Source organism: Rattus norvegicus, chromosome 6, assembly GCF_021556685.1.
Source record: "Rattus norvegicus strain SHRSP/BbbUtx chromosome 6, alternate assembly SHRSP_T2T, whole genome shotgun sequence".
NCBI lineage: Eukaryota > Metazoa > Chordata > Mammalia > Rodentia > Muridae > Rattus > Rattus norvegicus.
In genome coordinates this window covers 61,819,050-61,963,228 of record NC_141539.1, presented here as the reverse complement: position 1 = coordinate 61,963,228, position 144,179 = coordinate 61,819,050, and the positions used below count along the sequence as shown (strand labels likewise).

The 144,179-nt window shown below is 39.1% G+C and overlaps 1 protein-coding gene and 1 pseudogene across 9 annotated transcripts; both read right to left on the bottom strand.

The window, feature by feature from the left end:
• Nucleotides 1-29,727: 29,727 nt before the first annotated feature.
• Nucleotides 29,728-30,501, bottom strand: Rplp0-ps9 (ribosomal protein lateral stalk subunit P0, pseudogene 9; annotated as a pseudogene).
• A 4,266-nt stretch (nt 30,502-34,767) lies between these two features.
• On the bottom strand, nt 34,768-123,869 carry Etv1 (ETS variant transcription factor 1). Of its 9 annotated transcripts, none has more exon segments than NM_001163156.3 (13): nt 34,768-40,132; nt 43,910-44,011; nt 48,244-48,413; nt 51,308-51,376; nt 53,267-53,335; nt 69,645-69,892; nt 73,748-73,936; nt 76,921-77,050; nt 109,738-109,791; nt 119,921-119,968; nt 121,305-121,392; nt 122,195-122,326; nt 122,747-122,866. In NM_001163156.3, coding segments are annotated over 12 exon segments (1,434 nt in total). In that variant the 5' UTR covers nt 122,240-122,326; nt 122,747-122,866; the 3' UTR covers nt 34,768-39,910.
• Nucleotides 123,870-144,179: the final 20,310 nt, after the last annotated feature.

Genomic DNA, 144,179 nt, shown 5'->3' with positions numbered 1-144,179 from the left:
ATTATTGAGATCTTTGCAATGGATTTCCACCAAGCCCTCACTAAAAAGAATCAGGCAGTGTAGTTATCCTGCCATGACATCACCTACCTATGGGTATTTAAGGTTTTCATCTTTTTTATTGGCCTTCATCTTGAACTATTTTGCCCTTACATATAACCTAGCTTCTTAAACTGTGATTTGGTACCACACATGGGTTTGTATAACTGAATGTGGTATTCACTAAAAATTCGGCAAAAATAAAAATGTTTCTTAACGCACAGCAAAAACAGTTAAACATCAAATGTATAATGAAGGTGAGGTGGTTTGGGCAGCACTCAGTTGGATTGTGACATGTAACTTCATTGAAGCTGTGCTTCTGAGCACATGCGCATTTCGAAATCTTCATAGCACCATGCTACTCAAGGGCATCGAATCCTACCTGAACATGAAGGCACAGATTTGTAACTGCCATGTATTATGAATTGTAGTGCTTTTTATTCCATGTATTAAGTTTTCTGACCTTACAGAAGTGTAGTAGTTTAGTAACAGAAAACAAAAACCTATCACCAGTCTGAAGATATCAGCATTAAATTAGCATATATAGTTTTTTGTTTAAGAATTTTATACATACATACATGAAAACATAATACAACACCAGGTCTCCCCTCCAATTCTCTCCCTAAGCACTCTTCCATATAACTGAGTCATTAATTCATGTCCTGTTCTTTTGTTTTTCTTTTTTTTGTTTTGTTTTGCTTTGCTTTGTTTGGATAACCCATGAATTCATCAGTATGGGTCATCCACTTGACGTGGGAAAACTAGTGGGAACAAGGGAAACCGTGTGTGGTATGCATATCATGAGGATTTACCTTCCCACCCCATCTAGAGAGCTTCTTCTCCATATATGCCAGAATTTTAGTTGGATTGATCTTGCACCATTTTTGTGCAGGTAAGCACAGTTGGTCTTAGTTCATGAAGGTCATAGTCAGATCCTGTCCAGAAGTTTCATCTCACAGCATTCTGGACTACTTATTTTCAGGCTTTTACACTTCTAACTCTTCCTTTTTCAATAGTCCCAGAGCCATGGTTGAGGCCAAGTGTTGCAGGATATTTTATCCCATTGTGAATTGTAAGACTGTGAACTGGAAAAACCTTCTTCTGGTATGTCCCAGCCTAGCACACGCCTTTTATCCAAGAGCTTTGTGATTACTGTAAACAAGTAGTTAAGGTGTGGCTCAGACCTTGCACACACCTTTAATCCAAGAGCTAAATAAAGTCAACCCTAGGTCAAGAGGCAGAGCAAGCAATCAGTTGACAGGGAAGGAACATAAGAAAATCAAGGAAAGACATAGGAGGAACTTAAAATTAAAGGGTATTTAAGACAACATGGGACAAGAGGAAAGTTTATGCTTTCTAGGTCATCGGTGGAATAGGAAGGTCAGCTGTGTGCTTTCTCTGCCTCTCTGAGGTAGAAGGCTTTCACCCCAGTAACATCTGGCTCCTGCATCTTCCTTCATTTGGTAAAGTGAATGTTTGGGATTTTGTTTTAAAAAAATAACAGCAGGATCAGATGTGGGATGGGAAAGAAAGATGTCTCACTTAGAGCTGAGCACTCAATCCCTTACTCCCTTTAGCATGTTTTACATTTCAGCATTGACTAGAGCTACCTGGGAAAAGAAGTCTCTTTGACCACGGCTGGAAGCAACTCGGTATAAAGGTATAAAAATAAATATTTAAAAGGAATGCTGGATAGTTTAAAATTATCTTTACACAAGCTAGAGTCATCAGAGAAGAGGGAACTTTAAGAGAATGCCTGCATGAGATCGGGCTGTAGGTAAGGCTACGGGGAATTTTCTTAATTCATGATTGATGTGGAAGAACTAAGGCAATTGTGGGTGTGGCCACTCCTAGATTAGTGATCCTGGGTTCTACAAGAAAGCAATATGAGCAAGCCATGAGGAACAAACCAGTAGGCAGGAATTTCCAGTGACCTCTGAATTAACTTCCACCTCTAGATTCTGTCGTTTCTTCAATGATGGACAGTTATGGGGAAGTATAAGCTTAATAAACCTTTCTTTCCCAAGTGACTTTTGGTCTTTTTTATTTTTTTAATCACAACTGAAGAAACCCTAAGACAAAACGCAATTTGAGAATATTACTATTTAACAAAATCACACTGTGAATTAAATAAGTGATTTGTTTCACATACAATAATTACATGAATTTGGTCTAGGATCAGCACAACACTTCAACAATTTCTGAAACGACTTTAGACACATTTCTGCCCTTTTATAACAGATATTTATGTGCAACAGCACTCTTTGCATTGATGATCATAAAATCAAAATATCAGTTAACTCTGATAAACGCTTGTGGTGCTGTAGATCTTGCAGGATTAAAAACTATCCAGCCAAAATTTAATTCCTTATCTAACAACTAAAAAGCATACTATCTTATTAATATGAAATTTTTCTTTCAATGTTAATAAATGTAAAATGTATATGGAAAACATTTTAATTGCTTTAAAATAAATTTTACTGTGATTCGTTGTCAGTAAATGTTTGACTCAAATACCGGTTTTATGCAGCGCTGAGCCCAAGGACACATAAGAATTTCTCTAGCATAAAGGGGCCTAAGTGGGAAGTTGCAGAAACTCTTTGCTAGGCTAAGTACTTTTTATGGTTTTGTCAAACAGTCTGAGCTAATGTTACTTACTACATTTTCCTTGTCTGGGTGCTTCTCTGTACCTCGGCCATCACCGCTGATCATACAGTAGAAGATGTTCTTTCTTCTGCTATGGCTACACCATAGTAAACACTTCCTCTGGATATGAACAGTTACCTGCTAGGTTTGCATGTACTTTTGGATTCCATGGTTCTCTGGATACGGGATATATTCATTAGATTTAAAAACATTTTTCTCCTTAGATGTGGAGAAGAGACAATGTCCCAGGATCTTCACCAATGTTCTTCCTAAGCCCAGACACATTTGTACCTTTCTGCAGCCAGAAATGTCAGTTACTCTCATATTCAATCAGCCTTCCTGCACTTTCCCAGTCATTCACCTTAACTGAAAAGATTTCATTGACTTGTTTTTGCATGGTTACCTTTTTTGCAAGGAGATGGCTTTGTTGTGTACTCTAAAATGACCTTGATAGGACTTTCCTGCTAGGCAATTAATCTCCAATAAAAGTTGAAATCAGGGCACAGCAGTTCATTGTGTGACCCAGCACTTCCATTTCAATGAATTTAACCAAAACCAAGCACAGATGCACATCGATTATTAATGTGATTTATGACTAGTGTAAATACATGAATAAAAATAAAACCAAAACCAAAAGCAACAGAACATCCAACACTAGGGAACTGGTATACTAAATCACAGAATACACATCAAATTTAATATTGCTGTCTTAGTTAGGGTTCTCTAGAGTCACAGAACTTATGGAATGTCTTTATGTATAGTAAGGGAATGTATTGTAATGACTTATAGCCTGCAATCCATCTAATCCAACAATGGGCAGCTTTGAAAGGGAAGTTCAAGAATCTATTAGTTGCTCAGTCCCACAAGGCTAGTTGTTTAAGCTGGTCTTCTGTAGAAGTGGCTTCCGACAGATGGGCTGGCAAGTAAGTACAAGCAGTCAAAGAAGAGTGAATCTTCCTTCCTCCAAAGTTTTATGTAGGTTTCCAGCAGAAAGTGTGTCTCAGATTAAAGATGTATACCACCACACCTGGATCTGGAACTTGCTTTGTCCCAGGCTGGCCCTGAACTCCGAGACCTATTTGTCTCAGTCTCCTGGGATAAAGACATATGCTACCTTACCTGGGCCTTAGCTTTTCACAGTTACTATTTCTCAAGATCTCCATGTCAAGATCCAGGTCAGAAACCTGTCTTCTATCCTCAAGATCTGGATCACAGGCAAGCCCTCCATTTCTGGATTGTTGTTCATATCAGATGTAATCAAGTTGACAACCAAGAATTGCCATCACAATTACATAACTTGAAAAATTGTACTGCCCGAAAGTACTATCAAACACAAATTACCATGCAAGCAGATGGGTTTGTTCTGGAGAGTAGGTAAGAAAAGCTGAATCCAGCTAGGATTTCTCCTTCAAACAAAAAAATTATTCTAAAGCAAAAAATGAGAAAAGTTCTTGATGGAAACCACAGAGTTTACAAACTCTTTGCTTCCTGTCTTTTTTTTTTTTTTTTTTTTTATTAACTTGAGTATTTCTTATATACATTTCGAGTGTTATTCCCTTTCCCGGTTTCCGGGCAAACATCCCCCTCCCCCCTCCCCTTCCTTATGGGTGTTCCCCTCCCAACCCTCCCCCCATTGCCGCCCTCCCCCCATAGACTAGTTCACTGGGGGTTCAGTCTTAGCAGGACCCAGGGCTTCCCCTTCCACTGGTGCTCTTACTAGGATATTCATTGCTACCTATGGGGTCAGAGTCCAGGGTCAGTCCATGTATAGACTTTAGGTAGTGGCTTAGTCCCTGGAAGCTCTGGTTGCTTGGCATTGTTGTACTGTTGGGGCCTCGAGCCCCTTCAAGCTCTTCCAGTTCTTTCTCTGATTCCTTCAATAGGGGACCTATTCTCAGTTCAGTGGTTTGCTGCTGGCATTCGCCTCTGTATTTGCTGTATTCTGGCTGTGTCTCTCAGGAGCGATCTACATCCGGCTCCTGTCGGTCTGCACTCCTTTGCTTCATCCATCTTGTCTAATTGGGTGGCTGTATATGTATGGGCCACATGTGGGGCAGGCTCTGAATGGGTGTTCCTTCAGTCTCTGTTTTAATCTTTGCCTCTCCCTTCCCTGCCAAGGGTATTCTTTTTCCTCATTTAAAGAAGGAGTGAAGCATTCACATTTTGATCATCCGTCTTGAGTTTCGTTTGTTCTAGGGATCTAGGGTAATTCAAGCATTTGGGCTAATAGCCACTTATCAATGAGTGCATACCATGTATGTCTTTCTGTGATTGGGTTAGCTCACTCAGGATGATATTTTCCAGTTCCAACCATTTGCCTACGAATTTCATAAAGTCGTTGTTTTTGATAGCTGAGTAATATTCCATTGTGTAGATGTACCACATTTTCTGTATCCATTCCTCTGTTGAAGGGCATCTGGGTTCTTTCCAGCTTCTGGCTATTATAAATAAGGCTGCGATGAACATAGTGGAGCACGTGTCTTTTTTATATGTTGGGGCATCTTTTGGGTATATGCCCAAGAGAGGTATAGCTGGATCCTCAGGCAGTTCAATGTCCAATTTTCTGAGGAACCTCCAGACTGATTTCCAGAATGGTTGTACCAGTCTGCAATCCCACCAACAATGGAGGAGTGTTCCTCTTTCTCTGCATCGTCGCCAGCATCTGCTGTCACCTGAGTTTTTGATCTTAGCCATTCTGACTGGTGTGAGGTGAAATCTCAGGGTTGTTTTGATTTGCATTTCCCTTATGACTAAAGATGTTGAACATTTCTTTAGGTGTTTCTCAGCCATTCGGCATCCCTCAGCTGTGAATTCTTTGTTTAGCTCTGAACCCCATTTTTTAATAGGGTTATTTGTCTCCCTGCGGTCTAACTTCTTGAGTTCTTTGTATATTTTGGATATAAGGCCTCTATCTGTTGTAGGATTGGTAAAGATCTTTTCCCAATCTGTTGGTTGCCGTTTTGTCCTAACCACAGTGTCCTTTGCCTTACAGAAGCTTTGCAGTTTTATGAGATCCCATTTGTCGATTCTTGATCTTAGAGCATAAGCCATTGGTGTTTTGTTCAGGAAATTTTTTCCAGTGCCCATGTGTTCCAGATGCTTCCCTAGTTTTTCTTCTATTAGTTTGAGTGTGTCTGGTTTGATGTGGAGGTCCTTGATCCACTTGGACTTAAGCTTTGTACAGGGTGATAAGCATGGATCGATCTGCATTCTTCTACATGTTGCCCTCCAGTTGAACCAGCACCATTTGCTGAAAATGCTATCTTTTTTCCATTGGATGGTTTTGGCTCCTTTGTCAAAAATCAAGTGACCATAGGTGTGTGGGTTCATTTCTGGGTCTTCAATTCTATTCCATTGGTCTATCTGTCTGTCTCTGTACCAATACCATGCAGTTTTTATCACTATTGCTCTGTAATACTGCTTGAGTTCAGGGATAGTGATTCCCCCTGAAGTCCTTTTATTGTTGAGGATGGCTTTAGCTATCCTGGGTTTTTTGTTATTCCAGATGAATTTGCAAATTGTTCTGTCTAACTCTTTGAAGAATTGGATTGGTATTTTGATGGGGATTGCATTGAATCTGTAGATTGCTTTTGGTAAAATGGCCATTTTTACTATTTTAATCCTGCCAATCCATGAGCATGGGAGATCTTTCCATCTTCTGAGGTCTTCTTCAATTTCTTTCCTCAGTGTCTTGAAGTTCTTATTGTACAGATCTTTTACTTGCTTGGTTAAAGTCACACCGAGGTACTTTATATTATTTGGGTCTATTATGAAGGGTGTCGTTTCTCTAATTTCTTTCTCGGCTTGTTTCTCTTTTGTATAGAGGAAGGCAACTGATTTATTTGAGTTAATTTTATACCCAGCCACTTTGCTGAAGTTGTTTAGCAGCTTTAGTAGTTCTCTGGTGGAACTTTTGGGATCACTTAAATATACTATCATGTCATCTGCAAATAGTGATATTTTGACCTCTTCTTTTCCGATCTGTATCCCTTTGATCTCCTTTTGTTGTCTGATTGCTCTGGCTAGAACTTCAAGAACTATATTGAATAAGTAGGGAGAGAGTGGGCAGCCTTGTCTAGTACCTGATTTTAGTGGGATTGCTTCAAGTTTCTCTCCATTTAGTTTAATGTTAGCAACTGGTTTGCTGTATATGGCTTTTACTATGTTTAGGTATGGGCCTTGAATTCCTATTCTTTCCAGGACTTTTATCATGAAGGGGTGTTGAATTTTGTCAAATGCTTTCTCAGCATCTAATGAAATGATCATGTGGTTCTGTTCTTTCAGTTTGTTTATATGATGGATCACGTTGATGGTTTTCCGTATATTAAACCATCCCTGCATGCCTGGGATGAAGCCTACTTGATCATGGTGGATGATTGTTTTGATGTGCTCTTGAATTCGGTTTGCCAGAATTTTATTGAGTATTTTTGCGTCGATATTCATAAGGGAAATTGGTCTGAAGTTCTCTTTCTTTGTTGTGTCTTTGTGTGGTTTAGGTATAAGAGTAATTGTGGCTTCATAGAAGGAATTCGGTAGGGCTCCATCTGTTTCAATTTTGTGGAATAGTTTGGATAATATTGGTATGAGGTCTTCTATGAAGGTTTGATAGAATTCTGCACTAAACCCGTCTGGACCTGGGCTCTTTTTGGTTGGGAGACCTTTAATGACTGCTTCTATTTCCTTAGGAGTTATGGGGTTGTTCAACTGGTTTATCTGTTCCTGATTTAACCTCGATACCTGGTATCTGTTTAGGAAATTGTCCATTTCCTGAAGATTTTCAAATTTTGTTGAATATAGGTTTTTATAGTAAGATCTGATGATTTTTTGAATTTCCTCCGAATCTGTAGTTATGTCTCCCTTTTCATTTCTGATTTTGTTAATTTGGACACACTCTCTGTGTCCTCTCGTTAGTCTGGCTAAGGGTTTATCTATCTTGTTGATTTTCTCAAAGAACCAACTTTTGGTTCTGTTGATTCTTTCTATGGTCCTTTTTGTTTCTACTTGGTTGATTTCAGCTCTGAGTTTGATTATTTCCTGCCTTCTACTCCTCCTGGGTGTATTTGCTTCTTTTTGTTCTAGAGCTTTTAGGTGTGCTGTCAAGCTGCTGACATATGCTCTTTCCTGTTTCTTTCTGCAGGCACTCAGTGCTATGAGTTTTCCTCTTAGCACAGCTTTCATTGTGTCCCATAAGTTTGAGTATGTTGTATCTTCATTTTCATTAAATTATAAAAAGTTTTTAATTTCTTTCTTTATTTCTTCTTTGACCAGGTTATCATTGAGTAGAGCATTGTTCAATTTCCACGTATATGTGGGCATTCTTCCCTTATTGTTATTGAAGACCAGTTTTAGGCCGTGGTGGTCTGATAGCACGCATGGGATTATTTCTATCTTTCTGTACCTGTTGAGGCCCGTTTTTTGACCAATTATATGGTCAATTTTGGAGAAAGTACCATGAGGAGCTGAGAAGAAGGTATATCCTTTTGCTTTAGGATAGAATATTCTATAAATATCCGTTAAGTCCATTTGGCTCATGACTTCTCTTAGTCTGTATACGTCTCTGTTTAATTTCTGTTTCCATGATCTGTCCATTGATGAGAGTGGGGTGTTGAAATCTCCCACTATTATTGTGTGAGGTGCAATGTGTGTTTTGAGCTTTAGTAAGGTTTCTTTTACGTATGTAGGTGCCCTTGTATTTGGGGCATAGATATTTAGGATTGAGAGTTCATCTTGGTGGATTTTTCCTTTGATGAATATGAAGTGTCCTTCCTTATCTTTTTTGATGACTTTTAGTTGGAAATTGATTTTATTTGATATTAGAATGGCTACTCCAGCTTGCTTCTTCTGACCATTTGCTTGGAAAGTTGTTTTCCAGCCTTTCACTCTGAGGTAGTGTCTGTCTTTGTCTCTGAGGTGTGTTTCCTGTAGGCAGCAGAATGCAGGGTCCTCGTTGCGTATCCAGTTTGTTAATCTATGTCTTTTTATTGGGGAGTTGAAGCCATTGATATTGAGAGATATTAAGGAATAGTGATTATTGCTTCCCGTTATATTCATATTTGGATGTGAGGTTATGTTTGTGTGCTTTCATTCTCTTTGTTTTGTTGCCAAGACGATTAGTTTCTTGCTTCTTCTAGGGTATAGCTTGCCTCCTTATGTTGGGCTTTACCATTTATTATCCTTTGTAGTGCTGGATTTGTAGAAAGATATTGTGTAAATTTGGTTTTGTCATGGAATGTCTTGGTTTCTCCATCAATGTTAATTGAGAGTTTTGCTGGATACAGTAACCTGGGCTGGCATTTGTGTTCTCTTAGGGTCTGTATAACATCTGTCCAGGATCTTCTGGCCTTCATAGTTTTTGGCGAAAAGTCTGGTGTGATTCTGATAGGTCTGCCTTTATATGTTACTTGACCTTTTTCCCTTACTGCTTTTAATATTCTTTCTTTATTTTGTGCGTTTGGTGTTTTGACAATTATGTGACGGGAGGTGTTTCTTTTCTGGTCCAATCTGTTTGGAGTTCTGTAGGCTTCTTGTATGCCTATGGGTATCTCTTTGTTTAGGTTAGGGAAGTTTTCTTCTATGATTTTGTTGAAGATATTTACTGGTCCTTTGAGCTGGGAGTCTTCACTCTCTTCTATACCTATTATCCTTAGGTTTGATCTTCTCATTGAGTCCTGGATTTCCTGTATGTTTTGGACCAGTAGCTTTTTCCGCTTTACATTATTTTTGACAGTTGAGTCAATGATTTCTATGGAATCTTCTGCTCCTGAGATTCTCTCTTCCATCTCTTGTATTCTGTTGGTGAAGCTTGTATCTACAGCTCCTTGTCTCTTCTTTTGGTTTTCTATATCCAGGGTTGTTTCCATGTGTTCTTTCTTGAATGCTTCTATTTCCATTTTTAATTCCTTCAACTGTTTGATTGTGTTTTCCTGGAATTCTTTCAGGGATTTTTGCGATTCCTCTCTGTAGGCTTTTACTTGTTTATTAATGTTTTCCTGTGCTTCCCTAAGTGTGTTCATGTCTTTCTTGAAGTCCTCCAGCATCATGATCAAATATGATTTTGAAACTAGATCTTGCTTTTCTGGTGTGTTTGGATATTCCATGTTTGTTTTGGTGGGAGAATTGGGCTCCGATGATGGCATGTAGTCTTGGTTTCTGTTGCTTGGGTTCCTGCGCTTGCCTCTTGCCATCAGATTATCTCTAGTGTTACTTTGTTCTGCTATTTCTGACAGTGGCTAGACTGTCCTATAAGCCTGTGTGTCAGGAGTGCTGTAGACCTGTTTTCCTCTCTTTCAGTCAGTTATGGGGACAGAGTGTTCTGCTTTCGGGCGTGTAGTTTTTCCTCTCTACAGGTCTTCAGCTGTTCCTGTGGGCCTGTGTCTTGAGTTCACCAGGCAGCTTTCTTGCAGCAGAAAATTTGGTCTTACCTCTGTTCCTGAGGCTCAAGTTCGCTCGTGGGGTGCTGCCCACGGGCTCTCTGCAGCGGCAGCAACCAGGAAGACCTGTGCTGCCCCTTCCGGGAGCTTCAGTGCACCAGGGTTCCAGATGGTCTTTGGCTTTTTCCTCTGGCGTCCGAGATGTGTGTGCAGGGAGCAGTCTCTTCTGGTTTCCCAGGCTTGTCTGCCTCTCTGAAGGTTTAGCTCTCCCTCCCACGGGATTTGGGTGCAGAGAACTGTTTATCCGGTCTGTTTCCTTCAGGGTCCAGCGGTGTCTCAGGCTGGTGTCCTGCTGCTCCTGGGCCCTCCCCCACGGGAGCCCAGAGGCCTTATACAGTTTCCTCTTGGGCCAGGGATGTGGGCAGGGGTGAGCAGTGTTGGTGGTCTCTTCTGCTCTGCAGCCTCAGGAGTGCCCACCTGACCAGGCAGTTGGGTCTCTCTCTCACCGGGTCTGGGAGCAGAGAGCGCTTCCTGTCTTTTGGTATCAGAATTAGTCCTCATAGCGTCTTACATATTACTAGCCTTCAATAATACTGTATGTTTTTATACGAAGTTCTTCCCCTGTCCTATCAACAAATCCAGCCTTCCTTTGCCTTTATCATCACCCATTCTGCTGCACTGAGAAGTCAATTCCTGTCTTTGTCAAGCTGTGTAGAAGACTAGTAGACTAGTAAACTCTTTCAGCAGTCCGTGCAGCTAATTTCCTCTTATCTAAACTTTTACTGGTGAGCAACTGTCTTAAATTTGCTTGGTAACCAGTATTTTATTCATGAAATAAAGGTGATAATTCTTGGCTTGGGTTTTCTCATGGACAGCAAGGCTTGGATATACCCTATGGTGCACAATCCAAAATTGCTGAGTTCTTTTGAAGCAGGAAACAGCACCAAAAAACTCACAAGACAAACCAGATCTGAAATGCAAGACAATACAGTCCTTTATGCAAGAATCTTTCTGGCTTTCCCCTTAACCTTAGAAACTGGTGGCAGTAACAGGCAGGTCAGATCCTTTCCTCTGTTGAGCTCAGGAAACCCTTACTTATCACTCAGCTTATGCCTGTTGCTCCTCTACACACAGAAATGTACAAGTCTACCCTCCCAGTAGTCTATTTTGTGTCCATCAAACATTACTGTGTTTATTCAATAATTAATTCAAGCTTAATTAACATACATGCTGTAGATAAACAAATTCAGTTAGTAACAAGACACCAATCCTGAATAGTGATAACATTAATGGAGGGTGAGTTTTGGCAACTAGTAATTGCTGTGTGATATATTCCCATCTGAGGTTGAGGATGCTTCTGTTTCTTTGTGTCATTGGACACTGAGAGCTTTGCTGACCAATGATGAATGCAGCTTTCAGTGGTTTTAATTATGTTAACTCTCATGTTTGTTCTATTCCTTTTCTTCAGTTGTGTTTCCTAGCCCACTAGATAATGTTTGCCAGTCTTAGGCCTTTGATTCTCAATGCAAATAATGAAGGAAAAGCTCTCCCAAAGTTTATCTCCTATGAAATTTTGCACACTTGTGTCATTTCTTATTTAGTAAGAACTTTTCCACAGTTAAACACAAAATGTTGAACAATAAATTCTAGCCAGCCTTTGGTAGTTATCCTAAAGATTACTGGGTGCATACGGACAGCAGCCCTCCTCCAAAACTTTCTACTCAAAATGTGTTCTGCCTATAAGATGTGCAAGGCCAAAGATAGAACAGAGAGTGGGGGAATGGCCAACAAATAACTGGCCCAAATTGAGAACCATCCAATGGGCAATGACACTATTACTGATTCTCCATTATGCTTGGAACAAGAGCCTAGCATAGCGGGTCCTTAAGAGGCTCCACCCAGTAGCCAATGGGAAAGATGGAGAGAACCACAGCTAAACATTATATGGAGGTTTGGGGAGTCTTATGAAAGAGTTGGGGGAAGGATTAAGGAACACAAAGAGGATGAGGACTCCACAGAAAGACCAACAGAGTCATCTAAACTTGACTTTCGGGACTCACAGAGACTGAACCAACAGCTAAAGAGCAAGCACTGGCTAGATCCCTACACATATGTAGCAGATGTGCACTTGGTCTTCACTCTAGTCTCCCAACATTGTTTGCTGCTTCATCTAGTACAGTGACCCCAAATGCCTGACCCCACTGGCTGCACAAGAAGTTTCCTAAAGATGGGCAGCAAGAGACAAAGAGCCTGGGATTTACTGTATTGCCATTCTTCAGAGCTGTCTAAGAAGGATGGAATCTCATCTACACAGGCTAGGGAACCCAGAAAGCAGACTATGTTGAGTCTTTACAATTCAGTTCCTAGGTTAGCATGTCAAAGGCCTGCTTCAGGGTAGGGAGACCTTAAGAAAGCCCCAGTTGTTCCAGATGGTCTATTCCTATCACCAGAGGACACATTCACAGGCCATTCTGCAGCAAGTCTTTGGAACCGTACGTTAAAAACACAGAGTGCACAGTCAGTCCAGTGCTAGCCAGAGAACTGCCCTGCAGTCATCCCTGTGACTGAATTCTATTTAGTTTTATATTCGTCTCTGTGGAAGTAGATCTACTTTTTAATCTTATAAGTTTCATTCAGCGTGACATTTGTTACTCATATTGGAGACTCCCATGACTCAGATTAAAATTAAAATCTGTTGTCCATCTGGCCAGCTCTGATACTCATAGGAACCAGAGACTTCCTTGGCATGCTTTTCAAAGACACCACTATTACCTGAACTTTTATTGCAGTGCACAGAATGCTTCCCCCCTACTTTTCTCCTTTCAGACCTTTATATCTAGGTGCACCAACTTAGCTCAGATGACCTCAGTCATTTTCCTTGGACTTAGCAAAGAACCCTGTTTTCATTTTTAGACTTTCATAGTTTTAACTGGTCTCTGTCTCTGTGCCTCTGTATCTGTCTCTGTCTCTCTGTCTCTCTCTGTCTCTCTCTGTCTCTCTGTCTCTCTCTGTCTCTGTCTCTCTGTCTCTCTGTCTCTCTGTCTCTCTGTCTCTCTGTCTCTCTCTCTCTCTGTCTCTCTCTCTCTCTCTCTCTCTGACTCTCTCTCAAAGGCAGTGAAGTTTGATTTGTGACTCAGTGACCAGTTCACAGCCCCCTCTCCCCACCAGTAACTGCCAATGCAGTGTTATTCAGTCAAACTTTTACCTTTCATTGATCATAAGTAACCAATAGTCTTTCATTTATGTAATAAGACAGCTAAGATGTATCTTCTCATGTTGTTTTTATAAACTCTAAGAGCAAGAAACTTCATTTATCCACTCATAGTTTGAGCTTTCAGTACAGCATACGGCACAGATATGAAAATGTATAAATACTTGTTTAAAAATGACTGATAGCCTATTCTGGAGCCTTTGTTTGGGAGAACACCTGGCTGGAGAATGTGTTTCCAAATCATGGAGAGAGAATACAAAGGATCAGTCAGCACTGAGTTTCCCAGAGTTCATCCCAAGACAAATATGCATGCTCAGCTAATGCTAAACTGCCACTCTCCAAGTCCTGTGTTGAAGGATTTTCTTATCCCAGGAGGACTCAAGGATATAGGCTGCAAAAATGAAAAAGCCAATCAAGCACAGAGACCCCACTTTCTTGCCACAATTTGGCACAGAATGAAATGTGAATAAATATTTGACAGTCAAATTATATTCCCTATTGGAATACAATTGACAGTTTTTGATATATAGCAAACAGCTAGAGAGCAAAATAGCAGAGACATTTGGATTCTATCCAAACCATACTTGCTCCAAACTACGGATATTGCTACCAAATAATCCATGTTTTCAAAAGTGCCTATTTCACAAAAGAAGGACAACAGAATACAGTTCTCCCGTGAGAAAATTATATCAGTAACTGAATTTCTTTTTATTCTGAAGGCGGTTTAATTTTTTGTTGGCCTCTATACAGCAAACTCATAGCCTTAACTTTTACATGAAGTTGAAGTTAAACAATGGCTTTCTGAACGTCTGTTCCTCTTCTTTTAGTGACCAACACAGTATGAATTCAATCTGGAAGGTTAAAAATATACCTACCATAACTATCTGCTCCCAGACAGCAATCACGAACACAGCTGAAAAACTTAAGCACATTTGTTATTAAACCTGAGTTCCCTATACACATACACACAAAATAAATGAATAACTAAAGAAGAAAAACAACTGAGACCAAAGAGAGATGAAATTTCTAGAAGGATTTGATATATCAAAGTATGCTGTATTAAACTATGGAATGGTTAGCAAGATGGTGTTTTAAACATAGGAATTTTTTTTTCTGACAGAGAAACTCAGTTTTGATATAGTTATTCGCTATATACCTATATACCTTCAAAACTTTTCACCTGGAGCAATAAAGCAGGAACAGGTCCAATAAGTGATTGTCTAGACACAAAAGTAGTTTATTTTATGTGAAGATTCTTATCTTCCCTTTTTCTCCATAAATGTGTGATGCACATGGCTAATATGAACTGGAGGAATTCGCATTCAGAATTTTTTTTTCAAGTGGCCTGTGAATATGTGTAAGATGGCCAGTGTCTCCAAAAAAGAGTATTTTACCTACTGAATGAAAAAAGAAAACCATCATAAAGAGCCTGTTAGCATTTGACAACCTAGACAGTAACCCTTTCTACTATTCATATAGAGCACACCCTTCTACCTCCTTGCTTCCTTCCCAACTCCATGACCTCTCTCTCTCTCTCTCTCTCTCTCTCTCTCTCTCTCTCTCTCTCTCTCTCTCTCTCTAGAAAATAAACAAACAGGCAAACAAACAATGACAAAATCCCAGACTTTTAAAAAAGGAAAAGAAAAACGAACACACACACACACACACACACACACACACACACACACACACACACACCACAACACACCCCTAAAAGACCAGTGCGAAAATAAATAAATAAATGAATAAATAAAATTTATAAAATGCCCAAACAAAGCAACATGTTCTGCTAGAGGAACATAGCAATGAAATGACTCCTAACAACATTGTGCTATACCCATTGATTAGTGACGTCCTCAGCCATTATAGAGAATCTTCTTCCTACAGTAGATGGGAACTAACACAGACAGCCAATTAGATCATGTGCAGAGAAAGAGAGACTGGAACCTCCAGTTCTAAATGAGGTATCTTCATCACACACCTCCCCTCCAGGCTCGGGGAACTCTGTGGAAGAGGAAGAGGAATGATTGAAAGAGCCAGAGGAGATAAAGGACACCAAGGAAGTAATGTCTTCCAAGCAGCCATATTGAGGCACATATGAACTCACGGAGACTATGACAGCATGCACGGTGACTGTACAAGCTCAAACCTGATGGGGTCCCATCCCTGAAAGAGCAAAGTGGATAAGAGCTCCCTCCAACACTTAACTAAGAAGACATCTCCAATTGGCATTGCCTGCAAAGGAAAATTTAGTTGTCTCCAATGTAGTACAAACCACACTTCTGGATAGGCCCCATACTCAGCAGTAGATGGCCAACACAAAATCAACTCAACAGTATTTTTGTAGATTATTTTTCTCATATGCTAATTATCTTAATGAGGATTGAATGGCCTTTGAGACACCTCAGTGTGTAAAGGAGCTCGTCTCATGTGCCTGGAGACCTCATTTTGATGTCTGGAAATCACATAAAGGTGGAAAGAGATGCTAATAAAGTTATTCTCTGACTTTCACACATGTGTCAGCGCATGCACACACTAAATTGCCCTACATACTATCACGAAGACTTCATGATTCTTCATAGATAGCCATGGCACTTGGATTTCTATTTGGAGTGTAAGAACTAAATACTATGGCTTTTACAAAGCACTGGGTCTGGGATGTGTATGGATACCAAGAAAACTGAAAGGAAAACTTCAAAGAAAGAATTTGGTGGAGATAAGGGCTGTACAGAATTGCTACTGATGCTGCTTACAACCAGACTTTCTCCGAAGACTGCTAAAAAAGTCTTTGCTTTGTCATGTGTCCCAGCACCAGCATGGAGTCAGACAGCCTCAAGACAGTGGGAGTTCAGTACAGTATCACTAAGTCAGCTATGAAACATCCGATAAACTCTAAGTGTGCAATCCAGTCTTTTGGTTGTTTGGTGCTTCAACCTTGGAATTAACCAATTTTAGTAGATAAGGCAGTAATCTGAGTGAAATTAGTGACAGCAATAGGTATCATTCATTGATACCTTGAGGCCCAGAAGAAACGTTGATAATCCCTTTGTAGTGATTTTCTGTATTAATTTTCATCTTTTCTTTGCAAAATTAGCAAACATTCGTTTTTGTTTTTTTTTTTTACAAACTGAAAAAAAAAAGCTGGCATTCAGAAGAAAGAAAGGAATTCAAGTCCATTTATAAGCTGAATGGTAGAAGCAGACTCTGATCCGAATCTGCTGAATTCAGGCCTGAACATGGAATCATTATTCAATAGTGAAGAAAGAGGAAAGGGATCAAATGGTATGAATCTGTAGACAGAGAGAGAAGTGGCAATATTATTCTAGAATATGTACTGGCCTAGGGGTACTGTGGGAATGTCTTGCTGTGTAGAAAGACGATGTTGTTACTCTTTGGAAGACGGATGTGGAAGAGATAAAAGTAACCAGTAGTAGTGATTCTGTTATTATGTCCTAACTCCAGTAAGCAAAGCAGTGTCTCTGGTGGGGTGAAATACATGTTGACATGCACAGCTCCATACCTCGTGAACAGGTATCACGATTAAAATCTCTATATAAGGTAGTAGTCATTGCAGTCTCTTGTATAATATGTGTAATATAATCACACCCTATTTAAGGTTTGACAGATAATTTGTTTAGAATTAATCTGCCTACCTCTATTATCCTAGGACCCAAAATGGACAACTTGCAAATGACAAACTGTCTGTGTGGGGGTATTTTACCTTTACTGGATATCTCCCACTGAATTAGCTGGAAATAAAACTCCTGCCCTTTCTAAAAAGCATCTCCATTGTCAGTTAACTATGTTCTTCCAGTTGGTTCCAACCTAAGTCTTTCACCAACGCTATTACAGTTACACTAATCTCCTTATTGTCTCTGAATAGTGCAGGCACTTACCCCCTTAGTATCTCCCCATTGACTGCTTCTGTGTGTGGGAGAACTTCCATCCTTCTGCCTATACTCAATGGCTCTGATTAGTTCTTCGACTGTTACCATCTCTGTTATCACTGAAGTCTTACTAATACACATAACACACTTTCACTCTCCAAACCACTTGCTGACTTGTATCTCTTCACACACAACACTGTCTGACATAACTATCTTGTTACATGTATTCCATCTTGCTATTGCAATGTACAATCCACAAGGCATGCATTTTGGTCTTTCATTTCATTGATGTATTCAAATGAAAGAAATTACTTTGCTGACAGTTATCTATTCTAAAGAAAAATTAGGCATCCAATGTTTCCAATTAAACATTTTTTCCCTTTAAACTGAGTTGTGAGAAAACTTCACCAGATATGTGAAGAATCAACTATGCTAAAAATTTCAAAAATAATTTAGACACACTGGGCATTTGGATAACCAAGGAACTCATGTCTGTTTCTCATTCCTGGCAGCAGGCTGGCTTTCAGGCCCATCCCTGATTCAGTTGTGCTCTTCCTTAATCTCAAGTTTGCCACAGGGAATCATTTAGGGGCTACAGTGTTTGTCTTTTAGATAATGAGTAACTGTGCGATTGTCCTTAAGCGATCCTCTTAGTCAAAGAATCAGCCCTGGCCGTTAAGTCGTGAGGTGGGGTGGTAAAGGCATCGTTTTGGGAGCTTGAACATACTTAGCACGACTCTAGTTTTTGTTGTTATTAGAAGTGGGTGGACTGAATAAAAAGATTGAGAGTACTTTCTAGAAGAGCATAGCAATTCTGGACTTTTCCTTTCTATTTCTCTTACCTGCCAGTCTCCATTATCCTCACAAAATTGTCTATCAAATTTAAACAACCAGGTCATATATCAGCTCTTCTATAAAGATGTCTCAATATTCCCATTTTAGAAAGATTAACTGCTCACATAACTGTACTCAAATACTTATTAGATATTTATAATACAAAGTTTCCCACAATGAATTATAATCAGTGCCCTCTGCGTCTTCCCTGCTCTACCCAGCCTGAGAATTTTCTCTGTGTCTTCATCTTTGTTTTGTTTTTACTTTTTCACTAGTTTGGAAGCAGTATCTTACTATAGAGCTCCGATCCCACCTCCGCACCTGAATGGTGGGGTAAGAACTGCAGACCATCACACCTGGATTCTTTTATCCTTATGGGCAGAGCACATAGGTTGTATTGAAATAAGGAAGGAACAGATACTTTATAATCACGTAAATACCTCAGTAAGAATAAAGGGGAAGTAGGATACATGCTAAAGCTTGGTGTGGCTTTGACTTTCTTTTTTTTTTTTTTTTATTAACTTGAGTATTTCTTATATACATTTCGAGTGTTATTCCCTTTCCCGGTTTCCGGGCAAACATCCCCCTCCCCCTCCCCCTTCCTTATGGGTATTCCCCTCCCAACCCTCCCCCCATTGCCGCCCTCCCCCAAACAGTCTAGTTCACTGGGGGTTCAGTCTTAGCAGGACCCAGGGCTTCCCCTTCCACTGGTGCTCTTACTAGGATATTCATTGCTACCTATGAGGTCAGAGTCCAGGGTCAGGCCATGTATAGTCTTTAGGTAGTGGCTTAGTCCCTGGAAGCTCTGGTTGCTTGGCATTGTTGTACATATGGGGTTTTGAGCCCCTTCAAGCTCTTCCAGTTCTTTCTCTGATTCCTTCAACGGGGGTTCTATTCTCAGTTCAGTGATTTCCTGCTGACATTCGCCTCTGTATTTGCTGTATTCTGGCTGTGTCTCTCAGGAGCGATCTACATCCGGCTCCTGTCGGTCTGCACTTCTTTGCTTCATCCATCTTGTCTAATTGGGTGGCTGTATATGTATGGGCCACATGTGGGGCAGGCTCTGAATGGGTGTTACTTCAGTCTCTGTTTTAGTCTTTGCCTCTCTCTTCCCTGCCAAGGGTATTCTTGTTCCCCATTTAAAGAAGGCGTGAAACATTCACATTTTGATCATCCGTCTCGAGTTTCATTTGTTCTAGGCATCTAGGGTAATTCAAGCATTTGGGCTAATAGCCACTTATCAATGAGGGCATACCATGTATGTCTTTCTGTGATTGGGTTAGCTCACTCAGAATGATATTTTCCAGTTCCAACCATTTGCCTACAAATTTCATAGAGTTGTTGTTTTTGATAGATGAGTAATATTCCATTGTGTAGATGTACCATATTTTCTGTATCCATTCCCCTGTTGAAGGGCATCTGGGTTCTTTCCAGCTTCTGGCTATTATAAATAAGGCTGTGATGAACATAGTGGAGCACGTGTCTTTTTTATATGTTGGGGCATCTTTTGGGTATATGCCCAAGAGAGGTATAGCTGGATCCTCAGGCAGTTCAATGTCCAATTTTCTGAGGAACCTCCAGACTGATTTCCAGAATGGTTATACCAGTCTGCAATCCCACCAACAATGGAGGAGTGTTCCTCTTTCTCCACATCCTTGCCAGCATCTGCTGTCACCTGAGTTTTTGATCTTAGCCATTCTCACTGGTGTGAGGTGAAATCTAAGGGTTGTTTTGATTTGCATTTCCCTTATGACTAAAGATGTTGAACATTTCTTTAGGTGTTTCTCAGCCATTCGGATTTCCTCAGCTGTGAATTCTTTGTTTAGCTCTGAACCCCATTTTTTTAATAGGGTTATTTGTTTCCCTGCGGTCTAACTTCTTGAGTTCTTTGTATATTTTGGATATAAGGCCTCTATCTGTTGTAGGATTGGTAAAGATCTTTTCCCAATCTGTTGGTTGCCGATTTGTCCTAACCACAGTGTCCTTTGCCTTACAGAAGCTTTGCAGTTTTATGAGATCCCATTTGTCGATTCTTGATCTTAGAGCATAAGCCATTGGTGTTTTGTTCAGGAAATTTTTTCCAGTGCCCATGTGTTCCAGATGCTTCCCTAGTTTTTCTTCTATTAGTTTGAGTGTGTCTGGTTTGATGTGGAGGTCCTTGATCCACTTGGACTTAAGCTTTGTACAGGGTGATAAGCATGGATCGATCTGCATTCTTCTACATATTGACTTCCAATTGAACCAGCACCATTTGCTGAAAATGCTATCTTTTTTCCATTGGATGGTTTTGGCTCCTTTGTCAAAAATCAAGTGACCATAGGTGTGTGGGTTCATTTCTGGGTCTTCAATTCTATTCCATTGGTCTATCTGTCTGTCTCTGTACCAATACCATGCAGTTTTTATCACTATTGCTCTGTAATACTGCTTGAGTTCAGGGATAGTGATTCCCCCTGAAGTCCTTTTACTGTTGAGGATAGTTTTAGCTATCCTGGGTTTTTGTTATTCCAGATGAATTTGCAAATTGTTCTGTCTAACTCTTTGAAGAATTGGATTGGTATTTTGATGGGGATTGCATTGAATCTGTAGATTGCTTTTGGTAAAATGGCCATTTTTACTATTTTAATCCTGCCAATCCATGAGCATGGGAGATCTTTCCATCTTCTGAGGTCTTCTTCAATTTCTTTCTTTAGTGTCTTGAAGTTCTTATTGTACAGATCTTTTACTTGCTTGGTTAAAGTCACACCGAGGTACTTTATATTATTTGGGTCTATTATGAAGGGTGTCGTTTCCCTAATTTCTTTCTCGGCTTGTTTCTCTTTTGTGTAGAGGAAGGCTACTGATTTATTTGAGTTAATTTTATACCCAGCCACTTTGCTGAAGTTGTTTATCAGCTTTAGTAGTTCTCTGGTGGAACTTTTGGGATCACTTAAATATACTATCATATCATCTGCAAATAGTGATATTTTGACTTCTTCTTTTCCGATCTGTATCCCCTTGACCTCCTTTTGTTGTCTGATTGCTCTGGTTAGAACTTCAAGAACTATATTGAATAAGTAGGGAGAGAGTGGGCAGCCTTGTCTAGTCCCTGATTTTAGTGGGATTGCTTCAAGTTTCTCTCCATTTAGTTTAATGTTAGCAACTGGTTTGCTGTATATGGCTTTTACTATGTTTAGGTATGGGCCTTGAATTCCTATTCTTTCCAGGACTTTTATCATGAAGGGGTGTTGAATTTTGTCAAATGCTTTCTCAGCATCTAATGAAATGATCATGTGGTTTTGTTCTTTCAGTTTGTTTATATAATGGATCACGTTGATGGTTTTCCATATATTAAAACATCCCTGCATGCCTGGGATGAAGCCTACTCGATCATGGTGGATGATTGTTTTGATGTGCTCTTGGATTCGGTTTTCCAGAATTTTATTGAGTATTTTTGCGTCGATATTCATAAGGGAAATTGGTCTGAAGTTCTCTTTCTTTGTTGGGTCTTTGTGTAGTTTAGGTATAAGAGTAATTGTGGCTTCATACAAGGAATTCGGTAGTGCTCCATCTGTTTCAATTTTGTGGAATAGTTTGGATAATATTGGTATGAGGTCTTCTATGAAGGTCTGATAGAATTCTGCACTAAACCTGTCTGGACCTGGGCTCTTTTTGGTTGGGAGACCTTTAATGACTGCTTCTATTTCCTTAGGAGTTATGGGGTTGTTTAACTGGTTTATCTGTTCCTGATTTAACTTTGGTACCTGGTATCTGTCTAGGAAATTGTCCATTTCCTGCAGATTTTCAAGTTTTGTTGAATATAGGCTTTTATAGTAAGATCTGATGATTTTTTGAATTTCCTCTGAATCTGTAGTTATGTCTCCCTTTTCATTTCTGATTTTGTTAATTTGGACACACTCTCTGGGACCTCTCGTTAGTCTGGCTAAGGGTTTATCTATCTTGTTGATTTTCTCAAAGAACCAACTTTTGGTTCTGTTGATTCTTTCTATGGTCCTTTTTGTTTCTACTTGGTTAATTTCAGCTCTGAGTTTGATTATTTCCTGCCTTCTACTCCTCCTGGGTGTATTTGCTTCTTTTTGTTCTAGAGCTTTTAGGTGTGCTGTCAAACTGCTGGCATATGCTCTTTCCTGTTTCTTTCTGCAGGCACTCAGCGCTATGAGTTTTCCTCTTAGCACAGCTTTCATTGTGTCCCATAAGTTTGGGTATGTTGTACCTTCATTTTCATTAAATTCTAAAACGTCTTTAATTTCTTTCTTTATTTCTTCCTTGACCAGGTTATCATTGAGTAGAGCATTGTTCAATTTCCACGTATATGTGGGCATTCTTCCCTTATTGTTATTGAAGACCAGTTTTAGGCCGTGGTGGTCCGATAGCATGCATGGGATTATTTCTATCTCTCTGTACCTGTTGAGGCCCGTTTTTTGACCAACTATATGGTCAATTTTGGAGAAAGTAGCATGAGGAGCTGAGAAGAAGGTATATCCTTTTGCTTTAGAATAGAATGTTCTATAAATATCGGTTAAATCCATTTGGCTCATGACTTCTCTTAGTCTGTATACGTCTCTGTTTAATTTCTGTTTCCATGATCTGTCCATTGATGAGAGTGGGGTGTTGAAATCTCCTACTATTATTGTGTGAGGTGCAATGTGTGTTTTGAGCTTTAGTAAGGTTTCTTTTACGTATGTAGGTGCCCTTGTATTTGGGGCATAGATATTTAGGATTGAGAGTTCATCTTGGTGGATTTTTCCTTTGATGAATATGAAGTGTCCTTCCTTATCTTTTTTTGATGACTTTTAGTTGAAAATTGATTTTATCTGATATTAGAATGGCTACTCCAGCTTGCTTCTTCTGACCATTTGCTTGGAAAGTTGTTTTCCAGCCTTTCACTCTCAGTTAGTGTCTGTCCTTGTCTCTGAGGTGTGTTTCCTGTAGGCAGCAGAATGCAGGGTCCTCGTTGCGTATCCAGTTTGTTAATCTATGTCTTTTTATTGGGGAGTTGAGGCCATTGATGTTGAGAGATATTAAGGAATAGTGATTATTGCTTCCTGTTATATTCATATTTGGATGTGAGGTTATGTTTGTGTGCTTTTCTTCTCTTTGTTTTGTTGCCAAGATGATTAGTTTCTTGCTTCTTCTAGGGTATAGCTTGCCTCCTTATGTTGGGCTTTACCATTTATTATCCTTTGTAGTGCTGGATTTGTAGAAAGATATTGTGTAAATTTGGTTTTGTCATGGAATATCTTGGTTTCTCCATCTATGTTAATTGAGAGTTTTGCAGGATACAGTAACCTGGGCTGGCATTTGTGTTCTCTTAGGGTCTGTATGACATCAGTCCAGGATCTTCTGGCCTTCATATTTTCTGGCGAAAAGTCTGGTGTGATTCTGATAGGTCTGCCTTTATATGTTACTTGACCTTTTTCCCTTACTGCTTTTAATATTCTTTCTTTATTTTGTGCGTTTGGTGTTTTGACTATTATGTGACGGGAGGTGTTTCTTTTCTGGTCCAATCTATTTGGAGTTCTGTAGGCTTCTTGTATGCCTATGGGTATCTCTTTGTTTAGGTTAGGGAAGTTTTCTTCTATGATTTTGTTGAAGATATTTACTGGTCCTTTGAGCTGGGAGTCTTCACTCTCTTCTATACCTATTATCCTTAGGTTTGATCTTCTCATTGAGTCCTGGATTTCCTGTATGTTTTGGACCAGTAGCTTTTTCCACTTTACATTATCTTTGACAGTTGAGTCAATGATTTCTATGGAATCTTCTGCTCCTGAGATTCTCTCTTCCATCTCCTGTATTCTGTTGGTGAAGCTTGTATCTACAGCTCCTTGTCTCTTCTTTTGGTTTTCTATATCCAGGGTTGTTTCCATGTGTTCTTTCTTGAATGCTTCTATTTCCATTTTTAATTCCTTCAACTGTTTGATTGTGTTTTCCTGGAATTCTTTCAGGGATTTTTGTGACTCCTCTCTATGGGCTTCTACTTGTTTAATTATGATTTCCTGGAATTGTTTCAGGGATTTTTGTGACTCCTCTCTATGGGCTTCTACTTTTTTAATTATGTTTTCCTGGAATTCTTTCAGGCATTTTTGTGATTCCTCTCTGTAGGCTTCTACTTGTTCTCTAAGGGAGTTCTTCACGTCTTTCTTGAAGTCCTCCAGCATCATGATCAAATATGATTTTGAAACTAGATCTTGCTTTTCTGGTGTGTTTGGATATTCCATGTTTGTTTTGGTGGGAGAATTGGGCTTCGATGGTGCCATGTAGTCTTGGTTTCTGTTGCTTGGGTTCCTGCGCTTGTCTCTCGCCATCTGCTATTTCTGACAGTGGCTAGACTGCCCTATAAACCTGTGTGTCAGGAGTGCTGTAGACCTGTTTTCCTGGTTTCTTTCAGCCTGTTATGGCGACAGAGTGTTCTGCTTTCGGGCGTGTAGATTTCCTCTCTACAGGTCTTCAGCTGTTCCTGTGGGCCTGTGTCTTGAGTTCACCAGGCAGGCCTCTTGCAGCAGAAAAGTTGGTCTTTCCTGTGGTCCGGAGGCTCAAGTTGGCTCGGGGTGTGCTGCCCACTAGCTCTCTGTGGCAGCAGCAACCAGGAAGATCTGCGCCGTCGTTTCCGGGAGCTTCAGTGCACCAGGGTTCCAGATGGCGTTTGGTGTTTTCCTCTGGCGTCCGAGATGTGTGTGCAGAGTGCAGTCTCTTCTGGTTTCCCAGGCGTGTCTGCCTCTCTGAGTGTTTAGCTCTCCCTCCCACGGGATTTGGGTGCAGAGGGCTTTGACTTTCTTATCACTCACCAATTATACGTGGCCAAATACAGAACAGTTGGAAATAGGAAAATCACTGTAATGACCCTGATCTAATTTAAAGGCTTCATCTCCACTAGAACAAATTTTTTTTTTCTTTTTTTTTTTTTGGTTCTTTTTTTCGGAGCTGGGGACCGAACCCAGGGCCTTGCGCTTCCTAGGTAAGCGCTCTACAACTGAGCTAAATCCCCAGCCCCAAAATTTTTAATGAATAATGCTATTTTCCTTGATATTAAAAAGTATAGTAAAAAGCAAAAGCAGACAACTTATACATTTAATACCTCTTCATGAAAAATTATTACCTATCCTTCCTCATTGGATATCTTTATGCGACGTCACTAGGAACTGAAGTACCAAGCAAACTCTTGAAGCTGTCAGTGTCAGAGGTGATGAGCTGGCTAGTTTTATGTCAACTTGGCAAAACCCAGAATTGCTTTGGAAGGGGGCATCTCAACTGAGGAAATGCCTCTGTCTTACTGGCCTATAAACAAGTCTCTGTGTGTTTTTCTGATTGGCATGGGAGGGTTCAGCTTAACTGGAGGCAGTGTCACTTAGGAGCTGGTGGTCCTGGGTGTTATAGGAAGTCAAGCTAAGCAAGCCGTGAGGAGTAAGCCAGAAAGCATCACTTCTCCATGGCCTCTGCATCTGTTCCTGACTCTGAGATCCTAAACCACTTGAGTTACAGTCATAACTTTATTTTGAAAATGGACTGTGATGTGGAAGTTTAAGTGAAAAAAAAATTCCTCCTCATGTTGTTTTTGTCTGTGGTAATAGACACACAGTTTTATCACAGTAGTAGAAACCCTAACTAAGCCAGGTGTAAAGGTTGCTTTACCATACGACGACCACCTGTTCTGACTCTAGAGTGTACTATCAGAAAGACAAAAGTTTGAAACTGACCCAGGATGAACAATTTAAAGACAGCAGAAAAAGATTAAAATTTGGTTTTACAGCCAAATGTATAATGGTTATACAGCATAATTGGTATACCTTGAATGATGGAAGGCTCTTGTGACATTGGAGACCTATAAATCCACAAATAAAGGAAGTGTGGGCTATGGATTTGAGTATGAAAACCTTAACTGTGGCCTTCAAGTGGCGACAGTGTGGGAGCTTTTAAGCTTTTCTGTGAGGAATGACTGTAGAGACACTGACAAATGTGTGCATGCTTGTGTACATATATGTACGCATGCATTCAGAACTTGGCTGTTACAGTGAGATCTATTGGCTTCTAGTAGCCAGTGTCCACTGATAGCATCTGCCTCTACAGAGGGCTCTGCTTAGAAGAATTCATTCAGTCCAAATAACCAGGAATCGGTTAGGAGAAATTAGCTTGCAAGAAACAGTGAAAAAAAAAATTCAACAGTTACGTTCATTGTGAATTTATGAAGAATATATGCTGGAATTTTAATTTTTCATCTAAATATATTACTTATACTATCAATTTATAAAGAATTTGTTCATTTTCTTGCCAAAGTTGTACCCATAAATTGATTACATTTTTATATTCTATGGCATGTTCTCAAGCTATTTCTTCAGATTCATTCAGATATATGGTTTCTCCAACTAAGATTTTAATTGTTATTAATGTGTAAAAAGGTGTATTCATATACCGTGTGCTTGCTTTCTCCTTAGAAAGCATCCATTTCTTTTTCTACTTACAGGAGCAGATATTATCCATCTATAGGGTGACTTCCTATCCTCTGTCTCATAATATTGTATGCATTTTGATCTCTCATATGACAGTCTGGCACTTCATAACCATCCCTGTGTGCTCCGATTTCCCTTTGTACCTCTTAGTTATTCTAAAAAGTGGTGTTTCTAGACAACATAAATAATATCCTCTAGAAGTCATTTTAGTAATATAGTCAGCAGCTGATGAATTATCCTGAACCTCATGTACTAGATCAAACATCAGGTTGCCTCTCTTGGGTGATACCTGATGCCATAAACTCATAAGTAAATTTCTCTTTGCTGTCACCTCCTTACATTCCAGAAATGATGCCACACACTTCTCTCCTTCCTACTTATTTCTGTGCTTCATATTTAATACCTGCGTTTCCCACTTGTGCCGAGGCACTGCTGTGATGTTACTGGCCTTGTGCTTTCGGCATCCTCTTTTCATTTAGAACCAACTGAATTTCACTGGAATACTTCTACTCACTTCTATCTATATAATTCCCTCTCCTATTTAACTTGCACCTAAAGATCTTTGTCGAATATGAAGTCCTCACCTGCTGCAGTGGAGTCAAGAATCCTGACCAATGCTGACCACTGTAGACTCAGGAAAACATGACAGGTTGTGTGGTCTTTTATGTAGACCTTTATATAACGCCAGGTCAATCGAGTGACTTAAAGAAATGGTTTATTCTGAGATACAGAATGTCTAAATCAATGCCCCCATAGCAGATTTTTAAAGCACATAGGAACTGAAATGATGCAGTGATGTAAATGACTGCTTTCAAAAGCAGCAAAAATCCAGGAGGCCAGATCTATTTTCTTCGTTCCCTAAACCTGGATTGATTGTATATATTGTCTGAAGTCCTGGGGTGCATTCTTGGCCTTTTATTCCACTTCTTTTTATCAAGCCCATGAAAGCTGTGTGAATGTTAATATGTGCTGAATAAATCCTGTGATCACTGTAACACATTGTAGCACCTTATAATGATATGTTCGCCGGCTGCCATATCAGTCCATTATTGTGTTCCCCGCCCTCCCCGAAATCCTTTATTTAATATTCATCCTGAACACTGGTGTTAATATTCCTGACTATTTGAATGCAATTCAGAGTTCATGAAATGCTGTATCAAATGTTTTTCTGAACTTCAAATGTATTACATCTCCCACATTGCATTCATCTACTAATCTTGTAATTCAATGAAGAAAAAAAAGCAATCAGGTTTGTTTGGCGTGATTTGTTCTGTGTAAACCCACGCAGGCTATTGCTCGATGGTGCGTAAATGATAAATAGTGTTCAAATCAAGTTTTCTCATCGAACTTCACATTTGAGTTCAGGAAACATGATTTCGTTCGTGTTTTATAGCTAACTTTTGGGTCCTAAATATAGAGAGCAGTATTCTTTCTTCTATACATTTTTTCTTTTATATCTTTTCTTTCTTTGTTTTGTTCTTACATCATTCCATTGTCTATTTTTTTAATCTCTACATTTTCTTATTAGATTTTAGTGTATTAGCCCCTTTAATGTTAATTTCCTTGAAACATAATCTTAGAAAAAAAGGCACTGATTTGTAGAAAGATACAAAGAGTATGAAAATGAATTTTTAAGTCAAGCATCTTCTTAAGAATAAAGGGGATGTCTTCATCATATTAAACAGCTCCTTTCTCTACACTAATCACACAAAAAAGTACTGTGATTTAAGTCTTAATCATGCTTAGGGGTTTCTTCACTTTCACTTGAACAATTTAAGTACTTATTATAGGTTTCAGTCTATCGGAGTTAAAAATAAATATGCTAGAGTCCTAATTACAGTATCACACAGGGTAACCTTATTTGGAGGTTGGTTCTTTACACAGGGGAGCTAAATTTAGGTTATGGGAATGGACCCAGATTTCTATATAACTAGTATTGTTCTAACATGGGGAATTTGACAGAGATAGAAATACATAGGAGAACATGTAAATGTATGCAGGGAGACAATGACCTTCCGAGGTCAAGGAAAGAACCTAGAAGTTTGAAGTACTCAGTGGGCACCAATCCTACCAACACCTTCATCTGGAACATCTGGTCTCTAGACCTGTGAAGAATGCATTTCTATTGCTTAAGCCACCGTTTGTGCTTTGTTGATGCAGCCCTGGAAAACGAATACACTAACTGTATGTGCATAGTTTTGCTCTTGACAGTATTCATCTTTCTCTAGATTCTTATACACTGAGATAAATGACTGTGCTTCTTGCTAAGCATGGCCTTTACAAATAAGTGTCATACTAGCCTGCTTTAATATAGCATCGGAATCAAAACACTTAAAGAAAATGGAAAGACATAAAAGATATTCCATACTGACCAGTTTTCCTGGTCTGAAGATAAGACTCTAGTATTGTTTTCTAGTGACTTGAGAAAGAAGAACCATTCAACATGTAGTTCCTAAAATACCACTTACCTTCGAGAGTTGTGGCAAAGGCTTACTGCACTATAAAACAAATTTCCTTTTTAGCAGGCAAGGCGTGCTGGCACAAATCGAGGGGTTTTCTTTTGGGGTTCCAGATCTTGATCTAAGTGATTAAGGAGTACAGAGATAGTTGATACTGACATCAGCAGTAGGAGCCTCAGTAGACTTTATTATTTCCTGAAGTCAGAGTTTTTAAAGCTAAATTATTATTACTTCTGAAAGTTGTGTCGTCTCCTTGCTGTTGTTCTAGTCAGCTCTCTTTTTTTCCTACCTGAAAGAATTTAAAAAAAATCTGCCCTCATTTTTATGGAGGATATATCCAGAGTACATATACCTTAACTTGTATTCAGTTTAGTATGGGTTGAATTCTCCTCCTCCTCCTCCTCCTCCTCCTCCTCCTCCTCCTCCTCCTCCTCCTCCTCCTCCTCCTCCTCTTCCTCCTCCTCCCCCTCTTCCTCCCCCTCTTCCTCCTCCTCTTCCTCCTCCTCCTCCTCTTCCTCCTCCTCCCCCTCTTCCTCCCCCTCTTCCTCCTCCTCTTCCTCCTCCTCCCCCTCTTCCTCCCCCTCTTCCTCCTCCTATTCCTCCTCCTCCTCCCCCTCTTCCTCCTCCTATTCCTCCTCTGCTTCCTCTTTCTCCTCGTCCATATTTCTCCTCCATCTTTCTCTTCTTTCTCCTTCCTTATGCTCAATCTCCTACAAGAGAAGTAAACTTTATTTTCAGGTTTCTCAAATTTAGTTGACTGTGCTGCTTTCTTTGAAGCAATTAGTTAAGAAGATCAAACCCCATAACCTTATCAGGCTCATTTGACTCTTCTTTGGCTTTGGTCTAGGCTGAGGCTACAATGGAGGTAGCCACAGGGGCAGTAACCATGAATGCAGATGGATCAACCAACAAGACCTTAACCTTTCCATCAAGTGGGAACCTATACTTAGTCTCCATAGGCAGAGGCAAGACATGCTTGTATCCACTGGGGATAGAGTGTAACATTAAGGCAAAAAGGGGCAAACCAGTCCTCAAACACTGGTAACACTGCAGACACCTTCTAGGAAGCCAAACTGCAGTCTACTTTGTGATGTCAAGCACTTCCCAGTAACAAATGCTACCATTGTCAGACTCCTGCTAGATGATCAGCCCAAACAAGAGGGAGATGTTCACAATGTTCAGCAGTGTGGCTTCACCGACTTCCATGTTGTCTCCAGATTTTATCAGCTGGACTTCACTCAGAACTTCAGTGGTGCCCCTGGAGATTTTACTAGTGATGACTAAAGTCTGGAAGAAAGAAGTGTTCTCAGGCTCCACACCAGTGTTCTGACATAGTAACCTCACTCAGTGCCGTGGTACCAGCACAGGTTCAGCTGGTATCTTACTAGCCAATATGGCATCATGGGGAGGTTCTCCTTGGTGAACACAAAGCCCCTGTCCACCTGTATATGAGGTAACACTTTCTCCAGAGCTCAATTTTTTACCAATGCTCAGCATGGTCTTACCCATCATGTTTATCTGGCCCAGCAGTGCCGCAGACTTCCAAATGTTGGATAATCTGAAGGAATTAGTTGGACTTCCAGGCTGCTTTGTCTTCTCACCATAATGGTGGTGCATCAGGGATTTTCACACAGGATTTAAAGATAATGTCATTCTTATGAGGACAAGAGCTGATAAACTGTCTTCATCAAGGCAATCGGAATTAAGATAGCCCAGAAATGAATGATTAAGTGCCCTGGCCTATCTTCATCCTTAAATGATTATACCTCTAATTCCTACCTTTTACTATTCCTTTTCTGAGAGTATAATATCTTGGACTATAAGAAAATCAAATCCCTGGTAATTGCTATTGACTACTGAATAAAGAAAAGAGAAACAAGTTACTTTTATCAGAGTTAGAAAATTCTCTTTTAGGGTTGGGGATTTAGCTCAGTGGTAGTGCGCTTGCCTAGCAAGCTCAAGGCCCTGGGTTCGGTCCCCAGCTCTGAAAAAAAAAAAAAGAAAAAGAAAAAAAAAAGAAAATTCTCTTTTCAGGTTTGCTTGTCCTTGAACAGTAGTAGAGTAAAATATTTCCCTCAAGGCAGCCTCAAATGGAATATTTTTGATAGGCATTCTGACTCTGGCTACAGGTTAAGAGTTGATTTTTCCAAATGTTGAGAGTAAAACTGGATACAATTAATGCTAGACAGGGTCAATAGCGTAAGTTGAGATGGCCTCAGGCAGAAGAACTGTATCCCACACAAGGTAGGGGCACAGGCAGACACCAACTTGAGTTTCCTGCTATCAGTCAGGTCAGTGGACAGAGAGATCAAAGTCTGAAATCAGTCACTGTTTGTAGGATCTTGTGACTCATCTCTATGGCTCTTTGTGGGCCTCAGTGTAAGTGAGGCTCAGGGTAAGAGACCAGTTGTTAGGTGATGTACCAAAAATAGCCACCCTCTCTCCGAAAGGGAGCCTGGGCTTTGACAAGCTCTACACCAGTTGGTTACTGTTGCTTAGCGCCAGTAACATGGAATGACACAACAACCCTGTCACTGCACAGTGAGGAACTCAGTGTGTGCACATGCTCAGAGTGGGCATTTGGCAACTACTTTTAATCAATGTAGTCAAGAAGCTAATGAGTAAGTTTTCACTGCGCTGCTTCTTAAATCTTCATATACATTATACACTATGTGCACTTATAGTTAGTGATTACCTAACTGCTTCATGTCATCACAATGGGTGTTATTAAACTTAACAAATGTTTTTGAATAAAATTATTCTGCTCTTTTATTACTAGATACCACTAAATTACTTCTATTGTAAAGTCTCACCTACGGTTAGCACTACAGGATGTGTTCCGATTTATACTGATCTCCGTGTTAGATTTATATTGTTTAGTTTTATTTAGTTTGAGGAAAAGGATAACTTTCCATAAATCTATCTTATATGGGAGGCACTTCATCTGGACCAAATATTTATGCATATGATTTTTATGTAAGTATTCAATGTTAATTCTTAGAAGATTCATATGTGGGGAAATTGAAGGGTTGAATACGTGAATTTCACAGCACAGAACAAATTGAAACAAATACTCTAAAGTCCATGCAAGTATGATTGAAGCAATAGCCTTTCTGGGCACAATCCCAAAGAACTGAAGTAGTGAACTACAGAGGAAGTTCTGGAAAGGAACCTTTCTATAATTTGATTGTTTTTCATGGTTTTATTGATAGTGAATTTCAGAGGTAGACATGCAAATTCATTTGAACAGCAATGTTTTGATCATTTGTACTGTTTACTTCCTTAGCTACAAATAAAGATATACAGGAGACCCACTCACAACTAGATGTTGTTCCGGGTGAGATGCTTTGCGGGACTCTTTGTCATATCACCTCCCTTCAGGGCTCAGGGATCCAGACAGAAGGGTAGAGTCAGGAGTCACACAAAAGACTGTAAGGGCCAAGGGTGATAGGTGACTTCAGGAAAGCAACCTTATCCAGACATAGCAGGGTGGATGCACAAATGGACTCACAGAGACTGTGGCAGCATGCACAAGATGAGGAAGACTCCCAAGGACAAAAATTTTAGCATGATGAAGGGGAAGTGGGCACAGAGTCCCACCCCAGCCAGAAGATATTTGCAATCGATAGCTGTAGAAAGGTGGAACATTGGTTTTATTCAATGAAGTGTCACTGGGTATATTAACCATGCTCCAGGGCAAGCTCCATACTCTATAGTATGGCCAACACAAACGACGTTATGCCATTTTAGTGGCCTTTTGTTTTTGTTTTTAAAAGAGAAAGAATATGAAGTTAGGTGAGAGGATCGAGGGCAGTTTGGGGGGACAAGAAAAAATATGAGTAAAATACACTAGATGAAATTCTCAAAGAATAAATAAATACAGAAAAAGATTTTTAAAGATATTTAAAGAGAAAGAAGAAAGATATGGGAATTTTACATTTGTAGAAACTTCCTTTCTTTAATGAACCAAATGCACGCTATATTGTGCTTAAATCAGTTTATCTTCTTACTAACAGATTTAGAAAGAATTAAAAAAGACAAATGGAAAGTTACGGAAATATAACATTCATTATGATTTAGTTTAGCGAGTCCTTAGTGTTTAAAGAAAAACATAACGGGTGGTGAAAGCTTGCCCATTTTTATCCCAGGGGCCAAACTTCAGATTAAGTACATGATAGCCCAAACATCAACCTTAGAGAGCTTACCTATACTCTAGAATTTGTTTTTAATCACAGTCTTCCAATTCAGACTAGAGAAAGATGAAGGCAAGTCATTTTACCATTTGATGTGGCTTTTCAAAATGTAAATTACTTTTATTTAACTCTATCTACCACCTACCCACCTATCTATGTTGGGTGGTGGAGGTGCTATGCCATAGCACATGCATGGAGGTCAGAGTACAGCAGTTAGGTCTTCCCTTCAACCCTATAAATTCTGCGATATGAGCTGAGGTAATCTGGCTTGGTAGGAGGGGCCTGTATCTGCTGAGCCATCTCACTATCCCTAATGTCGCTTGTTTGAAAGAAACTGTTTGTTATTGTGTATTTTAAAGCCTGAGTCTAAAAATACCCAATTAACTGACTAACTATACTTTGTTTTCCTTAATAACATCATTGACCTATGTAGACATCTTTATTGTTTAATAAAGACACCAAACTATCATAAAATGTCCAAGCCAACCTATTAGAAAATGAACCACAATCATATATTTTAAGAGACAGCATAAATTTGCAATGCTTTCATATTTCAGATCCTAATTCATAAGCAAGTACCACCTGGAATATTTTATAAATATCATGACTGTGATGGTTTGTATATGGTTGGCCCAGGGAGTGGCACTATTAGGATGTGTGGGCTTGTTGGAGTAGGTGTGTCACCATTGGCTTGGTCTTTAATACCCTTGTCCTAGGTGTCTAGAAGTCAAATTTCTCTTAGCAGCGTCCAGATGTAGAACTCTCAGCTCCTCCTGCACCATGCCTGCCTGGATGCTGCCACGGTCCCACCATGAAGATAATGGCCTGAACCTCTGAACCTGTAAGCCAGCCCCCAATTAAATGTTGTCCTTATAAGAGATGCCTTGGTCATGGTGTCTCTTCACAGCAGTAAAATCCTAACTAAAACAATGACTTAGATAGACAAAGAAAAGTGAAAACATTTTGAAAATGAGTGGTTCTACACTACTTTGACTATTATTGACAGTGGATGTTAAGATGTTATTCAGCAGGTAAATTTAACTATAAATGCATTTTCCCATTTTTTAACGAAGCATGGGAAATTTTGCTTAAACTTAAGTTTGAAAACTATTTTTTAAGAACAGAGTAAATATTTCTGTGGTCCATTACAAATAAAATAGCAGTGTTGGGGGGACGTGTCTCCTAGTGGTAACACTAAAGACTTGCCTTGCAAGTGCCAGGCCCAAACTTGGTTGCTGAATAAAATATGGCATTTTGAAAATTGAAAAGTGCAGTCACACACCTTATCTTTTCTTACTCCCACCATCCTTGCAAATTTCTATGAAATGGTTTTACTAGTGATTTGGAATATTAACCTGTACGTGATACTGTTGCTACTCCCTTAGCAGAAACTGAGCATAATAATTAAGATATTTTTATATAACATTTCCTCGTTTTGTTCGATTTTGTGTTTTTTTAATCATGTGACTGACCCTGCTTCCCTTCAGTCGTTTTCTGAAGACTCCGTTTTCCTTTCAACTAACAACTATGCAGTGTGCTCATTAACATGTATTAACATGTTCAGGTAACTATGCAATGTGTTATTGAAGAGTAGAGCCTCTACCTCGATTTCTTTGGCAGAAATTAGTCTGGAATTTTCTCCAGTGGAAAAGAATCAAAAGGAACATTGGCCATTTCCATTTGTCAATGCTGTTGTTTTAAATGGTGCTTTATTTACTTCTTAGCTTTTCTACAAAGAGTGTTCCAAAGGTAAGACCAAGCAACCAACCAAAACACGGGTTCAGCAAAACATAATTGCAATAGGAATTCTTATCACGAGAAGCTAAATCAAGAACACAGCTATGCCCAAGTTAGGAATCTACTCGTGATCTCCTGACATCTCAAACACAATGACATTTGCTAGTTTGTCACCTCATTAGACAAATCGAGTCACAGTAGCGGCAGTATAGACAAGCCACATGCTCTTGTTGGGTCCCCAAATTCTGCTTTTATTCCTCCTCAACACATTTCTTGAGATTTAATGAAATATGTCTAAAGAAATTGGAACACAACTGGAAAAATGTATTAAGTATCATGATATCTGAATCCTTCAGAAAATGAGAGGAAGGAGAAAGGACTGCAGTGCAGAATTATTACAGTTCAGTCATAAATTATTCAAACTTTAGCTCATTAAGAGGCTGGCAACACTGAGATGCCATTCACAGGGTCTGAATGCGCCACCATTCTGAGTGATCAAGACAACCCAATATTTTCAATTTCTGGGCTTTTATTTTAGACTTAAATTTTGAGCATATTTAATTTGCTATCACCACATGAATTTCATAACGTTTTCTCGAACTGTAATTATAATTTTAATACAACCAAGCAAACTTAAAAGAAATTCCTCCCCATAGTAACTTAATTTTCAAATAGAACTAAGTAAGAGTATTGGAGTTTATATGTGAAAAGAAAACCTACCTTATATATGGATTCTTAAACCACAGCTATTATATATGCATTTTCATTGAACATTCCAAAATCATCAATATTTCTGTAAAGGCACCCACTAGTCTAGCCGGATTTTCCTTCTTAACTATACTTTTCCATATTTTTTTTAAAGGTTCTAAGTTAGTCTCAGTTAAGAAAATAAAATAAAGTCCTAAAAATAGCAGTTCAGTTCTCACTAAATGTGGTCAGCTTTCCGAAGAACACAAAGCAGTCATCCTCTCTCCACCCTCCCGGGCAGCACCTATCTCTTTAGTATTAAATGGAACATAAACATCTTTAAGGAACTTGGCTTCTACGAAATGCTTCTTGCAATTGCCTTCTATAAATTGATTCTTCCCCCCCCTTTTTTCCCCCACTTTTAATGTTTCTTCGCCATGCCAAACTGTGCCTGGAAAATCTCTTGTTTGTTTCAGATTAAAAAAAAAAAAAAGGAAAGGAAAGAAAATTAAGGACTCAACTGGCATTCAACTGTTTTTGTTTTCCAATATGTTTCATCATTATATAATCTGGAAAGGCTGAATGGTTGAAAACGTGATTCAATTTAGAAGTCTATAATCTAGTTCAAAAACTGTGATTTCAGTCAAGAAATATTTTTTTTGCTGCAATATAAAAAGAAATCGAGTCAGGTTTTAGGATTGTTCCTTTAATTAAGAAAAGCATATTCTGTTTATTATTCTTAGTGAATTAGTAGTTATCACTTGCAGATCTGACAATCATGGAGAACGAACTCACTCATGATAAAGAAGCAAATGCTTTTTGAAAACGTAATATGGCACGAGCATCATTTTAGCGGTGCTATTGCAGTTTTCACAGGTTGGTTATTTTTCCTATCGTAACATGTTTAACTATGAGAGGAAGGATATTTAAAACATATAAAGGTTTGATGTGATAACCCAGATGATTTACTGGAATAGGAGAATTTTCATGCCGAGTTTTTTAAAAGGTATTTATGCAAAGTAAGGGGAGGTAATCTGAATGATAAATGACAATTCTCCTTCACACATACTAATCTTAGAACTTTTTGCCCATGAATTAATCAATTAGCATTTTGCTCTCTGGGGTCTTTGGCTGTGTGGGAAACTGAATAAAGCAGGATAAGAAACCTTTCCCAGATTTTCCCCATAGCCACATCATAAACCCAGGAACCTATGAATGCTTCTCTGTTCAAAGGGACAAATGGCACATAAGCATGAATGGCAAGAGGGGAAGATTAACCTGTAATTATCCCTAAAATTATCCCTAAAAAAAGTGTAATTATCCCTAAAAAAAGTGTCCTTGCAGGAATCTAGAAGGATCTGTGACCGCAGGAAAAAAGGGAGGCAAAATTGAAATGTTGTTAGTAGGAGTGAAGAAATACTGACATCCCCAGAAAATGGAAGAAACAAGGCCTCACTGGAGCCTTCAAAAGGTGGTGGTGTTCCTAGCATCTTGGTTTTAGCCCTTTAAGGCTGACTTTGAAATTCTGACCTCCAAGATTGTAAATTTGTATAGTTACTCAAGTCTGAGCAGTTTGTTATAGCATCTAGAGGAAGCAAGGCTTCTGGGGCTTGAAGAAATACTACACACTCAGTTATGTGGATTTTGATTTTGAAGCACCCCTAGGAAAATAATTTCTCATAACTTATTTGGAAGGTAACATTCTTTGTTTTATGACGTTGTCGGGTATATGCACATCTTCAACTAGAGATAGCACACACTAGTGGATATAGCTTTACATTTCTTTTATAACCTGAAAAGAAAAAGATGGCTTCACTAATTTCTATGCTTGGTATCCAATGCAGTTGAAATACAAAATGCAATAATCTTGCAAACATCAGTGACTAGAATTTTTAGTCAATCTGAAAAAAAAAAGAAAGAAATCAGAATATAAAACCTTTCATTTTTCTAAAGTATATGATATTATACTTTGAAATTTTTATTATTAGGAATACTTAATGCTAGCTGATGACTTACATAGTCCATTTAAACACTGCCTATTGCAACAAGAAATATACTTGTTCTTATACATCAAAATTAACATCTTTCTTCTTTTCATCCTTTAGAACAACTTAGAGTCCGAATCTTTCTCTCTGACTGACTAGAACAAGAATATTAAAAGGGCAGGGGGAAGAACTATAGACAAAGAAAAGACTCCTCTATATGATTTACATTTAAAGACACACTTAGAATTTATCTATTTTACCAAGAGCTCAATCATATATCTCGGGTGTCTATCCGATAAATATTTCACTGGTTACTTAGAAAGTCATTTAATTCCAAGTGCTGTAAGTAGCCACATGATCATGGTGGCTGTCCTGATTTTTAAGGCATACTTATCAGCCCGTGAAGGGCTAAGGGAAACACATGCAGCACAGTCAATGAAATCATTTATAGAGATCTGCAGGGATCAGAATATTTATGGAGCATGTGGATAGTGTCGATTTGTGCGTGTGGAGAATGAAGGAACTGTTGTGTTACAGAAACAACTGTGATCTGCAGAACATGGGCTAAAGGATGCTGAGGGCTCATCTTCTCAATTTCCTTCTTGTGCTGCTGAAATGCTCCCTTTACTTGGGCTTTAAGGGTATTCTAAGCAGTAACGTTTTCCTGTAGATTCTTTATGAAAGTTGTTCTTCCAGAATAGTAACAGAGTGAACACAATTCATTTTCTTTGCTTGGATCTGGTAAGCAGCTACTTGGGGGGGCGGGGTCTTAAGACACCATTTCCTTATGATTTTCAGAGTGAATGAAACCACATGGCCCATGTTCAATGCTGTTGTTTTAGAGTGTACAATAAAACAAACAAACAATCAAACAAAATGGAAACAAGGCCGAAACATTGAAATCTCAGATGTTTGAATTTTTCTTCCGTACAATCCAATCACATTTACAGGCGTGTCCAAAGGAGATGAAGGACAGCATCAGTGCCAGCACTTACGTCACACATCGACTTCCTCATACTCTTTAACAGTCCATAAACAATGTTGCATTTCACCAAAAGTTACAAAAGTTTCCACAGTTTCCTTTAGCAAGCCCAGGCTCACTCTTCATTTGTCAATGTGCATAAAAGCTGCTTAGAGCGTAACCGTGGTGTAAGCTATTTTTTAAGCAATAAATGGTTTGACTCATCTATTTTGACCTGAAATGCTATCTGTAGTTAACTGCATTGCTTATAAATGGTCATAGTAAATTCAGCATGAAAGAGAATATTACAGAAAAGACAGCAGCAGAAGCATTAGCATTATCTAATATTTATATATGTTATCAACAGAACACAGCAGTGAAACATTTAGATGCATATCAATGGTACCATGTCTAAAAATTACTATAGTACCTATTTAGTGTAGTGGATATTTTTCTTAAAGAGTGATGGCTGTAACTAGAACAGCATAATATGTGATTTAGTACAGTTAATTCTTATTGATTAAATAATGTATTTATGTACTGAAGATAGTGAAAGGAGACAGGTCATTTTTTTTTCTTTTTTCTTTTTTGCTTCATTGTGATCCCAGCTTTAACACTTACATGAAGATTCCAAAGGATCATGAATGTCATTATTTAAGTGAAATGGGCATCAACATATTTAAAAGACAGTACTTGTAGTACCAAAACAGCAAGATGACACCAGATCCATGTAATGCTACTGGCCTGTGACTCAGTTAGAGCCAGAGTCCAAAACTGTGGCCCTCATTTACAGTTATGGGGATTACTCAACTTCTGAGAGAATTGCCCACATTTATGGTCATTCTCTACAAGTCATCTGTAAAGCAGTATGAAACAGAAAGAACAACAAATGCAATTGCTAAATATTCTTTTTTCTTTTTTTTACAAGAGGTGCAAAAACAGTCATTTCTAACATGAAACTGCCATTTACAGTAGATTTTTTTTTTTTTTTTGTACACCTGCAGAGACTCAGTACTGATGGGGAAATGCCCAAGGCAAATGGTCTCCAAGAAGATATTTACACAACGTGAAATCAACTGTACCGTAGATACCCAGGGAAAATTATCTTACGTTATTAAGAAATCGAACAAACATGATATAGCTTCATCATACAGAAAACCTGTAGGACCCCATCCCAAGCCTAAGTAAAAAGGAATCCCTCAGCTCCCTCTGCCCGTTCACCCACCATCTTCCTGTTACAAAGAATGAATGTCTAGATTATTCCCACCCACCCTCAAATAAAGTGCGCAGTCCATGGCAGACCATAGAATAATGCAACAGGAAAAGCCCCCTTTTGTATTATTATTTAAAAAGTAAAATACAAACAACAGAAATAAAACAAACATTGTAAGAGAATTCGGAGATTCTCTGTATCTTGAAAAAAAAAAAAGGCGAAGCACGGGGTGCCTTGCTTGACTGTTAGGTTAGTACACGTATCCTTCGTTGTAAGGGTGGGGGTTGCAGCAGCCCCCTTCTGGCATGTAGGTCATGCTCTCATCAAAGTGAGACAGGGGCACCGTGTCCTCTTCGTTGATGTGACGTTCCATGTCCGTCTTCAGCAGGGGGCGCTGATTATCCGGAAAGGCCATGGAGAAAAGGGCTTCCGGGTCACACACAAATTTGTAGACATATCTTTCTCCAGCCACCTGAGAATAGCACAGAAAGGTCGAGCGTCACCATCCCCGCAGGAGTAAGGGAGAGAGAAACAAACACAGATTAGTAGATCAGCAGAGATGGAAGGCGAGAGACTATGTAACTAAGTAGTAGTCACATCTTCATGGGAGACGAGTCCTTTGTGAAATAAGCCATGGGTCAATACGGCAAAACACAAAATGTTGACCTACAGTAATAACTAATTCTAGGAAAAGCTAGGAAAATCAGCAGCTTGCTTTTGGTTTTTTAACATAAAGTGTATTCACACTATCATTGAGGGAAGAAAAATCAATGTAATGTAAGCAATTCACATTGAAGTTTTTGTTTTAAAGGTAACATCTATGCTTCCGAAAATCTATCTTAAAGGTTTATGTTCCCCTTACTATTATATTTCTACAACCTGCAAGTTTTAAAAGGAAAAAAAAATGCGTTTTATTTGTAAGAGTAGAGTAGTGATAGCTGATTCCCAGGGTGCACTGCGTATTCTCCGTCTAAGAAAACTCCAAAGATACATAGCCTTATTTAAATGAGGGATGGAGCAGAAGGACGTTATCCTGAGCATATCACTTTTTAAAATGAAGGCAAGATACATTAGATGAAGCTTAAGGATGTGTGCAAAGTGTCAAATTGAAGTAAGAGGCGTAAAAAAAAAAGTGAAAGGAATCTAAAATACACACTGGGAAGGGAGGAAATGAGAAAAGGAAATGTGTCAAGCGCCTGAAATAAAGGGCATGTAGCACAATTTGTAGACAAAGACATGCCCCAAACTTAAGTTTTGAAGAGCAATGCCCTGTAGAACATGATAAACAATTGAAGGAGACAGATGGATCTGCCATTAAAAGACAACACTAAGGAACTCAAGACTCAGGGGATCTGTGGGGAACAAAGGCAGTTCCTTATGTGAAGTGTGACAGTCTCTCTCTCTCTCTCTCTCTCTCTCTCTCTCTCTGTAGCTCGAAACTTCACATGGCTGAAACAGATCCACTATCTCCTGTTTCTGTGTCAAAAGGTCTTGCTGGTTGATTTGTGACACAGGGAAGCAGTGTGTTCACAGTTTATAAACTCTCTGTGCATGTTTGGGAGAAGAGGAATGACTGCCAAGGACTCTGGTGCTCTGCACTCAGAGTTAGAATATTTGTTGCCCTGAATTTAAGTAAAAGGAACCACATTAGAGTCCAAATAATCGGAATTTCTAGAGGTTTGAAAGAGCCAGCCCCGAGAGATGTTTATGAATCTGGACATGTTTCTTAAACTGCTCTTCAGTTCCCTGTCTTGTGAAATTGAAACAGGAAGGGCTCCTTGGAAGGCCAGCGTGATGCATAGAAAACTCTATCACAGTTCAAAGCAAATGGAGAGAGTTAGTTAACTCTCCTCCTTCAGACCTCCTCTCTCTCTCTCTCTCTCTCTCTCTCTCTCTCTCTCTCTCTCTCTCCACACACACACACACACACACACACACACACAGTGAAGTACTAAAGTGAGTACAAAAGTACAAACAAGGCAGTTTCAGACAAAAGCTGGGAGATACATAGTTTTATAGCCTTTCTTCTCTATTTTTCAAAGTAGTCTCAGGAAATGAATGTAAAATGAGTGCTGTATTAAGCATGCCTCCAAGTCTTTTGTAGCCCACTCAGTTTAGTTCGGGGCCACAGAAAAGAATTGTTTGCTTTAGGTACTGCACCTTTTTTGTCTGACACGTTTGACGTGTTTGGGTTGTCTTCACTTAGGAGCAACGTAAGGAATGAAAACCACTTCATCATAAGGAATGTAAATGTACAATATGCAACAGAAATAATAAAATATCCCAGGGACTTTTCTGCCCTCTGCTTCCTTCTAGTTTTCTAGAAAGAACACTTTTGTCCTACTACTGTAATTTTCCACCCTGTTGCCTTGGTTAGTGATACAATCACAGTGTAAGGAGCACTGTAGACTATTAGGTAAAGTTAAAGGCAACAGTGAGATGAACAAAGGAATTTTTGTGGAGGAACATATCAGAGGCAAACAGGAGGTGGATGTGTTATCCAAGCCCAGACAGATATTTAAACTCTGTTTTAACATTTTAAAATATCAAGATGACTTAGCAAGTAAAGGCACTTGCCACCAAGCCTGACAACCTGAGTTCGATCCCTGGGTCCCACCGAGTGGAACGTCACTGAAAGGTGTCATCTGACTTACACACACACACACACACACACACACACACACACACACACACACACACACACAAACACACTAAATAAATGAACCTAATAATTGTTTCAAAAATTTGAAGGAGAAAGAAAGAATTGGGGTATGTTTGGCTCAAATTATATTTGTGTATGAATATTAAGTTAAATAAATAACATCAAGTATAAATGATAAGGCAAAAGAAACAAGCATAATCATATTTATAAACATTACTATGTTGGCATGTAATTTATGCATTGCTTAAATCTTCTAAGTATGGCTACATGTTTAACTAGATGTGCACATATTTTATCCACAAAGTACAATAAACATTTTCCAGCATTTATTTCTATTTCAGAATTACTGAAATTTATAACCATTTAAAATGGTTCACTTGAATTCAGTAACCCATTTGGTTATTTTTATTTCATTCTTCAGGCTTCTAATTCAATTGCTTTTTATGTACAGCACACATGGATAGTTAAGGTTTTAAGTCAATGAGCACATATGGTCATACGGACTTGGAATGTAATTCCCCATTATATATTTTTGGGTAATAAAAAATATAGGGAGGCTCAAAGTTCCTCTGAATAAACTATGCTGCCATTTACCTAGCCATGAGGAAGGTCCGTACAGTAAGAGATATGAAGGAAAAGACAGAACATTCTAAAAAGAAGTCTCATGGAAGTCATGAGTGTGTCTTAAAATAGCAGGCTGTGCTTATATGAAAAGAGCATGCTAACCGTCTAAGGGACCCTGACTGGTTACCATCTACATGCAGACTCCAAGTTTTGCATGTTGGTGTGATAAACAATCTCCCTTTCTTATACCACACAATGGCATCCAAAAAGTCTGTTTGATGCAGCATTCATATCTAACTGTGCTATACAAGCCATAAACCGCACAAGGCTGAAGGAAATAATAGCAAATATCCAAATGTTTTATCTTTATATATTCATTTATTCATAGCCTCCTTTATAAATGTTATATTTTAAGTACATTTTATCTGTGTCCATGTTTTTGTATTTTATACAAAACAACTTTTAAATATTAAAAGAAGCTGATTTGAATTAAAATATATTGAACTTTGTTCTACCAACCAAATAAGATAAAACATTTATTTCAAGTAAGTAGTTCTGGATATTAAACTGTCAAGTGAGGAATGAAATGAAGCTAGAAATCAAGCAAGAAAAAAAGTTGGGTTTCCTTTTTTTCTAATAAGAACAAGTGATGCCTGCATGTTTTAAGAATCAGAACAGGAAAGAAAAAATACAAGCATTTCAAAAATGTATGACTCTGAGGTACAATAAAATTACAGCTTCTAGAGACATGAAGATCTAGTATCAATACTGAAATAACCTGCTTACCATGTGTAGCAAAATGGAAGCTTCCAGAAATGTAACTTGCTAGATACCACTCTACATTTATCTCCACCATCCATGAAATTATAAATAGGCTCGTGATACTAAGCAGGAACCAAGCAAGCATTGGTTAACGTGGGGGAGAGCCTGACCTTAGCAAAGCAACGATAATGTGCTGTCTGAAATATGACTTGCAGACCAGTGGGCAACATCACAGTGAGCTTTAATGTATTATCGCCTCACCTTTTGCATGATTCCCTTCTCATAATAATAGCGGAGAGAACGGCTAAGTTTGTCATAGTTCATAGCTGGCCTGTTCTTCTGAATGCCCCAACGTCGGGCCACCTGCCACCAAAACAGAATCATGTTGTTAGTGCTGAGTCTTCAACTGGCTTACACACTTACATACACACCACACACACACACACACACACACACACACACACGCACGCAGGGGATAGGGATGGGGAGTGGGATAGGCAGAGGAAGAGTTCATAAATGTATGGCTTCTAAACACACAAAAACATCTCCAAATACAAGGCATAAAGAAATAGCAACAGCCTTCGTGTTCTGAATTTCCCGTGTCCTGGTTTAAACCAGGCTTACAGTTCTCTCTCTTCGACGTCACAATAGAATCCTTTGTCACCATTGTTTTGGATAGAAATTAAATGGAAATAAGGGAATGTGTTTGCATCATGAAAGAACAGACTGCAATTCACCAAAATGAGGCAGATTTTCCCTTCTGCTATACACTAGCAGTCTTTTCCTTCCTGAACTTTCAGACAAAAAAAAAAAAAAAAAAAAAAAAAATCCCAGATTAGGAACTGCTTAATGATCCCTTTGTAAAGGTGTTTTACTGCATTTCTGAAAGAAACAGAAGAAAGAAAAAAAAAAAAAAAGACTGCTCAAACTGTACCGAGTGACCAGCTGTCACTGTGCCAGCGAAGGAAACAGTGTGCCGATTAATAAGTTCGACTCCAAACAATAGTTCTTGCCTAAAGCAGCCTCTGTGAAAACTATAGCCAACCCCAAACCGGAAAATTAAGCTCATCTGGGAAACATTAATTGGATGCTAAAAATAAGGTGGACATGGAAAAGTCACCATGTACATGAGTCCTTTTCCTTTAAAGCAGAATGTCCAGTGTGGCTGAGGAAAGGTCTCAGAAGTGTTTCAAATGGGACTGTTGGAGAGCGCTGGACGTGGTCAAGGTGGAGCTTCTTCCTCCCAATGGTACCATTCCACTTCTCCATCACACTGGGCCGATGTAGGCATACAGAGACAGGAGCGGGTTTCTCTCACTTCATTGCAAATCAAGATCTCATTAAGCCCCACTCTTTGGTTGTCTGAGGAAAAACTGTGCACGGCCTCAGCCTCAGCAAGGTCGTAAGTGCATTCCCTAATAGAGCAGGAGTTGTCGCTTCCCTCAAATTCCAAGTTGTGTCCCAGCCACAAAGAATCCTCAAAATCATCTCCTTCTCCTGTCTTCCCTTCAATAGCAATGACCTTTCTGTCACAAACACCCCTACCTTTAAGTAATCTGTGTTCTTGAAATAAACAGATAATGGGTTTGGATCACTTGTTCTGTGAGAAGTGATACGACTGAGCAAAAGCAAGACTATCCGTACAAGCCAACAGTCACAGTGGCGGATACATCTTAATTTTCCACAATCTTTCCAGTAACTGCTCTAAGCAATAGTGTGTGGAGCAGGGACAGGGACAATGTGAAATAAAATCCAGCCAGGCGTGGGGAGATATGATGCTAATTCCAGCACCTGGAAGCTGAGTAGGAGACTGAAGCTATGGCAGGAGATCATGAGTTCTAGACTACGCTGGGCTATGGGACCCTGAAATGGGGAACAGATGGGAGATGAGGGAAAGACAAGGAGGTAAGGAAGGAAAGAAGGGAGGAAGGAGCTTTGTTTTTGTTTTTTACGTAAAATCTTTCAAATGTGTTACAAAGGATATCAGTAGACTCAACAGAGACACAACTGCACAACAGGCAAATGTGAAAAGTTCTGCTAAGCAGCAATTCCTGCAAACATCCAATGAGTCTTCACTAGAATTTGACCAGAGTCCTCTTCAAAACTAAAAGGCAATGAACTTTAAGGCACCCTAGAAGTCTCTGGAGAGAGTGACATAACTGTTGCGTTACCTAAGGAATGCACTTGAAGAGTTTGCTTCTTATAAGGCCAACTGATCCTCAGTACTATAATTATTTGTCTGTACACAAAGAAAGCCTGTTCTTAGACTTATTTTGTGTCATAACTGGCACAAACTTAAGGTAACAACAGGTAACAGTATGTGTATACGATGTAGACAAAAAGGTCGAAAATTCACAGGAAGCCTAGCACCTTCCAGGCCATTCAAAAACTAAGTCCACTTGATGTCCAAAAGTGCTACTTCTCCAGACACACAGTCACTCAGAGCGAAGGCACAATTTTTAACACGGAGTCTCAAGAGGAAAACAACACTTTCAGTGACTTTCTCACGTTGTACTTTCAAAAGGAGCTTACGCTTCTAGGGAGGAGCATACAGGGTTTAGTGACTTAGCATGAACCCTCACTGCCAATGATATTAAATGAGTCAGTTTAATGGTTTAAGTATTTGTTTTATTATATTAATGAATACATATTTTGGGTGTTGGTGTTTGAACTCAAGGCTAGCACTGCACTAGTGGCCTACATCTTCCAACCCGCCAACTTGCTTTGGAAGATTATGCTTAGCTGTGGAACAGTGAGTCTGACTTCCCTGATTTTCAGCTCCAGAGTCATCAGAAGACCATGGCATTGAATCCAGCAGGAGCTTGCTGTGTTAAAGAATGTTTTTGGGAACTATTGCCTAGGATGATTGATTAATTTGGCAATAATAAATCTATATCTCAGACACCTGAAAGAGCTGTGCTTGCTATTGGTATCCAAGCACACCAAGCAGGTAAGCATGGCAGATTTGGAATTTCAATCATCTTCATTTTAGGCTGACAGGTAAAGCATGAGAAAATAAATCCTGTGAGTAGTAAAGTGTGATGGCTTCCAAGTCATCACTCATGAACTGTGGTGGTCCCCACTGAAAGATCTGTCATGTAGTGGAGAATAGAGAGAACCTGTGGGCCACACAGACTAAAATAATTCATAGGTTCTTTCCAGAGAAGAATCAGAAGAAACAACAGGGTCATTGTCTGCTGTACATGATTGTTAAGAATGAACTAAGCACCAATAAGAAATAGGATATTTAACATTTTAAAGTTTTTTTTTTTTTTTGGATGTGGGGTCTGTGGCGTGTGTGTGTGTGTGTGTGTGTGTGTACCTAAGATTGATGATAGGTGTCTTCCTCAGGCTCAACCTTGTCTTTTGAGACAAGATCTCTCAGCAAACCTGGTACATGCTAATTCAGCTAGAGTAGGTGGCCAGAGTGTCCCCAGAATCTTTTTATGTCTGCCTCTAGAGGGCTGGGATTAAAGGTATTTGCTGCTATACTTAGCCTTTTGAATGGCTTCTGGGGACAAGAATTGAAGTTCTCTTCCTTGTGCAGAAGCACATTACTTACTGAGCTGTCTTCTCAGGCCCCTGGGGATGGACATAGAACAAAAGCCTAGGACACGTGTAGCAACTATTGCACAGCTCCTAGTGAGCTTGTTACCGTTTGAAACTAGTCAACTGACTGAACTACTGAGTCTTGTTATTGACTTTATTATGCATCTGTAACAGCAGAGTTGTTGAACTGTCAGTTGTACAAAACAAACATGAAACAAACACGATTGTGTATCTTTCTCACGTTTAAATAATAAGAAAACTCAGAATGTGTTGGCACTAACTGGTCACCTAGTCAGATCTTCCATTCTTTAATTCAGACTCAAACACATAAACAGCACAGGTTGTGAAACAGACGTAGTTACTCACAGAATGGAGTCTTTCCTGAATGGCTCGAACATTACTGACATCATTTCGTAATGTCTCCTGTCCTAACAAATATGACAAACGTAAAGTGTTCTGTTTCTGCTCAGTTTACTTTAATCCCAGGTGGAGGGAAATGCCTGTTTAACTGACATAAAGTCGCATTGAACTTTCCCAGTCCAAGACTTGCTTCGATTATTAAAAGTCATGCATTCCCGTCATGGTAAAGGGCTCTGCGATTATTCCGTTAGACATTGTTAGTCTACGCTGCCTGCTTCATAATCTTGTGGTTCCTCCCTTACATAATTTAAGTACATCTATAAAAAATGAGTTTCTTTATAGTCATATGGAGCTCTAAATATACTATAAAATTTAAACACCCAAACAATTAGCAATGGTTTTCCCACTCCTGAGTGCTTAGTCTGAGTTTGGTGTGAAGTCAGTACTCTACTGCAAAACCAGTCCTCTGAACAGATGTATATATACTGTTGCAAATGGGGTGAGACTACTGCATTCAATGGTAAAGACCAGGGAAGAAATTATTTTACATTGTTCAGACCTACTTTCAGATTTAAAATAAGTCTACAGAGTTTTGAAACGCTTTAAGCAATTTTTAAACATATTTATCAAATTTGCTTGTATTATAGAAAATTTTGGGTTCCTACTCAAAATCTACTAAGACTAACCTCTTCAGGCTCAATCAGTTTAAATTCCATGCCTCGCCCAGTCCAGGCAATAAAATGAGAATTTGAAGGGTCATCCAGAAGAGCTACCAGAAACTGCCAGAGCTGAAGCGATCCTCGCCTCTGGTACGTGGGACCTTCCCGGTACATTCCTGGCTCTTGCTTAATGTCCCCTAAATTTAAAAGAATGAACAATTAGTATGCCATTTGTATAAAATGTACACCAAATCAATCATGAAAACAGCTAAACACAATCACTTCGTTTTGGTGGTAAACGGCGCCATTAAAAACAGATTTCAAATAATCAAATGATTAAAAGCAAACCAACTATCTACACAAACTTGTAGATGACATAACAACAAGTATTCTCATTAATGCAAATGTACACCAGTAAGGAGTAAATTCATAACCATCATTCTCTTATAACAACCTAGTCCAACTGTCTCTCCTTCACTCATGTCTTTCCAATCATGCTTGTTGGTTAGCACCATTTCTCCAGCTCTAACTAACACCAGGAGGGAAGTAATCAGCTCCAAGCTTGGGGCATTTTATTTGTATCAATTAATTTCTACAGACTATAATTAGGAAATACTTTATTGACCCATGCATGACCGACTACTGAAAATCTCAGTGAACATATTTCAAGGTAAATTTAGTAATATCATAAAGTCTGTGTGGCCTGTAATTTATATAAATTAGGAAGTTCTCTCTTGGAATCAGTGGCGGCGGCAGCATTCCACCACTGTCCCTTCCTCCAGAAGCTACTGCTTCGCCACTTGGCAATAAATAAAACAATACTTCCTGATAAACAAAACTTAGCATTCGTTTTGTTCATTTAATTTTGTTTATTGGTTCTTTTCTTTAAAGGTCAACTTAAGATAGTATATTAACAGCGCATTCTGTTAAATAGATGTTTTTAAGCAAACAACAAAAACGTGCTGCCCTTACCTACCATGGCGTAAGAAAGCATCAGTATTGGAGTTAACACTGCTTTGGCCCTGCAACTGTCTTAGCTCTACACAACAAAGGAAAACAGAACAGAAAGAACCCTTGCTGTTCCGTCCACTGCTCATCTCCTTCCAGCTCAGTCATGCTTCTCAGAACTGCCTTCAGTGGGGACTGCCTGGCTGAGGACTACAGACAGCGCAGGGTCAGTGTGGGAATTTCTCTTCTTGCATGAAGAAACAATTCAGGAAGGATACATTCACAGACCTCTATTCACGCCGAGTGTGAACTACAGAACAAACGTAAATCACAAGTTTTTCTAAACATTTCTAGTAGTTGTTAAGTAGAAATACACTTTGTCACATGACCAGGAAAAAAAAACCACAATGCTTTAAAAGGCACACAAACACATAATTATTCAGCCAATAGCCACTAATAAATGGTGAAGTCCTCTTGTTCTTAACATGGTGATTTAAGAGTGTATCTTCATGTTGGTTCAAAATGAGCTTTATTTATCTCTGATTTGTCCTTCTAGGACTTAAAAACATTTTTTTCATGGAGGCAAGTGGATAATCATGCTGACACAGTGGAACCTTGTTAAATGTCTTTTCAAGAGTGTTGTTACCTATAAATGTGACTTACTCCATTAGCCATATGTGATAATCGCTGCTTTTCTTTTTTTCTTTCCAATACTTAAACAATGCAAGACGTATTCTATCATATATATATACATATATATGTATATATAATATGTATTATATGTATTATATATCTATATAATTAAGTAATAGTCAAAGACAGGGAACAAGAATAACCAGCTTCCTAGCATTCTATTTTGACATAGTTTTAAGATAATTCCCTCTTTGTATGACCATACTAAATTTAAGATTATTTAAGGTGTGAAACCCACAATAAATGAAAGGAAGAAAGGACATTCCAGAAGCAAGTTGTAAGCTTCATGTCAACAGAGAAAGCTACATCTTAAGAATTGTGGTGGTGTACCGTTAGTAGCAGTTAACACAACTCATACTTCTAAAACAGAAGTGTAAATACTATAGAAGGAAACAAACAAACAAAAAAAAATGTGATCCCCTTTGGGGTTTCAACTCCATGGCCTTTAATAAATTGAGCCATCTTAAGGAAGACTAAGGAAATAGATTTTCTTAAAACTCACCATCCTTCCCAAAAGCTTCAAGAGCAGCAAGGAGCTTAGAGCTAAGCCCTCAAGAACTAATTACGAGATTGAACAGAAATCTGAGCGTGCACTTTTGCTGTTTAAATAATGACAATTAAAAACTCTGAGAGCGCCCAAGTCATTACAGCCTAGATCCCCAAAGTTTTTGCAATCAACTAATCAGAGGGCCCCTGCTCATTTCCTGTTTGACAATCAAAGCAGGAACTAGGGAGACCACTCTGAAGAACCACTAAATGAATTAACCGTTGACTTTTCCCCAAAGCATCCTTGCAAATGTCGGCTTTTGCCACCACCACACTTGTCAAGACACGAAGATTCTATCCAGTTTGACGCTCTTTCCTAATATCGGGGACCTTTATATTGCACTAGCAAAAGATATTTAAAAGGTAATGCGTTCCTAACTTCCTTTTAAGCAATTACGACATAATGTTACATTAGTAATGTACATCTTCCTCGGTGGGGGTGTGGGGGCAAGCAATCAGTAGACTCAATGGGCAGTTATGTTGTTCCCTGTGCTCCATAATGCATCTTTTCATGAACAATAAAAAGAAAGGGCCTGCATTAGTCATCGGTGCATCCACAGTAGCACGCTCTCTGTTCTGTTTTGTTAATTACAGGATCAGCTTTCAGTAAATCTCAAATAACAAGCTGCGTGTGCTCCGCAGGGCAATGGAAAGATGCCCTGCTCTACACAGAGCGCAGCAACAATGCCGGTCTTCTCTCCCGTTTCCAAAAAAGGACTCTTGTGGAACCTAAGAGGGGAGGAAGGGGAGGAGGAAGAACGAGAATGTCCAGTAACTGCACAAGCACTTAGTGCGTGACAAATGGTGTGTATAGAAACCCCTAAGTACAAATGTTAATTGCTTTCAGAAAAGGAAAGAGTGGCCTCCGCTCATAAAATCGAACTGTAAACCGAGAGACACCCACCATCGAACTTCTCCGGGACGACACAGGTGTCATCATAGAACTGCCTGGGACCCTTCTCAAACATGCAGCCTGTGGGAAGAGAACAGGATATGCTTATTTAATGGTGAAATATGAAATTACGCTCAAAAGTTCTTTAGCCACTGACACAAAAATAGGTCTTGAAACAGACTTTGTCACCTTCTAGTCATTTAATATTTACCACATTAGTTTGGTTCTTTGCCTCGATTTTCCCATCTATCAAGTGGGGATGAGAGTAGTAGAGTTGGTGTGAGAACTGAATAATTTTCATGCACTTCAGTTTAGAGGGATGCCCATAGCACAGTGATACATAAACTTCAGTGATTTACAACTGCTAACCTGAGCAGAGACCTCACAAAGACACTGGCAAACATACACTTAATAATGCATCATTTTATTTTCTGGTTTCTCCTTTGTTTCATTATTCAAGAAAGGGACAGCAAAGCAAATTTCTGGTCTTGTCCCTGGCACTCTGAAACACATTTAGTTTAGCGTTTCCTTCATTGTAGAGATGCCTTGGAAAGCTAACATTCTCACTTTAAAATAGTTTTTAATTTACTATCCACACATAGGTATGTGTGAGCACCCGCGTGTGTGCACATGCGTGCATGTGGGTGTGTGCATGTGTATGTTTGTGTATGCAGTGTGTGTGTGTGTGTGTGTGTGTGTGTGTGTGTGTGTGTGTACATGTCAATCACATCATGCCCCTGACATTTGGAGGGCAACTTTAGTGGCTCTCTCCATCCACCATGTGAATTTGTGGATTGAATTAAAGTTGCAAGGCTTCAAGTCAAACAACTCTACCCACGGAGCCATCTCCCCAACTCCATTTCATCACTAATAGGCAAGAGAGTAATAAAGAGGATGTTATTGTTGTTTTGTTTTAAGCTGAAAAATAACTCACCTCATAGAAAATGTAAAAATAAACTGATGTTTTCTCCTAATTCTTTTCTCTCTCACATATAATGAATTCACCTAATTGTCATCTTCCCTTATAGGGAGAAGGTTCATACAATTTAACCATAGCTTGCTTCTCAGTTCAAGGTTCTCCATGGTAGGATTATAATATTAATAACATCAGCAAGAATAATTCTACTGCGTTGGTGCAAAGCGTTTCCTCTCAAGGATTTCAGATGCACTGTCTTCTGCTATCAATTAAATGTCTATTAATATCATTCATATAAAATCATGAATACTAATCCTAGCTGAAAAGATAGTATCTATGGCAATTTTACTGAAGAAACATGTACACAGTTCCAGGAATTACTCAGAGGATATAATTTCCAGATAATCATTTCTTGTCTCTTAGATGTCAAAGTCTATTAGAGCAGAGTGTTCTACTGCGGTTACCTGAAATAAAAATTCTGTCTCTACACAGCTTATGTGAACCCATTCTTAACAATTACTTTTCCAAAGGATAGAAAATTCAGGACATTGAAAGGCAAAGTCACACTACCACGATCTACTTCAAACTGTGATTTAGGCCTGTAAGAACATAACTGAATGTTTTCCAAGATGCATATCAGTAGACTGCAGTAAGTGGGTAATCTGTAACGAGCTGCTACTTCTAGTTGAAAGACTGCAAGTTGCTGGCGGGACACAGCTATGGGTGTGGATAAGACTCACGCTCACAACCAAACACAAGCTATTAGGATGTGAAACCCTAGCTTTCGTCTTCACATGACAGAGCTGGGCGTGTGCTTATGTCACCTTGCTGGGGACTCAGTCCACAGCCTTGGGTCCATTGGCCAAGCACTTGGCCATCGATCATCCTCTATCTCCACAAACAGGATTTTATATATAAATATAATGCTTTAGGAACATAACTGTATTTCCCCAAAGCACACAATGAATGAGTGAGTGGATCCATATTTGGAATGTTATTTATAATGTTATAGGTTAATGTTATTTATAAGCAACTTTACAAAATGGAGAACTTAACTTCTGTTCTGCTTGGATGAGCCAGGAAGCTTTCTTGCCTCATATAAATGGAGTGGCAGCTAGGCACTTCTGAAAGAACAAACACAATTTGTTGTAGAAAGGAGGTTAGTAGAGAAGAGTACGTAAAAGGTACATAGAACAGAAACATCAAGAGTGCCAATGATCAAGTCTGTCAGAATGTGGAGAACATTTTCCACGGGGCCTACACGAGCTTCAAGCTAGATGTATCATAGCAGAGGCTGACTAACATGGTTTTACCAGCTCAACTTTGCTGAAGTTCAGCCATGCCATATGGATGTCACACCAGCATGTTTAAGGGCAAGTGGAATGAATTTATGTATTTCACAGTATTCTCTCTCTGTACGGTGCTAAGTGGTTCAGTCATGGCTGACTTAACAAATACTAGACCGAGATTACTAAGAAAAGGCAGGGTAATTAAATCTCATAATTTATCTTTATAATTTGAACTGTTTTCCTCAGATAATAGCATGTCTGGCTTTTCATTTTTATTAAGAGTAGAGACCACGTTCAAAGCCAATGAAGGGCCAGTACATAATAAGTAGTTTTATAATGCCCATGCCAAGAACAAACCTCCACTACAAGGCAAGGATTCTGGAAGAGAAAGCAAAGTGGCCAACTGTAGACCTGGCTCAGGTGCTGACTCAGAACTCAACATGCTCAATGCTTTTGACATGGAAAATAGAAATAAACCTAGAGCAGGAGACGAAGGATTGAACTTCAAGTCCTTACTATTCTGTAAGCTACATAAATTTGGACAAATCATTCTTTACTTATATTGCTATAAGATAAAGGGTTGAGAGATGGACCCTAACATCTACCACAGCTCTCTAGTGAAGAGGGTGGATTCATTCCGACACCAGAGATAGATGTACGGCAACCCCCAAAATAAGGGCCTTCCCATATTTTAGGAGTCTCTTCTCAACCCTAATCCCTATTTCTGTACTTCATTTGAAAATATTTTCCTTAAAACTAATTCTTCAAAACAGAAGTTTCCAGGTCCTGCAACTGAACCCTATTCCTGAATGTATTAATATTTGATATCAAGTCAATTAGATCATCTGTATGTTTTGCTATATTTTTTGAGCAACATTAAAAAAAAACCTAAATGTATGCCACGAATGTACTATTTAATAAAAAAAAATTCATTTTACCACTGCCTATAATCAAAATATACTATTCTTAAGGAATGGATTTTAAAAGCCTTGTCTCTTCAGACCTATTTATCTACACTCTCCTGGTAACAATGGGTAATCAGTAACTTTTATATGGCTTGGTTTTTCCTTTGATCTAGAATTTTCCATTTTCAAAATCAGTAATTTGGAGTGGGGGGTCTGGTGACAAATGATAATTTTTTGGTCTAATATCAACAAAAATATAAGCAATTTTTACCATAAAAATATTTTAACCCATATGTTTTTAATCTAAAACATCTTATCAGTAAGCCATGATTCTAACAACATTTTAAAAAGTATGGATTTGGTGATAACCACCTATAATCCTAGTATTCAAGAGGATGAGGAAGAAAGATTGTGAAGTTGAGACAACTCTGAGTTACACAGAGAGACTCTGTCTCAGAAACAAAAAACAAGAAAACCAACGAGTGCCAAGGAAGTAAGAGGTTGGGCAGGTAATACGGTAGTGGGACCTTTGCACAACATGCACAAGTCCCAAGGTACAATCTCCAGCATCCAAAAAATAAAATTAAATACTTACATAAAATAAAAGTACATAACAAACCAAAGCTTACATGATGAAGATAGTGTAAAACACACACACACATGCAAACACACACACACACACACACACACACACACATTGTTCTATAAGGTGGTTCATGTAATTTATTACGTCGTACATAATTCTGAATCTCTAAAGGTAAAGTGCCTCTCTTCCTGACAGTATTGATAATTGGCTGAATAGTTAGCAAGCCACTTTACCCCAACTTCAAACTAATGACCAAGCTTCACATTAATTTTTCATGTTATTCTGATCTATTGCCAGGCAAAAGGTCCCTCCAAACAGCTGGGTCTGAAAGGGACAGTGTTAATGACTATAGGCAGTGGTGCAACAGCTGCTCAGAGGCGAGCCTTTCTGCTGTACTGATGTCACCATGCCACAAAAACACTCGGCTACACACCTGGGGTACGGCTGTAAAAACAGCTGGCAGCTCTGGAGGCAGCTAGAGAAAAAGAGAGAGGCTGAAGTCTATTCCGTATGGGTGTGGCTAAAGATACACTTTCTGTCCCAGAGCATGAAGAAAGGGGCCAGGAGGACATTCAAGGAACAGGGACGTCAAGGCTGAAGGCTACTTAGAGAATGTTCTAACATAGTGTAAAATCAGCACAATCCTGGAAAACCAGACGCGAACATGAGAGACCCCTTATGTGCAGTTAGTCTAATTCTTCTGCATCTAGAAAGTAGCTGCTTTCTCATTGCTCCTCTTACACCATAGTGTTCTTCGAGAATTGTAGCTCTTCATCTACATGTTATAAATAGGTATTTCTAAAATCTAGTTAAATAAAAGTTAAGTTTATTTAAAAATCAGTGACACGTAATAAGGCTGAGGCCAGGATTTTCATTACGGTTCTCAAAAGAACAACGTGTGATTTAATTTTTACAAGGGCGTGAGTGGCAATTTATGGAGAAAATTGTGCCTTTCCAATTCTTACCATTTATTACATGAGAGCAAATAAAATTAACAACTAATTTTTTAAAGGCAAGACCTTGGCTAGCATTTTAAAATCTACTCTGCCCTTAAAATGAATGCCATTTATATAGTCCAGAGAAGCCAGAATTTTTTTTTTTCTTTTTGAATAAAGGACAGGGCTAGGAGGTTTATTCACATAGAGTAACTATAGTCATGTTATTCTAAAGTGATAACAGTTAATTTATGACTATCAGAGTGGGTCAGACTCTAATCAAATTGTAGAAACATTTCCAAAGTGATTATTCAATCAAATGACTAACATGGTTAATTAGGGGCCGTAAACATTGCTCTGAAGTTCATCAAAGTAATGACTTGCCCAGAAAAATTACTGCTAATTAAATTGCCTGCTGCTTTCATTTCTACCTTATCTAATAAAAAAAAAAAAGTACAACTGGTGCGATTTGACATTACATTTGAACTTTTGCTAAACGCTCAACTAAGAACCAAACTGGCTAAGTGGTGACTTCAAAGGTAGACGTTGGGTGACAGGGACAGAGGTGCCGGTGTGCAGAGCCTCACACTTTTGCTTGTGGAAGAAAGTATAATGCAAGAGCAACAATCAGTCGTAGCCTGACCCAAACAGCATGCTAGAATGGCAAGACATTTATACTGTCTTATCTGGCCTCCTCTGGTTATAATTTTAGGACGACCAGCACAGTGATTGCCAATGATTACATTGTAATCTACTAGGTACAAGTTCAAATCTGAGCTCTCTCATTTCATAGGAATATAGCTTTGTGTAAGTTGGTTAACATCTGTAAAATGGGAGTGCTATTGATAATTTTAAAAGGGTTGTTAAGAGGAGCATACAAGTAAGTTGTATAGAATATTGTCCCTTTGGTAAAGCTGCCCAGATTAGTACTGTATTTTCCTGAAGAGCTTTACACTGTAAGGCAAGGGGAGAGAAAGCAACTCTTTACTGTCTCTGATATGAAGTGATACAGACGGTATACAGACGGTAAGAATTTAGGCTATAAATACATATTTCAGTATCTTAATTTCCTATTCTTAGGTCTCATGAACTAGTTGACTCGTTGGTTACTAGTGAAGTTACTCTGGAATAGTCTCTGTAACTTTATCTCTTAGTCTATGGTATCTAAAATATATTGACCGTACAGTCACCATGAATGTATGATCAAGCCAGGGTTTCCATTAGACGTTTTAAATACTCAGGATCTCTCTTTGAAATCACCTCCCCTCCCCAGTATTAACCCTTGTTGTTTGTTCTTAAATAACACTGGCCTATGAAGTTTGAAAGTCAGTCTATAAATTGGATTATATAAATTGAATTTAGGACAAAGGATTTTTATTGCTGTCGAAAGTTGTGGATCAAAGGGTTCTAAAACACGGTATTAGTGTTGACCAAATCAGCTCACAGAAATCACAGCGCCTGTAATTTGTTACAGATGAGCTCTTGTGGCAATGAAAGCTGATCTAATATGCTGTAAAAATTCAAAGCCGTGCAGTGTTGCTAGCAACTCAAAGCTTGGATGTATGGGTGGAGTCAAGAACAAAGAATGCTAACTCTCCAAAGTGCCCTGTTGGGCTAGGCTTCCTGTAGTGTCACTACTAAAGGTATCATACTTGAAGTGATACCATCTCAAGGTACATATGCAAGAAACTTTGCAAAGATCTGCTTCTCCATCTTTGACTAACAATGTGAAGCTGTACTGGGAATGTATGGATCTAGGCAGCTTTAGCAAGGGTTTGACCATGAAGTACAGCTCTGAATTTGCACATGGCATAGGCCAGGCACTCCTTTTGATTTGCATATTTGCTGCTCAGTTGTACAAAATGAAAATTCCCCTTTGGCTATCATTTGTCTAAGCTTCCAAAAGGTACACCAGGCTCAGACAGGAAAGATTTCACAATTGTCTAGGGCATTTTTAGTGGTTGCTGAAACTGCTTTGTTATCAAACAGTGTGTAAAAGCAGGATTATCTCATATAGCAAACAGAACAAGGAGGTAGGGAAAGCATCCTTCTTCACTGGATGCCCCTGCGTAGACTCCTGCAGCAATAATCAAGGCACAACTTAATTAAGCTTTTGAATATCTTACAGTAGAAGACAAATCCCCTTAAAGTAGGAGTAGCTCAAGTCTGTGTCTTTGATTTCATTTAAATTAGAATGCAAAAATTGCCTGACTGTAGGCTTTCACTCCTTGTAGGGGCCATATGACTAGGTGTAGCCGACATGAAACCATTCATTCACTTTTAAAATAGGGTCTCATCCTGTCCTGTTAACTGACCCTGCCCAGGACTAGGGTCACAAACATGAACCATCATGCTAAGCTTTGGTTAATAGTATTATTCAACAAATTTCTTGAAAGTACACGCATTCAATCCTGAGGTAGAGCAGGATACACAGGATGGTAGAGTGCTTGCCTAGCATGCAGGGAGGACTTGGTTCAAGTCCAAGCACTAAAGGGAAAAATATCCTGACATGAGCTATATTAACAGCTTATGACACCAATGAGAACTTTATTCTGCTAATGTTTTCACTCCCTTCAGTTCCTTAACTCTTACTTCCCTGTTTTGGGCTTGTTTCTTCCTACTTTCTATTAATATCACATATTATGTTAAAACCCATCATAAATAACCCAAACTTCATGAAGCTAGGTATAAATGCGAATACAGAATCATGAAGCTAGGTATAAATGCGAATACAGAATCATAAAGCTAGGTATAAATGCAAATACAGAACCACTCATGTCACCTTTAACTCTGCTTTAACATTTAATCCATGAAAGAACTTGATATAATTAATAAAGAAAACTACATTTCATAGTTTCCTAGAAAATGACGTTTCACAGTTTCCTAAAAGACATAGTCAGGAAAAAGATGTTTTTTTCACCAATAATGTACTCTATATTGAAGAAATCTGCAAGTTATTAAGTCTAAAATAAGTTCCAGCAGGAGGATGTCTAGACTCACATGAGAAAGAAGACAAACAAGTTGAAAACAGTGAAGTTTTATGGAGCTGCTGGTTCTCAGTCACAGAGGTCTGAGGAGGTGGTGGAAGGGCTGGAGAGGTGTCTCAATGGCAGTGGTTTAGCAATCGTTTTGTTCATGCAGAGAACCGAGGTCCGATTCTCAGCACGCACTTGGTGGCTCACAATGATCCTTAATTCCAATTTCAGTGTTTCCAACACCCTCTTTTGACCTCTCTGAGGATAAGGCACACACATGGTACACAGGCATTCATGAAAGTAAAACGCTCATAAACATACAATAAAATAAATGCATCTTAAAAAAGAAAGTACTGGATCTGGATGTGGCTTAAGTTGTAAAAGGGAAGTGATAAATTCAGTATTGCTTCATCCATGCTTGGGATAATTTTATTTCAACAAACTATGAAGGCACATAAACTAAGCCTACACTGACAGACTCTTCTCTAAAAGGAGGCAGGGGACTACAAACATTCCTAACCAACATGCTGTTGGCAAAACCCAGGAATGAAGAAGGGAATATTGCAGTGAAGAGAGCTCAATATTTCTGAGACACAGTGGCAGCACAGGGGCACACGACAGCATATTACTTTCCCTCTGAAACTACAAATATTTCCCATAAGCTTCTGAGCTAGTTTTGGACAGTATCACCCACAAAACGTAAACAGGTCTAAAAAGCTTATGAACACTCTAAACCCAGGATGTTGTAAGCTTTACAGGGTTGTGATTTTATTAAGCTAGTCAAAAATAAAGTTAAAGTGGCAGAAGCCACAAGCACTCTTGTGATTTTGGGTATTGACTCGATAATGTTGTAGTCCAGCAGTTAACACATAGTCTTGCAGTTAAGAGTAAATATGAGAACCAATGCCATTGACCGACCCAATGATTCACGACAACAGTCTTCAATGAAGGACTTGATACTGAGGACCCAGTCGGTCCTGATTCATTTCTCACTGGAAGCTGGATGATGTAAGAGTTTTGGAGGTAGTTTTTCCTCTTGGTTTCATTTTTTTCTGGGATTCCTACCATATTCGGATAATTTGTTCTTCTTGCGTCCAATAAAAATGGAACAAGTAACAGAATTTATCTTGAACTATGTCAGCCAGAGCATACTGGGTTCATATATGAGGATTTTGGAAGAATATCTCTTATATTTCATGCAATCCTCTCGCCTGAGTATGAGTTTATAGCGCCTTGTTGAAGGGCTCATAGTCTTTACAGAAATTGTGATAAAATCATGCCACTGAATATCCTGCATCAGTGTCAGGTCTGATAATCTATGCTAGACACTGTGTTAGGCACTGTTAAAGCATGACCATATTTCATCTTTACAAAAACCCAACCCCCCCCCCATTCCTGCAAATAAATGAATTGGGAAGCAAAAGAAATTGTAAAGCTTGCTCCAAATGATACAAATAGTTGCCAACTGGGTGATTTTACTATTTAACCCCGAACATAAGTAAAAAGCAGATCACATAAATAAAGCAGTAAGTTCTTAAGGCTCACACACAAGGAGGAGTCAAAACCAAAGGTAGAGGCCTATTAAATAATCACAACCAGAAGATTGCTGATTTTGCAGCTTTATTTTGCTTGTTGAGTATTTTCTATCCATTTGAATTACCTGTCCCTAAGAAAGGTACCAAGCACTACTAAAAACAATGAAATAGAAACATATACACACAATGAAAACAGTAAGTATTTATTTAACCCAATACAAGTTTTAATATTTTAAGTTATGAAACCCATTCCTCCTCATAACTTAGTTAACTTATTTGAGTATGGAAATATTTGAGCTCCAAAACATTTTTATAAGGACATACACTCCAATGAGTACACACGGACATAGGAGTATACATGCATGCATGTGCATGCTCAAACACACACACACACACACACACACACACACACACTCACTCTGTTTTGAAAAGAAGGTAACCTTTTGCCTCTTTTGTTCACATTCACTAAACACATTCAACCAAACACAGAAAGATAGTCAATGGTCTGTAAACTGTTTTGTTTAATTTCAAATCTCAGCTCTACTTATAAAAACAGTTATATGTTCATTTCACCCACTGGTGGTAAGCAACATAAAGCCTAAGTGTCCCAGTTGCTATGTTTGAAAAGAAACCATAAATTACACACTAAAAAAGTGTACTCCACCCCTGTCAAGTTCCCCTTTCCAAACGAGTACAGCTAAGGAGCATGTTATCCCTCCCTTCCTCCCTTCCCCCTTTCCTGCCTGTAAAATCCAAGTTAGACAAACACAGTGGGGCTGAGATGACATATTTGAATGGAATTCAGACCCACCAGTTCCTGTTTATGTTTCTGATTTGAGAATGTTGTCTTCTCATTCACCATACATTAGGAACTCTGGAAGGCCATAAATGGTGTCAGGTTACACACAAGCAGGACCAATGAACATTAATCATTACTTCCAGTCAACTGGCAAAAGCAGCAGCTGATGGAACACTATCCCCTCCAGCTCTTTATAAATGGCATTCCAGAGAGCCAGGCTCTGTGTGTGCTTGTGCATGTGTGTGTGTTTCCTTTCAGTCTCCATTTTATGAATGAAACTCCAGGCTCTATGGAGTCCATTCATGTAAAAGAAATGCTTACAAGGCTCTGCCCCTAGGGATCAATCAGTCATGGGTAAAACTGATATGATTGGTTTAAGACAGCCTTCAGCCTTCCATTACTGACTTAAAATGCAGTCCCTGTCCATTTGACCTGTGTTAATGCATGAAGAGTAAATCCAGACTGTAGTCTCAATTCTCAAATCAAATCACTCGCCAAGGCCACTTACAGTAACTGTAGATTTAGAGTATATTGAAGCATTTCTTAGAAAAACTGATAGCATAAACCAGCATCGTGGTTCGGGAGATTGCTACTTTAACCAGAATCGAATGAGGAAAAAACCACACAACTCATGGTAGACAATGAAAAGCAAAGTCAACTTGTGAGGCTGATCCATGACAACTATTACAATAATGAGATCAAATAGGTAAATACCACTGTCACAAATTAAGCACCTACAACATCGGCCTAGTTGTCCACAAACCCGTGGTTATCTTTGGATGCTAGTGTCACAGGTAGAAAGTTAACATCTTCCAAATAATCAATAGCACCTTCTTTAATATTCCCAAGTGCTTCCTGACTTGCATTTTTTTAAGCGACAACATGAAAAGTTAGGAGAGAGGGAAGCTAAGCTACAGCACTCTGTGAAAGGCATGTGGCCTTAAGTACTGGTGCCTCATAGAGAACAGAGCTGAGCCTTGGGAGTGTCACATCTCAGATACAAACAACAACAACAACAACAACAACAACAACAACAACAAAGACAGAGTTTATAGAACCATAATCATATTTGCACCAGAAATTAACAAAAATAGAAATGTTGAAAATGATCTAATTTAAGCAATGGCAAGGAGGAATCGGAAAGACCCAGTTCTAACCTAAACGGTGTGACATGTGTTTTACCAGCCATCTGGAAGAGGAACGGAAGCATGCCTGTCTTCTGGTTACTTGAACCCATCTAGGAACAGATGTGCGATCAACAGGCCCGGTGTTCACACCTGAGCGACTCTCAAGAAAACCATTGCTACGCCTGGGGAGGGCAGAGGCAGTCCAAAGCAAGACAGTCTGTTTTGAATCCATTCTTACTATGGCATTACAACCGCTCAGTATTTGACTAACAGCCTCTAACATCGGGCAAAACAAATGCTAGAGAACAACATTGTGGCCTTACCTTAGAGGCTCAAGATTTAAATAACCGAAGAAGGTTCATGGGAAGAAGATGTATGGAAAAGTATTAATGAATAAATATACACCATTTTATGTCTGCTTTAGGGGAAGATGGATTTTGTTTGTTTTAAAGGCATGGTCTCACTCTGTAACCCTGATGGCCTAAATCTTCCTTTATAGACCTGACTGGCCTCAAACTCTGTTCAGCTTGCTTTTGCCTCCAGGTACTGTGCTGCCAGACCCAACATTATTTCATATTTTTAAGAGTTTAATGTACTGCATAACCTCCATGAGTCAATACATTTGAAACTTGATTAAAACAGTTTATGGAATGTAGTCTAACAACTATTTGGAGACAGATATTAAAATATATACAAGTTGATTTGCAATTTAGGTCCAGTACTTGTACTCAAATGCAAACAATCTCCTTCTTAACTTTAACTTCATGCTGGCACAAGAGCAATATGCATTCAGTAGGAGATATAATTCAAATTTTGAATTGTGGAGATAAATGGTTAGATTTTTTTTTTTTCCTGTGATGCTGGGCAGTGGCTGTGAACTTCAATTCCTTGTCAGTAAGATGAACACAAAAACATGCAAGCTATGACCCTGTATTACTATTAAGGTATACTACCATATAAGTTAAACATATTAAACATGTTTACTTATGTTTCTTTCTAAATGTGTTGAAAAGTATAATTTCATCACAAATTTCATGACGAATTTTTTTAAAGAGTTAAAAAGTTCTAGGTATTTTGCGCCTCTTCCCTTATTAGTTATTCCACCCTAGCAACAAGGAAGTGAATGGAGATATTAGTGTAGCTGATGAGAGAAGGTATACATTAGGAAGGATGCATTGGCTCTCAAGCATAAAAACACATCCCACCATTTTGCCCAATGAACTCTCCAGTTAGAATACCAATTTTGATTTGATTTTTAAAATAACCAAAAATGGTTTCTTCAGTAAGAAATTTCTGAATTGCCAATGGTACAAGTATATATGTCTCTCTCTTGTAAGTATATGCATATGTTACAGTTGGAGCATGCACATTGTCCTATGGGCTCCAGTACCAAAGACTTGGTCTCCTACTGTTAGCACTATTTGGAAGGTGGTAGAAATTAGGAACTAGAGGAAATCTCAGTTACCTCTCATTCTCCTGAGAAGAAACTTTGAAGGTTGTATCTGGTCTCCAGCCCACCCTCCTTCCCATCTCTTTGTGGTGGTTGTGGGCCATGAATAGCCCAGCGTCTCCCACATATTGCACTCCAGTGATGTACTCTACACCAAGAATCAACACTGCCAAGGACTACGGACTGACATCTCTGAAAACTTGATCCAAAATAAATTCTTCCTCTTCTCCAGTTGTTTGTATTAGGCTTGCTGTCTTTGAAGACAGAGTTCTGGGATATTGTTAAAGGGCAAAGTAACAATGAGGGTATTCATACTCTGAAGGCACACTAGGACTAGTTCTAACCTCCTTAATTCTATTATTTTTCTTTACTGTTTTACAAGTTTAGTCAATGGATTAAGTTGCTGACAAATTATCTCCAAACACATAAAGGCCTCTGTACATCTATTAAGAAACAAATAGCCACATTGCTCTTACTGCTTTAGCCAGTGATGTTTTGGTCATGCAAAGCTTCAATTTTAAACCATGTTCTATGTCCTGCAGGTGGAAGCCCAAGCTATGTTCTCTGACTCATTTCACTGCTGTCCATCTAAATGCTTAGGATGACAATCCACCAATACAACAAAACACAGAACAGCACTCAGGACATAAGTGTCGTCTCCTAGCCCCATTTCTGAACTTGAATAGGATTCAGAGTTCTTTGTTAAAGTGTTAGCCGAGGCCCAAGGGAATACCAAAGATACAAGCTGGTTATTTTCTCATTTCTCTGCCTACACATCATATTTTTACTAGCTAGTGGCAAAAAAATAAGTCTTTACAAATTTCTAAGGTGATAAAGACATAGTCACAGAACTTGAGAGAAGTCACTTAGGTTAAGAATGGATGGGTTTCAGTGAACTAGACTATGGGGGGAGGGCGGCAATGGGGGGAGGGTTGGGAGGGGAACACCCATAAGGAAGGGGAGGGGGGAGGGGGATATTTGCCCGGAAACCGGGAAAGGGAATAACACTTGAAATGTATATAAGAAATACTCAAGTTAATAAAAAAAAAAAAAAAAAAGAATGGATGGGTTTTCAGTGATTCAAAAGAGGGACATTCTATTCCTCCAAGGGCTTCCTGACATCTGTTTCAGATACTGCAGGACTCTACACGTTTGCTCGTGTAAAAATGAACACAGCTGACAGAGTCTCAAGTCTTCTGTTCCAGTTTGACCGTATGCACAGTATACCAGGCTATTAAAATGAAAGACTGAAGTCTCATAAGAGACTCAGACAAATCAAGTTGCATACAAAGGACTCGTAGCTAGTGGGCCATTCATTTGTTTATCTTTCTTCTAATAATTATTGAGCCTTTGCTAGAAGCACTTATAAACAGTTGGTAAACTTTAATAAACTCATGGTTTTTTTTTCAAGATTTGTTTTTATTTTATGTGTATGAGGGTTTGCCTAGATGGATGTATGTTTACCATATGTGTATCTGGTGTCAACACAGGTCTGAAAACAACTTTGGATCTCCTAGGACTGGAGTTACAGGGAATTGTGAACTATAGTGTAGGGCTGGGAACCAAATTCACATCCTCTGCAAGAACAGTGAGCACTCTCACCAGCTGAGCCATCTCTCCAGCCCTGATAAACTCATTTCTTAAAAATGTTTAAGGAGATAGGCAAGGTGACACATGTCTTTAATCCCAGCATTCGGGAGGTAGATATTCATGAATCTATCAAATTCACATAGTGAATTCCAAACCATGTAGGGCTGCAGAGTGAGGACCTGTCTCAAAGGGGAAAAAGGACGTTTGAGATAAATTTGTTAGAAAAAGAAAGCAAGAGAAAAAGAAGTAAACTTAATCTTAAAACTTATTCTTTTACAAGATTTGTGGTCTTATAATTTGCTACCTCCAAGCAGTGAGCTCCTAAATTTCAAGTAAAATTTGACCACTGGCCCATATGATTTACTAAATTAGGGAAGCAAAGCTCTAAAATCTGAAACAGGTGATGCTTTTCTAACCACTGGATCTCAGAGAGAGCCTTTAACTATATAGAAGTTCTTCATCCAAATTAAGGTAAATATTTACCTCATTTAAAATGCAAAAATCTGTAAAACACTTCCCTTTACTCTGAACAAATACAATGAAGAACTGAGCAATAAGGAATAATATATATTCCATATATATATATATATATATATATATATATATATATATATATATCATGTTCTGTTCTGCAGAGCCTGAGGAGGATGGTTTGTGACAATTTCAAGGCTAACTTGGTCAATACTGTGAGACCCAGTCCAGCTGTGGTTACATAGAAAGATGGTCTCAGAAGCAAAAAGAGAAGATACTACCTGTCTCCTTAGCATTCCAATGGGACATAATTACAAAGACGGACAAACACACTTATGAAAGTGGGAGTCTGCCTAGAGGCACTCTTTTATACATTCCAAATGAAGCATTCTGCACATCCTGACTCTATATGGTTTCTTGTCCAATGAATGTTCTATATACATTTAATTTTAGAAGGCAACTAACAAACAAACAAAACCCTGTTTGGTGCTCTACCCAGCACTATCTGGCTAAAAGAGAAACAAATCAACGGAGTAGACATACTGCATTAACTTTCCCATATAGTGCCATGATGGAACTATATCACACTGTATGGCCTAATAAATTGGCTCCTTGAATATCTAGTTCATTTCTCTTCTCTGTCTGATCCAACTCCCCCCCTTCCTTCCTTGAATAAAGATTTCTACTCTAATAACATAATATTTTGAATTTTTTATCTTAAATATTCGGCAGCTAAAATTGCGTTCCTGTAATTATAATTATAACTAATAGACCTACCATTTCCCATGTCATAATTAATGTCAGGTTTTATTAGAGCACAATCATGCTGTCTTTTCTCTTTGAAGACATCTCTTATTGTCACAACATTTATAGTACATTGAATTAAGCAATAAAGTATCCCAGAATCCTTCTGAAGTGATAACTTTAAATCAAAGATTCTAGATCAACTCATGTAGAAAACACATTTTCTTGTATTGTTTAAAAATCCCCCATAAAGAACATCCTGATGTGCTACTGGTTCAAAACCAATAAAAAAAAGAGAGAGAGAGAGAGAGAGAGAGAGAGAGAGAGAGAGAGAGAGAGAGAGGCGATTCAATGATAAATACATTAGAGTTCCTAAAAGGTTATTTAATGTGCTCTCAGGGAAGATGAATGAGCTAATGACAAACAAAATTTCCAGAGATTATCCTTGTTGGTTGCTGTATGTGATACATACAAAAGATCAACTGCATAGCAGCAAACAAATTTTGACACTAACTTATTAATGAATGGTTCTCTTTGAAATCGTATACCAAAGCTCTTCCTTTTAGATCACATCCAAAAGTCCAACCTTTAGAGTTTAACTCTTCAAATATATCTGAATCCTATGGGCAAAACTGAGATTAGAATTAAGAAGTGTTACATAACTGTGTCATTTAAAAACATAATTAGGGAGGTCATAAAAAAAAATCAGTATCTCTCAAATGTTAAGTAGTATTTTACAAGCCAGTTGAAGACACATGGAACACTTAGAAGAAAAGAGACATCTGGGGCTGGGGAGTTAGCTCAGCGGTAGAGCGCTTGCCTAGCAAGCGCAAGGCCCTGGGTTCGGTCCCCAGCTCCGGAAAAAAAAAAAAAAGAGACATCTACCCTTTTAAGATAGGATGCTGAATGGTTCCCTTAAACGTTAGTGCCAAGAGGTGAGCTTCTGAGGCACACACTGTCTGACTCTAACATCCACACTATATTTGACCCATAGGATATGCAGTTAACTCTTCCAAATCCACCCCTTAAATGTTTGCCTCATTAGAATTTTTAAATCTCTTCTTTCTTGGTTCACAAAATATAAACACTTAATTCCATGCTACACATACATGTGTTTGCAATATAAACATGAGAAGACACATGTGGAACGAATTAGAGAATCACAAAAAGGTTCGGTGTTACTCCTTTACTATTATACTTTTAACAACAGCAAAGTAGAAAATTTTCAACATATTATACAAGTCCCACTGATTGACTATTTATACTAGCTTATATAATTTCCATCTGCTATTTCTTTAAATTATTTATTAATTAATTAAACATTACTGCAGCAAACTAACAACAGCTAGAGATAAGCATAACAGCAGTCAAAGGAATTTGAAATTAACATTGAAATATGTTTCTACCTACAGCAGAACCAAACATTGGCTTTCGAAGTATTCAATTATGGAAATCCAAGGACAGCCATGAAGAGGCTTTAAACTCACACCACTAGGAGGAATTTCAAGAAAGTTCCCAAGATGCATGACCTCACTCAGTAAACTTAGTTATTTTTCTAAACAGTAAATCATCTACAAAATAAATATTCATTTTTTTCTTCTTTGAAAACGCATTTTGAAAACAACATAGAAGTCCAGCTCAAATTTAGCTTTTAAGGAAACCTCTTAAAATTAATCCTAGAATAGGTTAGAACCAATGTTTCTACAGAGACAAGCTTACCTGTTTGCCTAGCTCTTGGCCCAATGCTGCCTCAGACCTGGTGAGGTCTAACATACAAACATAAGGATCGTTGCTTCTGACTTTTCCCCCTAGACCAGGTTAGAGGCACAAACAGATGTCCTGCTCTCAAGAAACCAACCATGCCTGAGCAGAATCTCTCCAGGCCCTAGGAGGGTCAGTTGGACAAGAAATTCGGGGCTGTTGAGAAATTACTGTGTTTTTATGATATTTGAGGCATGCATTAGAGTAACCAATGCCTTTAGTCCTTTCCCTTCCTATCCTGTGAAGATCCAACTGAGCGAGAGCCTTCAAGTCTTGGGGACCCCTGCGCTGAGCTCTAAGAGACCTTCACAATAAAGCAGAATTGTTTTATTCGATAAAACCTGGAAGCAGCTTTCTGTCCCCTAAGCCGAACTCTGAAATTATTACATTAGTTCTTTCATAAAGGATGTCCATTTACTTGCATCCAGATGGAAGGAAATTGGACTCCACTCAAGTATCCCCTCATCTAAAACCAGCCATGGAGCTAGCTACAATGTTAGGAATAAAAACTGACGGGTGTGTGGTGCCCTCCTTGGAAAGACGACATCTTTCAAAATACCTACAAGTGTAAAAAGCTTATGTCCCAATTTCACAGACAAAACCAAAAGAGACAAGGTAGGCAAAGTTTTGAGTTTTAAAATTAAATGTTGGCGAAACGTGGTAGTCACATTTGGAATCAATTTTAAGCTTCTTTACCTTCAGGAAGACCTCTTTCCTCTGACAGATGACATGTAGTAGATTTTCCAGCTCTCCGAGACAAAGCCAAACACGGTGAGAGAAGCTTAAATCTGCATTTTTCCCCGTTCCCTTTCTAATATGTAAGAATTTCTACTTTAGAACCACTGGAACTTTTGGCACCAATGATTGTTCTAAGTTATCAAGTCTAAATGCCCACCATAAAAGACCGTTACTTTGCAAGCATTGTTTCTAAATAACATTACCATAGCAGGATGCAAAAGGAAAAAGAACAGGATCAAGAAAAAAAAATTACAAGTTCCAGCTCTTACTCAAGTAAGTTCAAATTTATAAATTGTACTGTCTTTTAACTGGTTTCATTTTCAGACACTATTTTTGATCATCATCTCATGGCAAAGTCTTTTGATAATACATGCCCCTCAATTGTAGAACGTCCCCAATACAGGATAAAATCAGAATACGCACTTACAAACCAATGGTCAGAAGGCACCCAGTCTGACAACCCTAATCAAATCAACCAGGGAGGTGAAAAGATGATTTACATGTAATTCCATAAGAAGACGGGCATACCTGAATCATATGCAAAGTCTCTGGGTTCCTGTTTGATCATCAAAGGAGGGGGAAAGCTTTGGCTGGCTGCACCGCCAACCATGGTGGTATGTTCATAGACTGGGTCGTGGTACTCCTGCTTGAAGCCTTGTGGTGGGAAGGGGATGTTTGGCTCAGACATCTGGCGTTGGTACATAGGACGCCCTTCCCTTGGCATTGTTGGCAAAGGAGGGAAAGAGTTACAGGGTTCAGAAAGCTGGCGGCGAAATCTGGAGAAGAGAGTGTGTTTCAGATGAAATAGTTAACACAAAGTTGTCTTTGTGTGAGATACATTTCCTAGCTGCTAGTGAACGGTTTAAACCAAACGGCCCAAGGTGAACAGCTTTAGTGAGCCTCAGATTTCTGTTCCTAGAACAGTAGTGCTGTGACTTGTTTTAAATCGCACGATGACGTGTGCTCCCCTTTTTAATCCATCCATTACAAACAATTCGGCATATCATACAACTAAGGTGTGCTGCCAGTAACTGCACAATGAACGGTTTTGAATTACTATGATCTCTAACGGCTAAAATGACCAATTTTAAGCTAATTGGATCATTTACATAACTTCTGGAAGAAAGGGTTCTCAAATAATGAAACCTAAGAAAAACCAGGGAAAACAGAATGCAATCTCCAAATGGCACTCTCTCTCTTTAAATTCTGTCACCAAACTAATCAACAGGCAAACAAAGGAGTCTCCAAACAAAACCTACTTACTGGCTTGCCTTCCATAACCCTCAGAGATTCAGGAAGTACAAGAGAACCGAATCTCTTCGCCAATCAGCAGGCCTTTAAATTCTCCAACAATGTCCAAATTAACAGTGTGTTCTTGTAAGAAATAAATCTTGGCATTATGGAAGCTCTTTTTTTAAAAAAAGACTTTCTCTGTCCTGCCAAACAACAGCACAGGACATACTGGCTCCTAAGATCTCCAAACTGCTGGGTTGATTAAAAAACAAGCAACGCACACACAGCTGACCACCTAAGATACACAGGTTTGGGTAAGCGGGGCAATGAGGGCGTGAGGAAGTTCTAAGGCCTAGGCAGAGAGCTGCAACGGAGTCCTATGCTCCTTCCTTCTTGGTAAAGATTGGCTGAAACCATAATTGTTCTGATCTGTGCATCTCGTCCATAATATCATTGACCCACCACAAGGATGTGGACTAATTAAAGATTTAAAAGTGCTCTAAAAATGCCCCAGGAGTGCTTAAAAAAATAACCTCTAAAGCCTATCCATGAGCAAATATTAGCCTATTAACCCCCCAACCCCCACCTACTAAAAGCGTTCCTGAGACTTTAATTTTGAAGGTTAGCATTTAATTTCAGTAATGTTAAATGAAAATAAGGAGAAAGCCAAAGAATGGCAGGGCAATTGCTTTAGGATTCGGAAGCATACTCCATGCCAGGGCTTAACTCTAGGTATGCCAGCTGCCCCGAAAAGCATGGAAATTCCACTTACACCTGCACGAAATAAACTTAGAAACCCAGATACTGTGAAACGGCGAGGCTGGCTGGCACTGCATGCATTTCCCTTCTCTTGCTTATTTCATTAGCCAAAAAAAGAAACAGAAATTATCATTAGGAACTGTCAAGGAGTGAATCAGAAAATGGTAACTTGGAGATAAAATAAGAAGCTGGCTCCCTTCTGAAGCCTTAAAAGGAAGCTAATATTGCTTGCCCTAAAAGCATTGTAAGGAAGGGAAGCTATTTGCTTTTTACGAGTCAATGTGATTCGTACTTGTTCTTGTGAGAGACCATGTATGTATCAGGGATATGTTTCCAGGGAGAATGTATGGTTTGGGTGTCATTCTGCTGAGCCACTGGCCACTGAGAAAGAGAAAATGAGGGGCAAAGTTTGGTGGCTGAGGACAGTAGGTAAATGCACTCACTAGTGGGTAAGGAGAATCTGGTCGGTGCGTTGGGAACACAGCTAAAGAATATAGACAGGTCTCTTGCACAGTGGGTTCGTGAAGACGTGCCAAAGGGTTGTCCTGAGGTGTGCACTGAGTCTGAGGAGAGGAAGCAGAACTCAGGCCAGCTGGCTGTAAACTGTTCCCAGAGTGACGTGGGGTGCCTGGGCTGGAGGGAGCTATCTGGGGAAGGGATCTGTTCCCAGAGCAAATATGCCATTTATAACCAAGGGACTGCCATTTGTTGGCCAGAGCCCTCTAAGAAATCCTCATCAGAAACATAAGGCTTCAGAGATTTTCCTGGGATTGGCCAGCTGGTACCATGCTCAAAACTCAGCTGGGGGGCAGTGGGAAAAGACCCCGAGCTTCCCTCTTGTAGTTCCGGGCCGGCTGTTCTTAGTCTAACTCTTTGACTTCAAGTTGAGATACAAAAATGGATCTGGCTAAAGCACCTCTAGTTAGGTCATCTAAAACCAAGCATACTACTTGCTTAGCAATCGCCTAGCCTTGGGGAGAGACAGCCTGCACAGGGTGCAGACAACAGATCCCCCAACGATCCAGTGCTCGTTTGAATTGCAGGGCACTTGGTGATGATAAATTCGGGTAAGTCTTTGGAAGTAGACAAAAGGAACGGCAGAGGTTTTGTAGTCCCTGCTTTTTCTCGTGTCTTGCACAATTATGCTTCTGTTTAATGGCCTACCCTGCAATAGGCACTCTTTCGTCCATATTTACAAAATGTTTACACAGGGAGATGCACAGAGCATTTCACTCTAACTACACCCCATGTCTGTGGAGTGAGAAGGGAAAGAAAATAGGAGACTTTGAGGAACCAAAGCTGAGAAGAACCGGGTGACGGGAGCCAAAGGGAGAGAACATGGCTTTGTTTCACATGGGAAAATTATATTTCATCCTATTCCTTTACAGCAAGGAGTAACTCATTTTGAGACTGAGGTACAGCGTGTTTCTTTCTATATCGAGATTTGCCTGTAGTACACCTGCTTTTTCTGGTGACTGGGAGGAGTCCTTGCAGTCAGCTATTTCCACAGTGATGTCTCTCAACCAGTTATGGTTGTAGTTCATGGATAAAGTTTTGAAATTTGGGGGGGGGGGATCCAATGCTTAATGTAATTTTATATTGAGTCTAATTGTATAATTTTTAAAATATAAGGCAGACTTTAAACAGAAAGACAATAGAAACTCTAAGCTTGAATTTCCTAATGATTTCCTTCCTACTTCTGCTCTTGAAAGCATCTAATGCAGGCTACAGATACTACATAGTGGCGTGTGACTCATGGGTCTTTCCAGTTAGTATTCAGGGCTATCATAAAGATAGTCACACATGAGGCAGTATTTTGTAATCAACTCAGTCGGCACTTCTGATAAAGTCTTTTTCTCCCATGGAGACTAGTGCTAAAGAGTTTCCTAGACAGTCCTGGTAATGGGGAACAAAACATAAGGGACGAAATTAGCCACATAAAGTAAACCTGTGTTCTAACTCATGGATTAAAGAAGTACTTCCTCTAGGATTGCATTCAAACTTGGATTTCCTCCTCTCTCAGGTCAACAATCTCCAGTTACAGGCCTCTCAGCAGCTCTGCCCTCCGATTCTCCTTGTTCATTTCTAAGTAACACTTACTTGGCAGCTATCTTTCTGAAGCACTTTCTTAGCGTCCATAGTCATGGGTCTATGGACGTGAAATAGCCATTGAAAAGGAAAGCAAATAGATTAATCAAATAAGATACACTGTGTAAGACTGTGTAGAACTAAGTCATTCGATGTAAGGTAATGAACCTAATTTTATAAGTCACCTAGTAAAATGAGCCTACTAACTTTGCAAAACTAGTGCACACATAAGCATGCACGATCTGTTGCAACATTTAAGTGAATCAATTTATGAGAAGTGAGGAGAAATGTTCAGCTTAATTTTATCTTAGCAAACACTTTAAATGTTTAAAAAAGACAATTATCTTTGCAAATTATCTTCTCCACAAATTATTTTTATTATTGATAGAGCAACCTTTGGCTGAAATTATTTTTGTACAAATGTGCCAAATTATTATGCTTACCTTAAAACACTAGAGATCTTCAGAACAGCTATGGGTAAGGTCCTTCATGAAAGCTGAAACTGGTGGAGCTTTTAGTTTGTTTTGTCTGAAATGGCATCCGGAGCTTACCTGTGGTCCATGGGGTAGGTGCTGTCTGGTATGGACTGGGAAGGCGGGAGGTGAGCTGGGAAGGCCCGGTCAGGTTTCGGAGTATGAGCTGTGTTTGGAGATGCATGATGTAGTGGGGACACTGGAGTGCTGGATGGTGTTGGGGGATTGGAGGGCCTCATTCCCACTTGTGGCTTCTGATCATAGGCACTACCCAGAGAACAAAAGAGAACATAGGTTGCATGGGAGTAATTTTTAAAGAACCCTGTTCCTAGGGAAAAATCAAAACCTTATCTTCGACATGAGTGATAAAGAAGCTAAACTCATTTAGATTTTGATTTTTAATTCTAGAATCTATAAACTTCAAAGCCCCCACGCTCTTACATAGGAAATATCATGTGAAACTGTGTAATGACATGACTATTTCTAACATACGCACTCAGTGGGCAGACAGCTTAGTTAGGGAAGCCCCTTCTGCTGACGAATCACCATCACCTCCATCTGTTCTCAACACACATCTTTTCGGAACCGCTCCTTCCTAAATCATTAAATACCTGAGTGTCATCCTTCCTCTCTGTTACATTTTAAAACCAGACCTAACGTCAGCTTAGTAAGGGAGACTGTATTTGATTTGCCTTTATTTGTGGTGGAATTCTAGGCAGTGCTCTTGCCTTTCCAGATATTTTATATTAAATGATGTTTGGCCTTGAATTCCTTGATAATAAAGATTAACGAGGCAAATTAAAATGTCTCGGATATATTTAAGCTTTCTTTGATTGTGAGTGAAAAATAATATCAAGAAATAAATGCTATTATAGTGGACTAACTTCCACTCACAATCACAAATGCAAATAAAGTAAGCCATTTGTTTTCTAGTATGACTTTGAGTTGCTTTCCAATGCATGGCTCTCTGAAGTATGATTGAACTAATGTCTTCAATCAAGAAAAATATCTTACTAAAATCAGATTTTATGTTCTGAACAGCAGAAAGGTATATGTCTGCGTAAAGTATCTAGATATACTCTTCAAATAAAAATATTAATAAGAGCTGGTTAAAATGGTGCAAGACTTTAATCACATGCCCCAGCCTGTACTGGCCAGGCAGATCCCAATTCAAAAAAATATATATATACACATAATGAGAGTGATGGACTTTTAAAAGAAACCTTTTCTGCTTAGCTTAATATATAATAACCTAAAGTTTCTTCTCTATTACTACAGCAGAATTCTATCCAAGTACAAATATGCTCTCCTGAAGTGCAAGCGTAAGTGCTACATACTCTACCCCATCTTTAAAGCTATCTGTACTCATAGAGAGAATGCTGGGAAGGGAAATTGGTGGAGGAGAAAAGAGGAACTGAGGAAGGGAGCAAATATGGGAATAGACTTGATCAAAATGTATCATACATATGTGTGAAATTCTCAAGCTGAAAACAAAAAAAACTTCTTGCATTTGATTTTACCTATGTGTTTCTGAACGAAAACCTATTTTGATGAAGTGGCTAGCTTGAGTCTTTCCCATAAAACAGAGCCGGGCAGTGGTGGCTCATGCCCTTAATCTCAGCACTCTGGAGGCAGAGGCAGGTGGGTGGGTCCCTGTGAGTTCAAATTCAACCTGGTCTACATAGTGAGTTCCAGGAAGACCAGAGTTACATGAAGAAACCTGTCTCAAACAAAGGGAAAGGAAGGAAGGAAGGAAGGAAGGAAGGAAGGAAGGAAGGAAGGAAGGAAGGAACAAATGCCTAATTATCCCAAAATATTACTTTCTTCCCTCATAAAGTATTATATTAAATTTTACTATTTATAGAGAAAAGGAAGCTCCAGAATGTACTGTGTACACCATATAGGTTGAGAGAGATGGTGCTTTTTGTTTGTTTGTTTTTACAGAATTCTTCAAATTGTGGGCCAATTCCCCAACTGTTCATCTATGGGTCTGAGATATATTGTATAAAACAATGTTTTTATGGTCACCATAATAATCAGCGTTGAATTGCAAAGAGTATCTTATATCTAACTGGTTCAATGACTGGAAGTTGTCCAATGTTAAAATAACTGTGTTGTTGTATACACCTGTGTTTGAGAAAATGCAAACAATAAAACTAAATAACCAAATGCACTATTAATATTTAGCACGAACTCAGTATGCTGTCCTAGTTCACTTTTATAAAAGATCTGCTTTATAATAACATTTTGGTTTCAAATGAGCTGCCTCACAATTTCAGGCTTTAGCGAGCCTCTTAGAAAGTCACACAAAAAACATTAAATTTCAAGAACGAACAGGAACAAAAGATCTCAGCATTTGTCAGTTGCCATGAGATGGCACAGTCTAATTTTCTTGAGTCTTCTATCTAACAGATGTGGAAGATGGCGTACAGGAGGTGTATTTGTAGTAACACAAGATTCTTCTGGATCCTAATGCACTGAGCTTGAATTGATACACCTTATAATGCAGTGCACATATTTCCAATCGGTTTTGCAAGTTCTCAAGCCACCTCCCTTGAAGAACTAAGTCTCTACTGTAGTCAAGAGTAATAGTCAACAGCTATAGCCAACTTTTTTTTTTAAATGCAATTAGAGGCCAAGATGAAAAGTAAAAGCATGCAATTCACTTCAAAGGGTTTTTAATGAACATATGTGTTATCAGATTTTCTAGCAAATGAACAATGCACTTTGAATGCACCACCCTTTACTATCATCTCAAGAACAACTGGCTTTTTAATAGATAATTGCCTTGGCTGGGCCTTATAAAATTAGAGTTTTATTGCAATTGTCCATGAATGCATCTTATAGATCATCTGTAAAGCCTGTCAGATAACTAATGTACTGCTTTTGCTTGCCAAATGTTATATGTATTTTTTTTCTCTACAAACGATCTAAAGTCCATAATGCATTCATTCTGATGGGAACCTTCAAATGCTGCTGGTGCCAAATAAGACCCCCTTTTCAAACCCAAGATGTGTCACCTCCGTAGAAAGAGAAACTATGAGATGAGATTGAGATGAGAATTATTACTTTAAAATGATTCTAAAGCGTGTGATTGTATGGCAAATGGGTCTTTAGAGTTCTGCTGAATACATTACCTAATTAGCTTATTATGTAATAAAGACGTAACCCATAAAAATTGACTTGCGATTTCAATATCATTCTACACTGTTTCCGAAAGGGATGCTGTCTCTGAGCACACGGCTTCTTACCTGACATTGTACAGGCACTTTTCTCCATAGCTGAATTTAAAGGGCTGCTCTTGGCTGCAAGCAGACCCGAGTTCTGAACATGGGCTGTGGGGTTCTTTCTTGATTTTCAGTGGTAGGCCATGAAAAGCCACTAAAAAGAAAAAACAAAAAACAGAACAAACATATCCATAAACATTTAATTCAACTAAGAATTAAGTCAGTTAATCTGTTTGACATCTCTTATTTAAATTATCATCAACATTTCACGGTAACTTATGCTTATAAGAAAATTAGCACTTGATAGTCTATGTGGCTGAAAGAATTCTGGAAACTTCCTATGCTCTGCAGCCAACCTGCTTTTTCTGCATTAACAAAATACAAGTCTGATTTTTGTTTCTGCTTTGATAATATTCACAATGCTTAGAATGTCAGTTTTCAGAAAAGAAGTTTCAAAACCTGTTATAAATATTCCCATTGATTAAAACAAAGGCAGAAAAAATTGCATCTGTTTAGTCAAGATTGGAGTACAGCTTTAAGCATCATTCATCAGCACCACTCTAGTAGTAGTGATCTCCTGACGCATGACGAAGACAATCCAGGTGTAGGTCCAAAGGCAAGGCATTAAGTATGAGAACTAGAAAAACCAACATCTTTGAGATTGGTGGCTATTTCTAAACTGAAACAAAAATTCCTGCCTATCTATTTACCTAAACTATAAAAATAAAACATGATACATGAAATTTTTTACTACATGTAATCCTCAATAAAAATTATCCTATATTAATAGTGTTTTCTTTTTTTCCATACAACTTAATATGTAAACTTTTAAAGAAAGGTTAATATTTATGTAGAGTCATTGTGCTTAATTTAAAGTCAGTTATGCCATGAAATGTACAGTGCAGGAAACACACACACGCTCACATGAATGTGCTTACTCTAGGACCATAAAACCAATGAATAAGCTTCACTGTACTTTACAAAGTCTGATGATTCCCCCAAGTGTTCACTATATTCTCTTTAGATTTCTTTCACAATGAAATGTCTATGATAAAAATTTTGATACACAGAAAAGAAAACCCCAAAAGCATTCACTGTGTTTGCTAAGAAAACTCTCTCCTCCTGTATACATGTGTGATACATGGATGTGTATATGTCTGTATACATGTGTGATACTTAGATGTGTATATGGTTTCACTAACTCTTACAACAGCAAACATGTATGCTACAACACATTTATTGGCACATTTCGCCAAACTTTTTAATTATTTTCAAGCTCTTTGGAAGATAGACAGCAAAATGCATGTACTCAATTTCTAGAACATTGAATCAAAACCTAATTTTTTATTTTCCTAACAGAAAGCTGTAGTGACAAAGAAACCCATTTGCCCTCAAAGAAGTAACATAAAAAACAGAGAATTCCAATTTAATTTACATGAATAAAAATTTGTTAAGACTTAAGATGCCATATTTCCATAGTTAGGACTTTTTGACCAAAGGTATAAAAAGATTAACAAACAGCTTGAAAAATAAATTTAACCCCAAAAGAAACACTTAAAAAATTAAGGTTTACTAAAATTAAAATTACCTCTTTAACGGCACATTAGAAGAATGAAGAAAAAGGCACAAGGTCCAAGATGCTTGCAACAGAGGGATCTGACAAAGAATTCTTATTTAATGTAGAAGGAATTGCTTTATAGCAATCCAAATGACCAAATGAAGTGGACCAAAGACCTAGTCAGACAACTGGCTCCTAAAAGAAAATATCTAAATAGCAAGATGGGGAAGGGGCAGCAAAATGAGTGAAAACATAATCAAAATTGTTGCTCATCAGGAAATTGCCAATAAAAAGAAAAGATTATCACGAGACACCCATTAGGAAAACCAAAGTATAATAAAAGGTTGACAATACTGATACTGAACAAAATAATGGAAATTGGTTCAAGCATCTCAGAAAAGTTTGTGACTACCCGAAAGCTTCAACATGAATGTGATCTTGTGATCACACTAACACGAATTCTCCTATATGTGTGTATATGTATATATGAGAAAGGAGTTCATATATTCTCCAAAAGACATATGTAGAAATGTTTGTGGAAGTTTTACTTATGTAAAGAAAGCTAAAAAGGTTTTAAATATTCCCTGGTGGAGATAAATAAGTATGGCATCTGCATGCAAAGAATATTTAGAAATAACAAGAAATAAAGCACCTTCCATTGCATCCAAAAACACAGATGCTCTCACAGCTATGTAGTTAAGCCCTATAAATTTCCAAAACAAAGCTAGCTGAGAGCATAAAGATGTTCTTCTGCGTTTAGCCTGTGATTTTGTTTGGCGGCTTAGTAAAATTAAGCTGTTGAGGTGAGCTGTTAGCTCCATGGCTGCTAGCGTCCTTCAAACCAAAGGGAGATGTGTGTGAAGCTGAAGGCAGAGATCAAGTTGAGGATCCTGCAAACCCAGAAATGTTAAAGATGGATAGGAAAGTGGAAAAGACTGGGAGAATCGTGGAGCAGAGATTCTCTCTCTCTCCCTCCCTCCCTTTCTCTCTCTCTCTCTCTCTCTCTCTCTCTCTCTCTCTCTCTCTCTCTCTCTCTCTCTCTCTCTCTCTCCTCAGAACCAACCTTCTGTCTTCATCCCGCTCTGTAGCCACTGAAGATGAGGATGAGCCGTATCAGCTTTTTAAGCCACCCAGTACGTGACACCTTGTCATTGCACCTTTACCTAATGCTCCATTCCCAGTCAATGTTGTCACCAAACTGGCTGAGTAATGATTTTAGGTTACAAAACTTTCTAGGTGATTATCATAAGCAGACAAATGCTAAATCCAATGTGAGGCTTGGCAGCACCGGCGCACCTTGAGTTCAAAGAGACCCAGCACTTGAAAAAAATCTATTTAGATGCCAACCGTTGAAGGCTCGTCACCTTGTAGGCTTCGCAGCCCTAGCCGCGGAGGATTTCCATTCTCTTTACAACCTCATTCTATGCCTGTGCGGCTATGAAACATTATGGACCAATAATTGGTTTTTCTTTACTGGTCCCAGTCCAAAGACTAACAGGACGATCTAAGATACCCGGCATTTATTTTTATTTTTCATATCTGTAGGTGAAGTATAAAACTTAGAACCAAACTGAAGCCTTCCATTTTCTGCACAAGAATGTGGGACATATCTTTTATGATCCTCACTTAAGCAAGCTTGCCCGCCTCCTGGGAATCATACCTATACCTTCATGGAGGCAACTTCTATTCACCGTTGCATGAGAGATATAGAGGCTCCCATCAGAAAGGGCTGAGCTGGAGGCTGCCTAGGTATATTTCATCCCAGGGCTCGAGGCTTCGTGTCTGCTAATAGGAGGTTTTTCCAGATCATTGGCACCGGCGCAAGAGAAAACAGCACATTCATTTCGTGCAATTTGCTGTACTTTCCCACATGGAGCTGGTGCATGTAAAAGGCTGTTAAGTACTAAATTATTCCTTATCAAATCACCATCATCTGGAGTCATGATCAACACTAATTAAATTACTTTCACTGAACACGGCTCCAGCCTGCTGCCGAGGCTGCTAGCATTCCGCTTACAGTGCGGTCCTCCCTGGGTCTGGAACACAGACCTGCGGGCATCGGCATTGTTTGTAGTTTAATTAAAGTGAATCTTTCCTTTTTCAAGTGAATTAAATCGAGCGAGTTAGCCTCTTCATTTCATTGACAAAGAAATGATGTTTCCAAATGATACTTTATTCCTGACTTCATAGACTTCAGGTCATTTATCTAAGTATGAAATTTAGAGTTCCTCTCAGGCATCCCTCATACAGGGTCTGAGGGCTCCCATGCAAACTTTTATAACCACACAGCTATCAACTCTTCTAGGGAGAGGCAGACAGAACAGTCAAGAGGTGAACCTTGCATTCTTTGCCTTGATGGAAGCTTGACCTTTAAAACCACATCTTAAGGCTGACTAATGATGACTGAGTTTGTCTAGTGGTTAAATGTAAAAGATCCAAATTATCAGAACTTAAAAATATGCACTTTCAAAATAAATTTAACCACTTCTTAACCTGAGAGTTTACAAGGGGTTATGGCATTCATTACGTGCTTAGAAATTCAGTAACTGTTTTTCCTTTAAGAGCTGTGAACGGTGAATGGCGTGGTACCTTTCATCTTCTACCTACATTTCAGACAGGAAACAATTCAGTTACAATACCACAGAAGCACAGACACACCCTGAGCTCACAGCACTACGAAAGCACGGAGACACCCTTAGGTTTCCACAAGCAAGGATCCTAAGTTAAAAATGAATTTTTTGATTGAACAGAAACACAACATAAAACAACTTGTCGGTAGAAAGAATGAATTAAATTCTCAAGGGAGAGAATACTTCCTTAGACGTGACAATAAAGCCTTATCTTTAACCTTCCACTGAGAACAGACGATGTTTGTGACAGCTATCCACTAAACACTCATCCACAAAGAGATGGAGTTTGGGTGGGAGGCTGAGTTTACAATCTGAACAAGAAGCTGCAAACACATTTGAAAATAACTCAGGATTTAGATAGTATTTTGTGATCTTCAAGGTTGGAGTTGACGACTATTGCTCAAATGTTCCGATGTTAGTCTTGGTTCAATGTGAGGCATGGTTGAAAGGAGAGGGAACCCTTAGACAGTAAGCCAGAGTGGGAGGAAGCTGGCTTGTTGGAGGAAGACTTCAAGGCCCTGGTGCCTCTTTTTCTTCCTAGCTATAAGAAGTTCCTGCTGATATGTCGTACTGTGCACTGCAGATTAAAAAAGTATAGCCTGCCACCTAAAATCTCTGAAGCCATTAGCCACATTAATTTTTCTACCTTTCAGTTTATTTTATTGGCTATTTAGTCACAGACATGGAAAGCTAACAAAAAGAAGCTAAGCAGGATGCCTGGGTAAAGATCTAAGACAACACTGTAGCAGGCTAAGGATTAGAGCCTGGGGCCGAAGAGATGGCGCAGTGGTTAAGAGCATTTGCTCTTACAGAAGACCTGGGTTTCATTCCCAACATCTCCACAGTGGTTCATGACTATTTGTAGCTCCAGTTCTAGTGCGTCCTATGTCCTCTTCTGACCTTCATAGGCATCAACCATAAATGTTGACAGGCATACACAGAGGGAAAAATACACATATAAAGTACAATGTAACTAATTTAAAATTTTAGTATTATTACATGCTTATAATCCCAGCAATGGGAAGTGGAAGCAAATGGATCTGAAGTTCCAGGTCTTCAAAGCCAGCCTGGGCTACAAGACACCCTAATTTAAAAATGGTAACAAATAAAATTTTTAAGTGAATCTTGGGATTTTGGTTGCAATAAAATTAAAATCTGTTTACAGTTGCACTTGAAATGTTTCTTGTTAAGGAACACACTATAACACCATGTAAAATCACACCAGGTGTTTTTGAACCCTTCCTTCCTTCCTTCCCTATTTGTATCTACTATGCCTTAAATGATACAATGGATACTGAGAGCTAGAAGGCAATATGAAACTATGGAGTGCAGGTGTTGAACAAGATGACATCATACCATCAAGTGCAAATATAGGTCCAATCATAGTTTTATTTAGATTTCTAAAAAATATTTCCTCTAGCAAAGATCTTAGGCTGTTCTCTATTCCTTATGCTTAATTCATGTGTGTGTGATACACACAGCTGTATGCATGACCTTACTAATATATTCTTGGCACTTGTATTTAAATGCAAAAACTTCCCAGAGCATTTGTGTTTGCTTCTAGGCATTCTGTCTCCCTTCAATTTATTACTGTGACCAAGACATTTAAAATTTCACACTACTCATATTACACTGAAGCAAAAAGATGGTGCTCTCCCACACTGAGAGCTTGCCCTACCCTGGGATTACAGAAACGTCACAAGTGGCATACAAGTCTACTTCTAGACATCTCCAGAGAACATAAAGAAGCAGGAAGTGGGCTGGGCTCTGACCTTTCACTCTTTTTTACTTTTTAATTCTTCTAAGAGTGAAACAAAGTAATAATTTCTAGGAATACAAAGTATTTACCCCAGGAGAAGAAACATTTATTTTTAGATCTTGTCAAAAGAGAAACAGGTCTTTGAACAAATCTGTGATTTCTAAAGGGAACCAAGCCAAGAGTGCAGTCTCCTCATACTGGCAACGAGGCTCCTGAACTATTATAAAATAAAACCAAACCAAAACATGACGTTTAGGGTAACCTGTGATATGATGCTTGAAGAGTTCTTAAAGGACAGGCTGTGAACACCTACAACTTACTACTTGTTTTTATAAGTGCACTGGCGGACCGTCTGGGGTTACTTTGAACCACAGTAGTGGACTTGAGTAGTCCTGATGGAGACAGAGGACCAGCAAAGGCTGAACACTGACCATCTGATTCTTTCCAGAGAACAGCTTGCTCATCCTTGTTTCAGATCATGCTCTACACTGATAAGGGAGAAAGCACACACGGAAGAAGCTGGCCGAGTAATGTGTGCTCATGCGCACTGATAACCTAGTCAGCAAAGGTCACTGGAATCTGGTAACACTTTGTGTGGCTTAGGGTAATCAATTCACGGGGCTACACAAACAAGCTGGTGAAAAATGGCACAAAATGGAGACTCTAAAACATTATAGATTTATGAGGCATGAGGACTTTCAAAGCACTTACTTAGACCGGGATGACATATAACATGCAGAATTTTTTACACCTGTCTAGAAAATATAACTGAAAAAAAAAGTCAAAACAAAAACAAATCATGTTATAGACATCGAAGTGCTTATAGAAAAAAAAAAAAACACTTGGCTATGGAAGTGCTTTGGAGGAGGTAAAATAAAGAACCTCTGTAAAAGGTGAAAAAATAAATGGTATACATAAATTAGATTATTTAAGAGCACATACAAGTACGCAATGAAAAATGCATGCTGTCTTTTATACAAATAAATGTAGTTAGGAGTACACTCAGTAGATGAAACACTCCCTTTAAGTTAGTATCACTTCAAGTTCAGGTGATAAATGCATGACAGTGACCTCAGCTAAATCTCAGAAGCTGAGGGGAAGGCTTATGTACAAATAGGGACAATAATGTCATAAGTTCTGTAAATACACTTTGTAAGGTAGAGAAGCTCAGGGGATCCTCGAGCTGTATGTAAGCCTCTCAGAAATTCTTTCTCAGTACACTTGCCTCTTCAAACTCTCCCTACTCTCACTGTGTATGTGTGCGCGCTTGGACACACACACACACACACACACACACACACACACACACACACACACTGACATCCATTACTAAAGAGCCTAATCTCAGCTATCAGCAGAGTGCCTTTATGGGGCCATTAAACCATTTCTCTTGTTTACAGTGCCTGAAGAAAGATGTGAATTATGTCTGTGACAACACCAGCGATAACATTTCTAAACCGCTATCAAAATGCAAACTGAAACACATTTAAGGGCAGGGACCCTGATTCGAGTTTTCATGATTTTCCATTGTTTGCAGTCTCTGCAAATATATTCACCTATAATGTCTCTGAGGCAGAAATTCAGACCATAGCACAGAAACATGATATCCATTTCTTTCTTAAATAAGATTCTTAAAATATTTTGTTATAAGAAAGAAGAACCAAAAAGTGTAAGGAGATATTGCTGGTTCAGAGATCCACTATGTACTGGGCCCATTGATGCTTTCCCTCCTAAAAGGATATTTAATAATCGTGAGAAACAACCATTGTTTTGAACCTCGGAATTCTTCTAGGTCAAGATGATATTATGTATACCCAAGTTTTGAGACTGAGACAGTGCTTGCTAAACCATCAGAACCCTTTGATTACAGAAAAAGATGAAGGCCAAAGAGTAAACAAGTCAGCTTGGGGCACATCAGATGCCTGCTGTCAACAGGGCATCTTAGTGAAACCATGCATTTCTCAATGGAAAACGATTTTTCCAAAAGTCTGACGGTCTCTCTTTTAAAGGTGGCCAGCATTTCAACTGGGTTCAGATATATCTAGTTCCTTGCAAAAACCTGGTTTTCTTATTTTCTATGCTATCTTTTGCTCCCCAGCAGTATCTGTATTGAGCTCAGTTCACCTATTTACCTGCTAAGCATGTGAGTGTCTGTCCCTTTATCTAACATATAGTCATAATGTGTCCACATGTAGACACTTGTGTACATGCTCACATTTTCTACCTAGCTATGTGTCTTGCATCTATCTATCTATCTATCTATCTATCTATCTATCTATCTACCTATCTATCTACCTACCTATCCATCCATCCATCCATCCATCCACCTATCAACCCATCATCTATCCATCTATCACCTATATTTCTCTCTCTCTCTCTCTGCAGCTCTAATCATAAATATTATGTTAATGGTTTATATTCTCGAGGACTTCCTCAGACAACAATGACAAGTAGCAGAACTACTGCTAAATAGATGTAAGAGAAAAATTATGAAAATCTGACACAAGACTTTGGGGTTCATGTTTTTCTGGGGCCATATTGTGAAAATAGTCACTGAACACTGCTCTGGGCATTTTTACACTATGGAAATAATAGTAACTCATGTACACGATGACCCTTAATCATTATGAAAAAAATTAAATCAGGTATAAGTACTGTATTTAAGCAAGGAGTATTCATAATGCACATTAAAAAGCTGTGCAGTCAATCTGGTTGACATTTTAAAGCACTCGATGTTTTAAAAGGTGTTTCAAATCTCATTTAAATTTGATTACATGGACCACCTACTTTCCAGTTGAGACGGGAAAGATGTCATTATAATAACAAAACAAAAAGGCAGTATCAAAACCAGAAAGTTATATTCCTAATTCTAAAAGCATCATTAAGAGGCTGAATGTGCCATGTGTTGATTCACTCCTTTATATTTCAAGCCCAAACTTCATATAATGGCTTTTCAGCTTGGTGGTGCTAAATGATCCTCACCTTCCCAGTCTAATTGGCAGCAAAAGTATCCTGGGAGGAAACTGGTCCTTCTATCTGGAAAAGGGTAGGAACAGGGAGACGAAGGTCTAATGCAGGAACAATCCAAATCGAATCACGTCTGCATTTCACACTGGCTTCAAGTCAGATCCTCCTACCCCTACTGGTCCAGTAGAGAGAAAGCAGCATGACACTTTTTTTTGGAAACAAATTCTGTGCCATGAGCCCAAACATACAACACTCCACATCCAACTGCCAAGAACAAAACAGAACAAGCTGGAACAATTTTAGAAACAGATCTAATCAATCGAAATGAGGCTCCCAAAAGAGGAAATTTATCTGAATCCACACCTCCCCGAAGAAGCCCTACTAAATGAAGTCCTAACTATGACCTTTCTGAACCCAGAAATGCTCTCCTATTGAATTTGCCCTGCTGTGCTTTCATATGGTCTTTAAAGCCTGCAAATCCCCCGAAGAGCGATTTCTTCTCTTCATGGAAATCTGTGCTTTCTTTCAAATAATAGGTAAGAGGTATTTGGGAATGACTAGGAAGGAAGTTATTATTCTTAGCCGGGCATAGCCTAGAAAATTCCAACACTTCCTGGTAACCCTTTCTTCTGAATGAAGACATTCTGAGGAATCTTGTAACACATGGACCTGAGAATCCAGACACCAAGGATGCTCTGGCCTGGCCTCTATGCAAACCTGAACCTTCTCCAACATCTAGGGAAAAATCTCAGGGTGCTCTCCTCAGCGGAAAATCAGGTAGACCTCTAATAAACACTTTAGAAAATGTGATGAATTTGTTCTTTATAATTCAATGCTCCAAAAATTTTTTAAAAAAGGCAAAAAAGGAAAAGATATAACACACAAAAGAAAAGGGTAAACGCAGATGACAGCACCAAAATTGTATTTTGATAAGTGATAGATGGGACTTCAATTTCCCTTTTTAATTAACTTGTTAGCATAGAAAATCTAACCTAAAATTTCATAGTAATTACATTAACTATGGGCCATAGGAATATGCAAAACGAAGTTGACATAATCATTGCTCCAAAAGCCTGCCAAATGCCAGCAGGCCTGTTCCTATGTACCAACCAATCATCTCCACTATTTTTAAGTTTTGCTCACCAAAAAACAAACAAACGAAACAAAACAAAACAAATCACAAAACAAGTAGTCAGACTGAGGATGATGGTTGTGGGGTTTACCACTAAAGCTGAGGATCTGGATTCAATTCCCTAGACTCACACAGAGAAGGGAAGATGTGATGTAGGCTGCCTGACATCCACATGCATGCAGTGGCATGGGTGCCCCCGACACATGTGCACCCACACACACACTCATGCACAAACACACACACACACACACACACACACACACACACACAATTAATAAACACGTGTCAAAAAAGAGTTTAACAAGTAACCAATATTGCTATGAAGGGAAGCAAACCATATTCCAATTTTAAAGGAAACGAAATAGTGAAACAAATTCTTGATTAAGTGAATTTGCTAACTGAAGTCTTCAAAACTAGTACAATATGACATCTCACATATAAAAGCATGATTTGCATAATGTTTCAAATAAACCCAGGAGTAAGAGACAGCGTATGTGACCCAGAGAGGGGAGAGGGTGTTAGTGTAATGACGTTCCAATCATCTATAATATACAATATATGCCAGTCTAAGCATTCTTTATTATTCTGTTATTTTGGATGGTTTACATTGACTGTTTTCATATGTACCTCCCCAAAATGATCTTTTAGTTACTTCGTAACTCATTACTAGGTACACAATTACAGGTCCTTGTAACCTACTGAATCCTTGTGTTTGAATAGTAATTTCACATATTTTTCTTTTCATCTATATGGGTGGGGGAGCCTGCAAGTGGCACCGAACTACTGTGTAGGGTGAGTATGGAACAGGCCTCATAGGGCCGTGGCACACCTGCCACATTTCTGTGTGACCCTATGAAGGGCATGATTGACATCAATTCAAACGTTATTAGTCAGTTGGTTCCTTGTACAAAAAGACCCCAACAGTAGACCATCAAAGGGGAAAGCACGTTCTCAATACCAGAGCTAGAAAAGTTTGCCTGGAAAGAAGAGAGCCAGCTGGCTAGAGCCACAGGGGAAAAAAAAAACAAAGAAACCTTTTGGTAAATAGCAATACAACTTCACAAGTTGCCAAAATAACAAAGGTGCAGTGACTACAAGGGAAATGTGGCAATTTTCCTAACAGTAACACCTTCTTCAGAAATGCTATGTCACTGGGCCATGTTCCAGTTGTTAATACTGGCTCGGGTGGATGTTCTGTGTGTGGTTTATTAAAAAGAAAAAGAAAAAAAAACTACTAACTTAACACAGCATGTGTATAATTTATATCCTAAAATAAAGCTGAAGGACAGTCCTTCAGAATGCCTTGTAAAGGTGCTGGCCACCAAGCCTCATGATTTCAATTCTAAAGACGACTCAGGTAGGGAAAGGAGAAAACTGACTCCCTCAAGTTGTTCTCTGACCACCATATCTGTGCTAGGACATGTACATGTGCACACACTAAATCACAGAAGCACAGTAAGAATGAATGAAATAAAATGCTCTGTGATGTTTCTGTCACTGCTGCAGTTCCTATAGAACTGCTTTACCGTGAAGTATTTACCACCTTGTAAGGTTTTTCATGGAGCTTTATTAGTCTGAGAACTGACCAACAGGACACAGGGATGGCTTAGCAGTTAAAAGCCCTTGGAAAGAGAATCTGGGTTTCATTCTCATCGCCCACATGGTGCTCACAACAGTTTGTAAGTCGAATTCCAGGGGGTCTGACACCTTCTTTTGGTCTTTGCAGAAACCAAACTTGCGTGCGGAACACGGACATACATATATAGGCAAAACATTCATACACATAAAATAAAATTAAATAAATCTTTAAAAAAACAAAACAAGACAGAACAAAGAAACAAAATAAAACAACAACAAAAATGAGCATTTAGCAGCCAACCATTGAACTGAGATGGGGTCCCCATTGGAGGAGTTAGAAAAGAACTGAAAGAGCAGAAAGGGTTTGCAACCCCATAAGAACAAACCAACCAACCAGAACTCCCAGGGACTAAACCACTATCCAAAGACTACACATGAACAGACCCATGGCTCCAGCTACATATGTAGCAGAGGATGGCTTTGTTGGGCACCAAAGGGAGGAGAAGCCCTTGGTCCTGACAGTGGACCGTCCCAGTGTTGGGGAATGTCAAGGCAGGGAGGCCAGAAGGGGTGGGTGGTTGAATGGGGGACACCCTCACAGAAGAAGGGAGAGGGAGCATGGGATAGGGGGTTTATGGAAAGGAAAGCAGGAAAGGGGATAACATTTGAAATGTAAATAAAAAATACCCAATATAGAGAATAAAAGTAATTCCTAATTAATAATATTCTCTCTATAGTTAACCACTAGCATTGCATTATTCTTAAACTATTTAAATATGACATTGTTCAATAATTGTAAAAATGATTATATCTTATTTGCTCATGTTTTTATAAAATTCAAAATTTGGATCTTTTAAAATTCCATTCCTTTATTTTTGAATTCCTCTATACTGGCCACATTTCCAGTTGTGTCAGTGATTCTTCTTGATGATGCTGTAAAAATATGTTGTCTCCCAAATACCTTGAATACATTCTTGATGCTGATGCTACCTTCAGAAGTTATATCAAGTGCCATTTGTTTAATTGATTAATATTCATTTAGTGATACAAAAAACAAAACAAAACAAAAAACAAGAGCATTCCTAGCTGTGGGCAGGGTGGTGTCATTGCTTCTGTCTCCCTACTTCTCTCTCTCTCTTTCTCCTTCTCTCCCTCTCTCTCCCTGTTACACACACACACACACACACACACACACACACACACACACACACTACACACACACACACTCCCTCAGGAAGCTGAAACAGAACTCTGCTTGTCTGAGGTGGTTAGCACAACTATACAACACGAGCATGTCTCAAACACACAAACTAAAGAGGGGCCTCACATAAAGGGAGAAATATGAGATACAGGAGAAGAGAGTAGGATTGGGAGGGGCACATTCTTCAGCCAATCAGACCCCTCCCCCATTTTATCATTTTTTTAAAAATGATAAACAGTAACAGCTACTGCAGGAGCAGCATCAGAATCAGTTTGTCTGTACTGACAAGTCTAGCCTATAGAAACAAAACAGGATGCAGTCAAACTCACTGATAAAGGAAACCAAACAAGAGACTCCATGAGCTTAGCTACAGCAGGGAGATCATCAGTAAGCAAACACCATGGTAAGGCACTTACATAAGAATCTGACTTTGCAAACTTTAGAAGAACCAAGTGTAAACAATCAGCAAATACACAGATCCCATTTCCATAGCCAAAGGACGGATTAGACTCTAAGGAAACTGATACTGGAATACAGTATCTCTCATTTTAAAGGGAAACCCAGTTGAGACTTACAATTGCAAATGAGCCAGGTCACCTTACAGTAGTGGTTTGAGAGAGTGCTCTTTCCACCTTCACAATCTTGAGAACAAACACTTACTGAGAAGCACTCTGGTCATGGATATTTAGTTCATTAATTCTAATGAACGTTCAGTACCTTACAGTGATTAATACGTTATAGTATTTGAGTTAGCTGATATAATCTTACGCAATTGTTAGAATAGCTAGAGTATGACCCAAACACTCATTACTAGCATGTACTTAGAACCTATGAGATATTGCCGATTCCTGCTCTACTTATAGAATCAGAGATGCCTCCAAAGCCTATACAGAAAATGACATTTACAATTTTTATTATACTTCATTGATGTAACTTCTCAGAGGCTAGTTCAGGGGATTCTTCCCCTGCTTTCTTCTACTCTGGGGCTTCTCCAATATACTACCACAAGACTCTTGAGGCTGCAGGACAGAATAATCCCATATAATATGAGCTATCAGGAACTGAGCCAGGTCTGAGGAGACCCGAAACAGCTCACCTGCCATTACATTTAACTCCACAGCGAAATGTCAACCACCCAGTGTGTGTGTGTGTGTGTGTGTGTGTGTGTGTGTGTGTGTGTGTGTGTGTGTGTGTATCTTTGACCTTGTTAACTATGAACACAGACTTTTGAGTACAGAGCATAGCAAGGTGGCTATCATGTCCAGGAGCTATCAAAAATGGAAAATCCTACCACAGACACAACGGTATTTGAATACTACAGATATTTTTACCTCTATCTTGAGTAGCCCATTTGGTGGTATCATCAAAACACACATAGTGGTACTCCTCTCACAAGGCAAGATTTTCTTGTGATTCAGTGTACAGGGATCCTAACTGGAAAACAGCTTGTACGTATGATTTTATTTTCTCAAAAACTTCACTTAGTTAAATATTAGTTACTAATAGCTTATGAATTTCTAAATGCTAAGATGTGATTGTTATTAGATAAGGTCTAAGGGGCATATCTAAGCAAAAATGTATTCTAGTGGTTAGTTGCCTCCTTTAAAACTGTCAAAATTACATATTTATTACTATGCTGACTACTTAAACTTAGAGTTAACGACTTGGGACTCTTAAATACTAAATTAGACACCATAACGACTATTACAGATCATGAATACAGGAATATTATTTCCCTATAATTTAGTGGTCGAAAAGAATGCCCGTGACAAGTAGCCCTCTTGTTCACCAACACAGCATGATGTAGGAGATTGGATATAGAATGGATTTCTCCCCTACATTTCCCTTTTTGTTTTCCCCCAGAATCATAATCTCATTCTTCATGGAATCACTGGGTGTCACTCCAGGGGTAAGTGGCCCATTAGGTGCACGAAATGCTGGAGCCAGTTGACAGATCCACCATTTTATATTAGCACGTAAAGACAAGGTGTGGGGTGGAGGTCTACACAGTTTCTGTTGTAACTGATAGTTTCAAGAAACTCAAAAAATATGGAAACAAAAAGGCACTCTGCTCTGCTTCCAAGTGTGCAAATAAAAAAAGGACAGAAAAGATAAGCTCTGAAGAAAGCACATGCATACCAGCTGCAAAACAATCGTCGGATCACAAACATAATAGGCTGCTTTGCATTCCTCTCCTGGCCCCTTTTTAGTAAATAGAGCTTTGTAAATTGAGGGTTTGCAGGGGATGAAAGGTCAGATAAAGCCTGATTCTCCTCTTCCCTTTCTGCACAAGCATGAATTTCAGCCAGTGCACACTCCTTCAAATTATCATACCAGATTCAAAATAAAGTTCAGAAAATTCCCAAAGTCGATTCCTTATTTAATACGGACTTTTTGTAAAGGTGGTTAATTGAGTACAGGTGTGCTGATATGCTAACGTGCACTTGAAAGAAACTGTCTGGTTTTGTCTCTCTTCTTTCTCCTCCTCAATACGAGACAGCTAATTCCATCCTGAGACAGGCCCGGCTTCATCAGTTCATTAAATAAATTCCAACTACATCTGATACACTTTTTTGCTATTTCCTAGAATTTGATTTATTCCAAGCTACCAATCTCCATCTGCCTTCTCCCCACTGTCTAACGCTCCTCTGTGTACTCAGACACTGTGTCTATTGTCTCTGAAAGACTAGAAACAGGCTTGCCTTTCAGCAGCATCAACACCTGGTCTTCAGCCACCCCAAAGACCTTCCCTTCATTAACAAAACAAGTGGCAAACACAAATAATCTTGAAAATTCTCTACCAGGATGAGCTAATTTCTACTTCTATCACAAGTTAGCACTTCTTATCGCCTTGACCAAAGTCCTTTGTTTTTGAAACCTCACTTTTGGCAGTCTTGCTCTTTTTAAGAGTATATTCTTGAGGAAAATCTATATGTGGCCATAGTGAACCCAAACTTATCTTCTCTATAACATAATTTTCTTCACCTCCCCCAAAATTAAAAAGGCCTGACATTGTGGGATACACTCAGGAGGCAGAGGCAGGTGAATCTCTGAGCTCGAAGGTAGCCTGGTCTGGAGAATGAAATCTAGGTGAGTTAGAGTTATGCAGAGAAACCGTGTCTCAAAAACTAAAAAATAAATAAATAAACTAAAAAATAAAAATAAAGATTTAAAAAAGAACATGACAGTTTCCACTAAAAATTAGGTTATTACGAAAAAGCAGATGTCTTAAGATACGAACACACAACACCCAGTGAGTCCTGGGCAAGCACTGTCAATGACGGGTAATCACAGATATAAGGAGTAGGTATCTCCAGGTCCCTAAAGTCTTCTATAAACCTGCACTGTAGTTCAGGAGCATGATTTAGTTTCTCTGTGAGGCTTCTCTCGAACATTCCAATTTCTACTGATATCTTGAACAGGAAAAAAAAAGCAACAACAAAAATCCAACGAAGTAGAGAATTCAAGGTCTACACCATAAATTTGTGCTTGAGTTTGATTGTGAGTATCATGGGAGTTGTGTGAATAATGAATGCTCTGGACAAAATTATCCCCATTCTATGCTTACTATCCCCAGGCCCTTAGGAAGATGCAGAAGTGCAGTCAGAAGAACATTTAGTGACTTGCCAAGTTTGCAGCCATAGAAGGGAGGCTGGCATGATGGCTCCGCTTGCTCCCAAGTTCGGAAAAAATGAATTCAATCTCTAGAACCAACATAGCAGGGAGAACTGACTCCCATAACACTCTTTGAACATCTGTGAGCTCTGGCACACCCACACATGTACATGCACACATCTATGAACCATGAAATATTCATACATGTACATACACATAAACCCACCAAATAAAAGGAAAGCTGAGGGGAGTTGAGCCTGACTTGCAGGATACTGTCAATCACTGAACTTATCCTACCCTCCTGCTATTTAAATATTCCCAGCATGCTTCCCTCCTTCCTCCTAGCTTCTCAGAATGTCTTCTGAGGGCAAGACTCAAGATTCTCTCTCTCTGTCTCTCTCTCTGTCTCTCTCTCTCTGTCTCTCTCTCTGTCTGTCTCTCTCTCTTTCTCTCCCCCATCTCAATATATTTAATATAGTAAATATATAATACATATATGTGCATATATAATACATATATGTGTATATATAATACATATATGTGTATGTATGTGCATATATATGTATAATATATATGTGTATGTATATATACATACATATATATATATATATATATAATGCTTCTTAAGTACCATGACTTAAGACTGGCTTACAAATGCTGAATGCTTGAGAAACCATGTTGTCGCAGTAGTTGTTATTCAATTGGCAACCATGAATACAATAAAGAGAACACTTGGTACGCCCTGTGCAGACAACATTGCCACACAAACGAAACAAGCGGGGTCTTTCATAACTTTGGAGTGTACTTGCTATTACTTCTTGTTCTCTTTCAGGAGGAGTGGAACTGCTCTCTAACGAGAACTACACCAGCCTAGGGAAGACATGGTGTGCCCATGTGTATCTGGAATGACATCAGAAGACAAAGTCTTTGACTGCTGCATGAGTTAGACACAATCACCTCACATTCCTTTCAACTGTAGCACTGGTATCACTACTTTCTAAGTTTTCACTGCTGTTAGTGCACCTCATAAAATTCTCTGGCCTTCAAAATAATTCATGTTGAATAGATGCTGATATGTCATGCTTCCACGGGCTGCTGAGTTTTCCCAGACTAGGTGCTAAACTCTTGACACAGTATAGCCCCCTTCGCTCTTCCTATTCACCCAGCTACTTGGACCTTTCATTTAGAAAACTGAGGCAGCGGTGGCCCAGAGCTAAGTTTGACTATGTACTGTGTATGATATGGACTGTCGTGTTGGTTGCAGTCTAAGTTCGTAGCTGTTTCAAGATCCTGTGTAAATGCTAAAGAGTTCTTGAATGCTAGATGTTCTGTTTGGCTAGAATAAAAATTAGCATCTACTCCTCACTATATTCAGCGTGCAGAGTTCAACATTGAAGCTTCAGTTCTAAATTGTTTTCCTGTGATGCTTGATCTTCCCTAAGTCTCGGTTAAGAACCATTACGCTAATACTTTTGGTCAAACACATCTGGTCCTGTAGCATAGTTACTCTAACAGTTGGGAAAGAATTTGTTTTTCCAGGGTGATCTTTGGCCATCCGTTTCAGGAGCCAATCATTATATGGGCTTCAAGGAGGCTGCATGTAAAACTGAGTACAGTCGCAGTGGAATAGCAGCACAGCAAAAATCCTGTGGATTTTTTTTTATTATTTAAATTGAGATGATCATAAAATTAACACCCTTCTAATGCAGTTTTCATCTTGATTATTACTATTTAACTGGTAAAAATTTTTCTTCAGGCGGAGTGAACACTATAATTAGTACGCATTACATTATAAAGGTTGCATCTTAATTGAAAAATCAACACTTTTTTCCTTCAATGAACACATCGACTTCGAAAATCAACAAAAACACTGACGACATAAGCAATACTACTAGACCCACAAATTAGTGTGTCCTTCATCAACCAGAATTCATAATCTGAAACATAAGATGTTAGCAGGTTTTATAACTGGGATCTGTGTTACAATGACCAGAATGGTTCTAGCTGGACATATTATTTATGAATTCCTGTAATCGGCATGTTGATAGGTTTGAGGCTACATTTCTGAGTTTCTTCTCAATGTCACAGTGACTACGTATTGAGCTCCTTACTGTGGTCAACAGAAAGGATCACTATCCGGGCAACCATTTTGCAGCATTTGTAGGTGTGTACTAAGGGCTAGGAGTCGTACATACAAATGAGTACGGCGACAAGCAAGCAAACAAAGCATATAATACAAGCTGGTAAGCTCATCACAACGAGCTCGCTTAAGTCATATGAAGAATAAGCCTGAGGCAGTTTGTGCACTATATTTTTATACAGGATTAAAGTTTGGTATCCTCTATGCACCAAATATGTATAGATTTTATATAAACGCATACAATGTTGTAGAAACAGAGATAGATATATTCTCATTCCACACATAAGTCCCCTACCAATGCTAGCATGTAGTCCTTTTGATGCAGGAGAAAACTGACCCACAATGATCTTAAGTTGTTTGTACCAAGCCACATATCTAGTCAACAGCAGAGATTTGAACCCAGATGTAAAGGGTCAGGATGCTGTATTCCAACGTCTGGGTGAAAACCATGGTGATTATGGTGTCTGCAGCATCAGTACTGTTTGCAGCAGCAAAAAAGAACTTTCAAAAGCAGTTTCAGATAAAATAGGATAGCAAAGGTGCCACTCGATTAATTTTGGCAAATATTAGCAGATGTTTTGGAGTAATTATACATTGCCCAAAGATAAACAGTGTCCAAACTAAAATTTTAAAATTCCCTTTGGGGAGTATCATTATTTTGTTAAGCAAACATTTCAAGAGTCCTGATGCAGAAGTTCTGTATACACAGGACTTAACCACATCTCTCCAATTCAAAGCACAAGGGTAGAGATTTTCATAGCTTAATAAGGAACTTAGGATGCTGTCCACTCCACCCTTGCTTTCTGTGTATACATTAGTTTATTCATTCGTGAAGAATCCTATAAATAAGAAAATGCATTTTTGTTTTCCATTCCCTTTACTACAATTTATGGGCATTTAAGTGCATACATGCATATATGCATGTATCCGAAATACTTTCATGTATCCCACTCGCTTAAACAAACATTAATAACGACTCAGTGACTGCCAATCTAGCAATTTGCTGAAAAGTACAGAAAAGAAAATAGTGTGGGGTGAGTCTCGATGCTGTCATGCATAGATATGCCCATGAGACTGTGTCAGACACAGTCTTGACAGGTATGCCTACCTACCAAGGTCATGTGGGTAAATAAACAGATATGCAATGTGCAGATCACCCATGAGGTCTCAGGTGCTAAGGAGATGCCAAAGATCAGTGTTAAATGCTAGTACAGTATTCCTAGCACCTCATACTCAGTGCCCGCTACCGTGGAAGGGTGTTGGATTAAGTTGTTTCTCTTTTCACAAAAGCCACAGTAGGAATGTAGTTAAAAGGATATCCTGAATTTGGTTAAAATAAAGATGATGACTCTTATTGCAATTCACATAACTATAATTTATTTAACTATATAAATCATATGAATAAAATCACATTTTCCAGTTTTGTAATCACCAGGGGCTTAGAAGATATATATTACAATACTGATTAGTGTTTCTGTGTGTATGTGAAGACTTCTCTCTTTTATCTCTCCCCTCCTCCTCCTTCTTCTCCTTTTGCTCTACACACACACACACACACACACACACACACACACACACATGTGGAAAGAGTTGCTGATTAAGATTTAACAAAAAAGAGATGTGAATGTAATTTTATGTAACATGCAGATAGAGGCATTTATATATGGGTTTCTACATCTAATACATATATATAAATTCATGCGTACCATTTAGATAGAAATACTGGGACAGGCCTGTACATTCCACAAGAACACTCTTTTAACCTTCAGAAACCGCCGTTTAAAAGCTCAGGGCCTAAATTTCCATTTTGATCAATGGATATCTTCATCACAAGATGGCACGACTGAAGCTTATTGATTAACTGATAACCTTCTAATGTACCAGCCTTTAATCTGCAATAAGAGAGTGAACACAAGTAGAGCTCTCAGAAAGGAAAACAGGGTTTGATTATCCTGGGAGAGAACACAACAGGAGGAGTCGAAGGCAGGCAGAAACATCCAGCAAAACAGAACAATGTCCTTCGAGCACTTGGGTTTCACTGCAGGCTGTGAATTGAGAGGTGAGACAACTGAATCACTCGATTGTCCCTTGCTGTGCCAAGGACTGGAGAGTCATATCAAGTCAACATAGTCAGGCTGTTGTGTCCATGAGGACAGAGAAAAACCACCTCAAACAGTGATAAAAGTTCACTTCACAGCATGAAGTTTCAAAGGGGAAGGAGCAGTGCTAAAGGTTGACATTGTTGTTATCTATACATCTTCCAGGAAGAGGTCATTTTCTGTGAGTCCTGAGGTCTTGATAGTGTTTGACAGAACTTTTACTGCCAAGTCTGCAGCTAGAGGAAATTCTAAGAACTACCTCTCACACCTCAGCACTAAATGTCAGCATAGAAAAATTCAGTGAGGAAAGGGGAGTCTAGGGTATGCATGCATCTAGTCTAGATTTATCCAGAACCTTACACGGTCTTATACCTCCTGATTATAGCTAAAGCAAACATTCTATACAAAAGTAAACTAAGACATACGTGTGTGTATATAATTGAAGTGGATCTTTAAAAAAATGAGATCTAGACAAAGAAATAAACTGCTACATCTTTTCAACTATTATATTTTTCTGGTTTTAAGGCAGCAGAATAAAAAAGTAACCTTTTAAACAAGAAAATGTGCACTATTGTATTCCAATTTTATAAACAATTTTGGTGAAGAAAAATGTGTTGGTTCACAGTTTTTATTTTCTATTTCCCCAGCACATACCTAAGGACATACAACCTTCTTTTAAAATCAGAGACACCCCAAGAAGTCTTATGGACAGTCTAGTTTATATTTCATTTTTACATGTAAAATACTGGTGTTATTAATTTGTAGTATCTCAGATAGAAGCTCTGGGCTCTAGTGAAAACTAATTTACTAGATACCGGGAATTTGTGAATGCTAGCATGATTGTTGATTTCTCCCTCCTTTCTTCCGCTCTCCCTCAATTGCTGTTATTCTCTTGCTGGCTTGCTTCTGATTAAGGTCTTGCTATAAAACCCAGACTAGTTTTGAACTAGTTCTCCTCGTGACTCAGCCTCTACAGTGTGGGGATCTCAAGGCTGGGCCCTCTAGCATTCTCTTGAGTGCTTCTCACGCTGTGAATCCTGTTTCCATGGCCCACACAGATCTCCTAAGCTTCAAAAACCAACAGTTCTGCATTAGCAGCGTGCGAGCACGGGGTGCCTTCGTCTACATTCTCCATATTTTGAATAAACAAGAGAAAAAAATCTCCAAGACAGTGAAAGCTAAGCACACCCTTCCCAGATGACAGCTGTTTTCAAACACCAAGCTTCCCATCTTGTTTACAAAGTTAAGCCAAATGAGTTCCTCGGGTATTTTTCCTGGGACTATCACCTGCTAGAAGATTCCCCCCTGTCTTCTCTAAGTCTCTTTTAATTCTTCAAACCCTAAGAATTTTCAAAAGTATCGATGCCCAGTATGAGCAATCTTTTTTGAACCATAACTTGGTGTGTGTGTGTGAGTGTGTGTGTGTGTGTGTGTGTGTGTATGTATGTGTGTGTGTGTGTGTGTGTGTGTGTGTGTGTGTGTATTTTGCAAGGAATCAAACTCAAGGACTCGTGCTTGTCACTCTACCATTGAGCAGTTTTCATACCTGTAGCCATGTATGCTTTATTTTGTTTTCTTCTCAAGGAAGAAATAGTTTGATATTTGTCGGTGGTCTAAGGGCTGGAGGTCCACGAAGAAAGATTACCTAAGCAACTGGGTGCTGAGAGCTGAGTGGCATGCCGTCATTCACTTTCCTCATTTGATTATGCTATGCTCTCTGAATTCCTCTTTAAATAAAACAAGGAATTTCTCAGTATTCATACTGAATAGAGATTGTCGAGAAATGTATCTTCAGATAGGAGTATCAATTAATATTTATTAGAGAGCTCTAATGTAATAACTAAGGCCTAGTTCTAATGTTGCAAATGGGCAGTCTCCATAATCTCTCAAAGGAAAATGAAACAGAAACATAAAGCAGATATTTGCATTAGAAGTCAGGCAATTAAAGCCACCTGTACATGAGTGTATAAAAACTTTCTAAGTACCGAAGCAGTTAGTCATTCAAACCAATTCAATATGCAGCGAGAAACTATGACAATATGATTCAGACAAAGATGAACAGGATATGATCCATCCACTAGAAGCCCATTGAAATAGGAATAAAACCAGGATGGGTATCACTACAGAATGACAGATAGGAGCTACCGAGCTTGACAATAAAGAATAAGTGCTTTCTGAAAATCAACAACTATGGCCTTAAAGTGTAGAGAACAGAATTCTGTATAATGCAATAATTAACATTAATACAGAGCTGGTGGTTCAGTGGTAACATATTTGCCAATCATGTAGCATGTACAAGGCCCCAGTTTGATCCCCAGCTCTGAGAACAAAACAAAAGAACACCCACTCGAATTAAAAAACAGCAACTACAAATTACAGTATATAAACTTTTAAAATCCACAGGGTAGTTGTTGGTGTAAGGCAAAGAGTTAAAAAAATCACAAACACTAAGTTGTTGGCTGGAAGACCCTGGGACTAGACCTGTGTACAAGGTGTACTTTGTGGAAATAAAAATAAAATTTTAAAAAGACTTAGCCAATTTTTTCTTCATATAGTAATAGATCCAAATATAAGCAGGTAATAATTGCTCTGCACAGACAGTCCCGCTAGTGTGATATAACATGAACGGGAGGACTGAATAAGTGTATCTTGCGGTAGCAGAGATCTTTTGTCTGGTTGTTCACCACATGCCAGGCAGAGAACAGAACCTCAAATCGTATTTTCCAAACAAATAAACTTGCAGTCCTCTAATCCTCCTGTACTTCTGTACTGACTACAATCCTATAAATGTATACTCAATACAAGTAAATGTACACAGTACACAATACAATACAAGGAACACTAAATTTTACAAGATGGTGAGGCAGGAGTTCAGATGGTAGGATACTTGTCGCATGTAGGAAAGCAATCTCGTCTTGCAGAGAGAACTAAACTGGACATATTGGTGTGTGCCTTTACTCCCAGACCTTGCATTTGGCAGACGAGGGGAGCAAGACCAGAATTCCAGGTCATCTTCAGCTAATGAATTCAAAGCCACACTGGCTTCATCAGACTCTGTCTAACAAGGAATGTAAAATTTGTTTCACTATGAAAATGTATCTTTCATATTTTAAAGTATCATAATGGTGCACCATGACTATGGACTACATCTGTAAGAATGTAATCGTCTCCATTTAGTTTAGATTCTGGTGGGTAGCTCAGAGGGTGACCATTTGCCGAGCATGCACAAGATCCTACACTCAATCCTCAGTAGGGTAACAATGACAAAATATAAATACGAAACCTCCCTGTAAGGTAAGAGGTCAGGAAGAAGTCACCATAATTCAAACAGTTCTACAGGATGAAGAATCATTTGTAATGTTACTGAAAAGTATAAATATAGGCAACTATGAATCCTATATTGTTTAAGTGACCTCATATGGTGTCTACAGTATAACAGATTCTTTGTTACATTCCATTTTTGAATGATACTTGAGCAAGGCACAGTGTCATTAATCCCTTTATCTCAGCCTTTATTAGCACCTTTGATCCCAGCAGGGAGGCAGAGATAGGTAGAGCTCTGCATTCCAGGACACCCTGGTCCACATAAGAAGTATCAGGCCAGCCAGGACTACAGAGTGACACTAGGTCTCAATAAAATAAAGTAAGACTTGAAAACTTGCATACAAAAAACATTTCACCGAAGTATTTATTTCTGTTTAAAAATTCACCAGACGTTCTATAAACAGGATTTTTCCTCTAGCCATTAACAATATTTTATGAGTAACTAAGTCAATCGCAAATAATATCCCCGGCTGTTGTCAAAGGTAAATGGTACTCAACGGAGTGTAAGTCCTTAGATCTAAAAAGCAACAGCATCGAGCCCACCTTCTTACTTAGTGGGACCCAGCACCGAACCTCAGTAAAAAAGTCAGTAACTGACTAGAGCAACTATGTGCTGTGAGTCTAAGTAGGCATTTCTTAGAGTAAGTATGAAAGAGGAAAAAAAGCAAAGCAAAACAAAACAAAAGATGACTACAAAAGAGCAAGCTCACACAAAATTACATAAATGTGTTTAGGTACTCATTAGTCTACCTTGCTTCCAACTTATATCTGATTTCATGATACTTATAGATTTTATGACAGTCTTTTCTAATATTAATAAATGACATGTGCACCACACAACTGGGAATAACTCTAGACCAGACACAAGACATACATAATTAAGCTCTGGAGCAAAGACTCCAACATTTGGTTCTGCACACAGTTTCACACCCTCCTCCTCCAACTAGATTGTTTTCCCCCTAAGAAGTCCTCCGCTCACTGAATACGAACATGTTTATTTAATACTGAGTGAACTTCAACCAAAGATGGCACCGATAGCTCTTCTTAAACTAATTTATTGCTAATTATAGGCAGGAGGCGTGGAAAGGACTTGTTGCCACACTCCCTTTGAACAGGTCTGAGAAGTCAGTTTCCGGGGCATGCTGCTGCACTAAGGCCAAACTAAAGGAGAAGTGCAATGAGAAAGACAAAGCTGGGCTGGAGAGATGGCTCAGCCTTTAAAAGCCAGGCTCACAACCAAAAATATAAGAGAAAGACAAAGCTAATCATGTTCAACCTTTAGCTACAGTAGAAAGCACACCTCAGAGCTCTGAGAAGCTGGGTCTTGATTTGCGTTTTAGTTTTTATCTTGAAATTCTGTCTGACTTACCCACCTTAGCAACAAGAAACTGATAAAGTCAAATGTGTTTGTTATATTCTAGAAAATATATTAAAACCAAGACTAAAGGCATTTTCTAGTAATCTCTTTACTTCATTATAATGAATGATGAAGTCAGTATGGCTTTGAATTTGTTACAAGGCAGAAGATGATCTTGGAATTCTGGTCTTCCTACCTTCATCTCCCAAATGCTAGGTCTGGGAGTAAAGGCACTCACCAAGATGTCCAGTTTAGTTCTCTCTCATAGTCAGTCCCCTCCCGCTTCAGTTCCACTTTAGATTCAGGTGTGCATTTCTCTTACATTTAGATGTTACCCTTTCCTCTTGTCCTGTAGTGTGGAAAAGCTGTCATAGGATAGAAATGTGGACTACGCCTAAGAATCTAGTGAGCTCTGTTCCATGCCAGGGGTAAACCAAGTTTAACTGTAGGCTCAAAGTAAGCATTCAGTGTCATTTCTTCTCTTAGACACAGTAGATCTCAGTATTACTTAAAAGAAAAAAAAATCCTTGCAAGGCAGTTTTTGTGGTGGGATTTCCCATCTAAGCATTATCCAAGCTAGCCTAGTTCAGCTTCAGAGAACAGAGGAGATCCAGAACAATCTGGATGCTGTGCCTACCGATTTGTCATTGGGTTGTCTACCTTGATTAGAAAATACATTTCCTGTGAAACCACCAAGGACCAAAATAAGATTTTGGCCTTTCTTCCAAGTGTGTCAGGTAGGGTCTCTGTAGAGACAAACACAGAACACACCTGCACTGAAGGCAGATAGCACTTTTATAAACCAGAATCCTGGCTAGAAAACCTCACAGTAGGGTGGGGCCAGCAATGCCTTGCCTCTCTCTAAGTAACCTAGAGTGTTCACTGTTCAGTTACTCTATGCTGGAGTCTATGGTTCTATTCTGGAGTCATCCCTGACTCTCAAAATGGAAAATCGTAAGTAAATAAAGATAAGGTATGCTTTGGGACTAGAAAATATACTTTCAGCAGAGCAAAGATTTCAAAGTAAAACATCTAAAAGTATCTTACACGGACTTCATTTTCTAATGCTCTAGTCCGCATATGTAATGAAAGGATGACACATTATTTAGATAATATTGTTAGGAATTTCCATGTAGCAGGGACAATTAGCTCACTGCAAAAGAGAAAGGCGGCTAGCAAATGACAGGGCAGGCAAAACTTCTAACCTACACTCCATGCTGGGCCTACACGGGAAACGTATAACAACTCCTTAGAGACTCTGAGGCCCCATTCTAGAATCACCTATCTCTTACAGGATAGAACAGTTAAATTTCAAAACACTTGTTTTGAAAAAGCCTGAGAAAATCCCTTTGTTGTGGCTTTTAATTACTGGAAGGTGTCACTATGTAGTGATTGCTTTTAAGTCATCGGATACCCACGCACTGGTCTTAACGATGTGTAGGTGGTCCCCGAGCACTCTACTACATATATCAGATAAAGTGAAACATATCAGAGCCAAGATTATTCCCTCAATGCCACCCTTCTAATTGTCTTGCAATCCACTGTCCCTTTGAGAGAAAGAGGGCAGAGCAGAGCTTCAAGGTCTGTCCTGCTGGGATGGCGGCAGTGTCCTGGGAGAAGGCGAGATGTAACCACGAACACGGACCATCCTGCAATCCTCTAAAGAAAAGACTGAAGTGATGAGTGGAGCCTGGAGGAAAAACTGTCTATAGAACTAATGTGTAGCTGCATGATAATCAAAAGGAAGGGTAGAGTTTAAAAGACTATTGTGTATGTCTGCATTGAAAATATGCATTAACATATAAGTGATTTAATTTCCCATGTGTATTTATAAAAAGTTCAGTTGTTGTGCAAACCTATGCATACTCTGGAAAGATAAGTTTTCAAGTGATTCTCTCTCTCTCTCTCTCTCTCTCTCTCTCTCTCTCTCTCTCCCTCCCTCTCTCTCTCTCTCTCTCTCTCTCTCTCTCTCTCTCTCTGTGTGTGTGTGTGTGTGTGTGTGTGTGTGTGTGTGTTCCCAAATGTACAGTACATGTGGAAGATCTTTTGAGAGAGAGTCAGTTCTCTCTTTCCACCATGAGTATCTGGGGAATTCTAGGTTATGAAACCAGGCAGCAAGTATCTTCATGCACCAAAACATCTTGCTAGCCACACACTGATGTTTTAAGGTGCCCTGTAAGTCCTTTTTCTGAAGACTTAGTTTCTCACTAAAGTTAAAGTATAACCTAAAGCGAGTGTGTAGTTTCAAAACAATGCTAAGTTAAGAAAAATGTATTGGTACAAAACAAATAATGTGTTCAAACCACTTGTTTCTTGGAATGAATGAATGTATTTGCTTTTTATTTGTTTTAATGCCTATAATTGCTTCAAAAATTTAGAATTTCTCAAAAAATTAGCCATCAATGGTGTAATACCGGTTGCAGATTTCTAATTCAAATATTTTGTCAATAAAAATAAGAAATGCTCAGAAAATATTTTCAAAAGTCCCAAATGTTATTTTATCTCTGGTTGAAATTTTTGAAATTTCTCTCCTCTCACCTTCTACTTGTATTTAAATGTGGCATTAGTCCCATGGGTGTTCTACGGTGTGTCTACAGCCTTGAATAAAGTTTTTGCTTTTAATTTGGCTAACCCTGCTTTATCAAAGGACTGAAAACAAATTCAGAAACATCTTGTTTCATGGAGGAATGTAAGAAAATCAAATAATCTATGTTCATTCCGGTTAAAGGTAGAAACGATAGGCCACATGGGGAATGACCAGTTTCCTTCTATTCCTTCTGCCCCACTAAGCAACTCCAGACAGAAAAGAACCAAGCATCTATAAAAGCACTTCAGAGACCATCCAACCTCTCCATCCTGCTATCTGACCGCTTCTTTATATAGAAGTCAAGAAGTCCTCTCTTCACTCAGCCCTAACACTCTACTCCTCTCTTCTTTCTCTCATTCTTTTATTCTCTCCTTAGTAGCAAGGGAGATTAGATGGGCAGTATTGGCTGCAGGAAAGTCTGACTTGTCAGTTAAGACTTGAAATAAACTATGCCTTACCTTGAGTTTTATTAGACCATTTTAGATTAATATTCACCTTGTGTTTATAGGTTTCTTTTATAAAGATGTTTCATTTATAAGTTTCAAGGTTCCATTAACTTGACACTATTTGCTGGTTAAAGTAAGACTATATGATCGAGATAACGCCTCGTCTGTAACATGGCAGGCATGTTAAATATGACAATCTCAGGACCAGGTGTGGTGGTTCACACCTTTAATGCCAGCATGAGCAGCGCAGCAGCAGATCTGAGTTTAAGGATAGCCAGGCCTACATTCTGAGTTCCTGGCCAGCCCAAAGCTGCACAGTGAGATGAGGTCTCTTTAAAAATATACAGAAACAAAATAAACAAAACTATAATTCTCTAATACAATAGATAGGAGACATATGATGATATAGACTAACTCTGTAGGACAAAGGCAGCAAGAGGAAAGCCAAGAGAGGCAAACAGGATGTAGTCTGAACTGAGTGTGAACTAAGACCACCAAAAGCTCACAAACATGAAGTCATTTAAAGCAACATGAGGCAGAAAGAAAAAGTGTGTCATACTTGGAGAATTGAAAAGTGAAAAGGACCAAGATATAAAGACATCTGGAGGGGAAGGAGTACTGGAGGCACCAAAGTCAAAACTGAGTTGTAAAGAAGGCCAAGGTCTGGGTTATAGAACAATTTTCTGCTCATGCATAACGACTTTGTCCAGCAAGAGGTACAAGGAGAAAATTAACAAGGCCAGAAGTCTGTGTGTGGATGCAAAGGGCAGGCTGGAAGGAGAAAGGGTCACAGACAAGAAAACCAACCAAAAACCTATTCCAAAGCTCAGTGGCAGCAGACTGAGTAACAGAAACATGGGGGGACAGGGATGAAAGAGAGATCGGAAATATGAGGTGCTTCTGAGAGGCAGATGAACAGTACAGTAACTGCAAGTTTTCCCAAATAACTGAAGGTACAGTTTACATCAAGAAAATTTTTTTTAAGTTTGGACAGCAATGACTTCCTTTAAAAGGAAAGCAGAACCAAAAAAGAAGCATTTGTTTGCAGCCTGGTATGCTGGTACATGCCTATAATCCCAGCCTTTGGGAGGTAGGGGGAAAAAATGAGAACTTCAGGATCACCCATGATCATTCACAATCATGCATGACCATCTATGACCATTCATGACCATCTATGACTATCCATGACCACCCATGAGAGTGAATCTGAGGACAGCATGGAAACTTCCGAGACCCATCTCAAAAATGTAAATAAAAATAAAACAACTGTCAATATGGAAAAAAAAATTGGTCTGTCTAGTGTGATCAGCCTTTAGACCTTCGGCTGGTCTAAACTGTGCTTTATACCTACACACAGCAGAAAGCACGGGGTGAGTCTGCAGATGTCACATTTTGTCACTTACATAGGGACTCTTAGGGAGTATCAGGAGAGGTTGAGGAGCCAGGGGCAGAGAGGAGATCTGGGTTGAAAATGATGGCCTTGTGGGTGTGGCCTATCAGTAACCCGCAAGAGTCTCAAATGGAAGTAATCCGATATAAGTGAAAGCCAAAATTCTGGTCCCGGTAGCCACATTTCATCTGCTTATTAGACAGACGGACAATGAGTGGCGAGTGAAGGGGATCGAAGGAGGAAAACGGAAGGGAGAAACCATCCTTGCTGTGGGGGAAGGCATGAGGGATGAGGCACTCAAGATCAAAGCTGATAAAGATGTCGAATATGAAAAGCAGTAAAAATCACTTGAAGGCATTGTTGTCTATTCTGACAGCTGCACTTCTGGAATGCTTGCCAATTATATAGATGTGAAATGACTCAATGAGGTGTCATTCATTCACCCAAAGGACAAGTTGAGTTTGCAGAAAAGAAAGTCAGGAAAGAAAATGGTAGAAAGATGACCTTTCTCTTCCCACGATTCAGTCAGTCAGTGTGGTCCTGGTGGAGGTAAATTTAGCTATTGCTTTTTTTTTTTTTTTTTTGATAGTTTTAGAGGTCTTTTGTTCTCTTTTATTTTCCTTTTTTTTAATTAATGTTTTTAAATTATTTTCTTTACAATCCAATATCAGCCCTTTCTCTCTTCCCAGTACCACCTAAGAAAGTCCTCCCCCCATCCTTCATCTTTTCCTTTGAGAATGAGAAGTGTCTCTCTGAGTGTTAAATCTCCCACTCCATCCCACACACATATCAAGTCACTGTGGGACTAGGCACATCCTCTTCCACTGAAGCCGGACAAGATTTTTCCTTTAGGGGCCCAGAATCAACCCGGCAGACAGGTAAGCAACAAGCTCAGGCATAAACCTTGCTCCAGTTGTTTGGGGGATCCTCATGAGAACCAAACCGCTCATCTGCTACACATGTGCAGGTCTGGATCCGGCCTGTGCTTGCTCTTTGGTTGCTGATTCAGTCTCTGGGAACTTCCAAGGTTCAAGTTAGATGGACAAGAACCAAATCCTGACACTATTAATGATACGCCATTATGCTTGCAAGACAGGAAGCAAGATTGTTTCCTGAGAGACTCCACCAAGCAACCAATCGAAAGAGATGCAGAGACTCACACCCAAATACTAGATGGAATTCAGGGAGTGTTAAGGAAGAGTTGTGAGAACGATCGAAGGACCAGAAGAGGACAGGGATGCCACAGAAGGTATCTAGTTTTTAAGGTTGAAATCTCAAGAATATGTTTCATGAGAGATATATAAAATACATGTAACCAGATATCAAACGGTACATCTCAGTACAAATAAAAGGAGACGGAGCAACGTTTGCAGGGACTGGGGAGTCAGAAGCTGTTGCATTATGGGTATAGGGGTTTGGGGCTTATTGAAAATTCTGAACTGCCTTGATAGTTCAGCAATCAGGATGTCCTTAACGTTATTGAACTCTACACTTAAGCTGGTTAAAATGATGGAGCTGTTTTGTCTACATTTTACTACAATGTGTTTAAAAATCAAGTTATTGATTATTTTTTTCTATAAGTGAAACCTGTCATCTGCTGGATGAATGAGTCTCTTCTTATGTGGAGAAACTGGGGAGAACTCCAGCCTCAGACCGGCTGTCAGGACAAAACAAACTACCTGGAAGTCACATTTTTATACCTTTTCCTCTTTGACCTCTTAACTGATTTTTATCCTTAAGAAACCTCTAAGGACCCTCTCTATCTGTTCAAGATAACAGACATTGGGAGCAAACATGTTACATGATTGTATTAATATAGGAACTTGGGAGATCGAGGTCTACAATGTGACTTTCATGAGGTGTGGCTAGTAAGGATTTCTTGTAGCTGCTGACATGGACTCATCTGATACTACCAACAATCTGAACGCACAAAACAGGAAGTTAGCATTTTAAACAGCATTGAAAGTAAGTAATACATAATACAACTCTCATAACATGGCATAAGGTTCTCTACCCATAGATAGTTTCACTTTCTACAAGCTTAATTTCCTGCCATCAGACCCAGGTCAAATATGAAAAGAAAAGTTTGAGAAATAATTCATAATTTTAAGTAACTTTAATGATACATTTTTATTATGATTGTTCTAATTCATTGTTGTCACTCTTAGTTTCTTACTAATTTCTCAATCAAGCTCTAGCATAGAAGTGTATGTGCAATGAGAAAAGAGCCTCTAGAACACAAGGCCCAAGACTGTCCATGGAAATGTGAATCCACCCAGCAATATTGGAACAAGTCCCTGGGGGACAAGGAGTAACCATGCTCCTCCTTTGGATTTACTTCACGGGTCAGTAGCCTCAGTTAATGCTAGAATTGCAAAGTATAAATATCAGCAGTAAACCCTGGGGCAACTATGTTTGTGCAGGCAAAATGCTCACTCTGCAATTAAGGGAGGGCAAGTATCTATGAATCACTCTTCCAGCATTCTGACAGGCCCTGGAGCAAGGCTCAGGGATAGGAACACAAAAGGGATGCTGTAAGAAGCCAAAGGCTACTTCCATATGTACTCTTGCAACCCGGAAGCTGAAAACGTCAGGCTAAATGTTAAATCAAAGAATATAGAGTAATGTAATTGGCCAGTGAAGGTCCAAGCCAAGATCTTTCCACAACTTATAGGATAAGTAATTTTGCATGGGTTTAGACTCTGCCTCCCATCAGCACCCAGATTTTTCTTTGTAAACGCACTGGCAAAATTGGAGTAAACATTCACAGCAAACCCTGTTTCCTCTCCAAGGAAATGCACTAAATATTGAGAACAGAGTCAGTGTCTTAAGAATTCTGCTCTCCTTGCCTACCTCTGGAAACTTTGCCCAGATCATGCAGGGATCTTGCTGATGTCACAACCTGACAAATAAAAACACCTCATAACTGCGATCCCAATACAACGCTGGGACAATGCAGAGAAAGGCACTGGAAGTGGAAACCGACCAAGGGAAGAGCGATTAAAAAAAAAAAAAGACAGACAAAGAAAACACAAGACATGAGTCATGCTGTACTTACAACTTTCGGCCTGATAGTCTGGCACAAACTGCTCATCATTGTCAGGTACCTGAGCTGAAGAAGAAAAAGAAAATTTAAAACACAAAAATTAAAAGGGGAACTGCAGAGACATAAGGAATCGAATCAAATGTGTCAAGCAAGGCCCGTTTAGATGGAGCTCGGACCTATGATTATTTGCCAATAAGGTTTTATGTAAAAGAACAAGGGGAGGAAACAGAAAGGCCCATTCATAGAGCTGGAAAACTTGAGTGTATCCAAGCAGATGTGATTCCTCTGAAATTCACCTGCCAGAGAGAAACTGAAGAGATGGAAAATACAAGGTGCAGGATTTCTACATCGTGAACGGATGCATTTTGAAGGTGTTGTGCTAAGGGTGTTTCGATCTACCCACTGCTGGTGCTTAAGTGGACCATCTCAGTGACCTAAAAGGGTTTTTGTAAGCGATGTGCTCCTTCACTTGAATTCGCACAAATCCCTCCTCGGTTTTAGAAATGATTTCTCTTGGTATGTCCCTTCTCCTGCAAATCAGACGACCATCATTCAAAATATTTGCCCCAAACTTGCTCAAAGCAAGATGTAAAGTTTAAAAAAATGCAAGAATGCAAGGACGACCATTGACTGGGGCCGCACGCAACAAAACAATATATTTTCACAGTTGTATTCATAATAATAAAAATAAAAAGACAATAAAACAAATGTCATCCTTCCAGGCAAACTATTTCCCTGGCTATTAGTCAGTGCTGAGGATAAGGATCTCACCGTTTCATCGGCCTTAAGGTCAAATGGCTTCCCGTTTTACTAAAGAAAAAGTTCTAGTTGAGAGGACTTAATTCATTCAGGGCAACTGAAGTACAAGTCCATTCCTGCACCTTGAAATGTTTATTACCTTTGCTGTGGACATTGAAATAACCTATCTTGTAGGATATTATTGAGTTTTCAAACACAAAAATATGCATGTATTTTGTATAAACAAATTACACAAAACAGAAACCGGGTTCCTTTGTATCTTGCTGAATATGTAGAGAACAATCATTATTATTTACTTTCATGTGACCACATTAATAGTATTACTTTACCACTGTTGTGCAATACTGTAAGTTTTGATCCCATCATGTCATATTGAGACAGATAACAGTTAGGCTCTTTTTTTTTTTAATGAACTTTTTCTGTGTGCGGATTGCCAATTAAAATAATCACTCTTAGCCAGGCATGTAATTCTAACATTTGGAAGGCTAAGGCTCTCCACTATTCTGAAGCTAGCATGAGAATAGTGAGCCCCAAGCCAGCCTAGGCTACAATGTGAGGCTCTGTCTAAAAAATCACATATCAACAACAACAGCAACAAAAGCAATGATCACCCTCTAATGAAATGTTTCAGGCTGATAAGTGAGTGAGTTAAGAAAAAAATCCACACAATAACAGAATTTCATATGACATAATTATATGTCATAGGAAGAAAAAAGGAGGACGACTTCAATAGTTTTTCCCTATCTCTATCTAAAGCATTCTTTGCAAATGTAAATATTTTGTTTAATAAAGTATATGTTACCTTCGACAAGAATATGACTATTCAAGGACAATCTTGCCTAGTATTAAAATGTATATATCACACAGTTCCTCTCTGACAGCTTTATCTCATACCAGTACTTAACTTCATTGAAGACACACCATTCCCTACCACTAAATAGTAATTAGCCAGCAATAACTTCCCATCATCACTGGTACCTGCTCGATCGTCCTGTATAAGAAACAGGTGTTTCTTCTTATTCAACATTCAGTATTCAGTATTTGATGCTATGTTTAATAACTTTCAAGAGGGATAAATTTCACCTCAAAGACTCGTGACTTGCCACCTATGGGTAAATCTTTAATTTCTGTAAATGCCAATTACCACCCTCCACCCACCTTAATATGATAAGGAGATTTTTGAAACTAATACATCGAGTCCTTTATGCATGATCCCAGATATTTAGGACTTAGGTCCTTCCTTCTTTCCAATCTTCTACCACGTCTGTTTTCTGAAAAGTCACATTCACAAATGCTCTTCAGACATTATTGTGACCAGGCGTTTGCTTTTGTTTTTGGGGGGATTTTGTTTGTCTGTTTGTGTGCTTTCACTTCAAGCAAACATGACTGCATGAGGCAGGAGGTAGTGGCTCGTATCTTTAACCCTAGCAATCTGACAGAAACAAGTGGGTCTCTGAGTTTGAGGCCAGCCTGGTCTACAAAGCCAGTTCCATGAAAGTCAGGGCTACACAGAGAGACCCTGTCTCAAAAATAAGCAAGCAAAGAAGCAAACACCTGGCTTGAGTCGGAAAAGGTGGGTGTCCTGGCATCTTCTCAGTTGCTTGTATTAGATTTTTGCTATTGACAACGTAGTTTGGACATTGGGGTAGACTTGACTTCCTGCTCAGAATGATGAGTTACACATAGAAGAAATGTACTTTACAATGTGCTTTTACACCTAAAATAATTGGAAATGCTTTGATACATATTTAATAATAGCAAGTAAATGAAATCCATCTTGTAGTTTTCCTTCAAAATTGAAATGTGAAGAAATACAGGGCAAGTTTCATGGCAAACACTTTTGTTCCAGCACTGGAGAGGCAGAGGCTGGTCGATTTCTGAGGTTGGGGCCATCTTCGTCTACAGAGTGAGTTCTAGGACATCTAGGATCTACACAGAGTAGCAACAAAACAAAAACAACCAAAAGAGCTAAACAGATATAGCTATTGAGGTGGAAAATGTGCTTTTAAAAAGCCCACATTTGGGGCTGGAGAGATGGCTCAATGGTGAAGACCACTATCTCTTCTTCCAGAGGACCCAGGTTCAATTCCTAGCACCTCACATACTGACTCACATCATCTCTAATTCCAGTCCCAGGGGATCTGATATTTGAGGGAATTAGGTATACCCATCAAATATTCAGCCTAAGTACCTACACATAGAAAATAATAAGATAATTTTATATTTAAAATGAACCTTCATTTCAGTGTGGTAGCACAAAGCAGACAAATGCAATAAAATCATAAAACATCATTTCAATAATCTAATGATAATATAAATGGTTAAAAATAGGTAGTGAGCTATATGCAACTTAATATGCTGGTGCTGGTACGGATATACTCTCTGCAAGACTTTGCCTTAGTTTTGTAAGCTGGAGTCGCAGCTCCATAGAGCACATCACCACATGAGTAGCAGCAAAAAAGGCCCCTGTGGGTGTGCGGCATGAGCTGGGTGTTGGCATATGTGTGGGGTGAGGGAAAATATTTGAGGGGCAGAGGAATCTAGAAGGTATACCTCCTAAGTACGGAGAAAATAGTTCCAGACCAACAATTTGTAAAAAGAGTAAGGATGAAGAATGCTATTTCTGTTCTAACTCCTTAACATACTGAATAAGTACTTCACACTTATGCTTGAACATATTACAGAATTTTAACAAAAAACATATGACTCACATTTTCACAGAAGCTAATCTTAAGAAACTGAATAGACTGAGCAAAGCAGCACCCTATTTAAATAGACAAAAGCTCAAGTCTACCTCGAACTTGAAGTTGGAGGAGAAGGAAAGCATTTAACTAAAAACACAAGTTGGATTTGGGCAAGGAAAATATGACACAGATCCCCACACTTGTATCCTACATTTTTTTTCTTTAATTCACAAGACTTCTATGAAGAAGTAAACTACAGCTGCCTGAAATATTGCTGCAAGCCATACCAAAGCCAAAGTTAAAAATTAGTAATTAGAAGCCAAGCAAAAAAAAAAATCTCAAATTTTTTTATTGCATTACTGTCAAAACTATGCCCGAAGTGATCATCTTTGGGGAATGAAAATGTTTCTGGGCACAATGTAATGAAAGAGGAAGAAGACGAAAATTGGAGAAGGGGAGAAAATATGTACCAAAGACCAATAAAAGACTTTCATGAAGAGTGAACAATTACCATTTTACTGGTAAGAGCTGAAGCCCCTCTATCAGTTCATTGCACGTTAATAGACCAGTTACGACTCGTCTCCAAAGCTCTTCCTGAAAAGGACACTATAAGCACTCTAGGCTATTGGTTTAATCTACCTTCCTCTCTAAAGCTGCTCTCTAATACTTTGCCTGATGCGACATAGCAGCACTCTGGGAAAAAAAATTCATAAAAGTATTAATCGCAACCAAAATGTCACAGAATTGATGCCCCATTTTTCAACTTTCATATGTGTTCTTAAGCACCACCGCCTTGGGGAAGAGCAGTTTTACATACAGCTTGCTTCTGCTCTATGCCGATTTTCAACGTTTAAATAAAATAGTATTCGCCGCTTAAGAAATGGTGAACGTTTAAAAAAATTTTTTTTTCCAATTTAGCTGCAGGCAAATAAAAAAACCGTCTTCTTACAAGCTAGCTGTCTGTTGAGTTTTCTTTTAAAGCCAAGCGGGGGAGGAGTGGGAAAATTACAAAAGAAACAAATGTCAAGTATTAAAGGGGTTAATATTTAATTAAAACCAGTTCTATCCACTGTAACAATGACCTGGAGCCAAACAAGGCGGAAGATGTATGACTCATACTTTCTGCCCGTGAATGAGACAGCTGATCTCCTCAGCGTTTCCTCAAGACAAGCAGGCAGAACTGGATTTCTGCCTCCATTCACAAAAACACAGTCCAGCATGAACCATGTGGCCCAACCGCAATCTTTTCATGTCACACCCTTCCAAAGAACTGAAGCAAGTAAGCTGAACTTGCAGGGTAAACACGCCAAGTTTACTGCTTTTTCTCAAACGGATCCATTGAGAAACACGCTAAAATAAACGACACATACGTATGCATAAAGAGAAGCGTGTGGGAGGGAAGAGGAGGAAAGAGATGTATACACACATCCTACATTACAGGGCACCTTGTTCCCAAAATATGGATGCACAAAACTTAGGGAGAAAAATGGAAAGTAAGGAAAAGTGGAGAGAAGAAGGGAGAAAGAAGAGCAAGAAGTGGGAAGGAGAAAACGGGGGCGGGAGGGGGGGCGAGGAAGGGCCACTAAAAGGGCTAGGATGTCCTTCAGTGACAGAGCACTTGATGAGCATGTGATAAGCCCTAAGTTTGATTCCCTGGAACAAAATAATACAAGCAATAAAATAAATAAATGAATGGCTTTTTTTTCCCCCACTTGCCTATCACTCAAAATTTGAGCCACAAGAACATAAGAGCTCATTGTTGAGGCTTATAGCATTCCGATCAAAGTTTAGAAACAAATTTACCTAAAGAAATTTACAGTTTCTTTTAAGTAAACCAAGAAGAAAATAGACATTTGCACTGTGGTACCCCTTCTAATCCTAAAATGAGGCTTCAGTCCATGGAACAAAATAATCATGAGTTCACTGAGCCTGGTTTTATAGACCACATCCGGTTTTCACATTAAAATCCTTGCAAAGTAAAAGCATTAATTAGTGCAGAAATATAAACATATTTAAACAGAAAGGGAAGGGGGACTTCCCTAGACAGAGAGGCCTTTAATGCTTGACACACTCTTTGCATGTGCACTCAAAGCAGGAAAAGGGGAAGGTCTCAAAACGGCTTCATTTTTGAACTAGACTGACCTGCAGTGACTTGAAAACTTAAAAGAGAAGCCCAAAGAGCCAACCAGCCGCAGTTTGCAGCCAGATCCTTTTTTTTCCTCCAGTGCTACAGAGGTCTGACTCTATCATTATTTTTATTATTTTTAATTACAAAGTTATACATAAATCAAAGAAATAAAGTTGCAGTATAACATGCAAGATATTACAGTCTTTGTAACTCAATAGAAAAAGTTCAGCAACCTTTCGCCAGCACAGGTCAACACTTTCTAAAGAAAAGAAAAAGGACACTATAACCCACTCAGTCCAATTTTTCTATTTAACAATATTTTTTTTTCCTTTGTCAGTAGATCTTAGGTGAGCCACATTTACATTATTTAGCCACAAAGGACACTTGCTCCATTTGTTCTACCTTCTACCATTACTAAAAAATTAGCGTCATTAAAGTCCTTTCACATCTTACCGAACTTTCTGGTGCAACAACAAAAACAAACGAAGGATGATAGCAGCTGTAACTCCTTACAGCACACTACACACACAGGTACACACACACACACACACACACACACACACTACACACACAGGTACACACACACACACACACACACACTACACACACAGGTACACACACACACACACTACACACACAGGTACACACACACACACACACACACACACACACACACACACACGAGCGAGCATACCCACACACACATACCAAGAATCATCTACAACCCAGTTCCAAGTACCTATATGTTCATCCTTAATGCTCAATTATCAGATCCCATTTCATAGAGCCACACGAAGTACTAGAGTTTTAAATACTGAGCCAAATAAGAAAAAGAAAGAAGAGCAAATGGAAGGCCCATGCTGTCATCTATTTTCCTAGGATATTTCAACAGTAAAAAACAAGTTTCCTGAGCACTGTGTGTGTGGTGAAGGCCACACATAAAGAATAACAACAGCTCACCTTCCCAGTAACTCTCATAAAAACATAATTTGGGTGTAAATGCTGTATCAGAAGCAAACTGAGAAAAACCTATTAATGTCTCTATTTCTCCATCAGCAAGAGTAGTATTTGATGATTTCATGAAACGAAAAGGCTATCTCTTTCTTCCTATGAGATAATAGTGACCTTTGATGGAGAACATTGTTCTTGGTGTTAAAACTCCAAAGGTATAACTGTGGCTGCATCCTGCTATTGACTTCATAGTGTCACAGAAAGCCTTTGACCCTGGGGTGGAGTTCTCTCAAGCTCCTTCAGAGTGGAGGACCTCAGGACACCCAGGCGACAACAAAGTAAGACAAAAGTAACTGTTTCCCATGAGATATACACTGCAACATATTACTTTCCTATAAGTTCTGTTACTAGGCGAGCACTGCTTGGATATGTTTAGAAAAGTGCAATGCTTTCTTGACTTAGTTTCTAGTTCTGCTCCCCCTACCCACCCACAGTTTTAGATGTTACTTACTACAGCTTTCAAAACAAGTTAAGAACACAAAGTTGCTATAATGATGACAGGGGTGGCATTTGAACTAGTTATTTCAAGGGAGCAAATAATTCCAATGGCTCGTCCTTAGCAATCCAATTCAAAGGTCTGAGAATCAATAAAGAATTGTCCCTAGTGAAGTTCAATATAAACTAGCTCTGATAACATTGAAAGTACACATAGCCTCTTCTTTTATCTAGTATTGTGGTCACTGAAAACATTAGCTTTATAATTTCCTTCAGGATGTGATGATTTTGAAGTGTGGTTTATTTGTTACAAGCCTGAAAATTGCAGCACTATGGCTTGGAAAAGTGTTTCTAATGGGAAGTTACTTTTTATAAACATGTTTCCCATCTCTGTATAGAGATAAAGTTGTAGAGGAAAATGCCATTATATTTTTAGAAAAGACTATATGAACTCCATCCATACCTTCCAACAGTCCTGCCTGTTCTACCTCAACTGCCTTTTGGAAATAAGACAATCATTTACTCATAAGTAATTAGTGTGTTCTACTTGGTATAGTTTATAAAAATCCTTGCAAGCAAAAATCATATTAAAAATTCTAAGAAAGCATCATTTATATTTAGGAACTCTGGGAAATGTTTTCAGCGTGATTATCATATGACATACTGTAGCAAACTTGATTCTTATGTCTAAAAACATTTTTGGACCTGTTGGCTTCCTAGAGGGATTCTAACTCCTGGGAGAAACTTGGTCAATTTTAATTGTCAGTGATCTCTTTTTAAAAAATCAAAAATGCCTTAAAATTCCCTGGTTACTTTCTTGGCTAGAGAGCATTAAGAAAAGAAATATGTAACAGTTTAGACTTTGCAGGTTTAGTAATCCATTAATTTCTTCCTGTCCAGAAGAACACAAATGAACAAAACTAGTGACAAATTAACCAGTTAATTTTTTTCAATCTCTTAGCTAATATTGGTCAGGTCAGAGGATAAGCCAAATTAGGATATATGTGCACGATAATTATACTTAATTGCGAAGAACCAAAACTAAATGTCGTGTCCACTAACATTTAAAATAAAAACCCTTCTTACTATTAGATTTTTAAATTGCATTAATAAAATTTGCTTACATCATAACTATATAAATTCATGCAGTTATTTTGAGAATGTTTATATTATTCTAAAATGCAGTTTGTAAATAGCACACCTGGTATTTAATAAAGAAATACCCTCAAGATTAATTCCTGTATTTAATTAAGCTTATGAATTCTTTTCTAAGTAAAAGTATGTTCCTCCAAATACATTAGTCCTTATCTAGGTTTACTTTATATAAAGATAAGCCTTCAGCGTTGATTCGCAGGTAATGAAGAGATAAGAATATTCCGTACTGTTTTAAATGATAAACTCAAACTCAGATAAATTATTCAACTCTCCTATCTGAGCCATAAGACACAATAAATCAAGTGGAAAGTAAAAAAAAAATAAAAGAAAGAAAATGTACTAAAAATGATAAGAGTCTGCCACAGATCCACATTTTAAAATTCCAGAAACAGCTGTTATGCACATCTGAAATCTGCCAACCAGATTTGGATTCACTTTTCAAATTCAAACATCTTTAAGAACCAGTAAACCTTCCGGAACAACTAGGTAAGTATAGTAACTTATTTTGGATAAGCAAGTAAATTCTTGAGTAAACAAAATGCCCCATAACCTTCAACTTGGCAAAAAACACCAAGTAAAAGTTAACATAAGAGCCTCTGCAAATTTTTATGAGAAACCTATCTGAATATATGGTTTACATGGCAATACTGAGTAATCTATTACAGTAAGTTTCATTTAGAGATAAGCAAAAAATGACCTTAAATTTCAGATACTTACCATTCATTAACACATAAATGCAATCCCCCTTCCAAAGGATAATTAAGAGCTATTTAACTTAAATAATTCTGAATCCTTTAAGATTGTAAAAGCCTTTTGAAGAACTAGAATTATCAGCAAGACAAAGAAACTTGTTTACATGCTAACAGCAACTTGACCAACTGAGTACAAGATCCTGACTAAAAACCCCTCAGTCTACCTCAAAGCAGCTAGAGAAGCACCGGGTTCCATTTGGAGACCCTCCCTTTGCTTTGAACCATCTTGAAAATCTAATACCAGAATTAGAGTCCCCACAGAAAGTAAGTAAGCAAATAACAAAACATATTAATGCTTAAATATCTGCAACTTTCTCATTCCCCCTACACACAAACACACACACACACACACACACACACACACACACAAAGAGCTTATAAAATAATATTTCACAAATATCCAAAATTAAAATTTGAAATAGTAAATAACCGATAAACACCTTCCACCTTAAGCATATCTGAACATGTGTCAAGCTTTACTGAAGCCTCATCTCACTGTCCCTATAAACAAAGTTGCACACAATAAAAGATATAATAGGTTAGAGCATAACATTTAAAAAAAAAAAAAGTCCAAAAATGCTATTAAATGTCTCCATAGGAAACCCTAATAAAAGTCACAAGACATCAAAAGTCAAACTTCAACAAGCATTACATGCATCATAAAACACGAAACATTTTTTAAAAATCTCCAAATCCCCTTAAAAGATGTATTTTAAACCCAGAGAGAGATTTCTTAACTGTGACATACACACCTAACGTTCTGTGCTGTGAGCAAGGAGGAAAGAAGACACCTGCACTTAAATCTTGAAGCATCCCGTCCTGATGAGCCCAGAGAAACTAATTTCTGCCATCAGAAAAGTCCTTCAGCAGAGCACCAAACAATCACATGCACGGCTCTAAGGGAAACAGCAAGCCAGCCGCTTCTGGCTGGAAGTCTCTTGAGGTACAATAATATAAACCTGATCAATTGCAATTAAAATCTGAACAGAGGCTTAGAACCTGAAGTCTTGGTGCATTAGTTCTTGCCAAAAGCAGATGTGATTGTGAGCTGGAAGCAATTTCTCCTGGTAATTTGTGATGACACTGGGTAGTGGAGCCCCAGAGTCCCTAAAGACAAACTCATCAGAGGCTCTAATGTATGCATGACACATGAGGTGGCTCTTTTAGAGCTCAATTAATTGGGTTGAACATTTAAGACAGCAAGTTCAGGACTCCCTCCACCCCCTTCTAGAGTTGCTTTTCCCCCTTAAAGACAATTCTCCCTCTCTTACCTTCAGCAAGCCATGTTTCTTGTAACTGACTCAGATCTTGAAAGAGTTCTGAAAAGCAAGTCAAACACACAAACATGAGACTCGACAGTCTGCAGGCTTCATTAAATGAAAATGTTTGTCATGACGCTGCCATTCAGTATGATTTTAGTTTAGGGAGCATCTACTGAACATAGGTTTCATATCTCAGTATCTTAATAATCCTGCTTACTTATGACATCAATTAAGGGACACTTTAAGGTATTTCTTTAGGCAACTAAATAATATCATATTAGGCAACTAAATCAAATTACCTTCTTTTGTCTTTTTTTTTTCTTCTTCAAAATAATTAAGAAATAAGCTCAGGAGACGAAAAAACACATACACTAAAATTCACTAAGATGATCCCTGCACAGAAACCTTTCCTAAGTACATTTAACTCTTGCTAAAATAGAAGTGGAGCAAATATTAGAAAGACAGAACTTTTACATTTTTAATTTTATGTACAAAACCAACAAGACTTGAGTTAACTCCCAAGTTACATTTTCCAGCCAAATAGCTCAACACTAATACAGGGTACAACTCCAAATATAAACATTTCAAGAAAATTTTCTACATTAGCACGTCTGTGAAAGTCAAAGACACTAGTGCCCTGCTTGGTTTATTATCAATTCCAAATTATATTCTGCCATGGAGGGGGGAAAGGAAGAGAAGTATCTAATGAAAATGAAAATTTTATGAAGTTTTAGGATTCAGTCCACTTAATTTAAATTCAATGTGAACTTTAGTAATTAAGTCTAAGTTTTTTCAATCCATAATGAGTGGCCCCACAGGGCTGAAATAATTCATAATATATTGACCTCCTACCAACAGTTTATAGGAAGAGCGTACAGCCTAATTCACTAAATAAGCATTCAATAAGCCTCAAGTTGGATCTAGTGAACATGTTAAGGCCTATCAACAAATGTTATGACTTCAAAAATGCAGTCATCAAACTCACTCATAAAATTTCAACAATAGTATATGAATCCACTTATATTGTTTAACTTGTAATAATGTTGAAAGAAAAGCAGAAGCAGTAGGCATAGCTGCTTACTTTATCCCAGGGTGTTACAGCTTGAAATTGTTATCTCAGTTATAGGGAATTATCTGCCCAGTGGACAAGAATCAACACAGAATACTCTTTAAAATAAGAAGGTCACTGCTGCAGGTTCATTTTCTTCTCATTAATTTTGTGGCAAGACTATAAAATAGTCTCCAAGGCAAACTCACTGTGTGAGTGGCTGCATGGACAGTCCATGTTTCAAGGTCTACTATTTTTGAGGTGAGATGGAGATGTGCCCCTGACTTGGAGGGTAGAGAGTGTAAGCGGAAAAAAAGAGACGTTCAGCTCAGAATCAAACCTCACCTTCTGAATCATGAGCCAGATCTCTGTTAATGAATTTTCTTTTCCTGACATTTGTTGGTTTCTCGGTACAGTTTCTCCCACGCTGACTCTACAAAGGGAAAGATAAAATCCTTTAAAAGAATATAAATCTCAGATGTCACACATTAAAAAAAAAAAAAAAACAAATCATGCATACATAACTTAAGCCTACTGGATCCTCTCTCTGAGTGGAAAAAAAAAAGTTTATAGGAGAACTCCAATATGTATTGTCTGACTTTGACAGTAAAATCTCAAACTGAGAGTTTAACAGCGAGGGAGAGTTGCTTCCCAGAGCATGTCATAACACTCCTGCTTATCCTCATCCTAGTTACACGTAATCTCAGCATCAAAACATTAAGCTAAAACACTTAATTTTTTTTTAACTGAATCAACTCCAGATTAACAGTGAATTCCATTCACTCAGACAGCACCCCCCACCCGCAGTAAAAGAAGTCAAAGGAAAACTGGGGAAAGTGAGAAAATGAGAAAGGGGAAGAAAACGCCCAAGACACCCCATGTAAACAAAAAATTGTCAGCATTTGTCTCAACTTCGTTCTTTTCAATGTGGCAGATAAACCCAGCCACAAACTTTGAGTGCAGCTGCTGCTGCCCTCCGTCTCCTCTTGCACTCATCGTGGACACATTAACCAGAAGAAGGGGTCTTAAAACAAAACTGTGCCTTATCCGAATCACTCAAAGGTAAGCTCATTTTGTAGATAGGGCTTCTAGAAGCAGAGTCGCCCTACAGTGGCAACAAAGCAGATAAAGTGTCTGCAGTCCCAACCCCCTGCCCCCTCCCTTCGCATCTCTCGCTCTCCCCACCCCCGTCCGAGTCAAGTTTATAAACAGCAACTTTCGAACTGAGCACTCACGTTGGTGACCACGTAAGGCACTTGCTGGTCATAAAATCCATCCATTCTGCTCCTCTTCTCAAATACTAGCTCAGTGTTTTATATTTTGAGCATTTAGCTGCAGATTTCCTCGGGATCTGGACTTCTATCAACCTAGAGGGGAACAAGATGGCTTTTAGGCTTTAAAAAATCATGAATGAAGCTCTTGCATTTGCATAGCTAATTACCCTCGACAGCCCCATTCACAAAAATAACCCTCCCCTACGCCGCCTTCTTCACCTGGATCCAAAGAGAGCCAAGAGAGTTCACAATTTACATACTTTCGGTCCTATCAAATATCCTAACAAGAGACGATGTATTTATTTACACCCTGGATGTTCCCTGCTCGGTCAGTGTGCCCCAGGCAGCTCTGATTCGCAAACGTGTGCAAAACTAGCAATGGCGATCAACGAGACTTGCTTTTCACCTAACGGGACTAAAGAGACGGAGATACCTCTTTCATAAGAATAGTTTTTGCAACCCACAGCCATGCAATTATCTGGAGAGACATAAAAAGTTGTTGGAAATACCCACCTGAAGGCCACGCTAGGCGAACGGCTGCAAAAAATTCCCTCCAAATTTAATAAAAACATTAATTATTGCCCAGCACTTCCCCTTGGAAGCCGAAAGCGCCTCTGACAGAGCTGAATTCGGTGGTTTTTCCTCTACTTCTCCTCCAGGGGCCTCCAATCCAAACTGATGGATCGCTGCCTCCCATTGGCTCCACGTCTCTTTCACAAGATCAGATTTCGGGCTGTCAATCAGGCAGCTTTTGGCCCCTTCCCTAGAGTCTCCCGCACCCCTATTCCTATGCGACCACTCTGGGAGAAGTCTTAGGTCCGCACCCAAGAAAAACCACCGAGGAAACCCACTTCCTTCCTAACTCGCTGTTTTGGTTAAGACCGGAGGGATTCTGAAACCTAGTGTACTGAGTCAACCAGCTCTCATTCCTATCGTTGTTTGATCCATTATTATTAGGCCGATGTCCTTAAAGCACTGTCGTAGAGGTTCGGGTACACATTAAATGTCCACAATCTCCTTTCTCTACTTCTGACCAGGAGTCCACCCACCACGCGCTCCAGCCTTCCTCCCAAGCAGCTTTCGGTCCAAGCTATTTTTTTTTTTTCATTTTTTTTTCAACACTAATCACCACTATAATAGGGCTTATAAGATTTTTCTTTTAATACATCTTCAACAAAAACGATCTCCTTTCGTCAGTTCCACATGAAAACATTGTAATGAAAGCAAGGGAGAGGTGGCGCTGGAAGAGAGGATCCGGAGGAGTACGTAGCAGTGTGGGCGAGGAAAGTATAAAAATCAGATTCACCCGGGAGAGTGCTGAGAGGAAATAAACCTCCAGTGGGCCACAGAGGGGTGGGGGAGGACTTGGTAATTCAGATGCCCCCCTCCCGCCCCCTTCTCCCCCCCACCCCTGTCCCCGCCGTTTCCGGAGCTTTTGTTATGTATACAGAGAGGCGGAGGGTGTCACTTACTGTACTTGAGGATTTCACTTCTTCCAACCAGAAGTTGGGGGGAGAGCAGGGAGGGCTCGGGTTACAAGGACAATGATGGGACGTTTGGAAACGAGAATGTCCCTGAAGCTGCCTGCCCATAGGGCTTAGTTCTGTTGTGTCCCCTTTGCAGCCGCTGTCCTACCAAGGGTTGGAGGCCAGAGAGGGGCGGGGCGGGGGCTTCACAGTTCTGAAAGTCACTTAGACCCTGGCGGTGACCAGAACTGGGGACTAAAGGACTTTTCCAGCAGCTGTTTAGCCCCGTTGAACATTGTGCTGCAGTTCTCAATTTCTATTTGAAAGTTTCTTTCCTTAAATGGAACATGGTGGAAACATCAAAATGGGAGCGTGCGCGCCTGGCACTCCAGCCTCGCGGAGAAAGAGCGTGGTTTATGACAAAGCCACTCTGCGCTTCATCATGGGAAAATTATAGTCTTCCAGGGTACACACAATGCTTGCCCAGAGACTAGTCAGTGCACCGCGCGCGTCCACTTTGAGAGAGGACAGTGTCAGAGCCCGGAGGAGGGATGCGTTCGAGCGCTACGAGACTTTGTGGGGGGTGCAACCGGAACAGGGGACAATAGTGGTGGGTACCCCGGCAATCTGCAAACCCCGGACAAGGCAGCAACAGTTTCCAAAGCCTTTCTCTGAGGCCAGAGCCCGACAGGTATCCAGAGCAACCGGGAGGGGGCGGAGCTTCTCGAAAGGCCCCGAGAGCCTGTCCCTGAAGCCAATAAGGAACCGTGAATTTCCAGTCCATTGTTGTTTATTGCTGACCCCGCAGCGCTCCGCCAGCGGATTGGCTGCTTTCGAGCAGGGGGCGTTGCCCTCCCCCCTCCACCTTTCGACTCCATTCACAAAATCCCAATCTTTCTGGGTCACGTGGTTGGAGGCGTGGCGGAACAAGGGAAAAAAGATACCACAAAGGCCCAAGTTCCCCAAACCACAAAAGTTTTTGTTGTTGTTGTTGTTGTTGTTGTTGTTGTTGTTTTGCGGGCGCACGCGCGCCAGTGTGTGTTCCTTTCATCTCTTCCCTATGCACACTTGGTACCAATGAAGGTAGAGGAGAGGAAGTATCTTTCTGTCGAAGAGCAATAAAGTGAGAGGAAGTAAGTCTAGGCTAAAGGAACATTCACACTGTATAATTCCAGGGGTGCTCTAAGAGAAAATCCTGAAAAGGAGGGAACTGAGAGTAGAAAGAAAGCTTAAAAAGGACTAGTAACTTTCTTTTGCTCTTCAGCACGTGACTGTTTAAAGGTGCAAGCCGTCTTCCGGTGTAGAAACTATTCAGCGTTCTCCTATAATGTTCTATAGCTCTCATTTCTACTTTTATTTATCCCAGTGTCATTTTCTCTCCGGCTTCTTTTAGTGCACGTTTTCACAGATTGCGAGTTTTTAGCTCCCTAAATCATTGATGTGTTTATAAAACTATAACGAGGCTATGTCCCGGGTCCCTGGTTCTATTCTGGGTTCAGCATCAATGTTGTATTTTAAAAGGATGGGGGTGGGGTATGTTCTATGGAGGTCTGGGGAAAGAGGGTGCTTCAGTGGGTCCATGCTGAGGCATCCCTTCCCCCTGAGGGACCAGCTACACGACTGTATAGTATAGAATAGAATTTATTCAGGGCATGTGGAGGGAGTTAAGAGGGTAGTAGGAGAGAGAGAGAGAGAGAGAGAGAGAGAGAGAGAGAGAGAGAGGAGTAGAGGCAGGCCATGAGTGCCTGGAGAGAAGTGGGGAGGGGAATGGGGAGAGAAGGGACAAAGGGGGAAGAGGGTAAGAGCAAGAGAGTAAGGAGCTGGCAAACAGCTCCTTTTTTACTGTCAGGCATACCTGGCTATTGCCAGGTATCTGTGGGGGTGGAGCTTAGAATGCTAATAATCATCCCAAGGCTGGCCACTTCTCTTAGGATGATCTATCATACTGCAAACTCTCCATATTTCTCCTCTGCAGTTCTTTAGATGGACTCTACCTGTTAACTATTTGACTCCCACAGTAATCGAAAGTCCAGTTCTTATGTGACTAAGCATCCATTCTCTACAACTCTTCTGAGCAGACTAATGTTGAGTGGAAGTGTATGTCTTTTGACATTTGAGTCATGCCCCTTCTCTCTGCTACTTTCTCTTTTTTTGCCTTCACAGTCGGTGAGATATTTTCTCTCTTCCTTGTCCTACTCCTGGCTCCTTAGTGAAATACTAGCTTCTAGCATAATTATAGTCGACACTTGGCACTGAGGAAAAGAACAATAAATTCAGTAGCAGAAGGTAAGGAAAGGGTTGGGAATTTGATTTTCAATTGTGTTATAGTCCATGGAAATGTCCACTGTGGCTGTGTGAGCAAGAAGAGGTGCTCAGAAGTTGCACAAAGTTTCCACCACTTTTTGAGAATGTCGTTTTAAATCAGTTTAGTACATTCCAGTCCTTCTTGAATGGAAAATTTCATTTTGGCAAGATTTCAGACATAGAATGGCAGCGCAGAGGCCAAGAGGCTTTGACATTTATTTACTTGTATTTTGAAATCCCATCTGGGTTTTGAAATAAGAGCCTAGAGTCTTAAGAGAACAACACGGACACACACACACACACACACACACACACACACACACACACACTCATACACACCATGTTTTTGCTTTTAAAGTTTGGAAAGTTTCTAAACCTGCATATAAAACTATTTAAAGCTTTATAGTCCCTCCACTACTAGTTTTTTAAGTAAAATAATATACATTAGTGGTTTGTCTGCAGTTGACTTATGGCATTGAAAATGCATGTTAAGTAATTGGATTTCTAAAAGTGGTTTGAGAAAAAAAAATACAAGCTATCATGGTACTGCTTTATAAAAATGGTTAATACAGCAGGCAAAATGTGATGCCCCAAGGAAAGGGAATACTGGGGGAAAGGGGAGGGGGAGAACCCTCTCAGAGGTAGAATGAGAGGGGGGAATGAGCTGAAGAACTCTGAAAGGGGGGGCCAGGAAGAGGGACAACATTTGGGATATAAATAAATAAAGTAATTAATTGAAAAATGTTTTTATGCCTAAATAAGACTTGTATTCTAATAAAATTGCACATAAATTAAAATACCAAAAAGAAGAAAGTTGGCAAGGCGCCCAAGTCTTAATTTCAGAGCTTAGGAAGCAGAGACAGGAGAATTGCTGCAAGTTTGAGGCTAGCCTAGTCTATGCAGCATGTTCCAGTCAAGTATATAGAAACGCACGTACACACACACACACACACACACACACACACACCACACACACACACACGCACTCACACACACTCACACACACACTCACAGACAGAGAGAGAGACAGAGACAGAGACAGACAGAGAGACAGAGACCTCTAAAGTAGAAAAAAGTAAGTAAATGACCTTGTTTTTACATGGGTCTACGTCAAATAGATCAGGATAGCACACACCATTCTATAGGATAGTAGGCAATGTGAAAAATCACAGAAGGAAAAACATGGTGTCTCCTCTGCATGCTCAAAGATAACTGATAACCTCAGGATGCCCTTGACAAGGGATGCGGGAATTGGGGTAAGGATTAAGACCGTCACAGAAGGATGCGGGTGAAGACATCCTCCTTTTGCACCCACTGCCACTGTCACCTACTGAAAGTCTGTCAACCATGAAGTCAGAAAATAGTGTCTAATACCCAGAAATCAGATGATAAAGCAAAGGAAGTCACATGTAGTGTGCATGTTAAACTGGTACTTTGTGAAACATTTTAAAGGTAAGTGCTCATTATCCCCTGGTCCTTAAACTATGAACTATCTATTAAACCGTAAACTTGGAGCCAATAATCCTGACTTGAAAAATTCCACAAAAGCCACAGTAGTACCTGTTAGAAGAAAAGCTCTAGATGTAATATAATCCCATCAATAAAGCAGTGGATTTAATGAAGTTTAATGCTTTGAAATTCAAATGTAATTATGCACCTTTCCCCTCCCCCCAGTATGTGATTTTCCTGGTTCTCAAATGAAATTACATAATAAAGTCATCAAAAAATTCAGGTTCCTAGATGCGTCCACAAGTCTTGGACCCTGTGGGCTTAAGCTAGGGTGCAGGGATCTGAACCCTGGGCTAACTTCTTCCAAGAGTTTAAGGGGAAATTCTCAATGTGCTAGTCAGATACATTTTGTTTGACCTACACACTGACTTTCATGGGGAATTCACAAAAACATTTAAAATACAAATTATCCCCAATAATCCATACCTGTATGCCTGCAAAATTCGAAGAGTCTGGTAACTCTGGGCTGGAACTCCCACATGGCAAATTCTATTGTCTTCCAACAGAAAAGATGTAGTTTGGGGAGGAAATTGCCAGCAGGAAGTGCTGTTGAAAGGAGCTCACATTCCTTGTGTTGGGACATAGGCTCTCAGTTTAGCCCTTCTGCATTTCTTCGATTTCTATTTCTCCTGTTTCTATCATCTCCAGTACTTCCACCCATGAATTTCTCACTGGCTGGGCATGTCTGTATTTGCTTTTGCCTTTGTGACTTACTTCTAAAAGAAATAGCAAAGAAAACAAACCAGGAAACACAATTCATGGCTCTATATATTTTGTTTTTGACAACGAAGAGAGTGTGAGTAAAGACAGATGCATCTATGTTGCAGTGTACATATTCTCAGATTTTTTTTTCTAGGTCTAGTTCTGAACACCATGAGAACACTAGAGAGATCCACACTATTTGCTTCCTAAGGGGTATTTCTCTCAGCTCTGTGTTCTCTGTTAAAGTTGGACACCCTCTACCCACTGGTAAACTCTTCAGCGCTCTAACGTTCTTAGGGACAGACATAATTGATGGTTTTCTGAATATTGTCGGGTAAATGAGTTAATCAATAGATGGGGTATTTCTGAATGGCTACCTCCCAAATATACCAGTCTCTTCTAGTTTACTCTCTGTTGTTGGAATGAAGACCGTAACAAAAGCAGCTTGGTGCGTTTGGGAAGGTAGGGGTTGGGTCTGGAGGGATGATTCCTTGTTGCTTTAGCTGGGGCTAGCTGTTTGGTTCCTCCTCTAACCCACAAGGCAGTTTCCAGGGAATCCAATGCCTGAGGGCACTAAGCATGCAGGTGGTAGACATAATAGCATGCAGTCAAAATACTGACAGAGGTAAATAAGTTTAAGCAGACAAATTTTGTAAAAGCAACTTGAGGAGGAAAGGATTTGTCTTATGAATTGCTACCACATATCACAGTGGATCACAGCCCACCATAAAGGAAGCCAGGGCAGAAACTCAAAATGGGAATCTGAAGAAGTTTCATGATGATCAGGGTTACACAGAAAGAAAAACAATAATAATAAAAGAAGTGAAGAAGAGGAGGAAGAGGAAGGAGGAGGAAGAGGAGGAGGAAGGTAGTGGATGGGAATATATCTTAGGAGGACCCAATTGGGTAATATATATGAAGTTCCAGGTTTCAACTGTAACATTGAAAGTAAAATTCATTATGTACATTAAATACATTTTTTGTATTTTTAAATCTTGCTTCAATAATAATAATTTTAAATGATTTAAGAGAAACGTAGAAGTCAAACTATTTTTCAAATATACAAATTGATCTTTTTTGACACAGAAATATACATTCTCTGTGACTTCTAGGGATGTGATAATGACATCTGTAACAATAAAGTGTCTAAAGATGACTAGGAACCCCAGCTGAACTAGAGCCTCTTTTGATTTCTTATTTATTAAATGAAAGCCTTGTAATAGATGTTCTTGAAACCTCATAAAAGCAATCCTATAATTTTTATATTCCTAATAAATGAGTTGGCTGAGCACATCTTTTATGGGGGAAAAGAAAGCCACACACACACACACACACACACACACACACACACACTACACCAGATTACTATAAAAAACAGAATTCAAAAAGCGTTGATTGGAAGGAAGTGTAGGCCAACATCCCAACACAGGTCAGATTGCTTCTCTCCGAGTGGCAGTTTCCACATTTGAATATTGCACATACATGTTATTTTCTGAAATTTCTGCCAACCAACTGAATGCTTGGCAGAACAAGACTGTCACACAAGTTGCCCTCCGTGTACATTTAGAGGGTTGTCTATCCCTTCTCTGGGCAAGTCTTCATTAAGAACTGCCCACACAATCTTACGGAGAGCTTACAGGACTGTCCTTGATACAAGAAGCATCCTGACTTCCTCTCAAAATTAAAGCAACGTTCTGGCTCCCATCCATACTGGGGCTGAGCCTTGGTCTCTAAAGCTGACAGGGATTGTCTGCTGCTCAGACAGAGGACTGACACTTCAGAGTCCTCTCCCTGTCTTTGTTGGTCAGCTGACTTGATGCCTGTCCCAGCCTATCCATTATCTTGCAGTTAAGATCTCCTTTCTGAGTTCAAAAGTCTGACACGACAGGAGACTTGGTTGCAAGAAAGTAAAACATAATAGTGTTCCCAAACCAAGCAGTTTCTCAAAGGGGCCAAAGAGTGGCTATATGTCCATCACTTCCTTAAACCCTAGAAAGTCTCCCTTGAATAGGGGTCACCAACGATATTTAAGTCAGTGTCTTGATATTTGAAGAACAATGTGGCTTTGAACTTTGTAATAGTGATTTTACTTCTTTGTGATCTTCCTGGATTCCCTTTTATATTTAAAATGTTCCTTTTGTCCTGAGTTTCTTCTCAAGCTTAAAAATAGCCGTTTGACTACAGGCATTTCATGTGAGCACATCAAAGAAAGTTACATATCTTCCTTGTATCTGTGTGACACTAAATAAAACTCAGGGTTTTTTCTTCTTGCCCTGATGATATCAAATATCAGTGTTTGTTGGTTTATCATATGTAATTGGGAACAACATCGCTTATCTAGAAAAATGTTGCTTATGAATGGATTCTTACCTTTCTTAGGGAAAAATGTACATGTGACACCAGTTTTTGCATTAATAAAGGTAGGAAGTATTATCAGAAAGGTCTTCAAGCAAGAATCCCATTGCTTCAAGTATTTAAGTACCTAAGTTAAAACATAGGTATTATTCTCTGAACATGCATGCAGCAACAAGCCATTCTTATTGACATCTAGTCATATTTAACTTCCTCTCCCCCTTTCTTTCCCCCATTCCTCTCTCCCTCTTCCAACCATGTCTCTGTCTTTCTCTTTCATCCTCTTTATTTTATCCATTTTATTTTTTTGAATAGGGCTTCCAGGATTTAGCACAAGCTGATAGTGAACTCTTTATGTAGTAGAAGCTGGGCTTGAACTTGTGGTACTTCTGCCCCCACCTCGTGAGTGCTGAGATTGTAGTCCTACACCACCATACCCCTGTGTGACTGTTAAACTAATAGTGTTATCAATTAAATTGGAGGAAAAGGCCACATTTATTAAACAGCTATAAATAGCTCTTGCAATATGTTTCTTTCTTGATATAATGTGGGATATTTCTTACTTGTCAATCTTACAAACAGAAGAAGTATCATTCACTCACCTTGTTTGTTATCAGCATTATCAATGCAATAAATACTCTCACCTTTTAACACATTGATCCTCACTTAGTAATGGCCTGTCCATTCGGAACCAAATCTCTGGTCAAAAATTCTCTAAATTATTAATCCTCAAATTATCTGCACTTGGAAAGCATGTGTTTTCTATTCTTGAGTTCTAAGTTAGTGCAGAGTGTAGACTCTTCGACCAATCTACATTCATTATTATCACATTACTTTGACTCAATTCTGAAGAAACTTCTTGGGTCTACATTACAAACTGTGGTTATATGTCACCAAATCAGGATCCTAAAGTAATAAAAAAGACATAAAACAGAAAAAGGCCTCTCAGGGGTCTTCCAGTGGTTCAGTCAGGTTTCCCTGTTGAGGAAAAGACAACAGGCCTAAAAGGCCGTGGGGTCACTTGTGATGAAACCCCAAATCTCTTCACCAAAGCCCAAGTTGTTTGTTCTAAGATGTAAGCTTACTAGAAAAAGATAGCCAGATTACCACTGCAGCAGAAGTCTTTATTGTTCTCATAAGAAAAGTGACCATGGGAGGCTCTCAGAATTCAATGGGGATGGCCTTAGCTTAAATGTCCAACAGTGGGGAGATAGAACCTGAAGAGACCACATCTAGTAGATAGAGAGGGTTCTCAATGGAAGGATGGTATCACTAAACCACCTTCATAATTTTTGACCCAAAATTGTTCCTGTCTAAAAAAAAAAAATGCAGGGACAAAAATGGAGCAGAGACTGAAGGGAAGGTGGTCCAGTGACTGGCTCAACCTAGGATCCATCCCATGGAGGGTGGAGGGGGCACCGAATCCTGATGCTATACTGTGCATGCAGACAGGCACCTCGCACGGCTGTCATCTGAGAAGCTCTACCAGCAGCTGACCGAAACAGATGTAGATACTTATACCCAACCATTTGGACTGAGGTCAGGGACCTCTATGGAACAGTAAGGGGAAAGACTGAAGAAAGTGAATGGGAATGGCAACACAGTAGGAAGTCTCAATTAACCTGGACACCTGGGGGCTTCCAGAGATTAAGCCACCAATCAAAGAGCATACCAGTTGGTCCCAGACCCCTGGCACTTATGTAGCAGAGGACTGCCTTTCTGGTCTCAGTGGGAGAGAGATATATACCTAATCCTGTAGAAATTTGATGCCCCAGGGAAGGGAAATGCTTGGGGGGTGGGGGGAGCAGCCTCTCAGAGGCAAAGGGAATGGGGTAAAGAACCTTGGGAAGGGAATGGGGAAAAGAACTCTGAGAGGGGGAATGGGAGGGGCAATATTTGGGGTGTAAATATATAAAAGAATTAAATAAAAAAATAAAAAGGAATCAAAGAAAGGTAAAACAGAATGAAAAGGGAAAGTGGCCAATCTTTTGTTAGTGGCACCACATTTATTATTACTATTTTTTTCTTCTACAAGTAGTACATGCATTTCAACTCATTGATGTCCTTCTCCAGTTAGGGGAAGGACACACAGTTAATAACAGTAAATAAAAAGCTAATTGAATGTTTCATACCTAAATTAGTGGAATTTTGCCCATTAAACTTTCCTAACTCAGACATCCTGCCACATACAAGCCTATGTTATCAGTAGAGACCTTAGCATGTTCAAGGCTAGCTGGACCGTGTTCCTTCTTTCTCTCCAAATCCTGCTCCTCTTAAACCGAGTTAAGTTGTTGAGAATGATGGATTGTCTAAGGAAGTTGGAATCACTAGTGGTCATTTACAGATTGTTAGTGTCACTTTCTCTGAAACCCTCGTCCCCAGCCCTTAGCTGCCTCCCTCGCCATCGTGTAGTTATGTCTAAATAGCATGGATTTCTCTCCTCTGTGTCCCTTATCTCCATCTTCCTCCTTCAAGGGGCCTCACGATTGGTTTGCAGCTTGTCTGCCCTAGGGTTTTTTTTTCTTTAAACACTAATAAAATTGTCCTGGAGTTGTTTTTGTTGTTGTTGTTTGTTTGTTTTTCTGACTCTAGTTTTTAAATTATTATGACTAAGAATCCTAAGAGGGACTCTGATTTTTCCAGTGACACAAACTGACAAAAGAATCTTTTCCTTTTCAGTGTGTGAAATACAATACATTCTAGATTGAATTTTGTTCCTGCTGTTGGAGATAAGATTCTAGGTCAGAGATTTTTATCACATTCGGATTATAATCCCATCACTCTAGGGATACATCTAATTAGAGATGTTAAATGATTGTTAGAGATGTTAATAAATGCATTTTTGTTTATTTGGAGACAGGATCTCATAAAGCTCAAACTACTCTCACATTTGCTATGAAACCGAGGCTGGCCTTGAACTCTAACCTTTCTGTCACCATCTCCTGAGTCCTGGCATTACAGGCCTGCACTTCCATGGCAGAAAATTTTTAAAGTTGTTCAGGTGACCGAAGTGTAGAACTTCAAGATATAGTATCATGTAGATTTGATATTGTAGAATGAAGATTTGTGTAGTAAAAATCTTATGGCTAGAGTTTAAAATTACTTCCTCATACTGGCTTCACTATTTAACATTCATTAACAGTCACAGGGTTTGGGAGATAGCTCAGTTGGTAAAGTGCTTGGTATACAAGCAGAAGAGCCCAACTTTAATTACTAGAACCCAAGCTGAAGAACATTAAATATGGTGGTGCACACTTGTAATTCCAGTGCTGGAGAGAGAGAGAGAGAGAGAGAGAGAGAGAGAGAGAGAGAGAGAGAGAGAGAGAACAGAACACCCTTGAAACTCACTGACTACTCCCCTACTGAGCTTCAGGCCAGTAAGAGACACCCCTTGCCCTATATATATGATAAAATAAGCAGTAGTCTATGAGGCTTAAGACTCTTAGCTCTCCTCTGGTGTCCTCAATATGGGCATACACAACATGTTTCTTGCTATGTTTCTTATATATCTATAACAGACTATGTTGTTCTGTTTCATCTAAGCATTTCCTTAAGATCTTACCTCTCACCTGCTTGCTGACTGCTATTTTATGCCAACTCCTCTTCATTTCATTAGTTGTATTGTTTTATGTTCTTATTCTCTTTTATTTATATCTATACTTGCTTTTGAAGTTCTGAGGATTGAATCCAATACCTTGGGTAGGCTAGGCAAAAGTCCTACTGACACAGAATTGGTAGAGAAAATTTAGGGAACGTGGGAAAGGAACTGCTTTATTCTGGACTCTGATTTCTGTTTCTTGTCCACTGAAAGTCAAGGATTTCTGCACAGCACTAGGGATGAAAGTTAATTGGCAAAGTGCCTGACTAGCATGTGTGAAAACTTGGCTTTGGTCCCTAGTACTGCATAAACCATGCTAGGTGATGTATGACTTTAGTCCCAGCACAGGGAAAGCTGGGAACAGAAGCATCAAAAAGTCAAAGGCATCTTTAACTGCATGGAAAGTTTGACATCAACAGAGGCTGCGTGAGTTCTGTATACAATTAAAACGTTCGAAAAGTTGCATGAACAGAAACAATACTCCATTTTCATAGTGACCTTTCAAAGAAGAATGTTAAAATAGAAACAAAGCAAGTTTAGATACCTAAGTGTATACCTAAGTGACCTTTGGGAACAGACTTCCTTCTTCTCAGATGTAAACCTGAAGTTTTCTGGTAATCTCACAAACTAAACAATAAACTTTGCTCACAGTAAAATTGTATGAAACTCCCTTAGGCAACTCTTAGGACCTACAGTTTTACCTTATCAGCCTGCAATCACATCCAGTGCAGCCTTGAACCACCATAGCATCCCATTTATCATATAATAGAATCCACAAATCATATGCATACATATCAAACACACACAGTGCACTCTTTACCACATGTCAGCATGACCTGCTTCTGTAGTTGATACTCACATTCAGTATAATATCTTTTCCCTATGCACCTGTATTTCTGTTAATACCAGTGCTTTTATCCATGTAAAATTGTTTTCTTTTAGTGGTTGTTGTAGTTGTTGTTGTCGTGGTCGTTGGGGGAGGTGTCAAGAAAGGGTTTTTCTGTGTAGTTCTGGCTATCCTGGAAGTTCTGTAGACCAGGTTGGCCTCGAACTTGAAGATCTACCTGCCTCTCCCTCCCAGGTTCTAAGACCAAAGCAATGCACAACTAACCACCACCTGACACATTTTCTTTCTTTAAAAAGAAACCCTTACTTTAGTATTTTAGATTATATGTATGCATGTGGATCTGGTGCTGGCGAAGGTCAGAGACACAGGATACCCTTAGAACTGGAGTTAAAAAATGATTAAGAAATTATCTGGAAAAAAGAAAGCAAAGATTTAAGAAATGGTGTGTTGGATACACATGAATTTAACTAAAAGCCCTCTGGCATTGTCAGAAATAACGTTCTGTGACTCAGATCTCAGAAGTAGCTGATGGTGTGAACACAGAGAAACAGCTGCAGGAGGGGGGCATGCGTGTAAAGGTGGAGTTGAAGCTAGGCAGCACTAAAGTTTATAGACACATCTGCCTGGTCATCTAATGTTGGAGGTTGACTGAGTGCTCTTGTATTTATATGCTAAATTCTGTACTCAAAGATTTGGTTGCCACAGGAGGTGCAAATTCCCAAGTACACCAGCCTTTGCTGTGCAATCTGTACGCCCCAGTTTAAAATCTTTGGCTAAATAAAAATGCCTACAACTAATTACTGGGTAGGATAGAGACAGAAGGAGTTGAAGTTACCGGTCTGGCTGTTGCAGGTAGGGACCAAGAGGGAGGAGGAGGAGGAGGAGGAGGAGGAGGAGGAGGAGGAGGAGGAAGAGGAGGAGGAGAAGGAGGAGGAGGAGGAGGAGGAGGAGGAGGAAGAGGAGGAGGAGGAGGAGGAGGAGGAGGAGAAGAAGAAGAAGAAGAAGAAGAAGAAGAAGAGAGAGAGAGAGAGAGAGAGAGAGAGAGAGAGAGAGAGAGAGAGAGAGAGATAGGGAGAGAGAGAGAGAGGAAGCACATAGGAGGAGAAGGCAGAGAGAACAGGAAGTCTCCATTAATCATGATGGACCAGTAACATGTGCCAGCATGAAGTGCCTCCCTAGGATGCCAGACTGCTGGAGCAGAAATAACCCAGGAAGATTTAAACAAGTATTTGGGGAACACAGTTGGGGAAGTAGCCAGTCTAGCATTAGAGAAGTAGATTAGGTATAATCCCCAGTAATTGCACAGAGACTAATTAAAAAAAATCATAGTTCAGGAATGGATGATGGAGTATCATTATTGGAAGATGAGGAAGTTGGTGAACAATAGGCAGATAATTTATCAGGGTAATTATTTACACAATTGGTTGAAGAAATCTTGGGCTTGTCCTGTAGGGAGGAGACTGATACAGTGCTTAAGAACAAGGCTACATGCTGAGAGCCATGGCTCAAAGTCTGAAAGGTCTCCTGTTCAAGTCTCCAAAGTGGGTAAAAAACTAAGGAGACTTGAAAACAAAGGCAAATTTAAAATACAAATGAAACTTTCATGAGACAAGAGTTTTTTGTTTTTTTTTTTTCTTTTCTGAAGCCCTCAGAGGATCTAGAGTCCACTATGCAAACCAGATGACCCACAACTCACATTGTAGAGCAGGATGGCCTAGCATTCAAAGTGTAGACCAGGATGGCCCAGAGCTCACAGTGTAGACCATGATGTGTAGCACTCACAGTGTAGACTGGGATGCCCTAGGACTCAAAGTCCAGACCCGGATATCTAAAACTCACATATCCTCTGATTTTTGCCTCCTGAGTGATGGCTTTATGGGCACATACGACTATGCTCCCCTGAAACTTTATCATTACAAAAATTTCTGTTCTCTCATTTATTTCTATAAGTTATAATTCTAAACATGAAACAGAAAAGAAATCTCATGAGGCAACAAGGTGAGACCATGGTTGATTATCAGCTAATCTGATAGCATGTGACCACTATGAATGGAAAACTGATTTTGGCTACTTTTCTAACCGGTCAGAGGGTGCAAGCACAGGGCATATAGAAGCCCTCACTGGCTCAACCCAACATGCAACCATGCAACTCTCCCTCTCCCTCTCTCGTTCTCTCTTATTAAAACATTTTATTCATAGTTTATTTTGATTATGTTCGCACTTCCAGGTTCTTCCCACCCCTCCTCTATCCATCCACCTCTCTCTCTCTTTCTCTCTCTCTCTCTCTCTCTCTCTCTCTCTCTCTCTCTCTCTCTCTCTCTCTTTCTCTCTCCAAACGAACAAACAAACATGTAAAAAAACAAAAGATGAAAACACTTCAGCCATGTTCCCGTTTCCCACCATGAGACCCACAAGGCCACCATAAGGCCAGCGGGCAGAGCTGCAATTTGGCTTCCCTCCCTTGAAGGCCTTCACACTTCCAAGAGTTCTTACTTTTCTTAACTACTGTTCTTTTTGGTCATTCCTTTTCCATATTTCCTTCTTTTTAAAAAGTAATATTATTTGTATTCCTGTGCATAATTGTATTTCTGCTTGGTTATTGGATCTCCTGGAACTGGAATCACAGGTTGGTGAGCTGTCCTATGCTCGTCCTCTGCAAGACAGCAAGTGTTCTTAATATTTGAGCCATCCCTGCAGGCTTATTTTTTATTCTTGGGTGTCAGACAACAAATCAGGAAGCCATTGGCTTGGGGTGACTTTCCTAACTGATGTCCATCTCACTAGCACCCCAAGTTCAGCTCACCAATAATCAGGGAAGACTCGGTTACATTCAAAGAATGCATATTATTACCAGTTTCATCGTTAAATAACAGGAAGAAACAAAACAAGGATAAAAGTGCAAAAATGCGAATGTGATAAAGATGTTAGGCTCAACTTTCTATTGTGTTTTCTGGGAACATACTGTTGGCTTTAAGAAGTTTCACATGACTGACACATATCAGAGATGGCTGAAATGACATTTAAAGGCACGCCAATCCTTAGTATCTCTCCAACCTGAGACAAAAGTGCAAGTGAAGGCCACAGACTATATTTCTATATAACAAAAACAGCAAATCATGATTTAAGCTCTTGTTCCAAGTCAGACTTGGAGCCAAAGGCCAGAGGAACTAGAGACTGCAGCGTGCTCAGAGCAAAAGCTGGCAGGGAGCAATGTTTGCTTCTCCCAGAAGAACAAATCTCTCTCTGTAGCTTCTCAGGCAATGGGAAAACAAGGCTTCCTCCTCACCAGGGTTTGTCTTCCAGCATTCCTAGATGTCTAAAGTCTACCAGAACTGCAGTCGGAGACTGGAGGGCTGGAGTCCACCATGTACAAAGATTTGCACTGTCAGGGTACTCTCTCCTGGGGAACTGAGGCTTGTTCCTTCTACACAGGCTCTCCACTCTCCTGTGCTTTCCCAGACAGAAGTTGTACTTCTTTCTGTCTGTGTCTCTCACCCCTTCACCCCACACAGCTCTGTAGGCTCCACTATTTTCTCCTTTATAATTTATTCAATAGTGTTTCAAGCTTCCGAATTACCTAGCGTCTGCGCGAATTGAAAAGACCACCATTACTGAAAATAAATAGACCAAAGGCACAGAACGATTGTGGTTGTATTCCTCTTTGAGCAACATGTGGACTTAGCAAGAGCATTTATTCTCACTGATTGGAACCTATGGACTGCTTAAATGCATTATAATTCTCTGCTATTCAATTCTATGCTCCCACATTTTTGGTGGATTCTGTTTGCCTCTATTTTGTAGGCATAGTTTCATGAAAGCTGGCTCTGGTTAAAAAATATGACACGTGTTTAATGGGAGAATCACAAAGAATTATGTGCATTTTCTGCTTTGTAGAATGGATACAATTTATACAATTTAAGGAATAGTTGCTAATATTACCAGTAGGTGGCTTAATACACTATTATGAAATATCTTTCTGATTTAAATCATATACAATACATACATTACATACATATATTATACACATTATGCATGTTATATACTAATAGGCATATATATGTATGTTATGAGTTTTATCAGTGTGAGTCTTCAGTTTTTGGGTCTATAAAGGAAAGATTTGAAGATTTTCTTATGCACACACACATGTATATCTTTTAAGTATAAAGAGGGGAAAGGAAAGATATTCATGGCACATTTGCAATCATAAAAAATTTATTAGAGTTTGATAACCTGGTTTATGTTCAAGAGGAAACAAAAGATACAGTTCCTTTGTTGGTTAGAGATAAAAATTTCCTAGATGTTTAGACATAGCATGTTGCACACTTCGTTCTTGAAAATGAGTGTCTATTTGTATGGAGGTATACGCATGCGACTGTAGGTATCTACATAGGCCAAAGGCTTCAGAAAACCCTGGAGCTGGAGTTACAGGTAGTTATGAGCTGCCTGATGTAGGTGGTGAGAAGCAAACCCAAGTCTTCTGTAAGAGCAGTATACTCTTTCTCTGGACCTCTATCCAACTTGACATGAACTTGTCTTCTTCAGTAATGCTAGAGACCAAACTCAGATGTTTGCTTAAGGCTAAGTAAGTGCTATGTTACTAAACTATACCCATTAGGTACTTGTAGTGTTTCTATGGAAGGGATCTTATCTGGTTGGCTAAATATTCTATTTGTCTGTTTCTTCCTTTGTTTTTCTGTCTGTTTTAGACAGGGCTTTTTTATGTAGTCCTGGCTGTTCTGGTTGGCCTTGTTATCAGAGATCCACCTGCTTCTCCCTCTCTTGTATTGAGATTAGTGCCACCACTCCTGGCTAGAAATATTCTTGAACTTTAATAAGAACTGTGGCCAGAAAGGTCTACTGTGAAAGTTAATCCATATGACTCTATTCATACTATCTATTGCCTTGAAATGAAATGATATATGGTTCTATGGGTTCTAAATTTAATATTGCCCACTCTACAACCTAACAGAAGTCAATGTCTATCTTTCAATGTCCTTAGCTATGAAACCAACTTATTGTCATTTTCTGTTTTCTTTTCTGTCCCAGGGACATGTGGCCAAATTCAATTACTTTTAGTTCAAGTGAGTGTCTCCATTTTATACAATAAACAACTATTAAAATTTCCCATTTGATAAAGAGTCATGTGTTTTTGGAGACGATGGTCATCCACACCATTATTAAAAGCAAGTTCCAGGGTCACCACTAGTTCCTGCTTCACTACTAGAAACTGATAAGCAATCAGAAGCTACACCCACTCTCTGATGGTGTGGATGACCGTCTTCTCCAAAGATTCCTATCTCCGTCACCTGAGCACTAGCAACAGGCACCATAAACTTATAATATCTGCAAGTATTTTTCCACACGACTCTTAAATACACTATAGTCCCTATAGAATAACCACATAGAATCTATTCTCAAAACATGCTGCTCTCTTGCCATTCTATCAGAATATATATCTTTATTTGATAGACTGTGTGAAACTTAATCTATGTCTTGTTTATAACACAGAAAAAAATTAATTGTATTCATTTAGATTTATATTTTTACTATATGCTCAATAATTCTTATTGCTCACTAATTTCAGCCATTAATTCTATAGTTTGTAGAAATATCATCTTATTACCGTGTCAATAACAACACGGATTTGACTTTGAACCCCCATCTTGATTGGTTAGAAAGAGAGCCAACTCAGTCCTTTGGCCAACATCCATCTCCTTTCTGGGGGCAGACAAACCTGCAAAGTTTCATAGTATAACTTGAGTTTCCTCAAAATTAGGATTTATTTATTGCCTTTTTGAGATAGTATTTCACACTATATATATCTCTTAAGCAGGTTTTAAACTTTAAACAATCCTCTTGCTTCATTTTCTCAAATGTTGTGATTGTAGTTGTGAGCCATGATACCCAGACTGTGTTTTGTTTTTGTTGTTTTTTTAAATTATCCCTTCTGTTTTAGGAAATATGCCGGGGGGGGGCACTTTTCACAGAGTTCCTGGCGCACACACTTGGGAAGGACAGTAAGAATCCAACAGGCCCAAATCAAGACTTTTGTGACTCCTCTGCTAGCCCAATCCACTGAGACTCCAAGCTAACTCTCCATCATTGTTTTCTGACTTTTGATTAGGCAGAGTCCGGTTGAGTGGTTAGTTCTTTTTCTAGTTTTGACCCAAGCTGTACATGAATCCATTTTATATTGCTTCTCTCTCTATGCAAGTGAAGAAGTGGTCAGACCCAAAGCCAGGCCCTGATGACCAAGGGCCTCCAGAACCGATAGAACCAGTGGGAAAGTGAAGAAGGCTTTGTTATGCAACGGCTAAACTCACTTCCTCTTCACATTAGACAAAGCCACTCAAATGACTATGCCAAGACCTTCCAGATTAGCCACCCAACCCAGAAGCTCAGTACATCCAATTACCTCCCCCAAGTTCTTCCACACCCTTGTATTTCATCAATTACCGGGGTGTGGATGTTGTCATTCATAGAAATAACTCAAAGTAGAAAGCAGGAGGGTCATAAGTTCAAATTTATTCTTGAATATGTTTCAAAGTTTGAGGTTACCCTGGGCTACTGTCTTTCTCTTTCTCTCTCTCTCTCTCTCTCTCTCTCTCTCTCTCTCTCTCTCTCCTCTCATACACACACACACACATACACACACAATTACTATAATAACATGGTAGTAGCATAGCTGAAGTAAATTTATGGTTTCTTCAGACAGTCAGTTGTGTCAGATGGTATTCTGCTGGGGCAAACACATGAAGGAACATTTTGCTGAATCAGACACAGGTGAAAGAATGTTTTGTTAGAGCAAACACATGAAAGGACACTTGATGAAGGATTCTTCACCAATGGACAAGCATGTATTGTTTCTCCTTACATTGTGTAGCTGAGTTCCATTTGTCATGACTCCACAGAGAGACAGACACCAAAAAACTTCTGGTGGTATTCTGGTGGCTTCTTGCTGCTTCCACCGACTCCAGCAGATTAGCAGAATGATGTCAACTGATACAGACACATGTGGGGTTTTGCTAAAACAGAGTGCAGAGGAAAGACACATGGTGGAAGACACATGATATTTGGAGGGAATATAAATAGGACTCAAGGGACAATGAGGCAGGATTGCTTGCATAGCTAGCTTTTCAACACTTTGTTGGTCTCATGTTTCTGGGCACTTCAAAGAACTTCTCCTGGCATCCCTGTTGGTTCTGGTCCCTTCAGCTGACTCACATGGATTCGGAGGACGCCTGGATGTTTCTGCTGTGTTGTAGCACTGCTCCTGATATATGTGTGCTATTCCTGCATAATGGAACTCGAATGCTGGTATATTAATGAACTATATGTGAATGGATCAAGCTGCTGCTGCTGATTTCCTGAAAATGTAGATTGAATTTGCTGAAAAATTTCTGAAGAGGGTCTTATTTCCACCTATCCTTATAAGTTTGCTTTTCCATAACCTCTGATGGGTGGTGGGCTAGAAGGGAGTTTAAAGCACTTAAGAACCATTATTGAAATTAGGGTGGAGAAAATTTAAGCTACTACCTACCCTACAGGTGGCATTAGATATGATGTAGCATTAGTGAGAGGTAGGCATCTGCATCACATCTACAATCCCAACAGTACTTAGGAGGCTAAAAGGCAGAGGATTGCCATGAATTTGAGGCCAGTTTTGGATAAGACTATCTCAAACCATACAAAAGACCCCTACATAACCAAGCAAATGGGAGAAGCATAGTTCAGGTGCAGAGCAGGCCAGCATCTTGCCCACCGGTGTGTATTTATTTCTTGGCAATTTTACGAATCACCTTCATAACTTCTGGAGAAAAGGCAGAACCAGCTGTTGTTAAACTGTGGTAAGAGAAAAGAAGTGTTAAGCCTGTTTGTCACGACATTTATTATAAAACTGGGTTAAGGTTTTTAATAGCAATCAAACATATGAAGTGAGATTTACAGAGATCTTAGTATTTAAGCCTTAAATGTTGTTACACTAATACAGTCTATTTTTAATTAGTATTGTTACTTAGCATACAAAATAATGAGTTTCGTACATATATCCTTTGTCATTTTCATCAGTTTATACTTTTCCAATCTCCTCTCTTATTTTGGCCCTGTTGCTTATTTCTTCTTTCATATCATATATACCGCATGTATATATGCACACAAATAACATCCTAACCAATATATAAAACTACACACGTATTTATTTTTTGTGAAAAAAATTGTTTCTTCTCCCATTATTCTTTCAATTTTTTCTTGTCATAGTCAAATGAAAGAATGCAGCTATTCATTTATTTATTTTGCAAGAGACTGTGGTGGTAGAGCTACACACACACACACACACACACACACACACACGTGTTTAATTAGTTTTTTGAGAACTTTGTATAACATGCTGTGATGCATAATTACATAATTACAACTCTTCACTCCTCTCAGATAGCAACCTCTCTTCTCTAACCACCAAACTCTGTGGCCTCTCTTTTTTTAATCCCATAAATTCCAATTTGTGTTGCTCATATAGTTTTGGAATATTTTTATATATGTGTCCATACTATATTTTAGGAAGCACCTATAGAACGCTGGATTCCATACAACTTTTTCAAAAGGTCTTTAGTGTTATTTCCCCTCCCCATATTTGCTCAACATTTCCCTCCTGTCTTCCACTGTAATTTAACCCTTATAGTAATACCCTGTAAGCCTAAATTAAATTTAATTTTATTTTATTTTAAAGATAGACTCTCACTATGTAAGCCCAAGCTGGCTTGAAGTTTTCTATGTAGGTGAAGGCTGAATTCAGCTCACAGAGATCCACCTGCCTGTTGCTTCATTAGCACTGAGATTAAAGGCATTTTCCACCATGCTCCACCCTCTGTCTTTGCCAGTCCCCACTAGTAATAAACTGTAAATCACTCTTAAACTCAACGTTTCGGCTTCAAGATCTTAAGTGTAAGAGTTGCATAATAGTGATTAATCATGATGAAAAAATAAAACAGTTAAAATGAAAACAGTGCTTAATTCTTCTCATTAAGTCAAGAGTTTTAACATTACTTTATGTTTTATAAAAGGGATTTGGAAGAAATATAAGGATTTGGCTATTTCAATATTACTCATAAGCTCTGCCAAATTGTGACCATCTTAGTTGGAGTTTTATTGCTGTGATGAGCCCCCACGACC

Coding starts and splice junctions, on each gene's coding strand:
- Etv1 (XM_087553786.1), bottom strand. CDS start 121,955: ATGAGTGCAAGAGGAGACGGAGGGCAGCAGCAGCTGCACTCAAAGTTT. Junction 69,893..73,747: donor ACCTACCCCATGGACCACAG/GTAAGCTCCGGA, acceptor TCTCTTCTCCAG/ATTTCGCCGCCAGCTTTCTG. Junction 53,336..69,644: donor AGACTTTGCATATGATTCAG/GTATGCCCGTCT, acceptor TTGTTCTTTCAG/AAGTGCCTAGCTGCCACTCC.